At 34.3% G+C, this 111339-nt stretch overlaps 5 protein-coding genes and 3 long non-coding RNA genes across 11 annotated transcripts; 5 read left to right on the top strand and 3 right to left on the bottom strand.

Annotated features, from left to right (window-relative positions):
- Window positions 1-5210: 5210 nt before the first annotated feature.
- LOC101250655 (uncharacterized) lies at window positions 5211-9453 on the top strand. 3 transcript variants are annotated; one of them, XR_738558.4, is made up of 5 exons: window positions 5246-5554; window positions 6238-6324; window positions 7324-7455; window positions 8673-8723; window positions 9138-9453. It is a non-coding gene; the product is annotated as an uncharacterized lncRNA (long non-coding RNA). The 3 variants fall into 3 exon arrangements; XR_002026179.3 differs by having other exon boundaries at window positions 5257-5554; window positions 7339-7455; XR_002026180.3 differs by lacking the exon at window positions 6238-6324 and having other exon boundaries at window positions 5211-5554.
- Window positions 9454-38050: 28597 nt separating this feature from the next.
- LOC101250859 (uncharacterized) lies at window positions 38051-43752 on the top strand. The gene is made up of 3 exons (XM_004250697.5): window positions 38051-38411; window positions 39067-40350; window positions 42728-43752. The coding sequence occupies exon 2, from the start codon at window positions 39069-39071 to the stop codon at window positions 40188-40190; it is 1122 nt and encodes a 373-aa protein (XP_004250745.1). The 5' UTR covers window positions 38051-38411; window positions 39067-39068; the 3' UTR covers window positions 40191-40350; window positions 42728-43752.
- A 1284-nt stretch (window positions 43753-45036) lies between these two features.
- On the top strand, window positions 45037-46039 carry LOC138339509 (uncharacterized). The gene is made up of 2 exons (XR_011212290.1): window positions 45037-45169; window positions 45246-46039. It is a non-coding gene; the product is annotated as an uncharacterized lncRNA (long non-coding RNA).
- A 2250-nt stretch (window positions 46040-48289) lies between these two features.
- On the top strand, window positions 48290-50827 carry LOC138339510 (uncharacterized). The gene is made up of 3 exons (XR_011212291.1): window positions 48290-48418; window positions 48519-48595; window positions 50626-50827. It is a non-coding gene; the product is annotated as an uncharacterized lncRNA (long non-coding RNA).
- Window positions 50828-56213: 5386 nt separating this feature from the next.
- LOC101251147 (probable plastid-lipid-associated protein 4, chloroplastic) lies at window positions 56214-64928 on the top strand. 2 transcript variants are annotated; one of them, XM_004250698.5, is made up of 6 exons: window positions 56214-56579; window positions 56677-56790; window positions 61728-61823; window positions 63121-63195; window positions 63437-63504; window positions 64561-64928. In XM_004250698.5, exons 1-6 carry the CDS (start codon window positions 56301-56303, stop codon window positions 64631-64633), a joined length of 705 nt encoding a protein of 234 aa, XP_004250746.1. In that variant the 5' UTR covers window positions 56214-56300; the 3' UTR covers window positions 64634-64928. The 2 variants fall into 2 exon arrangements, with proteins under 2 accessions (XP_004250746.1, XP_019066734.1); XM_019211189.3 differs by having other exon boundaries at window positions 56233-56614; window positions 56688-56790.
- Window positions 64929-78087: 13159 nt separating this feature from the next.
- On the bottom strand, window positions 78088-78643 carry LOC138339392 (uncharacterized). Its single transcript, XM_069290986.1, has 2 exons — window positions 78388-78643; window positions 78088-78227 (listed from the first exon to the last, which is right to left on the bottom strand). Exons 1-2 carry the CDS (start codon window positions 78641-78643, stop codon window positions 78088-78090), a joined length of 396 nt encoding a protein of 131 aa, XP_069147087.1.
- Window positions 78644-78743: 100 nt separating this feature from the next.
- On the bottom strand, window positions 78744-79455 carry LOC138339391 (uncharacterized). The gene is made up of 2 exons (XM_069290985.1): window positions 79183-79455; window positions 78744-79115 (listed from the first exon to the last, which is right to left on the bottom strand). The coding sequence occupies exons 1-2, from the start codon at window positions 79453-79455 to the stop codon at window positions 78744-78746; spliced, it is 645 nt and encodes a 214-aa protein (XP_069147086.1).
- Window positions 79456-85272: 5817 nt separating this feature from the next.
- Window positions 85273-96697, bottom strand: LOC101251442 (sodium/proton antiporter 1). The gene is made up of 10 exons (XM_004250699.5): window positions 96239-96697; window positions 95139-95315; window positions 94917-95045; window positions 91248-91424; window positions 90133-90239; window positions 88940-89060; window positions 86822-86883; window positions 86420-86722; window positions 85728-86022; window positions 85273-85647 (listed from the first exon to the last, which is right to left on the bottom strand). Exons 1-10 carry the CDS (start codon window positions 96425-96427, stop codon window positions 85528-85530), a joined length of 1680 nt encoding a protein of 559 aa, XP_004250747.2. The 5' UTR covers window positions 96428-96697; the 3' UTR covers window positions 85273-85527.
- Window positions 96698-111339: the final 14642 nt, after the last annotated feature.

The following is a 111339-nucleotide window of genomic DNA, read 5'->3' as shown; positions in this document are numbered from 1 at the left end:
AATTTCACATACTATGTGTCAAAAGCAAGGTAGTAATCAGTTGAATAAAAGATGAATTAAAGTTGAATTACAAAAATGATTACTTTGGGATCCAAATCCAGACACAACTTATCAACTTCGACACAAGCAGCCTAAACAATGATCTAGTTAAAGGCTTATCATGTAGTATTAATGTAATTGGAATTATCACAAAATTGTACAGTACAGTAATACTGTCCAACTATCACAGGAAATCAAGACTAACTTGCAGTATTAACATTGTACAAATCACACATTACATCAAACAGAAACTAACAAACATAAGGGTCATGCATATTATGCTTCACAAAAAGGTTTCCAAAAAAAATCTATACACTTCAAAACAAACTTATATGAAATCATGATATGATTAAGAAAGAGTACACATGTACTTCAAAGTATTTAGTGTGAGAAAAAAGGAAAATTGCTCCTTTTTTATTATCAGTATATGGGTAAACCTCAGCACCTACATGACCGTACCTGTGCTCTCGAGCACCTATTTATCTCTCTTTTTTTAAAAGGCATAGTACACATTACATAGCTAGTTCTTTATCTAGAGAAAGGGGGGCCACCTATCATTACAAATTACATTGCTAGTTCAAAATTAGATTGTGAAACACAGGATGAGATACGTAAGTGGGTAATGCCACGAATCATTAGTCTAGTACTTGGAGAGAAATTCAGGATGAAGAACAGGTTGAGAAAATCATGTGAGGTGACCTTCTTTGTGCTCATGTGGACAGTTTGGAAGGAGAAAAATAGAAAGTGTGTGAGGGAGTTAAAAGTTCTCATGTAAATATATGGGGAATCATTTTAATTTCTGTTCACTTTGGAGCACACATGATACTCCAATATGTCAAGGCTTGGATGTTGTTTGTGGATAAATATGTTCTCATGTAGCTTGCATTATTTGTATACACCATGTATACTATTGAAGCACAATTTGTTCTCCCATGAAAGACAAAGAAAACTCACTCTCCCACCACAAAACAATGAAAAATAAGATGAGGTTAAAATAAAATAAGCTTTTATATAATCATATGAAGGCTACATAGGATTGTTATCTTGAATATCTATCAAAAAATGATATTTTGAATTGATGTTTCATTCCACCTATGAAATTACAAATACAGTAGACCTATTGATATCTTTTACTATGGAAGAACACAGATGTTGATTTCTTCATAAGACAAATAGATAGATAGATATCACAGGCTACAACCTTATACAACCTATGAGATTATGGGAGAACAAAAGTAAGCGGTAACAATGCACATCCCCTGAGAGCGTTCTTACATTTAGAAGAGCAAAACCAAGTACTCCGATGCACATTCCCTAGGGGTTTTGCTGTTTCTTCTGTACATATCTCAATTAGGACACTTAAATCCCAATCTAGTTAAGGTCAGCACTGAGAATACTACCTGCTCTATTCACTTCCTGCCATACTAAAGTTGAACTAAAGATGAACTCCACATATTACATCTCAAAAACAAAGCCGTAATCAACATAAGATCATTTCTAAACAATAAATAACTAAGAAAAATATATAAACATAGATTCAAATACTACTAGAACATACCAGATATCTACTCTCTGGTAGAATAACACTTTTAGATAATCGATTTTGAGTTTTTCCATCCTTCACTTTTTTCTTCCTGTCCATCTTTATTTTTCAATTTTTTAGACTGAAATTGAGGAGGTAAATCCTCAAAATCGTCATCACTGTCCACGAGTTTCTTCGATAAAGATGCCAAATCAACACACATTTTTTCAATTTCTTCACTGATTTAACCTCCTCAACTCGTTTTTTACCTTTGTTCTGCGCGTCATTGTTCTGCATGTCATTGTTCTTCTCCTCCTTGTTTCGATGACCTGATATTTGTGAGATTCCCAAACTAAAACTTGGACCGCCATTACCCTCATCCATAGAAGTAGGAGACGATACTTGACGCTTCTTTCGACTTCTTCTATAAACTTTTGGATTCGAAATATCAACATCCTTAACTAGCCGCGAACTTCTTCTAGGATATTTTTGTTTACCTTCTTCCATTAGGATTTGTGCAGAAAAATGGGGAAGAAGAATCCTAATTTTTGGTAGTGACGATGAGAAAGAAAATAGAGAGAGAGGAGCACGAATAAATTTTCTAGTTAGTTCAAAAATGGTATAAAAAAGGAATAAATGTGTTTTAAAATTGTTTTAAATTAATATAGCTAAAAGTTGATAAAAATGATAATAAAATAAAAGTATACTTAAAATTGGTAATTATTAAATAAAAGTTCTTTGTTTATGTAATTTTTCCTATATTTAATTCGAAATGAATCCATTGGTTAGAAATCTGTTAAAAGAAATTTCTTAGCAGTGCAAAAAGTAGAGGAAAAACATGTTATTCCTCTTTTCTTAATCACAGAATTAAATTATGGGGCTTTTTATTATGAATATCATAACAAACATATCTAGATACTAGTAGGAGTTATAGTCAAACCAAATGATATAACAAGGAACTCATAAGGATCATAATGGGTCATGAAAAATGTCTCCGGGATGTCACTTTCTCTCACTTTCAAATGATGATAGTCAGATACGAGGTCTATCTTCGAGAAGCAAGTGACACCCTCAAGTTGGTCGAAAAGCTCATAATTCTCGAAAGGATACTTATTCTTTACGGTGACATTATTTGATTGGCGGCAATCAATATACATCCATCGGATGAAACTCTTAACAGAAAATCTTTCAGCTACTCATTTAATTCGTTTAACTTAGCTGGAGCTATTCTATATGGCAGAATAAAGATAAGTTGGGTATTATAAAGAATATCGATCCTAAAGTCTATTTATATCTCATGAGAGACTCTGGGAAGTCCGTTTATGGAACCGATTGAAGAGGTGGTGTCTCAATACTAGAATCATTAACTTGGACTTAGTGATAGATGCACCTTTATCACGTCCCGAACCTACACCCTAGGCGTGGCTGGTACTCAAAGACCATTGTTTGGTCTCGAGAAGACCCTTGGTCTGGCTTACTTAACTCAGCAGAAGACAACAATCAATGACTTAATGATCAAAAACTGAACTAAACTGAATAATAAAATAACTGGAATGTTCTAAAGATTTAAACATTCAACTTGGCCAAAATGGCAAACCAAGTCTTTAACATAAAAATGATAATGCAAAGATCAATGAACTACCCACATCTGACTGTCAATCTATGAAGCCTTATAAACTGAGATGGATATTGGGACAGACCCCACAATATCATAATAAAGAAAAAATTGTAAAAACAATAAAATGAGTCTTCTGCAATACAAGGAGGCTCACCAACTGACTCTGGAGTGGATAATTGGATCAACGATGCGCCGAATGCCGATCCTCGTTACCTGCGTCTACATCATGATACAATGCAGGATAACTAGCGAGTATGCGAGTTGGAATGCTAAAACAACTTAAGCTTGAAAAGAGTAAGAAGGAACACTTACCTTAGCTCTACTCAACTCATGAATGACATAACTCAATAATACTGACTCATTTCAATATAAAACAATTTAAAAGCAAGTGTAATATAAAGAAAAGTTGTTTGAATACATTATGTAAGCTTTGAATGAATACAAGGTACAATTAACTTTGAGATGTATGTAAAAATACAATTATATATATATATATATATATATATATATATATATATATATATATACACAAAAAAAAAACACAATCATACATTTGACTTATGTAGGTTTCTCTAACGGACAACCATCACTTAAGAGCTATAGTGATGATACAATGATCTACCTCACACTGTCAGCGCATCCTATACCAGGCCAAAGGTATAAGACCTAAAATTCCTAATGGATCGACTAATCTACTATGAAAAGGATTCATCTAAAAAGTTTGACCTTTTTCTACTGTGGTGGATACATGGCTTTATAGGGATGTGAGTTATTTGAACTCATGCTCGTCCCCAATTCGGTGTTCAATATTATTCCCAAATATACTGGCTCTTGTGTTATTAAAACATACTACTTCTGCGATTTGAGATTACTTCTCAAAAACTTAGCTCAAAGGCTATTTTGGAAATCTTATTTCCATGCTTGCTTCATTTAGAAAGCTATTGCTCTTTTCTGAAAACTAGCCCGAAGGCTCTTTGGAAATATCAGTTTCCATTCTCTTTAAATGTGAAAACATTTTATACTTCTGTGGGAAATACTTAGTTCCCATATACTGCTTTGAAGAAAAGACTTCACTATACTCTAAACTCAAGCTCAAACTCAAGTCTTAAAACGACATTAAAACGTTTTTGATAGACTTATGAAACTTGAAATGAACTTCTTCTTCTTATCTTCACTCTTTACTCAACCTGATCTTTAAGTCTTAAAACAAGTTTAAAAGTATTTGTAAAAGACTTCTTGAAAGGACTCTAAGAACTTTCAAGACTTGGCTCTAAGCTTTTCTTGAATTTGAAGTTATAGATTCAAGGTTGTAATTCATGTTTCTAGTTGATTTCTACATGATTAGAAGTCGTTTAGAGTAGTTAGAATAATTAGAAAGTGCTAAAATACTTTAGAAAGGCTTAATCGGATCGAGTTATAAAAATTGGGCGAAAAATGACGATTCGAGCGCGTTCTGGGAGTGCCGTGCCAGCCTTATTTGACTAAGGCTCTTTTTTGGCCGCCCCATGTCAATTCTTGACAATTTTTTCCTCTCGTTTTCTGACATTAAATCGTTCTGATTCGATTTATTTTCTCGATTTCACTTAGATTTCATATATCCACATGATATATACAAGGATATAACGCAATGAATTCAAGAACAAGACTTATATCATCAAAGAACTCCTAAATCTCAACTCATGTTCAAGAACAAAAGCAATTCTAGAACAACATTCAAGAATATTCAAAAATTCAATCTTTTTAGGATGAAATCACGCTGAATCAAACATGCTTGGCTTGTGGGTGAACGAATCCAACATTATTGAAGACTCACATACCTTTTTAAGGATCACCCACTATAAAAAAAAGGGGCCTAAATCGTGGGTGTTTCAAAGTGAAGGTTAGCTACAACCCCCGCAAAATACATTAAATAACGGGTGTTTAATAGCTGACAGAAAATAAAAAATTTATTGTGTGGGTTTTGACCCCCAAATCTAAGTAAATACTAGGGGTTTAAACCCCTGCATTCTGAAAATACAATTTAAAAAAATTATAAAACATGTATATATTTTTAGTTCACGAAATACAGAACACTCTTAGATATTTTTAATTTAATTACAAAATACAAAATAAAACACTCACAACTTTTGGCAACTTCACTCCTTCGAAGTTACTCTCTCACCGTCTCCGTCACACTTCTCTCACTGCCACACCTCACGTCGCACCTCTCCGCCACAACTCTCATCGTCACTACCTCACAACTCTATAAACTTCAGCCACTCACCATATTCGGAATGGGATTGGAGTTCTAGGATAATGTTTTTGACTTCTCATCTATTTGAAAAATGAACTCACGTCACCTCTTTGGATTTTCTCATCTGAATCTTCACAAATCTGTAAGTTTTTTACAAATTACAAGTTGTATTTACTATGCAAGTTCTTTTTTTGTTGTTGTTTGTAAAGATGCATGGAATAGAATTAGGTTAATTTTGTTGTATTTGTCATGGATGGGAAACTCAAAATATTAAATTTGAACATGTATTTTGTGGTATAATTAGGTTTATGTTGTTATAATTTTGGCAATTCAATAGATTCTTCCAGATATTCTGTGTCTACAGATTCTTAGTCTCCATCTTCTGACCTTTGAGTCTGGATGTACTCCCAGGTTGAGCTCATATATGATGTTCTCTCAGATCTCTAACTTAAATCATTTTATTCCATGTTTATGATCCATATTCTCATTGAACTTTGACTACATTCTCCTCCTTTCAACATTTATTGCTTATGTAAGAACTCTAGTGAGGGTTTTGTTGTGAAATTTCCGTCAGAATTTGCAATATCATGTCATAGAAACATATCACATTTCCTCTTTCTGTACTATTAAGCATATATGACGCCAAGCAAATCATGTTTTACCTTCCCACCTATGTATTAATTCAACAATTGAGCATACAACATATGCATTTGATTAATCACACCATCTAGGAGATTTGTTCTTGATAGTAGATATATAGACATGTTTGTGGATTTCTAACTACTATACCTAGAAAGTTTAAACTCTTTGTTAATTTCTGAGCAGAAGAAGACTCTGAGAAGCTTGTACGTCCTGCACAATGGCGTTTATATGTAGTTCTCATTGTTGTTGTCGTCTTAGAATTTTCTGTTGGTAAGCTTATACGAACTTATCATTAGTATACTTCAAGGAATAAAGTGATATACTTAGTTGGTCGGACAAGTCCTCGATATCAAGTTTCAGATCATGTTCAAGACTCACTCAGCACATCAATCATGTTTGCTTTCTATTAGATTATCTTCCTCACTGTAAAAGAAGGAATCATTTTGTTGGACATTTGAGACCATCAAAGCTTGAAAATTTGTCTTAAAGCTTTAGGATTCAAATATTATCCAGCTCTTTCAAGTCTATTATGAAACTTGCATTTACTTGTCTATAGCAGGGTAACATGTCATATGTTTCAAGTTTCTAACTGATATTTGTGTTAAGAACATTTGCTTATCTTATGATCATATAAACTAACCAATATAGAAAAAGTAATAATGTTACTCACATTTCACGTAGTTGATATTTGTGTTTCTTACATTAGTTATTTTTTAAAAGTTGATGCTAAAGTCAAATCCTGACATCAACTACTCAACATAACTTGACACCATTGGTTGATTGACTTATAAAATTAGTTAGGATAATGACTAGACATGTACACCAACTGGGGATTCGCAAGATTGGACTTTTTTAAATCAAGTTAAACAGCAGTAGTTGGAAAAACTTAGTGACCAAACCTTTGTATCAATATTCTTGAACTGGGAGGACTGTCCCCTCTTCTTTCCCCTTCCCGTCCCTTTTGTTGTTTGGTCTTTGGTTATATTATTATTAGTTACTTATGTATTAGTTATTTCATTTTATCTTCTTTATAACTACTTTTATAAAATTTCACTAAATATGTTATTATATTATATTAATTATTTCTTATTTTATAATGTATAAATAATACATATAATTCATAATTTATTAAAAAGAGATCCTAAAATAATAATTGAAAACCATATTTGGTGTGATAAATTTTGTATAAAACAACTAACAGGCTACTTAATATGATATTAGCTATCTAAGTTTTAATACATGAATTCATCTCTCTTCCTGATTTGAAAGTTGAGGGACCTATAGGGGATATAGCCATAACTTATCCACAGGAGTAAAGCTTGAGAAGGAAGATGGTGGTATTCCAAGGGTCAAACAATTTGTAGAGACAAGACGTGCAAATTATATGCATGGTTTATTCAGGTAGTCTGCAGTTTAACTTCTTTTTTACATTTTCATTCTTACATATATATGGTAACATTCTAAGTTATTGTTTACCTATTGCTATTACTTATGATCAAGAATCTATAGTCTAGTTATTGGAGTGACTACTTTGAAGTTCATCATCGGTTTTGATGTGGACTAAGGAGACTTTAGTTCTTATGACATGAAATTTGAGATTTAAAGGGTCTAGTTGATCTTTTCCAATTATATGATATCATATTTTAAAATTAAAATTTGAGATTTAAATTCTTATGACATTATTCTGCATATTCTACAATTGAATTTGTTGCGATGGAACATATTAATATCAGGGTGATAGTGAATTGTGTAGCAACTTGTTAACATGCAAGCTGGTGTTTTGTGTTGGTAAGTCTAAAATTTGTGTCTAGAGAAACACAATCAACTAATTGCTTCTTAAAAAGTTCAGCAACTTAAGAACCAAAAAATTGTTAAGTGTGAGGGTGGTTGGTATAAGTTTGTCTCAGTTACAAGAATCCTTGATCATGTCATACAAGATTTTACACTCGTTTGACATATCTCAGTTTAATGCTTTCATAAATCTTTTGAAGATGTTTGAACTAAAGCAACAAAGAAACAGAAATTGTAAGAAAAGAGAAGTTCTAAACGATCAAATTTTTTTACTCAAACTAGGTTACACATATTAGCTATGTTATCAAATAATTGAAGAGGATCTCGTGCATAAAGTTTTATTTTTTTCGATTTGTTTATCTAGCTTTTTTTTAGTCCGTTTGAAAAAATGTCTTCTTTGACCCTAGTTTTTTAATTTGAGAGTGAACTGAACCAGCAACTTGGAGACTTCTGGTCGTGAAGATCTTAGGGATTTAGTTCTTTAACCTCATCAAGTAACACAACTTAAGGTGAGTTTAGTTGTATGTATTGATCGGTGAACAACTTAAGTGTATGATGCAAATTATTGATTTTTTGACTAATGTATATTTGATTATGCAAGAATTCATCATCATTTATTTTCCTTTACATGATCTTTTACTTTGTAGAATTTCTTTGAGATTGTAGCAACCAAATTGAAGGTTGGTTTAAAAGTAGTACATATAACATAATACTACATAGTAGAAGTATTGGCATAACACTTTGAGTAGTTATCGAACTGTGATATAGATGTTGAATAGCGTGTATTTGTTCTTTACTCTGACTTCATATTTTACTGTGAAAATTAGGAAATTACAGAAAGACTTGAGGAGCATTCACGGTCTCATCCCTTTGATGAGGTACCAACTCTTGTTGACTTGATTTTTTGCTATCGTAAACATGTCGTTTACTATATAGAAGGTCTTCTTAATTTTTGCTTATTTATTTCTGTTTTAAATCTTCACATACTTAAACTTTAATCGTTTCTTTTCTAGCAAGTATCTGTACATACTTATCTTATAGTTGGAGTATATGAGCATCTTTGCTAAGATTAATTGTTTCAAGAAGCCAAAGTCACAATTGTTTCTATGAAAACTGAATCATATGATCAATACCTCTCTTGTTAGTACATACTCTTATCTTCATGACACTTTAGAGTTATTAGTATATTAGCTAAAAATTGTAAACTATTAGAGAAAGTATTCTATTAATTACTTAATTATGTCTTCGGTGCACCAATACCAATGAGATAAACAATGTGAATATATTTGCAGATTGTAAAGGGTGGTTATCAGTGGAGGAATATGAATGTTGGAATGTTGACCTGGACAGAATTGATTTTCTTCTGATCAATGAACTTCTCATAGTGAAGAAGCATCTTACTAGATGTCCAAGTCTTCTATTTTTGGAAATTTGCTAGAAATCTATATAACACAAATGGATTGGAAAAATATTAGGATATTACTTTTAATACGGTAACTTGCTGGATATTACCTTTTATACAATAACTTGTTGGATATTACTTTTTATCTTGTAACTGTTTTGGTTGTTGCTAGTAATATCATTACTTGTAATTTATGGTTGTTTGAACTATTATTGTCTTAATAAGCTTTAGAGCAATGTTTCACTACTGACAAAAATATAGGAAGATAATTATATTTTCACAAATTGTGGGGTGTGTGACCCCTTCTATTTTGTTATTATTATTAGAGGTTGTGACTCCTGAAATTTAAATTGTAGTTTTCTAAGAATTAATTTTCGGGGGTTCAAACTGTCACAAAATAACCCCTGCTACTTGTTACAGGAGTTAGTAAAAAATCCCCGCAACTTAATTGTGACAAACCTACTTTGCGAGTCATTGAAACCTCTGCTACATCAAACTGTGGGGGTTTCTTACCCCCCCCCCCCCCAGAGTAGGTAAAATAAACCCCCTCAATTTAGGCCTTTTTTTGGTAGTGACCGCTGATGAAATCCATGAGTTGATTCGATGATCTTGGCAAATCTTGCCCTTCTTCTTCTCTTCTCTTCTCTTCTCCTTTCTTCTTAGCTCTAACGTGAAAACTTCCAACTTCTAAAACTGACTAAATTCAGTCTTGACCCTTATTAAGCTCCTAAAATGGATTAAATTAATAGGGTAGTGAAAAGACTAAAATACCCTTTAAAATGCCGGAATTGGACATTTTCTTAATCCAATAGCCCAACTTCCAGGGGCTCACTCGTCCAAACTCGAAATCACGCAAACTCGGCGACGTTGGAAAGATCATTTCAAGAGATTTTCAATCATATTTGGACCTACTCCTAACTCATCCTAAGCTAGGAGTTATAGTCGTTCTAAAATGACCAAAACTCATTTTTCTAACTTGGACAAACTTTCAAGATTTCCCTTTACTTTCCAAAAACAAATATTTCTGGGTTTTAAACTCTTTTCTAGTTCTTTCTAGTTGTGAGATGTTACGACTTCTTAGAAACTAATTTTCTTGTTGTTAAGGTGTGAAATAAAATGACCCTTAGGCACTGGTGAACTACTTTTCCACTCTAAAATTGACTCATTATGTCACGCCCCGAGCTACCCCCGGGCGCGGACACGGAACCTAGGACCACAAGTGATCCCAAGCTAACCCTGCTGGCATAATCATGATCATACTAAAGATAATAAACTGATGTGGAATCTAAATCATAATTTATAATGAAAAGATGGGGAATATCCATATGCTAAAACTGATATAATATGAAGACTGATGAGTTTAGTACAATAAAGTTACTAACTCAACACTAAGCTGAAATAAACTATGTCTAAAATAAGCCTCTAAACTTGACTATAAATATTGGGACAAGCCCCAACTAACAAAATCTTAAACTAAATGACTAAAGACTGAAATGACACTCATGATTGTTGTCCTCGGAAAATGAGGACTCACCACTGAATTTGCTGAAATTGGATATCAAAAATCGATCTATGTGTGATCGGGATGCTGAGAACCTGAACACACATCACGAGAAGATGTAGCGCACATATGCGTCAGTACTTGAAAGGTACTGAGCATGTAGGATAGAATAAAGCTGAAATAAAAAAATAACTGAACAAGCACAAAAGCAAGTATAATAATCTAAACATGATATGCTGATTATGAATGCAGAGATAACTGAATGCGATGACCAATTTATAACATACTGAAACTGAATGCTGAGTATACTGATAAATGGTCAATGCAAGAGAGTCTGACCGAACTGTGGGAGCTACTAATAACCGATAAAAAAACCACATGAGCTAAATGTGGAGCCCGATGTATACGCCCCATCGAGAGGACCCAATATATCCTGCCAAAGGTATAAAGGCATGCTGGTGTGATCACTAAACTGATTGCTCAGAGAGGGGACTTACAACCTACTTGGTTAGTAGTTCTGGGACTAATTAGGTACTCTGAACCCTAGTCCAACTCGGTATTATGCTACTCCCATTGATTAAAGTGATTAAGATATTATGATTGAATTTTGGTAAATACTGGATAACTCAAAACTGAACATGCAAATTAAGAATGCAACATTTAATGTGATAATGATGCATTAAAATTGAGGCATATATAATTGAATAGCTGAAATATCTGACCTAGAATGTGTAATTCAAGAACTACAGAAATACAAAGTTAGGGTTCTGAAATTCATGCGATAAACTGAATAATAACTTTACAATCTGATTTGGAACATATATTTAATAAATTCATGAAGTTCTATTAAAGTTTAGACCCCTAGGTTTAATCATGATAAGAGAATCAAGAATCTGACCCAATGGGTGAAAGGAACCCGTTAGTGAAATTTCACATACCTGGTGATGAAATCCACGGAAAAATATTCAAATTTCTAGGCTGGAACGAAGGGATTCTTGCTGCATTCTTAAACTAGGGTTCTTGAGCTTTCTCTCCTTTCTTACTTCAAATTTTCTAACTTTTGATTTATGATTTTGACTTAGGTAAGTTCTTGTTATGCTTCTAGGCTTAAAGTGACTAAAATATATGATTTAGGGTCAAAACGACGTATCTTAAGGTTTAAATAAAGTGGGAAAAGAGCAAAAGACCCCTGGGTAAGTTGCTATCGGACCAAATGACGACCTCAAAAGACGGTCCGTCGTTCCATCGATGGTCCGTCGTTTAGTCCGTAGGTTGGGCCTGTTCGACAGGGTAAGTTGCTATCTGACCAAACGACGACCTCAAAAGACGGTCCGTCGTTCCATCGATGGTCCGTCGTTTGGTCCGTAGGTTGGGCCTGTTCGACAGGCCTTTACCAAAACGAGCGTAATTTTTTACTCGGAGGTCTGATTTTAACAAGGTTGGTGGTTATGGAAAGATAATTCAATTATCTATCTGTGGGTAGGTCATGGGACACCTAATTTATTTTGTGCTAAGAGTTATGACCATTTGAGGTTGACCCAACTGCATTTCCCCCTTAACTGTTTGCTAATTCCCACCTACGGTCAGACTTACGAACCATGTTGTTCATCCGTGGCTCTTGTAAGAGAGTGTGTGAAGGGGGGTCTCGATCGACGGTCATGGACTACAGACCGTAGTCTGACCTACGAACCCTGAGTCCGTTCGTCGACCAACACTTAACCAATTTTCCTAGACTGAGAATTTTTGGAGTTTTTGATCCCATCGATGGTTGTGCAGGACAGATCGTGGGTCAGGCTACAGTTCGTCGATGGTCACGTTAGTTGCACCTGCAGATTTTTCTAAAAAACTATTTTTTGGTCTTTTTTGGCTACGGGGCGTTACATTATCTCCCCCTTGGGAACATTGGTCTTCGAATGAAGACTAAACTAGCTGAAATATAGGGAGAGAGCTGCAAACCCTACTACTAAACACTGAGAACTGAGTTTCTGACTGAATTGAGTTCCGAAAACATGCAAATACGCTGAAAATGCAAGTACGAACTGAGGGAACATGATTCTAAGACTCAATTTACGTGACTGGTAAACTGATAAAGAACTATTACCTCAAGTTGGAGTGGGATCGGAAGGAAAGAGGTGAGGATACTTGGCTTTCATGGCTGCTTCTGCTTCCTAAGTAGCTCCCTCTATGGATTGACTCCTCCACAAAACCTTAACAGAAACGACTTCTCTGTTTCTCGACCTTCTGACCTGACAGTCAAGAATCTCAACTGGTACATCCTCACAAGAAAGACTATCTTTAACCGCCACACTCTCCAATGACACTATAGAGGCTGAATCACCCACACACTTTTACAAGAGTGAGATGTGGAAGACCAGCTTCACTGTTGCTAATTCTGCTGGAAACTCTAACTCATATGCCACCTTCCCAACCCTTTTCAAGATCTTGTAAGGGACAGAGCTTCCCTTTCTTTCCAAATCTCATCACCCCTTTAATAGGTGAGACTTTCAAAAAAACCCAATCATCAACTTGAAACTCTAGTTCCCTTCTCCTATCTCTAATGAGTTGCACTTTCTCCATAGCATAAAGGACTGAGTCTGGCCCTATCAAAGCTTATTCACATACTTCGAACCAACCAACATGAGATCTACATCTACGCCCATATAAAGCCTCACGAGGGGCCATCTGAATGCTGAAATGGTAGCTATTGTTGTAGGCGAACTCAATAAGAGGAAGGTGATCATCCCAACTACCTTTGAAATCGATCACACAAGCTTTCAACATATCCTCTAAGGTCTGAATGGTACACTCTGCCTACCAATCCGTCTGTGGATAAAATGTTGTACTAAGGTTAACTTGAGTACCAAGACCCTTCTGAAATGACTTCCAGAAATGAGAGGTAAACCGAGGACCTCTATCTGAGATGATAGACAAAGGAACCCCATGTAACATCACAATATCATTAATGTAAAGCTTGGCATAGCCCTCTGTCGAATATGTAGTCTTGACCGCCAAAAAGCGAAAAGACTTAGTCATTTTATCAACTATCACCCAAATGGAGTCATGTTGTATGCGAGTAAGCGGTAACCTTGTAATGAAATCCATATTGATCACTCCCCACTTCCAAGTAGGAATGTCGATCTCTTCAGTCATACCTCCTAGTTTCTGATGTTCTACCTTGACTTGCTGGCAATTGGGGCACTTACTCACAAAGTCTGCTATATCCCTCTTCATGTCATTCCACCAATAGACTTCCTGCAGATCGCGGTACATCTTAGTGACACCTGGATGAATAGAATACCTAGAGTTATTGGCTTCTGCAAGAATATGTTGTCTCAACTCGCCCACATCAGGAACAGACAATCTACCCTGGTAGAGAAGTACACAATCTCCTCTTTGGGAGTAAAACTCTACTATTTAATTATGGACTGCACCCTTAAGTTCAAGCAAGATTGGATCACTGTCTTGCTTTTTCTTAACCTCCACTACCAAAGACGATTCTGCCCCATTTTGAGATGTTACACCATTGTCTGATATGCTTATAAGGCGAACTCCAAAGCGAGCAAGCTTGTGAACATCCTTTACTAACTCTTTTCTTTATTCCTCAACATGGGCTACACTACCCATAGATAATCTGCTAAGGGCATATGTTACTACATTCGCCTTACCGAGATGATAATGCACACTCATATCATAATCCTTTAGGAATTCAAGCCATCTCCTCTACCGAAGATTCAATTCTTTCAGGGTGAACACATACTAAAGGCTCTTATGGTCAGTAAACACATCTACGTGAACACCATACAAGTAGTGTCTCCAGATCTTGAGTGCAAACACCACTACTGCACGCTCGAGGTTAGTTGGATAGTTCTTCTCATTAACCTTAAGTTGTCTAGAGGCATGAGCTATCACCTTACCTCGCTGCATCAACACACAACCTAGGCCAATTCTGGATGCATCAGAATAGATCACATAACCATCTGAACCCTCTGGTAGAGTCAAGACAGGAGTTGTAGTCAATCTTGTTTTTAATTCTGCAAATCTTTTCTCACAATTATCTAATCATTGAAACTTGACCATCTTTTGAGTTAACCTAGTCAATGGTGAAACAATGGAGGAAAATCCTTCCACGAACCTTCTATAATACCCCGCTAGACCTAAGAAACTTCTGATATCTGCAGCAGAGGTAGGTCTGGTCCATTGTTTCACTGCTTCTATCTTTTGTGAATCCACTCGGATCCTTTCGCTAGATACACTGTGACCAAGGAAAGCAACGGATTGCAACCAGAACTCACATTTGTTGAATTTAAAAAATAATTGGAGATCCTTGAGAGTCTATAAAACAATTTTCAAATGACCTGCATGTTCTTCCTTATTCCTAGAGTAAATGAGGATATCATCAATGAAGACGATAACGAACAAGTCCAAGTACTATTTGAACACTTTGTTCATCAAATCCATGAAAGCTGCAGGAGCATTGGTTAGTCCAAATGACATAACTGCAAATTCATAATGACCATACCAAGTTTTGAAGTCCATTTTTGGAATGTCACTATCTCTGACTCTAAGATGATGATAACCCGCTCTGAGGTCTATCTTTGAGAAGTGACTAGCACCCTGAAGTTGGTCAAACAAGTAGTGAATCCTAGGTATGGGAGTACTTATTCTTGATTGTGACCTTGTTCAACTGTCTATAGTCAATGCACATTCTGAAAAAACTATCTTTCTTCCTTATGAACAACATTGGTGCACCCCATGGTGAAATATTAGGTTTGATGAATCCATTATCTCAAAGGTCTTTCAACTGCTCTTTTAATTCCTTAAGCTCTGTTGGAGCCATTCTATAAGGAGGGATAAAAATAGGCTGGGTATCTGGAAGGAGATAAATTCCAAAGTTGATTTCCCTTTCGGGAGGGACTCCACGAAGATCTTCTGGAAATACATCTGGAAATTCATAGACTATTGGAACTGACTCAAGAGTTGGGGTTTCAAGGTAGAATCCTTAACTCGAACTAGATGATAGAGATAACCCTTAGATATCATCTTTCTGGCCTTAAGGTAAGAAATAAATTGACCCATAGGTGCTAAGCTACTACCCTTCCATTCTAAGATTGGTTAATCTGGAAACTAAAAACAAAAAATCCTAGTTCTACAATCGACTGAGACAGAACATGAGTGTAACCAATCCATTCCTAGAATGACATCGAAGTCTACCATTTCTAACTCTACTAAATCTACTGAGGTGACTTTGTAAGAGATTGTGACAGGGCAATTTCTAGCTATAACTGGGTCACCGACTGGAGTAGAGACTGAGAAAGGTTCTGAGAGAGTTTCTGGATTGACATCGAATTGGACTGCAATGTAAGGAGTTACAAAAGAAAGACTAGCCCCTGGATCTAACAATGCATAAACATCAAGGTCAAAGACACGTAACGTACCAGTGACTACATCAGGAGAACCTTCTTGATCCTAGCGATCCTGAAGAGCATACAACCTTTTCTGGCGCTGACCACCACCTGTACCAGATGAGTTGCCCTGCTGATTTCGGTGACTTGCTGGTGTTGCTAAATTTGTAGATTGAGCTCTAAAATTACCACCTCCTTGACCTTGTCTAGAAGGACAATCACTCAACCTGTGACCAGACTGACCGCACCCAAAACATCCCTTTTAGTTCTACTCACACTTTGGGCAAGTGGGGTAAGTCTTGGTGCCTGAAACACTTCTCTGAGATTAAGAGCCTGGTGTTCTACCCTTCTGGTCATACCTTTTCTTGGAGGATGTAACACTAGCTGATGAAGGGGCTAGAGCCGGAAACTTCTGCTGACCCTACGAGCGATTTCCACCACCCAATTTCTGCTGATAATAGTCATAGTTCCCAGTCCTAGCCTTCTTTTTTTCCTTATCATGCCTAAGCTTATCACCCTCAACCTGTTGAGCATGAGTCACAAGTCTAGAGATATTCATATCTCCAAGTAACATCATATTTCTGCACTTAGTTTTCACCAAATCCGACACTCCATACAAAAACTTATTCATCTAAGCCCTGGAGTCAACAACCATGTGAGGAGCATACTTGGAGAATTGGATAAACTTGATTCCATACTCTTGGACTGTCATGTTACCATGCCTTAAGTTCATGAATTCTTAGGCTTTTGCTTCTCTCAACTCTATTGGGAAAAACCTGTCGAGAAAAGTCTTACTAAAGCAATCCGAAGTGATAGGAGTCGCATTTGCACCCCTATTCTCCTTCCACTGAGTGTACCAGATATGAGCAACATCCTTCAACTGGTATGATGCTAACTCAACCTGATCGTTCCCAGTGACTTGTATTACCTCAAAGATCTTCTTGATCTCATCCATGAAATTCTGAGGATCCTCATTAGTCTAAGATCCTAAGAACTCAGGCGGATTCATCCTAACAAAGTCACGGACCCTTGTTGATGCTGATCCACCATTTTCATTCACATGAGCATAAACTCATTTGTTCTGGTTAGTCATACTCTGAGCCAACATGTGTATGGTATTTCTGAACTCAGCATTGGAGACTTCCTGATCTGGGGCTAGAGGAGTTGCGTTTGCATTTTTGGCGTCTGTATTCATAGTGTTATCCCTACGAAGAGGCATGATCTGAAATGTAGAACGTCAAGTTGGATAGAATAAGATCATACCTCACGCACGATAAGAATACAAAGAAAGTGAAGTTTTTCCTAAAACACTTCATAGCGTCCCTCTCATTAGATGTGGTGCACTTCACACACATGAAAATGAATCTACTTAGTGCATCTTTTAAGACATCCTAGGACACTTGAACCTAGTGCTCTGATACCAAGTTTTGACATGCCCGAGCTACCCCCGAGACGCGGACACGGAACCTAAGACCACAAGTGATCCCAAGCTAACCCTACTGGCATGATCATGACCATACTAAAGATAATTAAACTGATGTGGAATCTAAATCATAATTTATAATGAAAAGATGGGGAATATCCATATGCTAAAACTGATATAATATGAAGACTGATGAGTTTAGTACAATAAAGTTACTAACTCAACACTAAGCTGAAATAAACTATGTCTAAAATAAGCCTCTAAACTTGACTAGAAATACAGGGACAAGCCCCAACTAAATCTAGCAAAATCTAAAACTAAATGACTAAAGACTGAAATGACACTCATGATTGTTGTCCTCGGAAAATGAGGACTCACCACCGAATTTGCTGAAATTAGATATCAAAAATTGATCTATGTGTGATTAGAATGCTGAGAACCTGAACCTACATCACGAGAAGATGTAGCACACGTATGCGTCAGTAATTGAAAGGTACTGAGCATGTAGAATAGAATAAAGCTGAAATAAAACATAACTGAACAAGCACAAAAGCAAGTGTAATAATCTAAACATGATATGTTGATTATGAATGCTGAGATAACTGAATACGATGACCAATTTTTAACATACTGAAACTGAATGTTGAGTATACTGATAAATGGTCAATGCAAGAGAGTTTGACCGAACTATGGGAGCTACTAATAACCGATAATAAAACCACATGAGCTAAATGTGGAGCACGATGTATACACCCCATCGAGAGGACCCAATATACCCTGCCAAAGGTATAAAGACATGCTGGCGTGATCACTAAACTAATTGCTCATAGACAGGACTTACAACCTACTTGGCCAATAGTTCTGGCACTAATTGGGTACGTTGAACCCTAGTCTAACTCGGTATTATGCTACTTCCATATTAAAGTGAATAAGACATTATGATTGAACTTTTGTAAATATTGGATAGCTCAAAACTTCATGCAAACTGAGAATGCAACATTTAATCTGATAATTATGTATTAAAACTGAGGCATGTATAATTGAATAGTTGAAAACCTAGCATGTGTAATTCAAGAACTAGAGAAATACAAAGCTAGGGTTCTGAAATTCGTGCGATAAACTGAATAATAACTTTACAATCTGATTTGGAAGAAGTTCTATCAAAGTTCTAGAACCCTAGGTTTAATCATGATAAGAGAATCAAGAATCTGACTGAAAACTAGGGACCCAATGGGTGAAAGGAACCCATTAGTGAAATTTCACATACTTGGTGATGAAATCCCAAATTTTGAGGCTAGAACGAAGGGATTATTGTTGCGTTCTTGAGCTAGGGTTTTTGAGCTTTTTCTCCTTTCTTTCTTCTAATTTTCTAATTTTTCATATATGATTTTGACTTAGGTAAGTTCTTGTTATGTTTCTAGGCTTAAAGTTACTAAAATATGATGATTTAGGGTTAAAACGACGTATCTTAAGGTTTAAATAAAGTGGAAAAATACCAAAATACCCCTGGGCAAGTTTCTGTCTGACCAAACAACGACCTGGATAGACGGTCCGTTGTTCCATCGATTGTCCGTCGTTTGGTTCGTAGGTTGGGGATGATTGTCATGCCTTTACTAAAACGGGCATAACTTTTTACTTAGAGGTCTGATTTTAGCAAGGTTTGTGTATATGGAAAGATAATTCAATTATCTATATGTGAGTAGGTCGTGGGACACCTAATTAGTTTTGTGCTAAGATTTATGAGCATTTGAAGTTAACCCAACTGCATTTTCCCCTTAACTGTGTGCTAATTCCCTCCTACGGTCAGACTTACGGACCGTGCTGGTCATCCGTGGCTCTTGTAAGAGAGTAGGTGAAGGGGGGTATCGATCAACGGTCATAGACTACGGACCATAGTCTTATATATGGATCGTTAGTCCGTCCATCGACCAACACTTAACCAATTTTCTTGGGCTGAGATTTTTGGGAATTTCTGATCTCATCGATGGTTGTGCAGGACGAACCGTGGGTCAGGCTATGGTCCACGATAGTCACGACAGTTGCACCTGCAGATTTTTCTGAAAAAATGATTTTTGGTCTGTTTTGGCTACGGAGTGTTACACATTAGGAAATTGAAACTTGACTACTCGAGTTCTATAATCGATTTAGGGATAACAACCATGATGTCAGTCCATACCTAGAATAACATCAAAATCCACTATGTATAGTTCATATAAGTCATTCATGATGTTTTATGATACATAAAGATGATACAATTACGATAGACATTTTTTGATAGAATAGAATCACCAATAAGTGTGGAAACATTGAAAGGATCAAGAAGTTGTTTATGGGAAATGTCAAACTTCATGGGAACATAGGGTGGTAGAAAAGATAAGCTCGCGCCTGGATCAAGTAAGGCATAAAACATCGATAGAAATGACTTTAAGCATACTATTGATAATATCTGGCAAGTTATCCTTATCATAGTGACTAGCCATATCATACAAATGGTTTGTACCTCCGTCTGTTCTTGAAATAGCTCCTCCCTTAGCAGTTCTATATGTTGATGCTGCTGAAGAAGATAGGGCTCTATTTCCCCCCGTTACCTTGTATATTCTTAGGGGATTATCATGAAATGACCCATTTGATCACACTTAAAGCAACCATTTGAGTCATCACGACATTCTCTTGGGTGGTTTCTTCCACATCTAGTGTAAGTGGTAGCTTAGTTATCCTCTTGTGCCACACTACCTTGAGACTAAGTACTCCGAGCTCTAAAATTTTTGGAACCCTAATTCCTGCAATAATTCTTTTTTCTTGGTGTAGGTGCACTAGTTGATGATGGGATAGGTCTAGATGAACTATGCTAAAAAGATGATTGATTCCCATTTTTGATCTTCTACTAGACACTTTCATGACTTGTTGTGTTGACCCTCTTATTGCGAAACTCTTCTCTGTCCTTTTACTTATCTTTCTCAACCTTTTTTTACAAGAATCATAAGTCTAGATATGTTCATTTCCCCTATCAACATAGTTTCTTTAAATTTTTTACTTGAGAAATGGGATAGCCCAGACACAAACAAACTAATTTGACTTCTTATATCCACCACCATCTCCAGAGCATACTGGAATACTTGCGTAAATTAAGGTTATACTCCTAAACACTCATAGCTTCCTGTTTTATTTTCAAGAACTCTTTCCCCTTAGCTTCCCTTAGCTCGTGGGAAAAGAAACTACCCAGAAAAAATTCTCAAACACAACCCAACTCAAAAGTGTGAGGCTAACTCCGCAGATTTTGCATCAACAACACATATGACCTCAAGCACTTTCTAAAACTCTTCCACAAGTTCTCTGAACCCTTTAAACTCTAGGGGGTCATTTTAAAAAAAAATCACAGGTTCTGGAAATACCAGCCATATCATAATGACCCACTCATTTTTTATTGTCCTGATTTGTTACAACCTGAGTCAACATCTGAATAACATTCCTGAACTCAACATTGGTTACATCTCCCTAATGGGGTTTTAATCGTCGTTCATAGGGAGATTCTTGATCTTGAGGGTTAGCATCCCTCCTAGAAAGACGTCCTCGAATAGCTTTTCATAGAGACATGATCTGAAAAGACATGCATAAGCATGAAGTAGAGGAAAAATTTATAGATTGAACTCTATCGCAGGAACAGGAGTAAGACGAAAGTGAAAGGTCCTAGATGTTGTAACTTCCTCATAATAGATGTTGTGCACTTCACACCAATAAGAGTTACTTTAATAGAAACGACTTCAAAGACACCTTTGGGTTGTTGAACTTTGTACTATAATACCAAATTTGTCACACTCCGAGCATACATCCTAGACATGGTCAACACTCGAGAATCATTGTTGGTCCTCAAGCAAACCCTTAGCTTAGTTGACTACTTAGAAAAAGACTTAATCAGGCGATAATAGGCTCAAAAATAGAATTTAAAACATTACTCAACCCAAATTGTCTGTAAGAATACTCAATAACATAAGCATAATAGTTTGCAAAAAAACATCTCGAGAAAAAGTAAAATTGAGAGACTCCTCAACTCTGTCTATCTATGAAGTATCTATTGTTAAGATAGATGTTGAGACAAGACACGACATCTCAAGAAAACTGAATAGAAAATAGATATGAATTCCTCCACAATGCAAGAAGGCTAACCCAAGCTATATAAAGTGCAAACTGATCTCAATAAAGTGTCAGTTGATAATCTTGAGCACATACCAGTATATTGATCGATTGTATCAGTATGTGATATAGGTTAATGGATAAATAATTTAACTAATAAGGTTGAAAGAATACTTCCCTCAAACTCACTCAATAGAAAGCAATAATAAGAGATGAAAATATTTTGAAGCTTTATAAATGAAAGATGTTGACTTGGGGATGTATATAAAAATATACTAGCATACTGTTTACTGTTATTTGAGAGATTCTCTAATTGATAAACATCACTATGAGTTACGTGACGATACAATGCTCGTTCACGCTACCATAATTATTATCCTATCTTGGTAAGTAATTGTCTACTATGACCATTTTAACGTTATTAGTAATTTAAAAAGATAAACCTGAGAAGTCTCAATTATTATTCTTGAGGTAATCCTTTAGGATTATATTGGTTTCATTTTCTATGGTTGGCCATTGAAGTACTTGTCGAAGAGAGTGTTGGATCTCTCCGGTTATCTTCCTAGATGTGATTTTTTCCTATTTCCCACGTTTTAAGAGATGTCTTTTCAAAATAGAGGGTAAGATCTTACAAGATTTTGCATATGTAAGAGTCGTGGGGATAACATTAAATTTGGTCATTTGGCTTCTATTTGAGTATTTCTTTTTAAGGATCTGAACTCATATGTGACTTTTATTTTATTAGAAATATTTGATTTTCTAACGGAAAAAAATTCCATTAGTTTTTTAAGTTCTTAAACCTTCATACTCAATAGGGGACATTACTAGTTTCCAGTTTACTCAGTACAATTTTATTATTCTTGTATTGATTCCCGAAAAAAATTTCTTTGAATGTAGTCAACGTGTCTTCAGGTTTCTTGAGTGATTAAGTTACACTGCATTACATAGGTATAGAGGCTAGGATTGATATAACTAGAGTTTTTTAACCTTCTAATGTTAGGAAATGAATCAGCCTCTCGACTTATTGTTCATATGATCGATGATGTATATACTTACTTATTTTATCTTTTTGACGGATGTTCATAGTTGTAAAAAGATGATTTTTCATTTTAAAGACTAACATTGACTAAGATGACGATTGAAGAATTATTAACATTTATTTTTATCTTGGTTGTCTGAACAGTGTATCAAATATATGTATAATGGTGGTAACGTTAGTAATGCCAGCCTTTGCTAAATGAATAATGTCATTGGCAAAACGTAGATGAAATATAGGGGTACCTATTCTACCGATTTCAACTGATTTTCATAGACGTTCTTGGATGGCTTAGTTTACGAGTCTAGTTAGTGATTTCATATAGATTATGAATATGTAGGGTGATAGGGGGTCCTCTTTCCTAATTCCTCTGGTCGAGCTGAAATAGTTTGTTGGTCTTTAATTAACAAGAATGGATATAGATGATGTGGTTATACATGACATGATAAGGCCGATGTGTTTTTTGGGAAGTTAAGGATCAGAAAGTATTATTTAGTAAAGGGAAAATTTCATATATGGCAAACTTATTAGATTAAATAACATTATATGGGTATAGTTTACCTAATTACATAATATGGGTATAGTTAAGTTATTAAAGGTGTCTTTAATTTTGTATATAAATTTTTTTATTATTATTTATACAATTCTATTTTAAAAAGTTGTTTGTAACTGAAGCATTAAATATGGTAACAATAAATCAAGATAATGCCACAATTTTAGGGAAACGTCCCTATTTTCAAGCCATACGTTCAAATTCAAAAAAAAATTCTGTTTATAATAAGTCATGTACAAATTAATTTATGTATGTACATACCTACCTATATATACAAAAAAAATAAAAAATAAAGTCATTCACAGATTATTTTCTGTTTATATATATGAACTTACCTTTTTGTATATAGTATATACCAGCACGTATTCAATGTCTTTTATTGTATATGCACATCCAATTAGATTGCAATAAATATATATATACAATCTTATTGAATAAATATATACATGTACAAAAATGCATTTTACGAATTTGTATAACAAGAGATATATGTTATTCAGGTTTTTAATTGTATATAGTATATACTAACACTTATTCAATGTTTTTATTAATTGTATATGCATATTCAATACATTATATTCGATAATTTATATATAACTACTACAATATACAAAATTATAATCACATATGATATTTTCCCATCTATATACAATCCCTACTACCAGCTATTAAAACAGACATGTACATATCAATTTTTGTATATGTATGTAAACTTAATATATACTAACTTCAAAAATTTGTATATAACTAATAGAATATACAAATTCTAATCATATATTCAAATTCTCCATCTGTATAACTAAGTCCAATTACTATTTTGTATATATATACAAAAACTAAAAATAACATAAACATGCAATATACTATATACAATTACTCACATGGAATATACTATATAGAATACTTAATTTAATGATTTTTGTATATTGACAACTAATTAACAAAAAAATTGTATCTAAGTTTGTGTTTAAGACACTACCTCATGATTATGAAGTTCTTCAGATCCGACTTCACAATCATTTTCCTCTGATTCAAATAGTACAGCTTTCCTCTTTCTTGTACCTTGTACAATTTTAATGCCTCTAGCTTTGACATTTTTAATAACTTGTTGAACTGCCATAGGGTTGTTTTTTTTCTTTGATCTCAGCTCTTCCATGGTTTGTTCTTGTATAAGTTGTTTTGATTTTCCCAAAGACCCTACATTAACCCCAAATTCTTGAGTTAGCCCCATTGAAAAGGATGGTAAAATGTCAACAACATTGACATGCAAAGGACTACCTCTGGTAATCCTCAAAGATGTAGACGATTCGTTCATTGTTTGACGAATTTTAGATCTATCAAGAACAAAAAAATGATTATTTCATCAAAATATATGGAAAAAAAAACAAAACACATATACAATTTTTAGATAAGTTAGAAAAAAAGGTAAACAACTAAAATTAAGGATAACTTACGAAATTGACTTCAACTTAGGGAGGAGACTTCAACTTCAGGAGGGATTACTGAAATTTTGGACAAAAATTTGAAATTCAAATCTGATATTGGAGTATTAAATGTAGGAGAAGACCTTAGAATGAGGAAAGGAGAGAGAAAATTAATTGTGAATAGGAGAGAGAAAATTAGATTGTGTATAATTATATACAAAATTAGAAAATAAGGTTTTTATACAATTGGTTACATAATAGCTTGTGGGCCCCATTAATTATAGCAAAATAAAATAAACTATAATTATATAATGTAAATAAATTAAACTATACCCCTAATATATAATTAGTTATGAATGTTTGCCATTTCATATAATTTTCCCTTTAGTAAAAGATCATTCTAATATCTCGAAAGCTTTCTCCAAATCAATTTTCCTGTGCATTTTACCAATTTTTTCTTTTGATTCATAGTGTCTAGGTATGGTCTGATCCTATTAACTATAATATTGGTGATGTTCTATAAATCGTATTACAAAGACTAATGGGCCTACTATTGTTAATCTGCTCAGGGTTATTTACTTTTGGTATAAGACAAATAGAATTTTTATTAATTTCTGAAAGAATGGAGTTATATTTAAACATTTTCATGTCAGTAAGGAATATTGCTTCTTTAGTATCATTTCAATATTTTTGAAAGAAAAAGAGGGTGAAATTCATCTGGACTTCGCAATTTTAATGATTTAAAGGAGAAAATATCGTTTTAAAGTTCTTCATTATCAAGGGGTCTACCAATAATGTCTCTTTTTTTCCGTTGGAGGGCATTTTGACACATATTTTGGTTATGATAATCACTCTTAATGAGCTCAGTTGTGTATGTTTTGGAAGTAGTGGATAATTATGTTATTTATGGAAGAAGGGTTAAAAGTTTGATTCTCCACCGAGTTGTATAAGTTAATAATTCTATTTCTACTTTTATTTATAGTAGTGGTGTGGAAGAATTTTGTAGTTCCTCTAAAGCCATTGGACTCTAGATTTTCGTTTCAAAAAGTCCCCTTCTCTGTTGAATAATTTATTAACTCGATAGTGAGAGTGTTCTCCACAGTTTGGTGAATCTTTTTTGTTTATAACATCCATTTGTTGTAACTCATTTAATCTGTCCAGAAATAATTTTTGTTTAATTTTTTTCGAAAGTTACTTTGTTTCATATTTTATAATTTGAAAGAAGTTTTCTAGGACATAATTATAATTGTTATTATCCTTCCACTCTCCACTTACTATTTTAGAAAAATTTGAGTCCCTAATCCACATAGGGCTGAAAATTCGGTTGGTTCAATTTCATTTTTTCCCCTTTTTTTCTATTTTTGTTCTTGTACAACTTGTATCAAACGGGAAGTCAAAATAATTTGATTCAGTTCAATTTTTTATTTCAATTTTTTTTATGTTATTTTGATTCGATTTTTTATTCGGTGGCCCCTGGCTGTGTGGAAAGTGGAAAGGTTAGCTGTCGTTTGGTTTCTGATGTGCTGAGTGTTGTTGTATGCTGGTCGGCGTCTGATTGTTGTTGTGTTGCGGCTGCCTGCTGGTCGACGCCTGGTTGTTGCGTGTTACTGTTGGTCGACGTCGGTTGTCGAAACTCAAAAATGGTAATGTCCACCGGAACTCAGAAGTGGAAACTTCGGTCACTTTTGTCCTTAAAGAAGTAGGAACAATGGATAGTCTATAGAGTGTATCATAAAGTGGAAAAGTAACAAAAGTTTGGAAAGACAAACTTTTGTTTTTATTTTAAATTATAATATTTATTATTTAATATTTATAATTATAATATTCTGGTAAATCAAAATACCGAATAACATAAAAATTACATACCAAAAACCGAACTAAAATATCAAAAAATATAAAATATATTTCGAATATCAAAATAATTCAGCACGGTTCACTTTTTTAATTTTTTGATGTTTATGCTCAGCCCCAAATTCACATTGTTTCAAATCTAAATAATCGTTTTGAGAGATTTTTAGGTAGTTGGGTAGTATACAGAAGTGATCAAAATGTATACGAGAAAGATGATAGACTTTTGACTCTGTGAAGAGAGTTAAACCGGAATGGTTTCTAAGAAATTGATCCAGTCATTCCATAATGAGGCTTTTATTGTTCTTGTGCTTATTTGTCCAAGTATATTTTTGCCCCGTAAAATCTAAATTGATCATGTTCGTATCATCAATGCAGTTAATGAAGTTGAGCTTTTATTGTTGTTTATCGGTCTCCCCCCTAGCTTCTCCGAAGAACTAGTGATTTTGTTAGTATCTACAAACTAGCCATATCCCATTGATTTGGGTAGAAGTATTCCTTAAATTTTTCCATAATATTTTTCTTTGTCTATCAGTATTCCTAGAATAAATTATAGAGATAAACCATTTAGTGAATCTTTTACTAAGCTCAATAGTGGTGTGAATTTGTTGTTCAGTCATAACAAAATATTCAACCGTGATTTCAAGTTTCTCCAAAGTAGAGCAATCCCTCCAGAATATCCCAAAGTTTGGACCTGTATGACATTTGTGAAGTCTAGTACCTATAAAATTTTATTATGATCCCCCATTCTTATCTTGATAAGAGCAAGAATTGTTAGGTTATGATATTACATGAGTGTGCACATGTTTTTCATGAAATTAGTATTGTTTACATCTTTACCATAACAAAGTAAGATCTTCATTCATGGGGATAATGTGATCCTCTCTTGGCGTTAGAGTCACTTTTAGGTCCATAGTTGTTGATGAGATGCTTGATTTTTTGAATCTAGAATCGTTAGGATGATTAACACTACAGTTGTAGCAGCATATGTTCAAATTTGTTTTGTTTACTATGTGTGGGACTTTGATTAAAAACTTCCTTTTGATACCTTGTAACATATCCAATGTAAGTCGATTCTTCAAATGAAGAGTGTGAGTAAATGGATCTAGTATATTTGGTGTCTCTTCTCTCGAGTGAATGTACCTTAAGGCTCTGAATAGTCGATGATGGTTCCCTCATTTATGATTCTGAAACTACGTGATTCTCTATGTTTTGGTCTTCATTGTTGCTCATGTTCTCCTCATTTGGTTGACTTAGGTTTTGCATATCTATTATCTATTGTAACGAAGAGTTCAAAGGTATTAAGTTGGTGTATAAGCAAAAAATATTGGGTATTCAGGTTGAATAGTTGTGAAGAAAGTAGAATATGTGGTAAAACTCCATGGAGGTAAGTTCCTGGATTAGCCCTAGTTGTTTCAATGCTAGACTTATGAGGTTGTTGATTGATTCTCCCATATTATAGTGGGAAGTGGTGTGGGATTGTTTTCGTTCTAGTGGAGGTCTATCATTTCTTCCAATTTGAGTAAGGTCATACTTGAACTACATGCTATAAATGTCGCTAGTAAATATATGTTCATGATCGAATAATTCTGGTTGAGAAGTGTGAATGGATTTGTCAAGTTCTAAAACACAGTGTTTCTTGAGCTGTAATTTTGTTATTTCTAGGGGCCGGTATGTTTCATAAGGAAAGATTGTTTGGTAATGTGCTTGGGGGTTTAGTACTAGGTTGATTGAAAAGTGAGGTTGTTTCCCATGTGGATTACTCAAGGAAAACCTTTGATTGTGGCGTTGAAGAATGGTCTGCCATAGTTGGTGATGAGGAGTGTTGTTATATTAAAACATATTTGGTAGGAGGTTATGTATGATTTGTGGAAAATAGTTATGTTGGTGGTAGTCTTTTAAAGAGTTCACTTTTAGATGGTCGGATTTATTAGGATCTATACTAGGTTGTACTCTCATTTTTTATACTATATCACGTTTAAAACGTCCTATGACGTTCTTTATCATTGGACTCTTGTTAGTATCGAAATTAGGACTTGAGGATTGTTTGGTTATTGTGTTACAATTTATGGGATGGTTGGCATTTGGATAAACATTTGATTCTATTTCAAGAGTGTTTTTATTATTTGATTTTGATTTGGTGGCTTATATTGTTCTAGTTTGAGGTGTACTATTATTTTTATGGATTGTGGAGTTTTGCTGACAGGTTTTTACGATTTTTTGAATATTTTTTCTTGAGTGACAAGAGTTGGTAATTTGCAAGGTATGGCTGGGAAGATGCCTTGTGGACGTATATTTGTTTTATTTTTGACTATGGTGGGGTGGGAAGGAATAGTACGTAAATGGCGGTAACCTTTTATTCCGTTCCTTAGAAAAATATGTGTACCCTTTCATCACGCAAGTACGCTTTAGCGCTTTTGTCCATGTTTGTATTGTTTTATCATTGAAAGAGAACTTGGATACCATACTATATATATGACTTGTATTCTTATTTTCTAGTGACGTGGTTGGCTCCCCTCTTTTGCAATTTTGGGTTGAGTTTTTGGGTCATTTTTGTTTCTCTATTGTCTACTTTTGTCCTTGATATTTCGATTTGGTGGGGCTCTATTTTTTGAGGGATATTATTTTGGCTTTGCTCATTTATTTAATTTGTGTATTAAGTGTATTAAAATTGTGTAAGTAATTATTTTTTCGCATGTGCAGATTGTTGGACGTTTAATTTTTTCTTCTTTTTCCTCATTTGTTTCTTTCAAGATATCTTTTGGCATTGAATCTGGTAGGTTTACGCTTCTGAAAGTGGATGAGATATTATTGGATTTGTTAGGGCATGCGTGCACTAAGTGTCCAAGTTTACCACAAAATGTGCATAAGGGTATAAATGATTCATATTGGATTTTCAGGGATGGTTGCTTAATAATATGTCTGTGTGTTATGGATAAGGGTGCTAGGATACAAAGTTTGCATATATTCCTCTAGTTGTGCTCATTATAACAATATTTATTTAAGGATCGTTCATATTTGATTTCCTATTTCTTGGAGGATCTTAAGGTAATATAATTCTGTCGAAAGTTTCAATAATCTTATCCATTACGTTGAAAAGTTTATTTGAGCCATTGATGGGTTGAATTTTGCTTCCTATTTTCGATTTGAGATGAATTCTGATCCCAGAGGTAAGGTCATTCGTGCAATATGTTTTCGTAGTTTTATGTTTTAGAAAGTTTTATGAGATAAAAGTAAGGTCAAAATTGTTTATTTTATTCGGTGATTTGCAAAAGAACTAGAAGGCGATTTTGAAAATAGGCATATTATATTCTTTTGCCCACCTATTTAATGATTAATGAGTACTACCAGAGAATATAGCCTATGTTTTTCAATTGTTGTTATAGGAATGGAGTTTGGATGGTTATTGAGGTTATCTTGTTTGTCTTTGAAGTTTATGTTGTCTAAGCCTTGTGTAGCAAAACTCATGTTATATTCATCAATTAAGGATTGAAGGGGTATTACGAAACTTACTTTACGGGCTGGAGCTGTTGGACTTACCCCTTCATTTGGCTTTTTTCTACTTCGATGAAACAAGTTTGCTTCCTCATAACTCATTTCCTGATTTTCTTTGTTCTTCTTGTTCTAAGTTTTTTAGTGAGAAGCTAGAGGTTTCATTTTAGAGAGAAAACACTCTGAACTTCTTTTTATTAGCTACCGTGTCATTAGTCTCATCTTCAATTTGTTTTTATCATTTTCTAATTTTATTTCTTCATCTTCAATGTCAACTGCAATAGCCTCAAACTTATGTATTTCTTCAACAATGAAGCACTTCGAGTTCAATCACTTTCATTTTTTGCATTAATTTTGATGAATAGTGTGTATTATATGTGATTAATTAGCATTAACTTATGATACAATGCAAGAAAATGTAGTATTAACTAGCAAAAATATAATTCATTACACCCCTTAACCCCCATAAATGAATTTAATATAATATGATATGACCTTTTCAGATATTGATCATTTATACATTCTAACATCGCAACAAAACAAATATCTTGTAGCTTGAAAAAATATATTATAAAAATAGTAACTAATATAGTACCTTGGTATGATGTACTTCTATAACACTTTGGAAGTATAAAGTCATTGAAAGTTAAGAAGTTTGAAAATTTTTTTGCTAGTGTACTACTCCACGAGAGATATGTACGAGTCGTACATGGTTTCAAGAGTCGTGGATGAACAGTCATTTGACTCCAATTTTTTTGGGTTTCAATAAGTAGGTACATGATCGATTAGTACGGTCTGTAGCGAGAAAGACATGTTGTCGTTGGGCCTCATGAATTTGAACTTCAGAAGGTTAGGGCTTCAGTAATTTGTGTTACACATAAGGGGTTCACGGATCATGGAAAGAAGTATGGGTCGTGGTCTTGGCTTGTGGTTATTCATTTAAGAAGTGTTTTTAGGAGTATGGACCACAGATGGACAACACAGTCCAAAGACCACTATAAGGACCATACATAGGCTCGAAGGAGTGAGTTCGACAATTATTTCACAGGGTTAATTGGGTTCTTATATACTCTTTTAATTTCTAAACTACATCATTTTTATATTATGTAGAAGCACTAAACGGTTCCTAAGGCTCCAAATATCCCCCATTCACTCTTAGTTTCTCAAAATCCTGAAGTCTTCTTCTCCAAGTTTGTTTCAACATGTTTAATGATTCATACATAGCTTCAAGTCTCCTTTCCCAGTTTCAAGCTAGGGTTTGATCAATCTATATGAGAAATTCATCAATGGGCCCCTTTGAGTCCCAAAGAAACCTCAAATTCTAGAGAAAATGCACAAGTACCTCCTTAACCTATGCCCGAAATTCCAGAGACACATTTATACTATATTAAGGTCCTATTACCCCCCTGAACTTATTTTATAAGTAATTTTCTACCCTTTTTGGCCTACGTGACACTAGCTTGAAAAAAAAAAGTCAACTAGCATTGGGCCAACAAGATAGTGACACATAGGCTGAAAAGTGGTAGAAAATTATTAATAAAATAAGTTCAAAGGGGTAATAGGACCTTAGTATAGTATAAGTGTGTCTCTGAGATTTTGGACATAGATTGTGGGGGTACTTGTGCATTATCCCCAAATTCTGCTTTATGATTCTCACCAAATTCTAGATTTTCATGATTCTTCCAAGGGTTCAATTGATATAAAGTTTATTTATCATAAATGATCTTATCATGCATGATTTAATCATATTTTAATGATTTTTCATGAATTTCGTATGAACTCATGATATATAAGTGATTTTGATATGATTTTTTTTATGAATTCAAGGATGCTTTCGATTAAACTATCAATCAATTTTATGATAATTGACGCTTCCTATTGAAGTGCCTCATATGATGAAAGAATGATATGATATAACCACTTTCGACTAGAATGTCCTTTTTACTATGAAAATATTATCATAATTTAGATGCTTTCAATTAAGTTTCTCTTATAATATGTTATAAAATCACTATTTTAAAGGATTCATTCTATGAAATTTTTGAATGGTTTAATATTACTTGATTCTTGCAATTTCAAAGATTATGAATATGAGTATGATTACGTATATGCATGTTTTCTGTTGGGAGATACTTAGCACCGAGTTGGACTAGTGACGATTACCCAGGTCCTGGAGTTACGTGCCTCCATAGAATGTCTCAAATAGATAAAATAGCTAGTGGATCCACCGAAGCTCATGACTATGGCTCCTTCCTTGGCAAGTAGGATACTTTCTTTTCGATGTGGGATGAGCTCCATGTTATAACTCACATAGTTTATGTCAATTGACAACAACTCCTACAAAGATCTATGAATTTCTCAAAAACTTATGTTAGGATTATGATTTGAAGAATAATGCATGACCTTGCGCTATATATTATGAAATGATATGATCAAATTTATGTTGTGTTTACTTGTTCATGACATTATCATGTTGCAATATTACACCCATGCATCTTTTCTCATATTCAGTACACTCCGAGTACTGATCACATACTTCTCTTATGTGTATATTGTTTTATAATATAGGTTCTAATGCACCTTACTCAGGCTGTGGTCAGTATTGGATCATATCAACATGGTTTTGAATTGGTGAATCCTCACAGTTAGGGGGCACGAAACATATATTTTATTTATGTTATTTCAGACTTACTTCTATTTACGGCTTGTTCATGTGAGCTAGGGCTTGTCCTAGTCACTTATTACGTAGTATATACTTATTATTAGACATATATAGTATTATGCATTATGATTTTGTAATCTGATTTAGTTTTATGATGAGACTTTATATGAGACTTCTTATTCTTTATTTCAGTTATATTTTTTTTATCTTAGTGTCGTGCTATTTTTCATGTGATTCATTTAGAGTCTAACAAATTTCTATTCACTATGTCTAGGGGCAATTTTTTGGTCATGACTTGGTATATAAAATGCCATGTTCAAGTTTCTTAGGATGTCTAACAAGTCGCATTAAGTAGAGTCTTTTTCCATATTTATGATGTTGTGCGATAGAGTTGAGCTTTATAAAAGCTTCCTTCTAAATCTTCTTCTATGCATTTTCATAATATGCCTCCAAAAAGAGCTCCCATAACAAGAAATTTGAATGCTGAACCCAAAATAACTCAAGCTCCGACCGATCTTTGCAGAGTAAGTCTCACTTGCTAGTCTAAGGCTTCTTTTTCAAATGCTTACCCAAGCTATGATTGTGCAAGCTAATAGTGAGGTTATAACTCATGTGAACCCAAATATAGGTACAAAAACGACTAGGGTTTGTGACTTCAAAAGGATAATTCCTTTGGAATTACATGGTTCTAATGTGGATGAGGTCCACAAGAGTTTGTTAAGGGGACTCAAAATATTGTGGACATTATGGTTTGACTCTGTCTGTAAAGAAAAACTTGGATACTTACTAATTAAAAGTGAAATCTCAAGTATAATTCAATTGATGGAAGGAAGAAAGGATATTGATGTTGGTCCTTTGGATTGGGACAAGTTCAAGGGTGCTTTTTACATCGATTCTTCCTCTTCACATGAGAGAATCTAAGATGCAAGAGTTCATCAATTTGAAGCAAGAAAATATGAGTGTGAATGAATACACTTTGAAGTTCACTCAATTATTGAAGTATGCTCCGACAATAGTTGCAGGCTCTAGAGCTCGGATGAGCAAGTTTGTTTTGTTGTCTAAAAAATGGTTGTCAAAAAGTGTAGGACAATCATGTCGATCAAACAAATGGATATTTTGAGGTTGATGACTCATGCTTAAAATATTGAGAAAGAGAAGCTTAAGGAAAGTGCTAGGAAGACTAAGCAGGCGTGGACCGATAATGTTGATTACTCTTATCAGAGATCTGGTGGTGGTGGTTGTCGTTAGTTTCGGCAAAGTATTCAGTCCTGGACCCATTTTGTTCTAGTGATCCGGTGTCTAAGTTGAGTGCTTCTAAAGGGATTCTATCCCCATCATATCATATATTATTATAAGTGGGAAGCTCCTAAACTCAAAGTTGAATTACCATTTTACCCTTCACTTAAATATTTTTTTTTAAAATGTAAAAGTATTTTTAATAAATAATTAGATAGTAAACTTTAAAGTAATAAAGATATAATGAAAGATAAATAGTCATTCAAACAAATGAAGTTCAAACATTTCAAAACATCTCTTATTTAATTTTAAGTTAAAGAATTTAAAGAGTTCCATTGATAAAATTATATACATGATTTTTTCAACAAAAAATATTATTTTGATGTCTTCTCATGACAATAGCATGTGAATTGATTTATCTCACAAAATTCTTCTTCAAATTTTTCATGTTTCTTTTGATCAATAAATTTTAGACATATATGTATATATAGATAGAACTAATATTACATGTTTTGTTTCATTCTACTCATCGAAAATTTATGATTTTAACGCAACAGGTGATAAATAATTCTAGAGAGTTTTTCATTTAGACAAAAAGTCTGCTCAACATTCATGAGGTAAAACAAACCTACTTGTGTGAGGAAGAATATGTATGTTGTTTCGTTAATTTATTGACGGTAAATTTTTGGAGAATATAGTATCTGAATTAGAATTTAATCATTTCAGTGTATTCGATGCATTCTTCAAGAAGGTTAAAGGCGTCATGGACATTTATTTGTTGTTTGGTAAGTATTATTTTTCATTTCAATGTTGCATATTTTTACTTAGTTCATTGTTTGTTACACTCAATTTTTCGGTTGAAGAAAGGTAAATTGACTACTTTTTCTTGTATAATGGCAATGAAAAAGAAAAGAAATTTTTTCATTTACATGTTTGATGTACAAATCTTCTTTTAAAGATTATGTTTGGTATAACAAGTTGATTATCATGTAGTGAACACTCTAGGTTATTACATAAGAGGATTGAATAATTCATGTTTATATTTAATGTGCTTTTTTAGAATTTATAAATGATTTACTACTTGTATGAAAATAAAATCATGGTGTGATTTCATATTTGTAAATAAATACCCCTAATAACGAAAGAAGAGGAAGCGTTGAAGAAGAAAAACAGTATTGCTAAATAATTTTATATTCTGCAACTTTATGTTTTTATTGATTGAATTTAGAACTTATTATTTCATTTATTCTATCTAGAAAAAAAAATATTTGGATAAAAAATCTCATAGATTATTTATACTCATTTTAAGGAGTATATACTCCTTTTAATTTTTAAACATAAATTAATCTTTATACTTTTTTTGAAAAAATGTGTAGTGAAGATCTTAACTTTAAATTAGGATTATGATTCTACTCTTTACTAATTTAAATATTATTAAAGAACTAATTAATAAAACATTACTTAAACAATACTTATATAATATTAATCCATTATGTTTCTAGGTAGGATTAATTAGAGAAATGTTTAATTTGTTTTTTATTCTAAAATAGAGTTCGGTAGATGAAGTGTTTCGTAACAACAAAAGGCAGTAAATTATATCCGAAATATCCTTTAAAATTAAAGAACAAAAATGTCCTTTGAATTACCAGACATCTTAATGTGACACATATTTTTTAGATTTTAGTAAGAAACTTTACATATTCCCAACTTTAAACAATCTAATTCTCATAGACGTTATGTATATCATCAATTTTTAAATGACTTTTACAATTCCAAACTTGTAACTATAAATACCAAAAAATTATCTTCAAAATCACTTTATATTAATGCATACACTTAGTTATTCCGATGTATAATTGTTGATGAATGATTATTGGTGGATGTAATTACACTGACACATTGTTCAACACAATTACTTTTTGTTGATGCATACGCTTTGTTATTCTAATGTATAATTATTGATGGATAATTGTTGATGAATGTATTGTTCATCACATATGCAATAAAAAAGAGATAGATTTGTTTATACTTTTGTTAGTTATTGAGGAAGTTCCTCTATTCTTATAAACTAGAACTATTTCTCTCTTTAATTTTTGTTATTTAAAAGTTTTAGAATTCATTAGCTATTTTATTGTTTTTAGTCTACTCTATTTCATTTTATTTTCGAATTCATTAGCTAATTTGGTGTTACACTCTTTCTCTTTTGATTACTTAATTTTATGATAACTATTTATACATATTGTAACTGTATTGAAATAATTTACGAATATTTATACTAAGTAGCCTGCAATACAAATATATTTTCTATTTTGAAATTCAATTTTTTAAGTATGCATATATTTTGTAGTAATTACAAGGGACAAATGTGCAACACACATTTTCAAAATCTAGTATTATTATAAGCAGGAAGCTCAAAACTTAAAAGTTGAATTACCATTTTGCCCATCTAATAAATTAAAACTTTTATAATTTTCATATATATAATCTTCTTATTCTCATTTCATAATCTTGACCTTTCAAATTTCTAACACAAATGTAAATAAAAATAAAAATGAGTAATTATTCCTTATAGACAAGAAATTAAAGTAGATTCATATATCTTTAAAATTAAATTTCATCTCTATCTTTTTTATATTTCTTTTAACAATAATTCATGTGACTTTTCATGTTTCCATAATTTTGTTCTATAAATTTTAACTTTTTCAAGAAAAACTTTTATTTACCACTCCTACAATTCTTGTGTGTAGGAACTCTAAACATGTGAAATAATGTCACAATTTGAGGCGAAAGTTGTGAGATTCCCTTCTGCAGTCACAAGAATAGACAAGAATTCAATTACTGAAGCATCGAAACTTGATGTGTTAGTTCTATACTTATTTGTAGTAAGAATTATAATAAGATTTTTTTTGTCTCTCTTCATATAGTTGAATTTTTGTTTTATAAGCAAGTTGCTCTAAATTTATATATATGCTCAAATGTTCAGTTTCACTATAGAGATATAAATAAAATGGAATGCTTAACTACCTTGCTCATCTGTACCTTTTTTTTTGGCTTCGTATTTATAATTTTACATATATATTAATTTTCATCTTTAAAAATGAATGTGATAAAATAGGATGTTTACTCTTTTCTTTTCTTTTTATGGAAAAAAAAAGGTGAAACATATAATATTAGATTAATGGTGGATAAGTTATGTATGAAGTGAAAATAAAATTTTATATAAAAATAGTAGTTATTCATAAATATTCTAATTTTCAAAATATATATAATAAGACTTTTTACATAATAGTTTTATATATTTATAGTTAATTAATTAGTTTAAAGTGTTTGTGGATAAAAAATTGATACAATACTTTAAACACATTCATTATAATTATCTGGAGATTCAAAAGGCAAAGTAAAAAAGTTGAAAGGGATTGTTAACAAGGGCGAATATGGTCATCGAAAAATTTAGTCTATTTTTCTTTTGGTCGACCTACTTAACAGGGTGTTTCATCTAGTTCTAGTGGCGGACAACGTCACAAAATATTTTATGCTCTTGAAACTCAACATGATCAAGAGAGTTCTCCAGATGTGGCAGTAGTATGTAGCGAGTCTTACATGATGTTTATGCGTTTCTAGATCCAAGATCTACCTTGTCTTTTGTGACTCCTTATATTTTTATGAAGTTTTACGTGAGCCTTGAAATATTTTTAGAACCTTTCTTAGTCTCTACTCATATAAGTAATTCTATTTTGACTGAATGGGTTTATAGAAATTGCCCAATCTCAATATTTAGTTTTTTTTTTTACCTTAGTTGATATAGTAAAGTTAGATACGAAGAAAAAATTACAAAGACTAAAGATTGGGGGTGGGGGGAGGGGGGAGATTTTAATTATTTTTTCTCATTTACTACGAGACCCATAATTACAATTTTGAGAAAAAATGTTGTCATAACACATGTATTTACTTGTCAATTTTCATGACTAGTTCAAAATAAAAAATTCCACAAGATAATAGAAACTGAGGACTCGTTTGGACTTGATTAAAACATAATAATGTAATTTTAAATTTAAAGAAAGAAATAAAAAAAAAAAATTGATTGACCCAACAACTAAAGTGGAAGAAGAGTAGTAGAATGGAGGTATTTTTGTGTAAAATACTTAATCACACCAATTGGGTCGGCCAATGACCCTCTTTTGTTGTTTCTTCTTTCACACAAAGCATCCATCACCCCAATCATCAAAACATGACAATTTGCCTTCTTACCTCTATATTTCCCCCAATTCAAACCACTTCTCACATGCTTTTCCTTCTCATCAAATGTGTTGTTCATCATACTATTTCTTGTTGGCCCTCCAAACCCTTGTGATCCAAGATTCACTTTTTCCTCTAATATATATCCACACATATACTTAACCTCATCCCCAATAACTATCTCTTTCTCAGCGTTTTTCTTCACCATACTGCCACTTTGGTAACAACTTAGAATCATCTTTGTTTTTTCTTGTCTAAGTATCAAAGCTGATGCCTTTATGAATTTATTAATGTAGCAAATCAAGATTCTTATCATTGACTTTATATGTTTTCATTCAAGTTTTTTTTTCTTTTTTTTTGGGCATGTTTGGTGTTAGATTTGAATGGGTGTTGAGGATTTACATATCAGACCCAATGAGTTTGGAATTAAGGCTTAGTGGTAGTAGTAGGAGTAGGTGTACTGTGTTTTGGTCTCAAAGCAGTGAGCTTTTCTTGTCTGTTTCTTTTGCAGTTATTTAATTTTTAACTAGGTCTGAAACAATTAGTAATTGATTATAAGTTTATCCATGTATTCTCTGTCTTGTTACTATGTTAAATTAATGATCAAGTGAGAATTTTGGTACAAAATGATTTTGTTGTTAGCGTTAGCGTGATGTATGTTGGAATCTAATCACGTACTAGGTTAAATTTTGAGGGGAGTGCGGTAGGCTGACTGCTAGGGTAAATGTTGTCTAATTAAGGTAAATCCTCTGAATGTAGTTTGGGTTAAGGGCATACTTGATTGAAATGTTGGTCGTTAAATTTATTTGTGTTATAAGGCTTGCAATTTAGGCGGTTGTTGATTATAATTTGATTCGTATCTGTGGTTGTTGTAGGAATGAAAAGAGCAGCGATCTACAGCTGTGTACCCCTAATGAAGGATCATTGGCCTATCAAAAAGGCTCTGACGTTGTCTGATGTAGATATCACTCATCCATTCCTCACTTTGTCTCGACAACAAGTGGAGAACCACATTGTGTTGCATATGACAACAGAACAACAGGAGCATTTGAGAACCCAAGGCCAAATAGATTTTAATGCCCGAGATGATGATACAGGTAAGATGTATGTGATGAAGTTGAAATGGCGGGGAAGCTATTACAATCTGATTGGTAAGTGGGGCAGAGTTGTACGAGGGAAAGGACTTGATGTAGGGCAAGAGATTAAAATACGTTGGGAAAATGGATGCTTCTACTTCTCGGTCCCAAAGCAGCAGATTGTTGCAGTCCCACCAATTCGGATGGTTGCAGCACCGGTAGTGCAAGACCATTGGCCCATTAAGAAGATCTTGACGCTCTCTGATGTGGACACCAATCATCCATTTCTCCCTCTGCCCCGTCGATTAGTTGAGGATCATATCCTTGTGCATTGGACACCTCAGCAACAAGAACTGCTGAGGAAGGAGGAGCATGTGAATGTAAATGCCCGAGATTATGATACTGGCGAAGGTTATATAATGAAATTTAAGTGGAGGGGGAATTTCTATAACCTTATTGGGAAATGGGGAGCAATAATTCGGCAGAAGGGACTTGGTATTGGGAAAGAGATCAGATTACGCTGGGAAAATGATTGCTTGTTCTTCTCAGTACCCCAGGAGCGGTATGTTGCCACAGCCTCGGCAATGGATAATTGGCCTATTAAGAAGGCACTTACATTGTCTGATGTGGATACCAATCATCCATTTCTTACTTTGCCCGGCAAGGCTGTTGAAGATCATATTCTTTTTTACTGGTCACAGCAAGCCAGAGAACAACTGAGAAATGAGCATCAGATGAATATTAATGCTCGAGATGATCACACTGGTGATACCTATTTGATGAAGTTGAGATGGCGGGGGAGTTACTATAATCTCATTGGAAAATGGGGAAAAATCATTAGAGGGAAGAAACTTCAGGTTGGAATGGAGATCAGACTACACTGGGATAATGGATGCTTATTCTTCTCAGTTCCTCAGTTGTAGCATTGGACAACCTGTAAATGTAGGTGAGCCACCAAAAGACTTTTCCATTTCAACGTGGAATGTGGCATTGAAAATTAGATTATTCAGGCGAATGGCTTGGCAGAGCTGGATTTAAATTTATCCAGGCAGCAAGTGGCTGACTAAGCACAAAATTTATCAGGTGATGCAAAGCACTGTAACAGTTTTACTTCTTATACTACTTCTGTGAGGGTCTAACAAACGTTACCTTTCTTCCTGGAATAGTTCCACCCCTGCCTTACCTTTTGTGTGTAGTTTGGATTGGCAAGTTGATGTCATATGATTGTTTTTTCATTCATTTGATCTTTTTGGTAATCCCCATGGTTTTATCCCAAAAATTTTAGTTTGTGGCTATGGATCTCTTATTTATTTTTTGTATTTGATGCTTCACTGCAATTGGAAAGGCATTACTTAAATGCAACTCCTTTACATCAATAGTCTTATATTACTTGTAAAAAATAAAATAAAACGAAAGCAATTTCTTGCCATGCTCATACGATGTTTCCCTGCTTTTTATTTCACTCTTTTTCTGATCAGTAAGGTAAGTTCTATTTATTTCAAAAGCACTACTATGGGCTGGGATTATGTACCAACTTTTCCTCAACTGCTTGTTTCTTTTTTCTTTTTTCTTTTTTGGTCAGTTAAATTGTTTCACTTCATAAATCAAAGGTCAAAATCGGCATATACAAGAAGTATACCTAAAAGTGAAGAATGGTTCTCTACAAAAAACATTCAATCCTTTAAACAATCCGAAACTACAAGGGCACACCAAATATAAATAAGGGATAAGAGACTACTCCTTAATTGCCCAAAACTCAATTCTAGCCCTTCAAAAGCCCTCTTATTTCTCTCTCCAAATGATCCATGTCAATGCCAGAGGAACAACATTCCATGCCTGTTCTTCCAACTTTCAGCAAAACAACAAATCCTTCACTGAATTTGGCATCACCGCAAACATACCAGCCTAATTGAACATATTCCACCAGTCTTATGGCCAGACTGCAGTGTAGTAGAGATGATCTACATCTTCGCCCACCTCCTTGCATAAGTAACACCAGCTGATAGAAACAACTTCCTTTTCCTAATGCTTTCTGCTATCAAAATCACCCCTATAGCAGCTAATCATGTGAAAAAGCACAGCTTCCTTGGCACCTTAGGAATCCAAATTGGCTGTACAGAAATAACCTCCTCTGCTCTCACCAAAAGCTTCTCATAAAGGACTTGACTGAAATATCGCATTTTCCCCCCAACTTCCATCTCATGGTGTCAGATCTTTCAACTGGCTCAGAATGCTCCAAGTCCCTGTTCCTTCATTTGTCTTTTCAACATTCTTGCCGCTCAGATATATGACTCGCGTTCGTTAACATTCAAAATTTCATTTGAATCTGCTGATTTGTTGACTTATCCAGTTCAATTATTTCCTTCCAATTTCCCATTTCAAAGAATTGTTTGAGCAGAAAAAACCAACTGCATATATCTTATAGAAACTATAAACATGAGTGATAGGTCTAAAATCCAAAGATCATTATGGTCTGTGTTTTGAATTCCTGTAACTCCCATCTTTTTATGGTTTTGATTGAGAGTACCTCCCAACGAGATGAACACATGTGCCCAGGCACACTCAAAATGTTACTCCTTTGTGCCATTTTATAACACATACTTCCCATTTTAATTTGTCCCCAAAAAAGTGACACCTTTCTATATCAGAAGTAATTTAACTTTAATGTTTTAATTTATATTACTAATGATATGATTTTATAGCCATATAAATCTCATTTTAAAACAAGTTGTTCAAAGTCTTTTTTCTTTCTTAACACCTTGTACCCAGTCAAACACCTCCACAGAAAATGGGATGGAGAGTGATAATTCTTTGAAGTTAGATGGGAGTATCAATGCGGAGAAAATTCGTTCGCAATCCCAAATATTGTGTTTCCAATTTGTCACTTCTGCACGGGATCAAAGGAAATGCATATGTAGGCCAAATGGGGTTTGGGTTAAGTGTTATTGTTTTAGAAATTTGTTCAGTCCCAAGACATTGCATTTTCTGACCTGCCACTTGTCTAGCAGACCAGTTGAAGACAAATGTGGGATGAAGCAGTACTTTCTGCAAGAAGACAGTTTGGTCTTTTGACTTGTCTTCTTAGAAAGTTTCTTATTTTAATTACTCACTTGAACTAAATTGTTTTGGTCGGTTTCCTACTTGTTGATTAATACTTATATAGTGGATTTCATTTATTTTGTCTAAGATATTTGTAAATATGATATAATATATGAATTAGGTCCAGGGAATGCACAATAATCTATTATAATCAATTAGGGAGATTGTATTCTAGTAATATCTGCATTATCTTCTATTTTGGAACATGCGTACACACTGTTTAACCATAGTAGCTTCAAAGAGAAATCAAGTCGTGCATTCTCAATGTGTCTCTCCCTGTCTTACTCTAGAATTCTGTAGGACCACTAAATCGTAGGCTTTTGGTTATTTTGAGACTAACTGTTGTGTCCAACTTTTTCAGGCTCTTGAGATTTCAAAGACAAAATACCCATGCTATATGTGAAATCTGGTCAAATGGATTTTGTCTGAATCAACAGATTGTCTCTGCTGAGCCTTCTGCTGCACATTGCACACATGTATCTTCTGTTCAGCAATAATAACTACATGTTTCCAGCTACTTGGAAGTCTTCAAGCCAGTCATAATCCTTAATGAGCTGTTACAACTGCAGTCAATGTGACCTCAACCTTTTGCTTTTGCAGAGAAAGGACAGTTGCTTACCAGATGCTTATAAATTGGTTCTTTCGTACAACCAATTGGATATTCTTTTGTTGTGTGAATTCCTTTTTACCAAAAGTTGTGAGGAACCTCAGAGATTTTGGTTCCTCAAAGGAGGAATTCAGGAAGTCCTCGGGGCTTTCGTCTATTGGTTAGAACACAACGCATGATGTGTGGATTAGGTGTACATCACAAGTTTGAACTCTGCCACCGGCAGAATCCTAGTATTTAAGTGGAGAAGGGTTAAGGTACAGGCCCATTATCCACCAAACTTCAGACTGTGCACCAGTTGTCTCTCAAAAAGTTTCAGTTTCAACGAAAATAAGAGAGATTTTGGGAGCATACACCTTGTAAAATGGAAGGATATATAATTTGTGCAGTTGGAAACTGGTAAAGCTGGCCACTGGGATATCAGAAAGTGACTGCATCATAGGGACTATTTGCTGTCAGTAGTCTGCTTAAGCTGAAAGCATTAGACCCGAACACAGCACTTGATCAAATTGCTTCTCTAGCTGATGAGTTATTTGCATCTGCTGTTGTATCCAAGTAAGCAACAAGCTTCATTAAAGTAACTGTTAAACGACCCACAGCTATTGTTTGATTGTTTGTGTTCCCTTAAGTAGTGATTTTTCTTAAGTAGGAGAGTATGTAAATCTGGTGACTTGTACAGTTTGGTATCATGTATGCTTGAACATAACGTACTGATATTTTGAGAAAACTAAGGACAACTTCTCCAAGCTTGAAATGGGAAAGGGAAGTGGCTTAAAACATACCATAATTCTGCAATTTGTCCCCATGTAAAAATTAGATGGTTCAAGTCACTCAAGACCTTCAAAGTTGTCCACATATTTTGTTTGGGCACATAAGTAGGACTTTTACCTATTGAATATCTCTACCATCCAACATTTGAGCCACTTAAGCACTTTTTATGCAAAAATATTCATTACACCGTTGAACTTGAAGCTTTTTATTTGGTGTACATCTAAATTTTATTTCGTTCTAATTACCCCTGAACTTGTTTATTCATCCAACCTGTGCACCTTTTCTATTCACCTGGCGTAAAATTTGAAATCACATTCTACTAGGCGCGTGAGGAAGTAATTTTTTACCACGTCATTAAGCTACAACGGTAATATACATAAAATTTCTATTTTTCTTTAATATTTAGCTTACTTTAAAGATTTTTCTCTCTCTATTCTCTAGCTATTTATTCTCCCCAATCCCTTCTCTCTTTTCAAATTTTAGAATTTTCTTCTTTTTTTTATTTTAATTGTTATTGCTAAATTCATGAATTAACAAAACAAGCAAACAAATAATCAACAACACATCACATTAATTATATTATCGACAAATTGACCATTCTTAAACTACTTATTGATATGTAATGATAGATTTGCTATACTTCAAGAAAAGATAAACCCACGTCTAGAAAAGAAGAGTAGCAAATAGATGGCTTGACATCTTAAACTCGGGCTATCTAATTGACTGTTTGCAATTCCGCTAAAAACTCATTAGTCTACTGGTCAAGCCCTAGAATTTTTATACACAAAAAAAGTCTAGTTTCCTTTTATTTGTTGCAACAAATAAAAGAGAAGTAACAAACTTGCTGGAAAAAATTAAGAAAAACTTACTAGATTGGAGAGACGTAGATTACTATACACACCAGATGTGAATTAAATTTTATCATTTATAAATTTAATTTGATCGAATTTTAATATAGATATCGAACGTAAAAATAAAATAAGAAAGAAACAGACAACCGGCCTCTTTAATGCACATTAGAAGGTGCTTGAATGTGGAGACCACTTATATTATTTGGTTTTAAAAAACAAACAAAAACAAAACAAAACTATCACTATATAAACAATTAATGTAATGTGTAATAAATCTCCCCCATATCCTTAACCCCACTTCCTCCGCCAAATTAATTGCAAAATTGTATCCACACAACTTGAACAAACACCAATGACAAAGTGTGTGGGGGTGGGGTGGGTTGGAGTGGGGGTGGGGTAAAGAAGCAAATAAGTAATCTGACAGTTGCTTAACATTGAAGTGACTACTAAATTCTTCTATGTGATTTGCTTCTAGGACACGGAAATAATTGAACAGATAGATCGAGATGTCAAGCGCACACATCCAGACCTGCACTTTTTCTCTGGGAACACACCATTTGCAAAATCTAACCAGGTAAATTCTAGCCTTCTTGACTTGAGAGTTAGTACAAAAAAGTGAGGATACTGATGGTTGTTATCTATTTGTCTAGGTGGCTAATATTTATCTAGGTGGCAAAATATTTATCTAGGTGTCATGTGCGTGTAGACACGATTGGAGTAATCGGACAAAAAGGTGCATGTGTTGGATGAATAAACAAGTTCAGGTGGATAATTAAAATGAAATAAAATTTAAGTGTACACCGAATAAAAAGCTTCAGGTTCAGGGGTGTAATAAATACTTTAACCCACTTTTTATCTACATGACACATCATCTGTGATTCACGTAACATGGGTTTGTGAATATGTTTTACATTAATTTCCCCCAACACTTACATCCTCTTCTATTTTATAAATCCTATATCTATCCACAATTTTTATCATTGTTGATCTTCTTCCTCTCTTATTTTTTCTTCTTCTTATGTCTCTCTTCTTTCATATTTCTACTCTGTTTCCATTCTTCTTCTTCTTCTTTTTTTTAGGTATATAACAAAATTCAGAGAATATCGAGGAAGTCGATATATGTAATTGTGGTGATTATTGGCGTATGAGAATTTTGAGGATTTTACTGGATTCATGTAGTGATTTTTCTAGATGCAATCCTTCAAAGATGTCACGATTCGAGACTGCCCCCCTAATCTTAGCATGGTGCTTAGAGTCACCAGTGACCACAAGTTAACCCTTGATACTAGCATAGTCATAAGCAACTAAACATGAACATGTGAATGACTGAGCGAAAGCATAATTATGGAATACTAGTTCAATGTATCTCTGAACAAATTTTTTATACAACAACTGTAATCTGAAAAGAATCTAAAATAGAATAGCCCGAATATAACAATTCTAATTGATTGTCAATGAAGTTTCTAGTAATACTTATCATAGTCACTTGGACATGACCCTTGCTCCCCTTAATTAGTACTTACGAATAGAAATAACATACTAGAACTACAAACTGACTTGAGTGCTCGAAATAAGAGAACCCATCACCTACTGGCTGGAAGTTGAGATCTGTCTGACTATGATCCCAAATCTACATCGAAAATGTAAGCAAAGGAAGTATGTGATCAGTACTTTATATGTATGAGTATGTGAGATATGAATCATAAGTTGTAAAGCTGGAAATGATGAATATGGGATGCTAAACTAAATATGAAATTGAAATACATGAATTGATACAATTACCAAGTTATAAAGCATGCAACTAATAGATACTGAAACTGAAATAATTGAATACGAGGTCAATATTCTGAAAATTTAAACTGTGGGAGATACTAAAACCGGCATAAACCATGCGAGCTACTACATAGAGTTGAGTGTATTGCTCTCACATTGAAAAGAGAGTGCCAAATACTTGCAATGTAAGGGACTTGAACTCTGAGCTGAGGTGGATGCACTAGCCTACATCTATAAAGACTAATCCTAGGGTAGCACGTAGTTCTTGAACTTTGAGATTGCTATTAAAGGTCCACGGACGCTAAGCAGAATCCTTCATCCATAGAGTCCACTTGGTGCTTAGCATACTAGCAATGAAAACATGCATAAATCTAGAAACTGTATATGATATTACTAAATCATATTGATAACCGATAAATATTGAGTAGCTCATAAATCATGATAAATAAACATAACCTAAAAGTTATTTTTACCTAAAAGCATCTAAATCATGATATCTGAAAATATACTAAAAGATATTTTATCGGAAAACATCCTAATTAATGAAAATTTGATAATATGAGACATGCATCTTAAATTGCATAATTTTGAGTCATAAAATACTTGAATGCTATGAGTTCGTGAAACTATCATTGAAAAGATGAAATCATAATCAAATTATGCAATTTAATATTATTCATGAACAAGAAACTTAATTTAAGTGAGAACCCATGAATATCATAAAATTTCTAATTTTGGAAAAATCATAACTTGAAGAAATCGGAGTTTCTTTAGGACTTATTAGGTGAACAGAGACCCATTAATGAAGTTCCCATATACTTAGACGAGAAACTATAATAACCTCCAAGTTATTTATGTTATACCTTATATTTGTTGCTTAGAGTGTTTCTATAGCAATCCAAGTCATTTATAACTTGTTGGGACTAACAGTTAGGTCACTTGATCGTTCTTTGGTTTTTGTGTGAGTTTTCGTGTTTGAAGCTTTTGAACCTTGAACTATTATTGTTGATCAAAAGTTCAACAAAATGACCTCAAGATTCAATTCCAATTATTCCATCAGCTTGGAAGGAGTAATTTTAGGCTAATAGCATGGTCGACACGACTCCCCAAGCTTTCGATGTAAGCCTTTTTGATTAGGTATTTTGACTTTCAAGTAATGACCTAAGTTTAACTTTAGTCAACATTCTAAGTAAATGAGCTCGGATGAGAATCGGCAACGCAGTGAGCTCCTCAATAATGATTTTGGTCTAGAACCTTCGTTTGGATCCTGAGGCTTCCGGACTAATTCTGAGCCCCCTTTATAGATGTTTACTTAAAATGAAGTTTAGAGGTGGGACCCATTTTTTTGTCGAGATGACCTTGTATGGGTGTTTCAATTGCTCTATTGAGTCAAGAATATCAAATTTGTTAGATATGCATATCTTGTTCACGTGCACAAGATTCCAAACGAATTCAGAACGCCCGTTGGAGATTTTGGAACTTGCCAAAACCAGCGAATATGCATTAGCATGTGAAGGACACATTTCGTCTTCGTGTTCGCGGAGGTCAAGTGACATGAGGGACGCGTTCATGGAGACCTAACCACATTTATAAAGGACGTATTTCAGGCTCTCTATCGCGGTAGTGGGGACCCGATTTCCCCTTTTGATGCGTTTACGGGGCCCTAGCTGCGTTCGCCGAGGCCTTCCGCATTCATGGAAAAAGTCTTATCCCTTCTTTAAATAAGACATAGACGCAAGGGAATTTTCATTCAAACTATGAAAAGGTGATTTATTGCTTGTCCTACTCGAATGACAGTTCAAAGTCCCATGCCTTTGTAATTGTCGAGGCTATGAGGTGGAGTGATCGGGTTGTGTTGGTGAACCTCCGTTTGAGGTGAATTTGAGATTGAAGTTTCTGCCCCAATCCTTTTTTTGGATTTCTTGTTGATATTTGTTCATGTGTTGTTGTTCGTTGATTCGGGCCCCATATTGTGTTCAATTTTGGAACTGAAGTTTGGAGCTTGCTTTAGGACCTCTTGACAGAGTCAATTTTGAAAATTATGGTGCAGGTTCCACAATTCTCATTTGACTCAAAAGTTGGTCAATTCCCATTTTATATGACTTCAATATCTAATGATCGTACTAATATTGTGATTCTTATCATGATAGCGTGGAAGCACTCGGATGCCGTTTGGAAAGGAAAAGCTCTGACGTTGTGATTTGAAGTGCGTGTGGTCAACCTACAAGTGGGTAACAACTTTCTTTCTAATTAGATTGAGCATGAATATGTGAAATTATGATGATTAGTGTGAATTGTGGGTGGGTACCTAGTCGTTCTTACAAATCTTCTTAGAAACCATGTTTTAGGGTTGATCAACACTGTTTCGATGGTAGGACTATGCTAGTTAGGGTTGTATGTATGTTGTTGCATGATGTTTAAATTACTAGTGCTACTACTTAGTTGTATCTGTGTTGTTGCATGATATTTAAATTACTAGTGTTATTACTTATTTTCTGAAGTATGTTCGGCCTTAGTCTAGGATAGGCTCGTGTTGCCTTAGACTCACGAGCCTCGTAGATTTTTATGTCTCTGACATTGTTTCAGATAGACTAGATCCTTATAGACTGGAATAGAAGACTTGGGTGTAATAGTATGAAGCCTAGTCTAGGCGTTTGCACAACTTGTTAGACCTTCTACCTTCTCCCGATCTCTGCGACTCCAGTGTGTTACCGTTATGTGCTTTCTCGGGATAGGAGCATTTCAGGCTTGGAGCCTGTTCGTTATTCTCTTGAGTGGACATCGATCCATGTTGGCACGAGACCTACTTATTGAGAACCTCCTTAGAGTTGACACTCCTCCGGATAACTCTTGCTAGCTGGCGACTTATGGCCCTGGAGTGAGCTAGTTGGTTGGAGGCTTTGAGATCCTCTTTAGAGTCGACATGCCTTTGGGTCACTCTTACTAGCTAGGTTGCTTACACCCCTAGGAGTGGACTGGCTGGCTTGGCGATCTAAATTGATTGTTATTCTTGCTAGTTGGGATGGGAGTTGACTGGATATGAATGATTCCTTGGGATGGAAGCTAGGCTTTCGGTTGAGGCACTCTTCTCTCAGGAGACTTATATATTTTCTGTACCTCTAGAGCTTATGGGGTCCGCTCGAGTTTAATTTTTTTCTTAATTTTTTGTTAGATATATACACATGATTTTGAGAAAGTATTTTTTACTTCCTGCAATACTTTTTTTTAAAAAAATAAATTCTTATTTATGTTATATTCAGTACCAAAGTAGAAAGAAATATTCTCCTAAAAATTTAAGAACATATCAACACAAACTAGAAAAATGTAATAAATAAATAAATTAGGAGCAACTGGTTAGATAAGGTGGAGTAAAATTTCATTTCTTTTATTAAATAAAAATAATATTTAAAAGAATTGGGAAATGATTGGGTGGTTTGGGAGGGGCGGAGGTGAAGTATAAATCTTTAAAAATATATTTTTTACTTTTAAAAATAATAATTGGGGATTGCTCGGGGGGGGGGGGGGGTGGCGGAACGGGGTGGAAGATGGTGGTGGAGTCATGGAGAGGGTAAGAAAAATATTTTAAATTTTATTTTTTATAAATATTTTTTAATTTTGTCAATATTATCTTATCTCTATGAAATGTCATGTGTCAAGATTTTTCCAAATAAAAGATAAAAGTATATTAGTCATACTAACCCAACCGTACCAATAGTTAATATATGAAACTAAAAAAAAACTCAAAATTTAGATATTTTTTTTTGGTTTTACTGATTAATCTTTCTTCCATTCCTATTAAAGCTATTAATGCACTCACAATTCTTTGCCTTAAGATTACTGTGTTGGTGTATATGTAATTTATTATTAAAATAAAATATTAAGTGCATAAGTTAGCGGATATAAATTGTGTTAGAAGATGACTATGGATTGTTGTAACTTATATGACCATTAGTTTTTGTAACTCTCATGGTCATTAATTTTTCTAACTAATATGATCATTAGTTTCTTGTAATTCATGTAACATCTATCACATTTATCCACCAACATTATTATTCCTCATTCTACCTATTGGTTATATGGAAGACTTCCTCACCTATAAATAGTGGTGTTTCTTCCTTTGCGAAGTATCTCAAAGAAGATGAGAAAAATAAATAATATTGTAGCGTGTAGTAATGAAAGAAAGAGTTGAGACATAGAAAAATATTCTAAATCTTCAACTATATTCACTATATACAAGAGAGTATTTATATGTTGAAGGAATGTGTTCTTATGTGGAGCTTTGGACTCTTCAATTAATCCGGAGTTGTTTGAGTTGTACGACATTATTGGACTGTTGTATCCTGGAGGAAACAAGTCAAGAGTGATACTGTTGGATCGGTGTATATTTTGCCGCAGTAGGCTTGAATCTCCTTAAAGAGAGCAAGATATCTGTATCTCAGCCTAAAGATTTGTTTATTCATTTTTGTCATTTTATTTTCAACTATAATTTATTATATTTGTGGTATATTACACCAACATATTTTTATCTCCATCAAAAGCAAAATGTAATAATTTCAGTAGGCGTTTGACCATCCGATACCATATCATGATATTGAATCGTGAGATGGAATTAACGTTTGGACATACGAATTACGCTGATTCCATCTCATGATTTCATATAATGAGATGAAATATCATATTCTCTAAAAATCATGATACGAAAATTCCATATGAAGATTTGGATTTATAAAAAGTTGATCCATAAGTTTATATTTTGTTAAAGCAACTCCACATTATATTTAGTAAACATTTATTTCATATGTGAATAAAATTAATAATCACATAATTACTTTTTAAAATTTATTATTCTCATCAATTATTGCTTTCAATTTGGTGAATATAAATGATAAATTAAGAATTGATTTGGTGAATATAAATGCAGACAGAGAGATTTTTCTTTTTTCTTTTGGCTACAAATGAAAATGTTTAAAGAAATTTAATATGAAAAAGGACAAAATTGGAGATGTATGTTTGATAATCACTACTTTTAATATGTTTAATTTTTGTACGAAACTAATGCACCGAAAATGTTCATTGTACATAAGTGAAACAAGACATGAACCATATAATATTGACACAAGTTAAAATTGTCATAACTTGTATGGTGTTACATAATTACTTATGGTCTATGAGCATCAAAATATAGTTGCAAATGATATTGATCAACAAATGACTCAAACTAACAATATTGGTTTGTCTTCTTGGTCCCATGATAGAGAAATGCAAGTTTAACGTGAGAAGATTGTCGTACTATGTGATAAAATTATATTAAAGATTAGTACACTACAATTATATTCAATTTATTTTTTATTGAACTAAAGTTTGATCAATTAAAGTTACAAATGAAACAATTAATTAAGTGGAGAACATATAACTTTGTAATACTTTATTATGCGATCTTATAATTTTTTGTTTATTTGATAAGATTGAATAAACAATTGAGACTATTTAAATAATTTTACAATTTATGAAATTCTTATATTTATGAGAAAATATACAATATAAATTTTTTTTATATCGCATGTCTAAACAAAACTTCAATTTATCTTATAACTAGAAAATTTGGCCACGCTTCACGCGGTTTTTAAAATAAATATTAAAGGATTATATAGTTCTCTTTATTTCCAAACTTAATATTATCACTTTATCTTTTTTAATTATATATTAATTATGAGGTCGTTTTAAGATGACGATTGAAATGAAACTTAACAAATTTATTAAATGAGGGATAGTACATTATTAATCAATATGTCAAGATGTATTTTTTTTTGTAATTTTTTTGGTTTAGACATGCATTTAATATGTCACTTTGTACATTTATTGGAATATCAATGAATTTGAATCTTTATATTATAACATATACTCTGGTGTACTTTTTTTCTTGAGTATTTATGAATTATATTATAAAGTAACTGAAAAATACTAATGAAATACACCTATGCGTCTTATTATTCTTTTTCATATTGATATGATAAAACTCCTTTAAATATTTCATTTTTCAATTGTTCTTGTTCCTTTTTAAACATATAATTTGAATTTATATGTTTTTTGCATGAATCACATCTATTGGTATTTTAGATTCTTTAGTTGCATTTATATCAAAAGATAAATGTTATCACTCGTCAAATATGTTTTTTTACAGAAAGTTATCCAAAATGTTTACTACTGATTATTAAGTTTCAATATATTCAACCTCGAATGAGAATATGTTTTCTTAAAAAATTATTAACTCGTTTACTATATTTTTATCTATATCTTTTATATGAAATATAAAGATAAATAGATTTATATAAACTACGTAAAAATATATGATAGATAATAAACCTCTTTACATATTATATATAAAGAATAATAAAATTTAAAGTTAATTAAATTGAATATTCTGATGCTTTCATTTCAAATATACTTTTTGCATTCTCAAATCAATGATTGCACTTCTTTCTATATAAAATTAATTCATGGACACCCTAAGATATAATACTCATAACTAAATATATTAAATATAATTTAAATTTTAATCATAAAGTTTTTATGTAAAAAATTTTGTGTTTTATTTTTATAATATATTAAAAATCAAATCAACTTATTTAGTCACTTGTATTCATCTTTTATTTAAAATTTTCAAAAGATACATATTTAACAAAAATAAATTAATTTAACAAATGCATGAATATATTTTTTGGTATATATATTGTCCTATTTTTAAATTCATAAAATATATATAAATTATTTCTATTCACACTTTATTTATTTTGATAATTATATTTTAATATACTTCAAAAGAGTTATAAAAGTATGATTTTCATAGTATAAAAAATATAAGTATTCAACATTAAAATATATGCTGGAGCGCAAATAACATATAAGTAAATCAAAGCAAAAAGAGGACAGTTGTGACTCAAAAATTTACAAAATCTTTAATTATAGGATCAATATTTTCATTTATTAGATTTTGTTTTTCAATTACTTCTTTCAGTTAATGTAAAATAAAACGTGAAATAAAAATAGATAAACTAAAATGGGATAAATAAATAAGTAAATAAAACAATAAAAACGTAATTCATCAAATTACACTATTTTTTTTCAATTGTTATTTTTGATTTTGACAAATAAATTAAATATTTTTTTTACCATAGTTCTTTTATCTTTTCTTTAAGGAATAAGTTGCAATACAATTTGAGAACTTGTGACATTGTATTGCATGGTCTTAATCAAGTTCATTCAAAATTTAATTTTAATATATTTCTTTTGAATTTTCTATTCTTTAATCCCCAATATATATATATATATATATATATATATATATATATATATATATATATATATATATAAATATATATATAAAATTCATATTGACATTTCTTCGATACTATAAAAAGGTCATAATGGTGGATTCCAAAGATGAAAGTGCATAACATTTGAACATAGAAGGTCAAACATGAGTAACTAAAAAGCAATTTATAACATTTTGCTCATCACGAGTACATTCAATGTGTATTAAAATACATTAATATTTGCCTTAAAAAGGATTGTCTTACAATTAGACATTCATTAAGAAACACAATTAATTATCATAAGTTTACACATTTAAAATTTAAGAGTTATGAGAAGTTATAAAGATTATGAAAATATAAATTTAGAGCCTAAGATTTTGTACTCAAGAATTGATTTCTTCAACATGAGAAATTAAAAAGCAAGAAAAAAATCAATATGCATAATTCATAACATTTTCCTCGTCATGAGTACATCAAATGTGAATTAAAATACATTAACATTTGCTTCAAAAAGGATTGTCTTACAATACACATTTATATAAATATTCATTAAGAAATACAATAATCATAAGTTTACACATTTAAAATTTGAAAGTTATGAGGAGTTATAGATATTGTGAAAATATAAGTTACGAAGATAAAGTGTAACATATTTCTTATTTTAAGAAAGAAAATTAATGAGATTAATTTTAGGAATGCTAATTTCAAAGTTCTAATTATGCTTGTAAGATTAGTTTCTCCCTTATTTATTTATAATAATAGGAGAAAATGAAAGGTAAGAAACTTAAAATGTTATTAATAAAAAATTACAATAAAAAAAGTGTTCTACTCAAAATTAATTTTATTAATCACAACTTTACATATATTCTCATACGGTTTCATTACTAACTTAAAAAATGCAAAGTTTATATGTTTGATTAAAACAACAACAATTTAGTGTATTCTTACAAAGTGATATTGGGTGTGCTCAATTAGAATAAATCATTAAAAATATTCAATACTAAAAAGAATATTTATTCATTTATTTTGTGATTGATTACTAATATAATAAACCATATCATATATTTTTAGAGACAATATTCAATAGATATAAAAACAAGTGTACCATAGGTAATATACCTTTAATTCAACCATAGAAAAATCTAAAATATTAATTAGATAGATATACATATATATACAAAAAAATGTGCTTCTTTTTATCTTCCACAACAACAATAATTAATAGAAAAATCATTTTTTGTTCAAAACAAAGAAATAAAATAAAAGAGAACAAAATAATATTAACTGAAATTAAAATAATACAACAATAAATTTCAAAATGTTTGAAAATCATTCAAAATTTTATATTACTATAACTCTCTAATTCTCTACGCATGAATCTCCAAGATAATTAAGTTTCTTTCTTCATTTTGTTAAACTTGTAACAAATAATGTGATGAATCTTTCAAGAATATATCTGTGATCTTCATCAAAGTGAAGGTCATATCGTGACATCATTTTTTCTATATCTTCTTTTTTGATTACTTAAGTACATGATTTATGAAGAGAAAGATGAATAAAATAAAATTAAAAAATTATATTACTAAAAAAAAGAATGAAAAAATGGAAATGACTATGCAACATCTTCATAGATGATTAATAATTAAAAATAAATAAGTCATAAAAGAAGTTAAAATGGAATTGAAAAGATATGCTATTTAAGTAGAGAATGTCAATAGATGAATTTTTTTGTAATTCATTTCATATAATTACAATATTAAATATGATTGAATTTTTAATTAATAAAGAAATTATTTTATGAAAAAAATGAAGAAAAAAAGACAAGAAGAAGAAGAAGAAACAAATAGAGGCCATATATAGATGTCACATCACCTTGTTTTGATTCTCATTAATATATTATATATATATATATATATATATATATATATAAATTCAATATGATATTATATCATGATTTCATATTGCATGATCAAACGGTTGGGCTTTATAATGTAGATGTAGCAATTGAATATCGGAATGTACACGATCTCATCATGATTAACTCATTTTGGTTTCTACCCTTGTAAAATGCAAAAACCTAGACGAGGAGAAGACGAAAGCAAAGGAGGCAAACACAGACCTAGTACACAAGTAACACATGTTTATTTACTACTTTTAGATATATGAAAATGTCAGCAATTTTCTAACATTCAAACACTAGAGAGATTCGATATTTCTGATTTATTAAATTGAAAAAAGATAATATATATTTTTAAACTATCGTAAATGATATCCATTCGTCATATTTTTGGAATATTAATGTTTCTGTGGTTCAGAAACTAGAATATATATGCTTTTCACTTTAACGGAAGATTAAATAGGAATACATGTTATAATCTTATTCGTTGACTCGGTATTTAATAAGTATTGAATATTTAGATAAAATTATAACATGTGTATACCCGTTAAAGTAAAGTTATATATCTTTTAATTTTTAAACAGTAAAAATACCAATGTTCCAAAAACACAATGGATATGATATGGAGATGCCTTTTTTCCTTTTTAATTTTAACTTAAGAGCCACCAAATGAATGGTGGTGTGAAGTAGAAAGTAGAAAGTCATTCATTTGCAGCATTCCCATGGCCTTATCCTCACTATCCCCTCCATTAACACATATTTCTTCAACGAAACTTCATCTCTCTTTCCCTTGTATCGTAAATCCTCATCCTCATTCCCATAATTATACCAACCTTTCTCCTCTCAATAAAAAATGGCAGACCAACGTTTCTTTCTTCCCTTCTTTCTTCAACAAGAAGACCAAAGACCCTACACCCATTAAACAAGAGCTTCTTCAAGCCATTGAACCTCTTGATCGTGGCGCTGACGCCACTCCTCAAGACCAGCAGATAATTGATCAGGTTTTGCTTCACCTCATTGCAATTATCCAGTTTAGGTTTAGTTTTCTGACTGATTGTGTGTTTCTTTTAGTTTCTCAACACAATGTTATTTGATTAGATTGCTTGCAGACTTGAAGCTTGCAATCCAACAAAGGAGCCCCTCAACTCAACTCTGCTTAATGGAAAATGGGAACTTATATACACTACATCAAAGTCTATTTTACAGATTCAGGTGAAAACTATAACCATCATTCAAGTGTTTTACTGAATGTCATGAAAATTATGCTTCTAGGTCCTTTAATGGAACTGTATACATTGTTAAAATTCGTACCAAGCTGGGTAAAATGTTGAGTTTGTGAATGTCACCATTCAACTGTATATACACATTTTATGAGTTTGTGAGAATCTATACGATGCTTTGAAAGGAAATGGAAATCTGTACAGGAGACGGGGAAGGACATTCAATACATATATCTATAGAGTCTGTCAAAATTATAACAACTTTGGCTGCTTTGTATGGATTGAAACATGTCTAGGTCACTAGAAAAATGCAATCATTCTCCCAGAAGTTGTACAAACAAAGGATGGGGAGACATTCCCACCAAAATTCCTCGAGACATTGCCACCAAAATTCCTCAATTTCTGGGAAATCACAGCAGTCTTAGATTTAATCTCTCTTCCCCATGAATATCACATGTTGAGTAGGCTTCCACAATTGGCATCTTTTACCAAGGTTTCTCCCAATGAAACCTGAAATGGTAATGTTGCAGATCTGGATATGAAAAGCTCTCAAGTTATAGCCTAAAGTTTGGTCGAATGCTTCAACAATTCCTTTCATCATAGCACAATCCGGAAGCTATACAAAAATGGTTCATTAGTAGATGGAAAATGTGCTTCACCTTCAAGGTGATACCGGTGAACCATAATCAATTCATTTTTGAGCTTCTATCGAGGAAGGAGGCGGTTATAGCTGGTCATTGGTTTTGGAACGGGAGACGGTTGACTCTTCAATGGTGGTCTTTGATCGCTGGATCAGAACTCGCACCCAAGAAAGAAGAACATCACATGATTAAAGCTTTTGGGATCCCAACACATCAGTATCATCAAAGGCGCGCTTAAGCCTTGAAGCGAGGCTCAAAACATGTTGAGCGCTTGACCTTGCTTTTTGTGCGCTTCAGTGTTGTCATCAAGGTTTTAAGGCAAACTTTTCCTTGATAATGAGCCTCTTATGAAGAAGTGACACTAAACGATTGATATTTCACTTAATCATAAAATAATTCTATTTCTTTGGTCATAAATGTGTCATTCATGATTATAATTATTTGTCTTGGACTAAACATATATAATTGTATCTTTTTCTCCCTTTGCGGCTTTTTTCATTAAAGCCCATGCTTTATTTGAGCTTTGCGCTTAAAGCATCACGGACCTTTGAGCTTTATGCGCTGTTCGCCTTTGATAACACCGCGAACACATGCATGGTCATTAAACAGGTTTAATAACATTTGGGAATTTAAGTGGGGCTTTATGGGAATTGATGAGGACACAAAGAATATGAACCAGTTAACTTGGGCCAGAATATACATAAAGAAAGCCTCCCATAGAGTGTTGCTGTCAAACATTAATTGACATTGATGAAGGAGGATGGAGATTTGAAATCTCAATCACATCGGATATCCATATAAAGATGAGGCCAATTGGAAGAGTGGAAAACATATCTGGAAATGAAACTGGCCCGATGTTTATATTAGGGTGAATAAGGAGATGTGTGATGGAGTCAAGACTCGGGTTAGACCGGGTGAGAGGAGACTCTGAGTACTGCAGATGCATTAGGGATCAGGGATCAGGGATCAATTCTTAGCCCTTTTTTTTTTGCCTTGGTGATGGATGAGTTGACGCAATTCAGGAGGAGGTTCCATGGTGTATGTTATTTGCAGACGATATAGTACTGATTGATGAGATACGAGACTGAGTTAATGCTAGGTTGGATGTTTATAGACAAGTTATGGAGTCTAAAGGGTTCAGGTAGAGCAGGTGCAAAATGAAGTTTTTATAGTGCAAATTTAGTGTTGTTTGGATGTAGCAAATGTGGAAGTGACGCTTACCGCATAGACCAGTAAAAAGAGGGTTTTAAGTATCTTGGGTCCATAATCTAGGGTGGTGGGGACATTTAACGATGATGTCACACATTGCATTGGGGCAACATGGATGAAATGGAGGCTTGCCTTTGATGTTTTGTGCGACAAGAAGTACCACCTAAACTTAGAGATAAGTTCTACAGAGTGTGTAAGGGGTGAAGTGCTGACCAATCAAGAACTCATATATTTAGAAGATGCATGTTCCGGATATGAAAATTTTGAGATAAATGTGTGGACATACTAGGAGCGATAAGATTCAAAATGAGATTATCTAGGAGAGGGTGGGAGTGGCCACAAGACGAGGAAAGCTAGTCTGAGATAGTTTGGGCATGTAAAAAGGAGGTGTGCTGCCCTAGTAAGGAGGTGCAACCGGGTGTTGGTTGTACGAGGTATGCAGAGGGGTGAGGTGGACCCAAAAAGTACTGGGGAGAGGTGATCAGATAAGACATGATGGTACTTCATATTATCGTGGAAATGACTCTAGATAGGATGGAGTGGAGGTCACATATTGAGGTAGAAGGTTAGTAGCGGTTAAGTGTTGTCTTGCCTTGCGAAGATTTAGGCGTATTAGTGCATGTCGTATTACTAGTCAAACCTTTCTTGCCATATGTAGTTATTGTTTCTTGTAGACTTTACATAACTTTTTTTATTAACTGCTATGCTTTCTTCATTGTTTCTTCTTTCGTTACTAAGATTTGATGCACTTGAGTCGAGGGTCTTTTGGAAACAATCTCTACCTCCATGAGGAAGTGGTAAGGTCTGCGTATACTCTATCCTCTCTAGACCCCACTTAGTGGAGTTTCACTGGGCATGTTGTTGTTGTTGCTATCCTAAAGTCTAATCAAATCCTTGTCTAAAATCACTATGTTAAGATATGTCATTAGGCCCATATGCCATATCTTAACATGGTATCAGAGCCAGAGATGATGGCCCCATTTAGAAGTGTTCATGCTCCAATTGAGGTCTGAGCGTGCAGGGGAGTGTTAAGACGTCTCACGTCGGTAGAGGGATGGGAATTTGGTCTCCTTATATGGACTTGGACAAACCTCCCCTCATGAGCTAGCTTTTGGGGTTGAGTTAGGTCCAGATGTCATATCTTAACAATCTCAAACTGAGTTTCCAAATATCCAAAAATAGTAGTACGATGAAAGAATCCAGAAAATCTGACTTTTATACTCGGAGAATCTTCATCACGATCGCCACGTGCCCACACGACTGCCTACAGGTTGATCGGGACCCAACACGATCATTACCACACCTTTGGGAAATCCAAAAAAGCCTAGACCTTGACCCCCTATTTACTCTACGCGATTGCGGCAGGGGAACACACAATTGTGATGCACATCATTTTCCTTAACTTTGATCGTGATAACATTGCCTGTACCAGAAATCAGCATCAGCTGAAATGAAAAATTGTATACGAAACCCCTCAGATCTCAACCTAAACTGTACAAACAAGTCCCAAAATATTAAACCAAATAGGAAGTTCCAAAACATAAAATGGAACACACATGCTCCAAACTAAGGATTGGGTTATCACATAAAATACTTGTTTAAGGCCCATTCTTAATCACTTGCACTATTCTCATGTAATGAACTGTCATCTTTATGAGGAGAACACAAGATCCTTCAGATCATTCTGAATTGGACCCTATTTGGTCTAAGTAGTCACCAGAGTCCAGATCAACTTGCCATTGTTACCAATTAATGGCATATGCAGTTTACAATAGAATATTATGGCTGTAGGATAATTATTCACCAATGAATGGTCAGTGTTTTGGAAAGCGAGAAGCGGAAAAAAGCGACGAGGGCTTGCTTCACAGAAGCGTGAAGCGAAGCGCGCACTTTTTTAAAAAAAAGCTACATTTAGTATAAAAATAAAATAATAATAAATAACTAAATAGAGGTAATATAGCCTTAGATTGAAAGAAATTACATACGCAAAAATACTCATAAGTCATAACATATAAAGCAAAAAAATCAAAAACATAATTAAATCACAAAGATTGAAACTCCTATTCTTCAACAAGGCTGCTAGACTGATCACAAAATTAAAAAAAAAAAAAGCAAAAGAAGTGAAAAAAAACCCAGAGGCAGCAGTCAGTAATTAGAAACAGAGCAGGCAACAGAGATGAAGAAAAGAAGAGAAGAAGAAGAAAAAACTAGAGAAGTCGAAACTCAGAGAGATAAAGAGATGAAGCACAGGCGAAGATTGTATATTTCAGGAGAAAAGAAACTCATAGAGATGAACTAATAAACATTAGCTAAAAAAGAGATGAACAAAAAGTTACCTGCAGTCTCGGTCGAGGTTGAAGAGAGAGGCAGCCTCAGTCGAGATCGTCAGGAGGGAAAGAAGTATTGTGAAAGAAGAGCCGCGAGGAGAGAAAGAAGGGAAAGAGTCGTGAGGAGAGAGAAGGTTATATTTCAGATTTTTTTAAAAAAAACTAATTTCTTTTTAAAAAAACTAATTGTCGCTTTTTATTTTATTTTATAAAAAGCGCGCTTTATTGCGCTTTTGCCTTTCTTCATCTGAAGCGAGAGCTTTTTTCAGATCGCCTCCCCTCAAGATAAAAAAGCGCACAAGGGTCGCCTCGCTTTGAAGCGCGCTTTAAGCGTGCTTTTTTGCGCTTTTCATAACACTGTAATGGTCATGCTATGTTCATTCTAAGTATGCCAGTTTATATTCATATCTATTGACAGAAACTTAATATTCTTTCTGTTAGCTGAATCAATTTTACTTGTATTGGAAACTCCAATTTTGTAATTGATGAACGGAATTAGTTGTCTCTTCTATTTTACTGTACAAGGCAGTATTTACTAAAGACAAGATTAGTATTGGTATGTGATTGCATGCTCTTTTGCATAGAAAGGTCAGGAAAAGGAAGAGGGTGAAATACCGAGTGCCTAGCACTTTCTAGTTCCCATATCTCGGCTACTGTATGATCAAGTAGCCAGTATTGTGTTGATGTTAATCTTCTTGTTATTTCGAAAAGTTATACAAATGAAGGTACTTATAGCTTAATATTTTGAACAGAGACCCAAGATTTTGCGATCTAGATTGAATTATCAAGCAATAAATGTAGATACACTTCGGGCTCAGAATATGGAAGGATGGCCCTTCTTCAACCAGGTACTTGATTTGGAATCAATTTTTTTTTTGACATGTCCAACAATGTTATATTGAAATTTATTGAGAAGTTAACTCCCTTATTTACTATTACTAGTAATCGTGGAAATACTCTCTATTTTAGTATCCTTCCCCTTTGTTGGATTTTTGTTTCTGCGAAATGTTCTATTAAGTGACCAAAGTCCAGGAACTTGCAGTTCCTTTTTTTTGTTCTTTTTTTTTTTTGTCTTTCAGACAAACGTGAAACTAGAATTCATGGTTGACTTATGGGGGAAAAAAGGAGAATTTTTAGATTTCCTTGTAATTCAGACAGTGATACTTTAAATTTGATTTTCCCCTGAAATTTGGTGATAGAACAAACCACAAATGGAAGTAACTTTTGAGTTTGAGCTTCCATATCTGATATTTTCGGAATCCTAATAAAAATTATCCATAGATCTTTATGAACTAAAGGATGGAACTTCTCCAGGAAGAAGTCTCTAGAGAAAAAAAAGGGTTTAAGATTTAATATAAAATGAATGTAATTATGGTATTAGAAACATAGTGAAAAGCATAAAGAAGAAGAGGAGAGTAATATTCTAGAGATCCCATATACTGTTCCTTCAAACAACCTACACTTTTCTCATGTTTTAAGAGACTTGGAAAGCTTCAAACCACTAATTTTACCATAAAACCAAATTATACATCTAATTTATTGTAGATATGCACAGGATTTTTTTTTGATCAATAATGTGTAGTTCTGTTGAATATACTTTGCTAATTTGTTGTTTCCAGTTAGTTGCCTTTAATGCCATATTCCCACACACACTTCGGATTACATTTTCCTTCAGCTGTGTTACAGTAAATTTTGATTGTACTGTTCCAATCTGTTCGTGTATTATGTCTATTAGGATGAATCTGAAATTCAGTAGAAATTTAGCCTTCTATGGATAATCATCCTCAACTAACCTCCCCCCCCCCCCCCCCCCCAACCCCAAAACCCCCAACAAATCTCTTTCCTACATAAGGTTTAAGAGCACCCTTCATATCACAGTGACTTAACCTTTGTCCAATTGAAAACGATAACACAATGGATAGGTCACTGTAAGTTCTAACAAGTGGATAAAAATGGCATGTTTCCTTGCACATTTTCTCTATAGAAGAGACTAGAGAGAAAGCATATTAATTAACTAGAAAGCAAACCCAAAAGTTAAATCATTGTTGGCCAAGCAAAATAAGTTCATATATCTTCTCATCTATTTCTTCCTTTAGTAGCATATTTCCAAATTTTATCATTTACATCTTCAATCATCTCCTGAAGGTTACTGCAGATTTGACCCCGCTGAATGCACAAAAGGTGGCAGTAAAGTTTGATTATTTCAAAATTGCTGGACTAGTAAGTTCCACATTCTTTACTCATCACTTTACAACAAAGGGTTATTTCGCTTGTAATGCATTCTTACACTTAACTGTTCCAAATACAAAAATAAAAAATAAAAAAATAGAATGAGTTGGTAATGTAATTTCATGACAGTTTGTGCGGGTGTACATAACATGAGAGCACAAATATGGATCAGTATTTTTTAATCTTTTTTCTAACCTTTTCTTTTCTTCGTCTCTTCGTTGTTGGCTGGCAGATACCTATTAAAGCTCCTGGAAGAGCTAAAGGCGAGCTTGAAATTACTTACTTGGATGAAGAATTGAGGTGAGTTTATGTATTGTATTGTAATTCATGTATTCTTGAGTCTATAGAAGCCGACACTTAGTTCTGTTAACATGGTATGTCTACTTCATTCTAGTTTCTTGGTTGCATGTGTATGCTGTGTCATATAGTACACAGTTTTGTAAAATAAAATTAATATTATAAAACAAAATTCTGAATAAATATCTAAAGACATCAAACATTAGCAGTCATAGCTTACATTGCTCAAATTAATATTTAAATTAGGACCTCTTCGAAACAGCCTCTCTATCTCAAAGAGGTAGTGGTTAAAACTGCTTACACTCTACCCTCCCTAGACCACACTTTGGCACACTTTGTGGGATTTCATTGAGTATGTTATTTTTGTTGGCTTATAAAAGAAGTTATATTTCCTACTCGCAGCTACTTCCGGTTTACAGATTAGATCCATGGCTTCTTCCACCTTCTCTCTCCCTTTTTTCTTCATTCTTGTTCAATTTTTTTATTCTCTTTCCCATTTCTTTATTTAAAAAATCAAACTAGCAGAAACTTTCCTGAAGACTATGTTGTATGGAGCAATAATTTTTTCTGCAATAATTAGAAATAAAGAAACCAAGAGATTGAAATATCAATTCGTGGAGTTAAATGGCTTGTTATATGGAGAAATATTTGTATATATTTTTAAGATTGTCCTTTTTTTGTTATGAAGTGGATTATAAACTCAAGAAGGGTAAAGAGAAGCTCTTTGTTGATCAGTAAAGAGAAATTTACTCTACAACAACAAACCTTAAAATATTAATACTATTTATCTTAAGGGTGTGAAAAATGGACGATTTGGACATTATTATAGGGTATTAATAAACATTATTAATCAAATACTTTCAATTAAGTTTTCATATATATGACATAAACTTATACAAACAAGTCCTTTGTGTCTAGATAGTTGGGTTTGCCCAAATTTAGTCTATCAATAATGTATCTTATGTTCAACTCATTAAATTCTGAACGGATTGTACGGGTCAAATGAGTTTTAGGCCGATTATGTCACCACATTCTAATTTGTTATCCAATTTTTGACAGGGTATCAAGAGGTGATCTTGGCAACTTGTTCATTTTGAAAATGGTTGACCCTTCTTACAAGGTCCCTACTTGAGATTGCTACTATCAACTTTATAGAGTTACTAATTAGTGTCACATCTTATATTATAATATTATATGCCAAGTCTGTGCAAAGGATTCACAAGCATTTTCTCTCTTCAATTTAACTACTGTACAAAATTGCATTAAAAAACTTAAGTAATTTCAAACTTGTGTATATGCAGCTTTATCAAAATTTCTTGTCATAATCAACATGACCTAGTGTTGTGTACAACAACAAAACACATTTTTCTTCTGTTCATCTACTTAATGTTTTTTTTTTTTGTATAACAGCACTTGTATTTCTTCTATCCTAATTTCTTCTTCACTTGTGTTTTCTTCTTCTCACTAATGGCTAAAGAATTATTTTGAAATATGTTGGAATTCTTATGATATTTAAATATACAAAGGCATTGAATAAAACATCAAGAGGAGTGCATGAACCTCAAAAGAAAGAAACAAAAATAAATAAATCATACGGCAGTGTTTATTAGTCCAGGACCTTTCTTTAAGAGCACAGATAAATTCCAAAATTATCAAGAAACTAAAGATAAAATTCCTTAAATTCATGTTTTAGAAATTGTCCAGTTATATCTGTTTTAATTTTCTAGGATTACAATATCACTAAACTATTTTAATATAAGATAAAAGTATCCTTGTTTTGAATTTTTTTTATTATGGGCGAGATAATTGTATAAGACCTTATTGGCTGTCACATGTTAATGGGATTCACGTTCCACTTTCATTTCATTACATTTCTTTTTCTCTTTCATTTTTAACCCCTTTTTTTTTTTTTTTAAATTTTGTCTTTTTACTCCCAACCGTTTTTCATTTTTTTTTCCTACTTGTTAACTTCTAATATAAATTTATTTTTTTTCTATCGTATTTATTTTTTGATTTTTTTTATTTTACATTCAATATTTGTATTAAAATTCGATCATTTTAGATTTGTATTGTCTAAGACTTTGTTCGAAAAGATTTACTGTCTACAAATTTTTTTTGTATTTAAAGCTTGAACTCGAAAGCTCTAGGTAAGCAAGAAACGACATCATCTCCGACCACGTTATTTATTTGAGGAATAACCAAATTGGGTGTGTCGAAAATTTAAATTTAAGTTTTTGAATGAGTTTTAAGGAATTGAAGAAAGTTGATGAGTTTTATATATAAAATGCACTTTTGATATTATTAAATAAATCAAATTAGAAAATAAATGCAAAAACAAAAAATTGATTTCACAATTATTATTTTTTTGGGTTGCACTTTCTTCGATTCCTTAAAACTCATCCAAAAAATTAAATTTAAATATTTCTAAACAACCTTTTTGGTTTTTCCTCAAACATATGATGGGATAGAGGATAATATTGCTTCTTACTTAATTAGAAGTCTCGAGTTCAAACTTTGAATATGAAAAAAATTCTTGATAGATTGTATATTTCTTTGAATAAAGCCCTACACAATTTTAAATTTAAAATACTCTAATTTTAATGCAGATGTCAGATAGAGAAAAAATCAGTATAAAAATAAAATTATGTTAAATGTTAATAACAAATAGAAAAAGGCAGTTTAGACGAGAAAGTAAAAGTTAAAAAAAAGAGGTTAAAATGGAAGAGAAATGAAAGTGGAATGTGAGTCCCATTAACATGTAGCAGCCAAATGAGGCCCTCATACAACTGACAGTAGTTGTGTATCTGCCCACGATAAAAAAAATTTCCCTTCTCTCTTAAAAAAATGTCATGTCACATTATTTTTTTAAAAACAAAGAAAAATAGATAAAATTGTGGATGGTTCGATGTTACAATCCAAAAATTCAGGTCATTATGCACCTACTAACTCCAACAAGTAGGTAAGTCAACCCTAAGCTTGAAACCCAACTATTAAGGACCTAGAGTAGGGTTGTTCAAAATTGAATAAAAATCGATAATCCAAATCTAATTTTTTATTGGTTTATTGATTTAGCGGTTTTAGTAACACTTTAAGTTTTATTATTATTATTATTATTATTGGGTTATCAGTTCACAATGATTTGATGTTTTTTCTTAATGCATTAACCGATAATCTGATAATAAATTAATAAATAATATTTATACCATTTGGTAGATACGGTCCTTGACTTAGGGTTTAGTTTCAACTTTTATTTCTCGTTGTCTCAACTCTCAGTTATTCTACAATGTGCCACTATTTGCTTTTGAGCAAGATGCGATCTGTCAAATCATGTGCATGGTTCATTTGATTTGTCATCTTGTTTTTAAGTGACATTCAATGATTTTTTTTGAGTGAAATCTTAACATTTAGATTGACGCTCAATAACTGATAGCTGACAGATCAATATCTTATTGGTTTCATAATGATTTAACATGTCTACAAATCGATAACCAATAAATCAAACTGATAAACTTCAAAATCAAACTGAACCGATAGATACGCAACCCTAATTTACGGAGCAACAGAAGTCAACAAGAGCATAACAAAGCAGATTTAAGGGAAAGTAGCAAAAATAAGACCATAATATAAACAACACTTGAACGATGACAAAAATATAAAGATCCATTCCAAAGCCTGATGAATGCTGCTACAAAGCTACTACAAAAGACTGAGTACAAGACTAGACATATGCCAAATATACATACTATCTCATAATACAAAAGACTAGTCATAAATGTACATAAGGAAATGAGTCAACCACGAACACCAAGAAACTCACCCTCAATCTCCGGAACACCAACTTTAGTAGCATGAGAATCAAGGCGGTCAACTAGAACTCGAATCTGCATTAAGGAAAAAGATGTAAAGTTTAGTATCAGTACCAAAACAACAAATACTTAGTAGGAATCATAGGCTGAGTGAGCTCGTATTTGCAATAACATAACAATAAACTTGCAAATAACATAGTAATAAGGCAATAGTAGAGGCTTAACTAGACATTAATCACATTAGGAATACTAAGATAAATAATGAAACTAGTGAGGTTATCTAAAACCTAAATAGAATCATATAGGCCTATAAGACATTTTGAACCCCCACATGATCGGCGGGTACACACAACAGCTACAATACCCGACACAACTTAGTGAAGAACATATATGCTTTCCCATAATATTACATCGGATCCTTCACACTAGAACCAAGATCTTACAAAAATCTTACGTTGAATAGCCAAACAATATCTAGTATATTCCAGAATCATACATGAAACAACTATACAGAACCTAGCATCCCATAGAATATTACATCGGAGAAGCTAGTTCCACCCCAAAATTTTACATCAGATTGACCATAAGAAGTAGGCATTTTCCCAAATCTTACGTTGGAATAGTCCCAAAATAGGTTTAACATCCTTCAAAATCCTACGCTGGAGTAGTTACAAAAACCAAGTCAGTAACAAAATCTTACATCGGAATGACTACAAGCAACAAAGTCTCAGAATCTCATATTAGATTAGCTGTATAATACCCTAGCATATCTCTGAATCTTACATTGGAATAACAACACCATTATCTAGCCCTCCCGGGATCTCACATCTGATAAATTTGACACTAAAAAGAGTAGGACCCTAAACGAGAATAGGTAGTTATCTCACCATAGTTAAAAAGTTGCCCATACCAATAGTGCTACCAAAAAGGTCATAACTTAGATCGAAGGGTCGTATCTAACCCAATTCACTCTCCAAAAGATGGCCCACAATCACCAAAGTCAACATCTAAGGCATGCATTAACCAAACCTAGGCTAAGTCTTAACACCATTAATAGTGTGGTCACCCTACCCTATTCGCAACTGAATAACCATGCTCAACCCAAAACATTACCTAAAACAAACAAAATAAGGCTAAATCAATTCAATAATGATAACAACAAGGAAATCATGCCAAACTACCAACCCAAAAATTAGCAAATCACATGCTAGAATAACCAACACAAAAGGTCTAATAGTAGTAAGTCGTAGCATACCTTATACACTCTACATATAAATTATGGGTTTTTCTCTTTTGAGCATCCTCCAAAATATTTCACATATCACAATAGTTATCCTAACATCAATATGATTATTTTGTAACCCGTTTTTAGTAAAATTAATAAATTTAATGAGAACTTACAATTTTTAGGAGCGAGAATATTGACCCTTACGATGTCCCAAAGCTATTCCCAGCTTGAGCATTTTAATTCCTCAAGAAATCGCCTAAAAATTGGGCTTTCAAAACATATTTTCGTTAATGAGAGATGAAGAGATATAATCTGTTAGTGGCATTTCACTAGTGGACTAATGCTCACATGAGTGACACTCCACCTACTGGATTTTGGCAGTAAACACCACAAAACTACCTTTACTAGAAAAAATATTTTTTATGCAAACATTACCTAGGGTCAGAATGTGTTCCAAACATTTATTAAAGAGAATTTTCGACAAACTAATTAACCTTCTATAATTCATGTATAATATTATCTATTTGACTAAGAAAAAAGAAGGAGAAACATAAGTGAAATTACTAGGTAATTTCTTAAACATGAGTGACCTAAAAGATCATGATTAGTTCTTGGTCATTGCATCCAACTCATTTTTCATTTATGCTTCAGTATATTTATCTCCATGTTTAGTTGTTATATTGTTAAGCTTAGCATGTATCCTGCATGCTCAATACATTCAAAGTATTGATGCATATTTTTGTGCTACATCATTTTATTATGTAGGTTCAGGTTCTCAACATCTAGATTGCTCTTAGCTCGGCTTCCGATCCATACTCAGCAACTTCAGTGGTGAGTCCTCATAGTTCGAGGTCAATATACATGCTTTACTTTCCAACTTTACATTTAAGTTTCAGTGTTTTTAGAGATAGTTGGGGCATGTCCTAAAAACTCAAATCAGTTAGAGGTTTTTAGACAACTATAGATTCTACTTGAGTTGTTAAGTGTTGTTTCAGTCATCTCTATATTCTTCATATATTTGATATATTTAGACTTGTTGTCTTTTTCCCTATTTTAGATATTAATTGTTTTTAGCTTCCGCATAGTGCATTGGTTAGCATAGGATCACTTGTGATACTAAGCACTGTGTCGCGCCAAGGGATAGCCTCGAGGCATGACATCAAAAGTTGGAGAGTCAAAAAGGAAAGAAAGAAATGCGGAAATTTGATTGAAGTGAGGATCTACGAGTCCAACCTATGGACCATAGGATGTCTTACAGGTCATAGGAAGAGAGTCATAGACTTGGAGGTGAGATTTTGGAAAATTATGTTTTTGAAGTTTGACGTTTAAATGAACAGGATAAACTATATGACAATTTATAGGCAGTAGATGACACTAGTAGGATGGATTCAAAGATTTGATTTAGGATCTTAGTATTACAGAAGGATTTGACAATCCGCCATTTCTTTTACAGGTCATAGGTTGGTTCCGTGGAAAGGTTTTAGACTTGGAAAATTTTTGGAGTAAGAGTTGAGTTCCACCAATTGGTTCTACAGACCCTAGAAAGTTCGACAGACCATAGAATGGTCTCATGGGAAATGATTAAATATTTGAGTTTCTGAAGTTGGTTCTACTGTTGACCAGTACGGGCCGTAGAAAGTCATACGGATCGTAGGTCGTAATCTTGGGTTTGTCCGATAGTTATTTGTGAAGGGTATTTTAGTCTTTTTCTTTGCATTTAATGTCTATACTATGTCATTTTGATCCTAATTCTATGCCTTATAACTACCTTTCATTCTTAGAAAGTTCCCCCAACTCCTTCATTAAATTGAATTCCCGAGTTATCTGTAAGGTTTTCTCCAAAATCCTCTTTCTAGGAAAAGAAGATAGGGTTCTTCAAGGTCAAGTCTCCTTGTTCACCATTGATTCTAGGGCTTCAAGATCAATGTATGTAGGGACTTTATCAATGAGTTTCATTCACCCATAGAGTCACTAATGATTCTTCAATTCTTTAGTTCAATTTCAATTCAATTGATTAGGTTTTCATTCAATTTCTCATTGGTTCAATGTGCAAGGATTCAATTTTTGATTTTGATCATATTATGATTATTTAGAATCAATCACATGTTTTCCAATCAATTCCATGTGAACTAATGCATTGACCATGATTTTAACTATAAAAACTAATTTACATGAATTTGAAGAATATCTATCAATTAATAAATGATATTTTCATGAACTTATGCATGATTTATGAAAATAATTGATTATGATCTAGGTTGCCCTAAGATGAACATCAATGAATTGTAAAAGGTTTTCTCATGCAAGTAAGAGATTATGCATGGTTTAAGATTGATTTAAGATTTTCTCACTTAAACTTGATTTAAGATTGAATGAGCTACTTCATGATGTTTTTAGCTTATATTAGTAATTGATATTATATTTTTCCATGGATGATGATAACTTTATGAAACTATTTCGCTGAGATTTAACTTATTATCGAGAGAACTTTGAGGTAGAGGATCAAATAGGGTAGTCTCTAATAGCAACCTTTAGTTCCAAATTACGTGCCTCCGTAGGATTTTCTTAAATGACCTTGCTAGTGGATCCACATATAGCACATTTAATGATACAAAGTTTGACTTTGGCAAGTAGACTCTCCCTTCTCGCTGTGATAGTTACATTCGAGTTCATGTTATAGTTCGCATGGTCTATTGTCGGTTTAAGTTAATATCCCACTAAATTTCTTTCAAATGTTTTATGAATTTTCTCTTATGATTTCAAGATATATTGACCATGTACATGATTATGATTCTATTTAAAGGATTTTTACTATTCTTAGCATGTTCATGCATATCATATCTTCCATTATTTTCCTCTATGATCATGTCTCATGTTTTATTGCATTCCCTTCATATTTAGTTCATTCCATGTACTAATACATACTTGTGTCTGCATTATTTCATTAATGTAGGGTGTGACGATTCCCCTCCCTCCATTCGTGGCTAGTTGATCTCATTGAAGATTCAAAGATCAAGAATTAATCCGTGTGTTCCAAGGACTAGGGGTGTACAAAATTGAACCGAAAACCAAGTCAACCCAAAAAAAACCCGACTAGTGGTTTGGTATTGAAAAAAGAACCCGACTATATTAAGGTTTGTTTGGTTTTAACTAAAAAAAAACAACTCGGGATCAAACCAACCCGACATTATATATGTTATTTTAAAATTTATTTTATACATAAAAATAGTTACTTTGATATAATTATAAAATATTTCTTATACTATTTTATAGTTTTATCTTTTAGTAAATTATTTCAAGTTTAAAACTTAGAATTCGGAATGGTCCAATAAAGATTTTAGTTCATAAATGTTGATAATCATAATAAAACTTAAATCAAAATAAAATTAATACTAATGCAAAAAGAAATTAATTTAACACTAAGAATGACAATAATATTGAATATTTGTTCTTTAGTTTTACATTGGTTTAGATAATTAAAATGCATAATCTAATTTTAATTTTTCTAAAATATTAAGTAATGTAACTAATTCATATTAAACTTATTTTAGCATGATTTAGTACTTTCAGATTATGATCACTGATGAACCCTACCGATGGACCGTCGTTGCATCGATGGACCGTCGATAGTGCCCGTTGTTCAGTTCTACACTTCAATGTGTTTTGTGTTCCAACTTTGGTGTTTGCTTCTTTTGACTGTGGTGAATGATTATACTGGAACTAATATCCCTCATTTGCAGTCACAAATGGATCCAAGCCTGATATTGTTTACTATCAAGTACGATCCAAGTTCGTTGCCCCTTCACGTCGGTTAATGATTGGTTCGTCGGACGATGAGACTGATCCTGAATACGTGCCACCAGGCACTCAGACACCGAAACCTTCTGCTAGGACCACTGGGGGCACTCTCAAGAGGTGGCGTCCGACATAGTCACTGCCTCGTAGTCTGATGAGGAGCGCATTGACCGACACACTGTCTGGGTCTGCCGCGGGTTCTGAGGAAGCGTCTGGCTCTGAGGAGGCTTCCAGGTCTGAGTCGGCCCACCCTTTAGGATCGCATGGTGCCACTGTTCCTGCTGCACCTTCCCACTCTGCCTCGTCTGATGAGGACGATACTGTAGATTCTACTCCAGCACCCCATTTCGACGTCCGTGCATCGATTGCTGATCAGCCTAACCAATGGTGCGTAGAAGGCCAATACCAGGTTTACAAGGATGCTAAGCTACTCAATGATAAGGGGGTCATGACTCGGACTCTGTCATTCGAGCGGAGGGTTCTTACAAGGAGTCTACACACGGTCCCTGCCATACACGATCTCTTAACCCGCCATCAGCTAGAGTGGATGGCTAGGAGTGTGGGACGCTACAGTGAGGAGTTGGTGCGAGAGTTCTACGCTTCTTACGTAGCGAATCTCAGGTCTTCTTTGGATAGGCGGTCTAATCCTGCCAAACAGGCACCACTTAACTGTGTTCGAGTCTGTGGGCGTCGGGTGGACATCTCTTTGCCCACTATTCGCCGTTTCTTATACGATGCTGGTACTGATGCCACCAGGGTCCCCCTTACCCCCGAGTTCGACCAACGTTGGATACTGATTAAGGAGGGCCGCTTTCAGCGAGACAAGGTTGTGAGAGAAACCACCAAGAATTGGATAGCCCAACACATTTTCGTGGATCGTGAGGGTGCATACTGGGTACTGGATCCCAGAGGCCTTATCAAGAAGGCCAACCTCGCATTTGCTGCCAAGTTCATATTGCTATTGGTCCGCCACTGCCTATCCCCCGCAACTGCTGACAACATTCTTACATGGGATAGAGCAGTCTTGGTTGTTGCTATGGTTGTGGGGTTCGAGGTTGATTTTTGAGGCTGTTGCTGGCAGTCATCCATGAGAGGGCCTTTAAGGCCTCGACTACTTACCCCTTTTCCTGTATGATTTTTGAGTTGTGCATGTCTGCTGGAGTGCCCATTTGTCACATTGATGTTCTCAAGACTCCTACTGGGACAGTGGACATTGGTCTCATCCGGGATGAGGCCAATGAGGCGGCACCCAATAGAGGGCCCAGAGTAGATGTGCAGCTGCTAAGTGAGAATTTGGCAGACATGGTTGAGCAATCTCAAGGGGATGATCAGGATACATCAGACCCTAACAACACCACCCCGGTTGAGTCTATCCCGGGCACTAGCAGAGCTCTGAGTTCCTCCCGTTCTACACTATCAGCATCACTGGTCCCGATTACTAGGGTCCGGAAGCTAGAGGCCCAGATGGCCACACTGTTGCATCATATCCAGCCATGGATGCAGAGGTCCATTACTTAGGCGGAGGATCGGATCGAGAAGAAGATTGCCGAGCAGACTGAGAGGAAGATTATGGTAGTCCACCAGCGCCTTGATACGTTCGAGTTGAGATTTCTCGCTCGGCCAACCCTACTATTGATTTGACGACTCTCCAGGATACTGTGGCGAGTCTGAGGACTGATGAGGATGCCATTCTGTATGCGCGGTTTCCCGAGTCTAAGTCCACATCTTCAGGGCCTGCTGAGGATACGGTGCTTGCTACATTTTTCACTACCTCCACTACATCACCACCCCCAGAACGTGAGCGTGCCAAGAGGCACCGGTTCAGAGAGAGAGGAGTCTAGGGCAAGGAAGAAGGATCACACTAAGGTTTAGGCTGCGAGGAGAGCCTCTTTGGTAGATGAGGAGGCCCGACAGATGAGGGCGCGTGAGTTGGCTACTGGGGCGTCTAGCTTCCGATTGGAGACTGTTGAGAGGAGCACCACTGAGGGTGCTGACATTGCTACGGACACTACTATGATGTCCCTACTACTGATGGAGCGATTTCTGAGCAACTGGACCCGCCAGCTTGTTAATCGTCGGCGTTATGCGCCTCAGGTTTGCTTCACCTATCACCTTGTTTTATATTTCTTATGCATTAGGACAATTTCATGCTTTCTTATTGCGGGTGGGTAAATGGAAAATGAGTGCTAGGGTGAAGTCTAAGTAACCCAACTCACGATCCTCTCTTGGGGTTTTCTTGCTTGTGTTTTTTTCCCCAATAGACTAATTATTTTATTGTTGAACCGGCATGTTTAGTACCTTGTACAAAGTATGAATGTGAAATCGACATCCCGCTCTAAAGAGAATGCTTACATGATTAGGCATAGTGAATGTTGAATGTGTTGGCTCTAAGCATGACATAAATATACACCATTGCATGACCCTCAGTCTAACACTCAAACTAGGTGTCCGATAATCTGGTAGGATAATGAGGTGTTAAGAGAGTGTGAGGAAAGTTGAGTAGTCCACAGTTGGTACTTAGCTAGAACTTGCCCGGTTAGTCCTGCAAAAAGTAATTTGTGTTAAAAAATTAGGAAAGAATCATATGACCTTATTTAAATTAGCCAATCTTTAGCCTAAATGAAAGAAAACCATATAAAATTAATCCGTTTTTGATCCAAATGATTTGAGCTTACAATAGACCTTTCTTTTCTACCACAACTCATAGTTTCTGGGTATAATGTGTTGGCCCTGGTTCCTCCTTGGACATGTGCACCTCAACTTAGGCCAAAAGCATAAGTTCAGGGTGGCCAATGCAGAACCAGTCTCGTCTTGGCCCTGACCCAAATTGGGTATTGTGTACCTTGACTCATGGCAAAGCCATGAGTTGAGGGTGGCTATTATGAGTAATGTTCCAAAAAGTGGGGTTGAAAAGATTAATGTAAAAAAAAAGTTACTCAATCAGAGTTGAAATCAAGTGAATTTTTTTTTAAAAAAAACTAAAAATCAAAGAAGAGTCATTTGCACAAAAGGAGAAAGAAATGAGAAAAGCAAGGCAAAGAATATAAGAAAATGAAGGGTGGGGAATAATAGACAATGAAAGAGGTAGGATGCTTAACCGTAATGTCAAAGAAGCAACAAGTCACTAAAATGTATCCATATGTGTCATACCTGACCCTGAGCCAACATTACATGACAAGAAAGTCCTATCGTGATCCTGAGTATAGTGAACTTAAAGCAATAAACATAAGGGCAAGCTTATGGCGACAAGTATCAATTAGGTGTGAAGTTATCTGATAGTGAGCATTGAATAATAATCGTTATACTCAAATTTGAAATCATTGTATGTAAAAGGAGGATATTGTTTATGAAGTGAGGACACCAATTGCAATATTGGAAAGTTGGTACCTTGGTGAGAGATAAAAGAGGAGAGGTTTCGGTGCGTGGTGAGTCTGTGTCATGGTCTGATCCACATGAATGAGCGTAGTGAGCCTAAGAGTATGTCACGCATAAAAACAATGAAAATAATCGGGATTGATATCCAGGATGATTGCGAAGCTTAAATGAGGATACTTTTGTAAAAAGGTTTTGTGGTGAGTCATAATGCGTCGCTTTAGGACAAACAACGAATTTAAGTTGGGTTGTTAATGTATTGTGGTTTCACGGTAATTTTAATATTTTTTCCTTAAGTTTAGTGTGTGTCTAAGGCCTTTTTGTAGTAATTCTAATGTATTTTTATCTGTGTTTGCAGGAAAACTTTCCAAAATGGAAACAGAGAAGACTATGTTGAAATCAGTGCAGAAGTGATGACCTATAGAGCCGTTGATGGCCCGTCGACCCATCGACGGTCCGTAGGTGGTGATCATCGGATGGAGGTTCAAGCTACTGAAATCCAATCGGGGAATTCTGACCAAGTGTGGGGCTTCGGAAGGATCGACGGTCTGTCGACTGATCGATGGACCATCCTGGCAAGTCGTTGATTGTAACAAAAAGTAGTCCCAGTACCCGACTTGAAGAAATCCAACTAAGTATGGAGGAACGGAGGCATCGACGGACAGTAAGTCCAACGACGGATCGTGTTGTTGGTCCGTCGATCGCAACAGAAAGGATACAAAAATGAAGGCTGAAAAAGATTCTAAGTATTGACTGACAGAGGCATTCGGCGGTTCGTTGTTCCATCGACAGACCGTCAGTTGGGTCGTCGACTGAAGACGTGTTTTGGACAAATTTTTCCTTATTTGGAACTCCTTTTATTTTAGGACTTAATTATATAAATAGGGTTAAAAACCTCATTTTTGGGGTTAGACTTTTTGTTATTTTTCATACTCTTGTTATTGGAAGTTGAACTTTGGATTTTGGGATTACTTCAAGTTTATAGAATCGATTCTCAAGATATTTTCTTTAATTCAAGTGTTTTTTCTGGATTTTCTTCAAACCTGACAAAGTAAGTACATAAATTCTTGTTTAATAACGATGAATTGTGTATTTCTAAGCATGTGTAACTAAATCCACAACTAATGTTGTGGGAACCATGGGTAATTAACAAGGTAAAACTAGATAAATAATAATTCTAGAATAGTTTCTTGCATGTATTGATACTTCTTTCGTTTAGAATTCTTTTTAACGAGTGCATGCGTTATAACGTCCTATTCCTACATGCCGGACCAAAGAAGTAGTTGATAGGAAAAGAATTATCAGCATAGATTTAGTATACACTATCTAATAGGCTAGTTTCAATTGGTGCAAAGTAGTAACTTAGCCAAACATTGAATATGATGTTTAATATGAGGTAAAGGTAGGTTTAGTAAAGTAGACACATGTAGCCGGACCAAGGTATAAAGTGAAATTCTCTAGTTGCCAGACCAAGGAATTAGGGATACATAACTTACCACTTTGCATGCAAGATACCGCGTTATGAATCTATGAGGAACACTTACCCCCTAGTTTCTCTCATCACTTGATAAAAACCAAAGTTATAAACTTGCTATTTGTCTTACTTAGAAATAATATTTTTTGTTATACAAACCCCCCTTTAATTTATTGTTTTTGGAAAGGACTTGACCAAATAGACGTAATTGTAGATGGAAGTTAAGTCTAAATCATTTTCCTCGTGGGATCGACCCTAACCTAACAATTGGGTTCTTTACTTGATACGATCGCTTATACTTCTTTAGGGAAGTATAATTTGAGTGTATCAGTTCCTCATCAGACTGGGAGGCAGTGACTACGCCGGAGGCCACCTTCTTGAGTGTGCCCCGAGTGGCTCTAGCAGCTGGTGTCGGGGTCTGGGTGCCAGGGGGCACGTATTCCAGATCCTGCTCATCATCTGACATACCTATCAACCGTTGGGATGGATCCACATACTTGGACCTCCCCCTAGAATAGACGATGTCTAGTTTTGGGGCCATAAGTACTTGAAAAGCACCTTGTTAGTGTCATTGTAATTGATCTACACAAGCAATGTAATTAAGACAGAATCTGGAAACGCAAGACACAGGTCATTTCAGGCTTGTAGTTTGGTCCCTACACATTGAGCACCCATTAAGCTAAATTTTGTGTGTTTTAGTACACTTTTTAGACACGGAACCTAAACTACTCTCTAGCCAACCTACTAAAAAAATTAACACCTGAAATTGAGTAAAACTAAACGAAACAAAAGAATGCAAATATTCCTACAAAGAAAAGAAAAACCTATTGTTGGCTAGAGGATACACATTGGATTGCCTCCCAAGAAGCGCTTGATTTAACATCGCGGCACGACGCAGGATCCTTGATTACTCAGACTTCATCAAGGTGATATGCCTCAACCACTTCATGGGCACTCTCTGCATGCCCTAGGTATATCTTGATTCTTTGCCCATTTACCATGAACCTTGCACGCTCCTTGTTCTCCAGCTCAACCACTCCATGTGGGAACACTTTAGTAATCAAGAATGGACCACTCCATTTGGAATTGAGTTTGCCCGGAAATAGGCGCAACCTCGAGTTAAACAGAAGCACCAAGTCCCCAACCGCAAATTCGCATTTCTCAATCTTTGGTCATGGTACTTCTTCATCTTCTCTTTGTAGAGGGCTAACTTTCATATGCTTTTAGGCAAAAATCATCAAGCTCATTCAACCCATTTAATCTCTGTTCCACTGCTTCATTCCAATCCATCTTCAGATTCTTCATCGCCCACATGGTTTTGTGCTCTAACTCAACCGACAAGTGACAAGCCTTCCTATATATAAGTTGGTATGAAGACATACCTATGGGGGGATTGCATGCAGCCCGATAAGCCCAAAGAGCATCATCAAGCCTCCTTGACCAATCCGTTCTATTAGCATTCACCATTTTCGACAGGATTTGTTTGATTTCTCTGTTAGACACCTCAACTTGCCACTAGTTTATGGATGGTATGGAGTGGCTACACTGTGGACAACCCCATATCTCTCTAATAACCCTTTGAACAACTTGTTGCAAAAGTGGGATCCCCATCACTAATAATGGCCCTAGGTGTGCCAAATCTGGAAAAGATGTTCTTTTTCAAGAACGCGGTGACACTCTTCTCTTCATTGTTGGAAAATTCTATGGCTTCCAACAATTTTGACACATAAATCAACGCAACAAGAATATATTTTATTCCATGAGAACTCACAAACGGTCCCATAAAATCAATGCCCCATACATCAAACAACTCAATCACTAGAATGAGATTTAAAGGGAGCTCTTGCCTCTTCGAAATGCATCCATCTCTTTGGAACCTATCACATGCCTTGGCGAACTCATGAGAATTTTGGTGGATTGTTGGCCAATAGTACCCACACTGCAAAATTTTATGGGGCAGTCCAGATACCACTATGATGCCCACCCACAGGCGAGGAATGACATGCCTCCAAAACACTTAGCATCTCAACTTCCGGAACACAATGGCGAATAAGCCCATCATCACAACTCCGATATAAATAAGGCTCATCCCAAAAGAAATTTTTCACATCATGCATGAACTTTTTCCTCTGATGGAAGGATAAGTCCGATGGGACTATATCACTAGCCAGATAATTCGCAAAATCGGCAAACCATGGGATCAAGTCATGAGAAGCGGCCAATACATGCTCATCAGGGAAGGTATCATCAATTTCAGACTTTTCACCTAACTCTCGCATAGATTTATCCTCTAATCTGGACTAGTGATCGGCAACTTGATTTTTGGTCTCTTTTCTATCTTTCACCTCAAAATTAAACTCTTGCAATAGTAGCACCCATCTAATCAACCTTGGTTTTTCATCCTTCTTTGCCATCAAATACCTCAAAGCGGAGTGGTCAGTATGCACTATAACTCTCGTGCAAAGCAAATAGAAGCGAAATTTTTTGAAAGCAAATACCACCGCGAGGATTTTATAGATGGGGTCTTACCAGCATAATAGATGGGATGAAGGATTTTATCCCTTATTTTTCCCAATACCACACCAAGAGCAACCCCACTAGCATCACACATCACCTCAAAAGGCTTACTCCAATCTGGGGAAATAATTATGGGCGCAGATACCAACTTGTCCTTCAACTCTCCAAATCCCTTCAGACATGATTCATCAAACTCGATTTTACATTCCTTCTTAAGTACTTGCACAGAGGATGTGCAGTTTTTGAGAAATCCTTAATAAACCTCTGGTAGAAGCCCGCATGCCCAAGAAAACTTCGCACACCTTTTTACAGAGATGGGTGGAGAAAGTCTTTCTATAACCTCAACTTTTGATCGATCAACCTCTATCCCCTTCTCTGAAATGCGATGGCCCAATACAATAACCTTTTTTCACCATGAAGTGAAATTTTTTCCAATTTAGCACAAGGTTGCAATCTTCACATCTTTTGAGAACCTCGGCCAAGAACATCGATCAAAAGAGTCGTCAACAACTGAAAAGTCATTCATAAACACCTCAATAGTGTCTCCACCATATCGAAGAATATCGAATTCATACATCTCTAAAAGAAGCTAGTGCATTACACAACCCAAAAGACATCCTCTTGAATGCAAATGTCCATAAGGGCAAGTAAAAGTGATTTTCTCTTGATCCTCTGGTGCAATAGAGATTTGATTGTAACCCGAATAACCATCAAGAAAACAGTGCCATCATTTTCCTGTGAGTCTATCTAACATCTGATCCATGAAGGTCATAGGGAAATGGTCCTTCTTAGTCCATGCATGCAACTTCCGATAATCCATACAAACTCTCTATCCAGTCACTGACCTCATTGGAACAAGCTCATTCTTTTCATTAGAAACCACTGTCATTCCCCCCTTTTTGCGCACACACTTAACAGGGCATACCCAAGTACTATCTGCGATAGGATAGATGACTCCGGCATCCAACCACTTAATAATCTCCTTCTTAACTACCTCTTGCATAGGTGGATTCAAACGTCTTTGGTGCTTAATACTTGGAACATAGGGCCCACTTCGATCGTTTCTATTACCATGGTTACCGCAGTTGAAGTTGTTATCACAGTTGTAGTTTCCATATCGAACATAATGACCCTCTCTATTGTAATTCCCATAGTTCCGACCTTGATTTCCTTGGCCTTGGCACCAATTCTCCTTATTGGAGCCTTGGGCGTTCTGTCGGAACCCCCCCATTCACTGCATAAGAGTCCTCTTTATAGTAGTATTTATCCACTGCCGGTGGTGGTTTAGTCAAATAATTCACTGCATTTACTTTCTCTGCACCCCCCAGTGATATGTTTCAATACCAATCCGAACTCAGTTCTCATTTTAGACATCTCTTCACAAATCTCATATGTGGCCGGGTTGTGTGTATCTTGCACTGCAAAGGTGTTTCTCCCAGTGTCTGACTTCTAGTGCTCCAAGACTTATTGTTGCGAGAGATTTTCTCCAACTTTTCCGCAATCTCTGCGTATGTGCACTCACCATAAGAACCACCCGCAGTTGTATCAAGCACTGCTTTATTATTATCATCTTGCCCCCGATAGAAGTACTATTTCAATGACTCATCATCAATGCGGTGATTTGGGACACTTCTTACGAATGAGGTGAATCTATTCCAAGATCTACTCACCGACTCCCCAGGCAATACCATAAAGTTGTTCACTCTATTTTTGTGGTTGAGCTTTTTAGAACACCGGGTAGTGCCATGCTAGGAACACATCCCTCAACTGGTCCCAAGTATAGATTGAATTATAGGGCAATTGAGTGAACCATATTGCGGCCTCTCCCGTTAGTGAAAGAGGGAACACTCTTAACCCGATGACATCCATGTCCAAGTTTGCCCTCCCTACCAACTCTTACACACCGACCTCAGTTTGGCGATGTGAGCATTTGGATCCTCAGATGGTAGCCCCAAAAATAAACCTCTGACATTGAGCATCTGCATCAAGCTACTAGTTACCACGAATGTGTGACCCTATGGTAGAGGAGGTAGGACAAAAGGCCCATCAAAGTTAGTGATGTTAATGTTGCCCCTATAGAACTCTTTAGGGCGTGGGACGGAAGGTTGCCTCCTCAAAGCTCCATCACTAGGGTTCTCCATAATCTCTTGGTTGTGAGCATCAACCCGTGGAGGAAGCTGACGGTTGATCCCATCACCTAGATTTGCGGGATTCTGTTGATCATTCATTCTGTAGAGTGTCCGGTTAAGTTTAGGATCGAATGGAAGTTTCAGTTCTCCTAGGCTCCGTGTACTTGGCATACACTAGAGCTAGACCTGACACAAACAAAAACGAAAGAAAAAAACAAAATTAGGAAATTGTTGACTAAAATTCAGTAATTGTTATTAAAGTTAATCAAAAAGCCACTTTCCCCAATAGCGGCGCCAAAATTTGATACGCTCAAATTACACTTCCCAAAGAAGTATAAGCGGTCGTATCAAGTAAAGAACCCTACTATTAGGTTAGGGTCGATCACACTAGGAAAACGATTTAGACTTAACTTTAATGTACGATTACCTCTATTTAGTCAAGTCCTTTTCGAAAATAAAGAGGGGGGGGGGGGGGTTTGTGAAACAAAAGTATTGTGATGTTGTGAAATCAAACAAGTATCAAGAGTGAATTATTAGTATTTATCAAGTTGTGAGAGAAATTAGGGTGAAAGTGTTCCCTATATGTTCATAACGTCATAATACTAGCTATAACAATACTTTCCTAGTGTTTTGCATGCAAAGTGATAAGGTATGTATCTCTAAAATCCTGGGTCCGACATTTAGAGAATTTCAACCCGTACCTTGGTCCGGCTACGTGTGTCGAAGTTACTAAACCTTACCTTTACTTCATATTAAACATCATATTCGATGTATGACTTAGTTATTAATTCGCTCCAATCGAAACTAGCCTATTAGATAGTATCCACTAAAGCTATGTCAATAATTCTTTTCCTATTAACTATCCCTTGGTCCGGCAAGTAGCAATAAGGCGAGTTCTAATGCGTACACTCGTTAAAAAGACTTCTAAACGAAAGAATTATTGATGCGTGCAATAACCTATTTGAGAATTGTTATTTGGCTAGGTTTATTTTGTTAATTACCCATGGTTCCCACAACCCTAGTTGTGGATTTAGTTACCCATGCTTAAGAAGAACACAATTCATAATTGATAAATAATAAATCATGAACTTACTTTGACAAATTCGAATAAAATCTAGAAATTCAATTTGAAATCACACAATTATCTTCAAAACCAAATCCGAATATTTGAGTTAATGCTCAAGTTGCAAAAATAAATCTCCAAGAACAAAAGTATGCAATTAGTAAAAGAATCCAACCCAAAAATGATGTTTTTCACCCTATTTATAATAAAAAGAGTCCTAAATTAAAAGGAGTTTAAATAAGGAAAGTTTGTCCCAAACGCGGCTTCAATCGACGAACCCACAGGCGGTCCGTCGATCAAACGACGGACCGTCGACAGCCTCTGTTGGTCCATACTTAGTATCTTTTCTCAGCCTTTACTTTGCATCTTCTCTGATCCAATCGACGGACCAACAACACGGTCCATCGATACACCTACGGGTCCGTCAATGCTTCTCATCGTTCCATACTTAGCTTTTCATCAACATCGGGTACTGGACATTCTCTGATCACATCGACGTTTTGCCAGGACGGTTCGTCGATCAATCAACAAACTGCCGATCCTTTCGTAGCCCCACAATTAGTCAGAATTCCCCAAGTTGCTTCCAGATGCTTGAACCTCCAATCGTCGGTCACCACCTACGGTACGTCCATGGGACGACGGGCCGTCGATCATCTTCGTGGGTCAAATCTGCACTCAGTTTCCACAGCCTTTTGCATTTCAGTTTTGGACAACTTTTCTGCAAAACAAAGACAAACACGTATTAAAATTACTACAAAAGGGCTCTAGACACACATAAATCTTAAGGAAAAAGCATTGAAAGTACCGTGAAACCACGGTGCATTAGATTCCACTCGCATTTTGGCCTTTGGCAAAGTCATTCATGCCAACCCTTTGCCACGCTCATGCCTATGTCGAGTCATTTGATCAGGAACCTTACACCTACCAAGGACCATGATACTTCTATTTGATTTCCTTATGTTTAAGTTTTCATACTTTGTATGTGGCGTATGGATTACGTCTCGACCACTCATTTGATATAATAAATGGTTTGTCTAGACTTTGATGTACTTCCGCTTATGTCAAATTTTTTACTTCTTATGATATTTCTTTCTTTTCTCTATTATGTTGTGTATATATATGTCAAGTGGTTTGTGTAGGTCCTTTTGGAATCTTATAAGTCAGTATCACGCATAGGGTGTACTTTGAATCGTGGCAAAATGACTATATCTAAGACACAGGCTCTTTTATTTGACTCAAGTTGACTTATGCTTAAATATGGACTCTTGCAATTGCTTTGTTAAGAGTTCATAAATATCCTTCTTGATTTATACATGTGTCATGTGTGGTAAGATTTTTTTACATGCCAAGTACATATTAATGTGTGGAACTTACCCGGTGTGTGTAACAAAAAATGGAGTGTGAGTTTAGGAAGTGACATAAGCATATTTTTGATAGCCTTGTTTATACCTTGCATTATCTACCTAAATGTATTGTCCTAGTTAGCCTCCTTGAGACTTCAATTTCTTCTTTTGCAGCCCCATATGAAGTCCGTAAATGAAAATTGTGACATATTAAAGCGCTTGGGAACATTAGTCACTATTTTTACCCAAATATAGTTCCTACCCGTCCCTAGCCTACATTACAACCTTCTTCAACTTCATATTATTACATTAGTGGAACATTACACTAAAGGCAAGCTTATAGTTCATCTTGTTTGCATGAGAATTCTTTTAGGAGAGTGAACAAAATTCTATTTTTTCGAGCCTTTCTATACTTTCCTTTCCCTTAACTTTCAAGGACAAAAGTCCTTTTAGTAGTGGATGTTGTTATGATGTGTTTTTATACATTTTACCCCTCAAGTTGAGTTCTCCAGTTCGGAGTTTCTGTGCTGAAAGGGTTGACTTTGGTTAACTTTCTTGATAAATGGGCTTGAATAAGATTTTCATTAGCACCATTAACCCCAGAGTGTTGAGTTTGGTCTAATAGGATCTTTAGTTCGAATCCTGCAGTTGTTGGGTAGTTTGCTTAGTGTAGACTTCTGTCAATATTTCATCGAGACGACTATGTTGGTTGGTCCGTCAATTCTTTTGAGTCCGGTAGCATGCTCGGATTGCATTCACTTGACTCAAAATAAATCTCGAGTGTGTTCAAAGACTTGAGATTTCGTCCCAAACTGATGATGCAGCCACTCCCACCGGCCTTGGTTCACTTAGGCAGAGCCATCCCTGCGGTGAGCAAACTGCTTCAGCGAAAGCTGGTGACTCAACAGGCAGCCGCAGCTACAGAGCCTTTGGCTTCTCCTGTCAGACCGCGGCTCATGTGGTGCCTTGCTGCTCCTGCTGTTATTATTTTGGGATCAAAGTTCTCTATGAAAGCCATTGTGATGATTTTGTTGTTCACAAGTATTTTGGTGTAGGACAGCTCTGAAGATGGAGGTATTACTCCACAGTTACATTATTAAACTATTAGAATCAATAAATTACATTATGTGGGGCTTTAATCCCCAACCCAGGCCAACACACTGGTAGTTCTAAAGAGATTGATATATGGCATTTTCATCTCCACCACTAAAGGTTCTGGATTTGTGTTCATATGTTCTGGTCATTAACTTGAAGCAGAGAATACACAACCGATCAGATTTACTGATAGCTCCAAGGACATCAAGATCCATGAAGGAAAGGAATTTGAGCCAGAGCTGTTGGGAGTGAGATATCGAGATTATGTACTGCAAGATACGAAGCAATACCGGCAGCATAACCAGCAAAAGCAAAACCACTAACCTGCAGAGATAAGAGTGACAAATATTGAAGCAGAAATGTTCAAAGTGGTGCATCAAAATAGCAGGCAGCAGCATATGTACCTTTCTCATATACCAAAAGAAGTCGACTTTTTCCATTCCCATAAATGCTACTCCAGCTGCTGAACCAATTACTAGCATGGATCCACCAGTACCGGCACAAAATGCTACTAGCTGCCAGAATTCAGAATCTTGGGGAAAGGAAGATAGGTCATACATTCCCATAGTGGCTGCAACCAGAGGAACATTGTCTATGATTGCTGACACAACCCCGATTGAGCTTGCAATGAGTTCAGTACTTGGTATATGGGCATCAAGGTAATTTGCCAATTCTCGCAGAATACCTGCTGCTTCCAGGCTATGGAAAAGATGTTAATATGCCAGAATGACTAGTCATGTTATTTATCTAATTCAGATGTGCATGGATGATGGTTGATAGTCACACAATGCATGAGCTAAATAGAGTAATGGATCCTACACCCATCATACCCGCAGAAGTAAAATAAGAACCACTTCCCATTTCCCCCAATGATTTCACTTATAGTGGTTACACTGTTAATCAAGACTAAGAAATGATATAATGCCAAATGATCTGGATGGCAAATTTTTGAACAGGGTTAATTCTCAACATCTGGTTTAAAATGATTTTAGGGTTATGATGTATGAATCTATTCTATCAAGAAAAGAGTTCTGCATGAACTTTTTGATTGCCATGCTGCTGTAAGTATTATAAAACCCAAAGGATTCTGCAATACCTGCTAACGGACAATAGGATTCCAAGGAAGAAAAGAGCTCCTTGAGTGTCAATGCGTGATAAAGCCTGTGGTACTTTCAGCCGCTGTCTTTCAGATTCTCCATAGTGGATCGCATCTGTGATTATCCAAAGAACTCCCAGTCCAAGCAGCATACCCATGTACGGTGGAAGGCCAGTCAAGGCCTTGAAAACTGGTACAAACACTAAAGCCCCAAGTCCAACCGCGAAAACTAGCTGTCCTCGAGGAGCCATCTGTTCGGATGCCAGAACCTCAGCGGAGTTTTGTCCTTTCCCATTCACTTCACTGAACACAAATAATTTCTAATATAGTTTCATCTCCACTCTATTTCTTAAAATATTTCCGAAATTCAAGAAGCTCTTCAGGTCTATGCTAGAAATATACCTTGTAAGGGACAGCAGAGCCAAAGGAACAGCTAGAGAAACAACTGACGGTAGAAATAAATCCTGCGAAAAGATAAAGTGCATTGCACTGTTACCAGAACTGAAATAGAGACTTCAGTTGGCAACTGAAGTAAAGAGTTCTTAAGTGAAGACTATTATACAGGTTTAGACATGATCTGGCAGGTTCTAATTTACCAAATATAACCAAGTGAAAAATGCTTTTTTAAATGAATATGCACGGTGGATAGAACCAGTGGCAGCACTGAATTAACCATGCTCCATCACAGAAAAGTTACATATTTCTTTTCCATCATCCATACTTTATTCCATAATAAGTGCAGTTTGAGAGAATACAGACTGAGCTGTATGGTTCTTTCATTCATTTCAGCACTACCTTCATCCATAGTCTCAAATATATATTCATTCAAACTTAAATGTGAATTCCTCAATATAATATGCGGTTACAGAATGCATCTAAGCCAATGCAAACATGTTTTCAGGCAGCGTGTACAATCAAAATGACATCAACAATGCTATGAATATCATTGCATTTAGACTAATCATCTTCGAATATTGGAAGCTATACGAAATGACAACCATCCAGTGCTTATTTGATAATAATTCTCTCCCTTCGTCCCTAAAGATTGTTTCCTTCATTATAACACAAGGAAAGATGTACATATATCATATATTATTATAAGTGGGAAGATTTTAAGTTCAAAGTTGAATTACGAAAATGCCCTTCACTTATTTTTTTTATTAAAATCTTTTAAAGTTAAAATCAATAATTACAATGGTTAGATGTTACAACTTATCATTTTCTACTACTTAATGACTTAAATTAGATAACTGTTCCATCAAATAAACCCAAAAACCGCTAATATCTTCAGTTTGACAAAACTCAACTTCTTGTAGTCAAGCCATACAATGTTTCTTTTTTTCATTGTGAGCAACTAAGTAGTTGAATAGGGGGGCAATAGCTAAAAAAAAAAGTGAAAAAGGGAAGTGACATAATAATTTAAAAAATTTTGTTAAATCACATTTAAATTGCACGTAATTATCTTTTTATTAATTACTGTGCTAATAAATGAAAAAATAATGAAGCGTTATAATAACTTATAAATATACAATGAAGAGCCCAAAGGAGGAGTTAATACCAACCGTTTGGATTCAACCATCTCTTGCTCTACCACGAAATTTCGTATAGATATGCATATATTTATTGAGATTAAAGATTTTTTTTTGTTCTTCCCCAATTGGTTTATGTTATTATTATTCATTTCAGATTGTATAAGTTCTCAAATTGAAACAACAAATATCATTTTCACCAAACTTTTTCTTTCTTCATTTATTTATTATGATTATTTATTTACTTTAAATATTCACATTCATGAATTATATATAATTACCTATCAATTAATATCTTGATATTACATGCTTTTAATAATCATAACCTCCAAATGTTTAATTTGAAACTTAATAATATCTTTTGGATTTTCTGCACTTTTATCTATATAAACTCATATTTTTTTTGTTTTATGAGACCCCCAACAAAATTATCCTTTGTCATTATATTATCAAACTAGTGAAGCACTTATATTTAATTTTGTAATATTTGATTCATTCTAACTCAATGAAGAAGACTCTACAATTTTGATTGGTTATGAAAGTCACCAGCAAAAATTTCAAAAAAATATGTATGGATTTTGTATATTGTTTTACCTCTATATTGTTATGATTAAAGTTTAAGAAAGGATGTGTATGTTGTATATTTTTCCTTCTCTATTCATTTTCTGTGTTTTCTTTATATATATTAGACTTCTTTAATTTAATTTTCTTGAATTTTTTATTTTCGTAAGTCTGTACTTTTTTGGGGCTCTGTTAGCCATTTGTGACATAATTGAAAATTTGCTAACTACTAAACAAAGTTCAAAGTTTGTAAATGTTGTTTTTGTCACCCTTTTTAATTATTTTTTTTTGTAATTGTTGTTTTATTACTAATCATATATACTTAATCGTTGTAATGGATCTATAAAAACTTGCATGGGTCACATGTGCAACGCACGTACTCAGAAACTAGTAAATAAATAGAAGCAATGAGATAAAAAAATTCAAAAACCTTCATCGTTGGTAACGTGGATACTTGGCCGTGTATCCAGAGCATTGTAGTTGTAACATCACCTATGGGAGTCCATGCTCCACCGGCATTTGCTGCTATAACAACAACAGCGCCAAGAAGCCTGGGAACAAATAATTAACAGATTATATACTTCACAATAAATACAACAGAGCCTTCAGAAAAAGGATACCGAGCAAGAAACAGGTAGTCTAGGAGAAAGATAAAGTAATTTATTGTTTTTGATGACCATGGTGTCTGGGCCAGCTTTCACCCGCGACTTATTCCATGGGATACGTGCCCCCTCCCACCAGCAACAGGTTCCAGGAACTACATTCACCAAGGCTAGGTCAGTTGGAAGAATCACCTAGAATTTTTGTCTCTAGCTGAGATTTGAACCTGAGACCTCATGGCTCTCAACCACTTCACTGACCACTAGGCCACACACTTGGGTGCTCAAAGTAATTAGAAATTGTCAATATTTATCTCAGGAAAAGTTTCTCAGGCCTATCCCTAGATATTAAGTTTTACAGTACAAGGGGCAGGGATATCCACAATCTGCAAACTTTGAAGATTGTTAATTTGAAAACCAGATCCACCTGTTAAGGCTGAACAAACAAAAGCTAGAAAAGGTTCAGAATTCTGGAAAATAACTCAAAATGAATAATGTAGTCTGAGATACAAGAGAGTCTAGTCTATACTTGCACAGAAACACAACCATGATTATTTGCTAAAAGATAAGCGTAAAGTTCTAGAAGATACTTATTGATATAGCTAGGGTGAAGTTACTTAATGCATTTAAACATCGCATCACCATACGACCATTCACTGCCTTATTAAATCAAAAATTTAACTCAAGTGACTCTCATTTTAAAAAATTCCCACAATTGTAATACAAGAACCTTGAGCTACTCCAAAGTTGCATCCTGAAAGCATCTGGGCTTGTCATTTCTCTTATAGACATCTAACTTCTTTTTTTTGATAATGTATAGACATCTAACTTGCTTACACATGTACATCCCTTGTTCTTTCTGATCTTCTCTCGAGTTCGAATATCAATACCTCTTGAGACTTATGGAAATCAAGATTGATATTCCGAGATCAAATAACTTTAGACCAAATATGAGAGTAAATCATAATATCTTTGCTCCTACTAGAAGGTTCAACAGATGAGGCTCAAAGCTGCTGACACTTACTTTCGGTATTCTGAAGGTGGTGCCAGTTTCCTCAGTAAGGAGACCATCACAATTGTAGAAGTCAGATTGTCAAGGATTGAACTGAGGAAGAAAGTCACAAAACCTACCTGAAATTACCATAACTTTAGAAAGTTAATGACAATTACAGGAAACAAGCAGCAAACAAAATGTTGAATCAGTCTTGACTCAGTTAAATCATTTTTTTTTGAACGAAAGGCTAATGTGGTAAATCATATTATTGGCTAGCCACCTTCTGTGTATAAATCATCTATGTATGTCATGTCCTTCATCTAGTGAAGGTAATCATACCACCCCCATCTGCTGCGCATTATAAGATCCTACAATATCTAGGAGCAAAATCAAATTAAATTCAAAATAGTTACTACGTAGACTACTAAGGATGATCAACTAAAAGCAAACCCGCTTTGATATAACTATGCATCTGCATATCAAGTAAAAATTATACAGCTACTTTGAGAAATTGTCAATTCTTAAAATAAATGAATCTAAGATTTCTATATATCCTAGCATGGACAATTCCGGCCCAAGAACATGTATTTCATAAGAAATTTTATGATTGAAAGGACATTAGAAGCCAATATATGTGAAATACGTACAACAAAGACTATTAAGAGCCATCAATTAATAGCAACCCCTCTCTGACAGAACTGTGCATCTCTCCATTGAAGAAAAAAATGAGCAGTTCTTACTTTGACAAATTGTCAATTCCTAAGAGATGACTTTTCCAACAGAAGAAAACTTTGGATGCCTTGCATTCTAACATGCATTTCATAAAAGAGTACAACAACTGAATATGCTGGAACGAAACATGGGGCTTAATAGATTGCTAAATCGGTAGGTAACTTGGTCCTTCCATTATTATCCACTTGTATTATTCCTTACTCTGACATTCTTAGATTTACTTATTTTGAATTGTATATATGCATTTTCAATCAAGTAACATATTTCATGCAAAATCAGACCACTATCTGTTTTTGTTAGACCAAAAGCAAGATATTACAGAATCGTCTATATTCATAGAGAAAAATAAATAACTGCTTAACTAAACAGAACCGAGAGTAATTTGAAAGAGGAAAGGTTATTGAATCACTAACCACCCAAAGCAGAGTTATTGGCTTGCGAGTAGTGATGTTGTCTGTAACCAGCTTAAATCCCTGATGAGCATCAACTATCTCAACAATGGTCATCGCACCAAGCAAAAAGAACACTATTTCACTAACTTCAGCAGTCGCATGTGACAACTGGGAAAGAGCTATGTCATTTGAAGGGGCCTGCCAAGGACATACAAGACTGTAAAACACCACAAGTATGGAGATTAAAAAGCCCTCTTGTCTCTGAATTCTATTATTTTTAACAAGAAAACCATCCTAGAGCTTGTCTAAATGGCCATTCAATATCCAAGTATTATCTTATTTCATGTATGTTCGCAAAATTTGGCTCACATGTACAGCTGCTTTCAACTTTGGTAATGAAGAGTTCACAAATTTCATATAGAACTCTTGCACCACATTATAAGGGTGTGTTCATTCAATGCTATCATGTGAATGATTTGAGAAGCAGCTTAGCACAATGATGTTTGCAGTCATATAACTCCTGCCAAAACTGCAACTAACTAAAGTGTAAAGAGCATAGCCCGAGTACAGGAAATAAGTTCCAATACAATTGCAAGAATATAGAACGACCTTCATAGTTGTTTTGAGATTTTTGTGTGTTTTCCCTGTTTTACCTGCTTCCCGTAGCTTCTATGATATTTGTGGTCTGCAGGGATGGGTGGCACGGTTCTTGAGGTGATTGGACGGGTTTGAATGAGTTTTTTATTGTTGAGGTCTGAAAATTGCAATGTTTACCAAAGTCAACATTTGTAAAAGATGAGCTCGAACAAAATTTTGACGGTTCCGTTAAGCCAGGATGGTGATTTTTGAATTAGTTGGATCACTGGTTCAGATCACGAGGCCTTCGGATGTGATTTGGGCCATCGGTTGGGAAGTTGTAAATTTTGTAATTAAGAGTTCACCTCAATCAACATTTGGTCAAGATTACCTCAGATCAGTGTTTTGATGGTTCCAACAGGCTAGAAATGTCGTTTTCAATCTAGTAGCATATTTGGTATGTCTTCACGGGATTCAAATGGATTTCTAGGGTTCAGTCAGGAACTGTAGACTCAATGCATGGTTGTTGGTTTTCTGATTTTTTGGTGCTAGTAATTTGAAAATGATGGTTATCACGATAACAATGGAGGGCCTGCGATTCCAAAGAGCATTTTGGTCGGGTCCAAGTAGTTTTTGTTCTTCATGTCTGTGAAGAAAGCATCACAATCATGATCAGGAGGGACCTGTCGCGTTCGCGAAGAGGAAGTGCACCTGGCCAAATTTAAAAGTCCGTTTTCGAATATAAACCCCATAACTCACTACTGGGAGCTTGAAATCACACGATTCATCATGGGATTTTCAAAATTTCGTCATTGGGTATATTTCTAAGCCATTCTTTATTATTTGTCACTAATTATTTCTTGATTTTTTACCTTTAAATCAATGTTTTAGTTTTTTAGATTGATGAAAAAGGTGATTTCAAGTCAAAGTTACAAAATCATATTTTGGTGATTTGAAGGTCGATTAGAGCTCAGGTTTTGATGAAATTTGATATCTAAGTTCCTTACGTTAAGGTAACATGATTTTCAAGGAAAAATTTATATTCTCTTATGGGCTCGCAGTTGACTCTTTTTATGCAAAATATAAGTATAGCAATATGGGTGCTATAGACTTGTCTACTTATGCATATTATGTATTTGACCAGATTGAATTTTTCGGAGGCTTTGAAAAAGGGCAAGCCGCAATTTGAACTTTTTTGGGTTCGATTTAAGGCAAGTGGAGGGTTTTTAGGACTCTTTATCAAGTGTTAGGGTATTGTTGATTGTGTACATGGGTAATGGGTAATGAGGTCCTGTATAAATGAGATAACAAGCCTTTATGTCTGGTGTCATGTTATAGGTTTATGTGATTATTTGACTTGTTCGGGTAGATTTCTTGCTTTGGTAACATGCTTTACATGTTTGGTGACTTGTTTCGGTGCATAACATGCTTGTTGATAATTTTACTCTCCTTTAAGCATTTGGAGTCGGATTATGATAATATTTTGTGATTATTGTAGTTCTAGCTGTATCATTGGGTTGAACTAAGAGGTTTATATGGGCCGGGAGATTGAAATGGCAAGCTTGAAATGATAGTGGAATTGAGTTACTCTAAAGGATTACTGCCTGTCAGTGCGTCTTTGTTGTTTGGGATAAATATTACGCACCTGCATTAAGCCTTATATATCATTGGGATTGGAGTCGAAGTTGCATGCCTGCACATTATATATTATATATTGATTGGACTTTGGAGTTGCACGCCTGCACATTATATATGTTTATGGATCATAATTGCACACTTGCACACAATATTGTATATGTATGAGAGTACCGTCCCTGCCCAATATATGGACCTCACGAGTCCCCCAAGGATCCCGACTGTCCGACGGAGGAAGCAGGTATATACATAGCACGTGCATTGGTATCATTCATTACTAATATAGAAATTTTCTAAGTTGCTTTGCGGGATACGGGTGCGGATCTAGAGGTGGGATCCTTCATGATCTAATTTTTAAGATAAGGGGATATGGATACCGGTGCGGGGATTCACCTAAAAATAGAGGTATTAAGATTTAAGCCTAAATTATGAGATATTTTGTGGAGAACCTGACAAGAATTTTGGAAGAGATCAAAGGAAAAGGAGTGACATAGAAATTTCTATAAGACATGTATTCATTTTTCTTCAATTTCATCTTTGCTTTTGTATTGATTACAGAAATTATTAAAACTGTCCTGACTTTCCCCACCGATTTTGGTCAAAGTACCCAAAATTGGTTGACCAAATTGGCCATGGATCCCACACCCATGTTGTCGACACAGGTGCGGCACAAAATGTGAAGAGTCCGAGCAACTTAGGAAATTTCTATATACAAGCTATCCCATTTTCTTTAATTTCAACCTGGCTTTTGTTTTGATTACATAGATCATCGTATCTTTCCAAAACTTTTTCCGTCGATTTTGGTCAAAATATTCAAAATTGGTTGACCAAATCCAGTAGGGATCCCACATCCACACACACGTTGTGTAGATACGGGTGTGGCACTGAAAGTGAAGAGTCCGAGCAACTTAGGAAATACCTACGTATGTTGAAACATGAAAACATCTATTATTTGGGTGGGGCCACATCAGATGTTGAGTGGTATAGTTGTTGGAAAGTTCAAAACTAGCCCCCTTCAACTTTTAAGATGCAATATACTAAGATTTTTAAAAAAATGGACTCTTTCAATCTAACTTTGTGATCACTTAAATAGGAGCCGCATTTGAATGAATTAGTAGATGCACCGGACCTTCCCATTTCAAGCATAAATTTTGCTTTATTTCTAAGAGGAAGTAGGGGGAGCTCCACAGAGCATACAAGATAAGAAGTAGTATTCGTACTAAAGCAGCAGTTTAATTCAAAAATGGCTCACAATATAGCAATAGTAAAACTAGCATGAAGATCAACAAAACAACAATATAAATTCAAAAGAACTTTCACTGGATGCAAGTTGTCATAAAGAGCATTGAAGTGTTAAAAGTAGGTGTAAGAAGTATGCTTTTGAAGACTGACAAACCTTCCAATTACATATCCAGCTACTTTCACTATCAAACATTCAATAATCGACGTAGTGTAAAGGAAAGTAAACTCACGCCTTACCCCAATGCTTCGAATGACCCATAAACTCACGGCCATCAGAAGTCCTACTCCACTTTTGTTGAAAGCAAGGGACTCTTCAAATATGATGCCCATATATCCTACTCCAAACAGCAACGCCATTGCAATATCCTGAAGCATGAGATTTGATCAAGCCAATGAAATTTATGGTAGATCAATTCACTAGTATGCCTGAAATAAAAATATCAGGCTCCAGTAGAACACCTGATTTGCAGCCACCCATGATTGATTTATTGCTATTGTACCGGTGACAGCCGCAGAAAGAATGGCAAAGGCCTTCAGGAAATCTGTCTTTGGTTGGTAAGTAGCTTCAAATTCTTGTGAGCTTGTTTCATCAACTGAGCACAAAGGATCACATGTTCCCGATGATGTTGTTAGTTCCTGAAGCAAACTTAACTCTTAGTAAAGTAAGTACGAGCCACTGCACTTCCTTTCATTTCCTTTTGTCTTATTTAACCATCATAATTAGGGCCGTAACTATTATGCACACCATCGCTGATGGAATAATGCAAAGATAGGCTGTCCATCTATATTTTGGAACTGAACCTGAGACAGCCTACTTTCAAGGTGAAGCTATTGAGTTCATAAAATGCATTAGTCCTGTCCAGATGTAGAGAATATTGAAGTGAACCTAAGAACTTACTCTTGAGGCCTCAACGTTAACTCCTATTAAGCTCATCATATGATATGGTCCTGAGACCAAAAGTTCAATTAAGCTAGTAATATACTAACCTGACGAATCTAAATCCTCTAAATGACAAGCTCTTGTAGAAACTAAAATCATGTTATTGACTAAGAAAGATAAATACACAATAAAGAATGATGCTCCATACTGAAAATACAAAAAATAGATAACCAATGAGATAGAGACTAAAAGAGTCATGCATGATGTATCAAAATCAGATAAGGAAATCAAAGAAAGAGCTTGCACTGCCGAAAATGTATAATCGTAACCCTTCTAAATCCCTCTTGTTCCAAAGACACCCTTAGTATTTCAGATCAACTGCTTCATTACCAACAACAACCACCGCATCACAATCTCAATTTAGTTGGAATCAAATAAATTATTCATTAATATCCAAGTATTTCAGATCAAGTGCTTCATTATCAATAACAACAACCGCGCCACAATCTCAATCTAGTTGGAATCAAATAAATTATTCATTAAATATTCAATTGAGGACCACCTCATTCGAATACTAAATAAGGAATTTCTGAGCTATTCAACTCCAACATCAAATAATCAATATCCATGGTAAAATAGTATAATACAACAAATCTCCTCGGTATGCACAATACTTTACCTCAAGCTGCCGCTCCGAATTTTCTCTGGCTTTGTCTTCAGCTTTGGCCAGGATGCAATTGCGGTATCTGGGTCCATTTCTGAATTTTGGAAAAACAGTCTGAGGCAAAACTAGTTCACTTGGGCGATTCTTGAAATGAGTCTGATTAGGAAAAAGGCACTGGCTTTTGATTGCAAGAAACATAGACATTTTCCTAATGGAACAAATTGTCTCAGTCTACTATGGAATACTGGAAAACTGAATTATCCTCAACAAAATTCACAAGGGAATTCCATTATTAGAGAAAAAAAAAAAAACAAAGATAAGGAGCACTGCTGGACCCAGAATCTTGTATAACATGTTCAAAGAGATATTTATTTTTTATATTTAAAAAAAATTATACCCTTTTTATCATAGATGTAATTTTTTGAAAATAAGAATAATTCCACAACCTCCCCTTAGGTTTGACCTCCTAACATTATATTTATCTTCCCTATTTTGATGTTTTTATAACAAAGCTCTTAATAAATGTATATTAATATATATAAACCGTTATAATTCGACTAAGTTACCCTTCTAATGCATTTTTTATGCAATTCGATTTTATAAATAATGAATATTGAAAATTCTCAGCTAATAATCAGCCTTATTAAAAACAAACAAAAAAACAAAAGAATTGCTAGCTTCTCTATCGTATCCATAAAAAAATAATTGCAACATTTTTTGTTCTAAATTTTCTATTTTTATAAGCTACTATAAATACTGAATTTTTATCGATAACTTCATACTAAAATTTGGATATACTTAAATTCATCATATATTGATCAAGTCGAATTAATATTTAAGTCAATTATATGACCTAAATAAAGTCCAGATTACATTTGGGTCAATTCATTAAGTTGACAAGACGAGTTCAATTCATGCTCTTCAAACCCAAGATCCTTAAAATTACTTGAAGACCAAAATACACCCAAAACCCTAGCTTACAACTATATAAAGGGGTCTTCATAAGATCAGAAGGGGAAGATGAAAAGAAGAACACACAAAAATATATAAAGAATCCTCCCTCTTCAGTGGTGATATGCAAGTCTTCATCTCCAAGTGTTAAGTCGCAAATATTTCATCAAATAAAAAACAAAGTAAAGCTCTTGAGTTGACAATCGTGAAGGAAAGGATTACGAATTACATATTTTTTCTTAAGATTTCATAAAGATTGTGACATTTGCACAAATTCAAATATAATATTACTATTTGCTTGCTATCTTCCTCCCTTGATTGTTATATTTCATGAAAGAAACTTAGTCGCATACAAATTGAAACATCTAGCGGGACAATTTTTATCTCTCATCTTTTCTCTTTAAAAATCAAAGTTTAAAAACATTGAGATGGCTTCTCGAAATCTGCATCTGCAAAAATTATTCGATCTAAATTCTCTCTTCAAAGTTTAAAAAATATCAATATGACGCAATAAATATTGACTCCAAATCCAGTGCTTTGGAGATTGTTGACTCCACAAATGGCTTAAAAATTGTCATGGACAAGAAGTATATTAAGCATCGTGCAAAGTCATCTTAGGTTGTTGGTTTATCTTCTCCAAAATGAAAAAAAATATCCTCTTTGTATGTGCTAGAACGAGGGAACAACATCGCTGAGGTGGTAGAAAGAATTTTATATCGACTAAGGTTGTCACAAAAACAACAATATTTGTATAATGACCCCTTCATGCATGAGGTTGATGATTTTTTAAGCACTAGATATGCTTCGATCTTCTTTTATGTCACTTCTCCGTTCAAGCTTTTTCCTAGTGATGTTCCTTGGTCTTAATTCTCTATGGTGGTGGTTATGCAAGTGATGGTGATCGAATCTTCCACTATAGAAGAACAACTTCTAAATTTGACATGAGCAGTTGAAGGCCTATCAAAGTACATCAAAGGACAAGACGTTCAAATTACCAAGTTAACAAATATGATAAAGAATATAGAGGAAGGAGAATCCACTTTAATACGTGTGAAGATCTATGTAATGCAAGAGAAAAAAGATCCATTCACCAAAATAAGAAACAATTATCAAGGATGTCAATGCCCTGAGGCTACCCTCTTGACGTAACACGAGATCTAGAATCACGAGTGACCTCAAGCTAACCCTAAAGTTGACATATCATAAACATACTGAAAGATATCTAAATCAAAACATAAACTAATGTCGAAGCTAAATCAATCATAACTGAAGTGGGGAATACTCAACTAGTATGAAGTATAAAAACATACTAAGAATTTAACAATACTGAAAGATAAACTTAATAAGTCAAGTTGATTTTAGTACTAAGCCTCTAACTAACTATAGTTGATAGGACATGCCCTAAGCTAACTCTAGCAAGACTCAAAACTGAATAAAATACTAAAAATAAAGCATGTTTTTTGTCCTCGAAGTATGAGGACTCACCATTAAAGCTGCTAAATACGGACCTAAAGTCGATGTAAGTGTGATCTCTATGTTGAATACTTGAATCTACATCATGAAAGGATGTAATGCTGAGTATGCGTCAGTATTTGGAATGTACTAAGAATGCGGGATATGGATAATAGTTGAACAAATATATAAATTGAAGAAATCATAACTGAGTAGTGATATAATTTGAACATGATGCAAATACTGAAATATACTAAAAAGAACTGAACTGAATGCAATGACTAAGTATAGATTATTAACATAACATGTTGAGATTAAATAATGAAGTATAACTGAAAACTTGATCAAATACATTTCTGTCTGACAGTGGAAGCTACTATTAATAGACATAAAACCATGTGAGCTAAACATGGAGTTCGATGTATACACCCTATTGAGAGGACCCAATATACCTTATCGGGGGTATAAAGGCATGACTAATGTGAACACTAAATCTGATGCCCACAGAGAGAACTTATAAACCTACGGGGGCACGTAGTTCTAGGACTATGAGGGTACGCTGAACTCTAGTCTAACTCGATGCTAAGCCTACTCCCAACTAAAAATGTGTATGACACAATGTAACTGAAATACCGTATATATAGCTCAATATTTTTATATACAAATATGAGAATGTAACATTTATGTGTTACAATAAAACATTAGAAACCGGAGTACGTAAATATATTTAACCGACCTAGCATGTGCAATTCATGAACTTAGAGAATCTGAAAATTCGTTTTGAGTTTCATGCAAGAAAATAAGCAATGATTTTATGAAAACATGATAAACTGATTACGAATACTATAACATCTAAATCACAATCAATATCTAAGGTTTTGGATACCTTAGGTCTAAGCAAGATATAGATAATAAAGAATCTAATTGAATTCTAGGGACCTAGTGGATGAAAGGAACCCAGTAGTGAAATCCTATATACCTAATGACAAAATTCATGGTGTAATCTTTAGATTCCGGGTGAAACTTGAAGCAAACCTTTTGATTGTTTTTGAGAAACTATTGCTTCTTTCTTCTCATTTTTGCTTTAAGTTTGGGTGATTTTTGGTGAATAAAGGCTCTGGATATGTCTAACTAAGTTATTAGGCTTAAATTAGGTAAAATGATATATTTTAGGCATCAAATGACGTAGTTTAAGTGCCCAATGCATAGGAGAAAGGACAAAAACGACCCTGACTAAAATCTGACAAGTGTCACCTACTACAAGACGGATAGGCCGTCAATTGACCTACCAACTGTCGGTAGGAGTCGTAGCATAGCTTTCACTCTGAGATGGGATTTTAGCTAACTTGGTGGCGTTGGAAAAAGGATTCAATTATCTTTAATTTGATAGGTCATGGGTCACCTTATCATTCTGTGTTAAAATATATGACCGTTTGAAGTTGACTTACATACGGTTCATAGGTCCAACCACGGACCGCACTGGTCGACCGTGGGTGGGATCAAAGACCATCAAACTCTGGACCCCAAAGATGGAACCAACCTACGGTTCGTAAGTCAATCAACGGATCGTGATTCACAGTCAAATGTGTCATCTTTAGATCCCAAATTTCTCTAAGTTTAGGACTGAACCACGGAACCCTACCTACAGTCCGTCTGGGCTTCTATTGATTCGACACCAGATCCAGGAAAGTTTCATTTTCTATTTTCTCAAGTTCGAGGTGTTACAAAGAAGTTTCAAGTATTTGTTGAATGTATGATTCTTGTTGACCAATTAAAGGACTTTATGATGGAGGCTACGAAAGATAAATATAATTTCACATTCAAATCTCCTCTCACATATGTAAATATGTATTCTTGAAGAATTGATAACTCAATGATACATGTAGACTATCAACCTCCTAAGTTGCAATAATTAGACGGCAAAAATTTTAAACAACATGTAGAACACTGTATTGAAACTTATAATAAAGCTGAAATATATGGTGATTATCTTGTTAATAAGTTTGTTTGATTCTAACAAGAAATTTTTTTGAATGGTATATAGATCTTGAATCTAGTTCTATTGATAAGGAGTATTGTTGCACCCAGAATACTTTATAACATGTTCAAAGAGATATTTTAAAATATATAATAAAAAAATATATGCCATATATATATATATATATATATATATATATAACACCCCGTAGCTAAAACAGACAAAAAAATAAGTTTTTTCAGATAAAATCTGCAGGTGCAACAGATGATACCATCGACGGACCATAGCCTGACCAACTGTTCATCCTGCACAACCGTCGATGGGATCAGAAACTCCCAAAAATCTCAGCCTAGAAAAATAGGTTAAGTGTTGGTCGACGGATGGACTTACGGTCCATAGGTCAGACTACGGTCCGTAGTCCATGACCGTCGATCAAGACTCCCTTCACCCACTCTCTGACAAGAGATATGGATGACCAACACGGTCCGTAGGTGGACCATAGGTGGGAAATTAGCAGACAGTTAAGGGGAAATGCATTTGGTCAACTTCAAATAGTCACAAGTCTTAGAACAAAATGAATTAGGTGTCTCATGACCTACTCACATATAGATAATTGAATTTTCTTTCCATAGACACCAATCTTGCTAAAATCAGACCTCCAAGTAAAAAGTTATGCACGTTTTAGTAAAGGCTTGTTGAACAGGTCCAACCAACGGACCAACCGACGGGGCGTCGGTCAATCGAGGACCGTCAGTCCTGGCCGTCGATTGGTCCGACAACAAATTTTCCAGGATTCTTTCGGACCTTTCCCACTTTGTTTAAACCCCAAGTTATGTCGTTTTGACCCTAAATCATCATATTTTAGTTAGGTTAAGCCTAGAAACATAACTAAAACATATCTAAGTCAAATCATTAAATCAAAACATAAAAAATTAAAATCAAGAGAGGAGAAAAAGCTCAAGAATCCTAGTTCAACAATGCAACACGTTCCAGCAGTTCCATCCCCGAAACATAAGTATTTTTCCGTGGATTTCTCACCAGGTTTGTGAGATTTCACAAGTGGGTTCCTTTCACCCATTGGGTCCCTAGTTTTCAGTCAGATTCTTGATTCTCTTGTAATAATTAAACCTAGGGTTTCTAGAATCTTAATAGAATTTCATGAACCTATTAAATACATGTTCCAAATCAGATTATCATGTTATTACTCAGATTATCGCATGAATTTCAGAACCCTAGCTATGTGTTTCTTTAGTTCATTAATTACACATGCTTGGTCAGATATTTCAGTTACTTCAGATATACATACCTCAGTTATAAATGCATAATTACCAAATTAATTATTGCGTTCTCAATTTGCATATTCAGTTTTGAGCTATCCAGTATTTACAGAAAACTCAATCATATTTAGTTACTCACATAATTCATGGGAGTATCATAATACCGAGTTGGACTAGGGTTCAGCGTACCCAATTAGTTCTAGAACTACTAGCCAGTAGGTTGTAAGTCCTCTCTGTGGGCAATCAGTTTAATGATCATGCCAGCATGCCTTTATACCTTTGGCAGGGTATATTAGGTCCTCTCAATGGGGCGTATACATTGGACTCCACATTTAGCTCATGTGGTTTTATAATCAAATATTAGTAGCTCCCACAGTTCAGCCAATCTCTCTACATCGACCATTTATTAATATATTCAGTATATAGTTTCAACATCTTATAAATTGGTCATTGCATTCAGTTATCTCAGAAATTCAGTATATTATGTTCAGTTTATTATACTTGCTTTTGTGCTTGTTCAGTTATGTTTAATTTCAGTTTTACTTTATACTACATGCTCAGTACCTTTCAAGTACTGATGCATACGTGCGCTACATCTTCTCATGATGTAGGTTCAGGTTCTCAGCATCCAGATCACGCATAAATCAATTTCCGATCTGCAGTTCAACAGATTCAGTGGTGAGTTCTCCTTCTCCGAGGACAATAGTCATGATTTTCATTTCAGTCTTTTAGTCATTTAGTTTCAGTTTTACTAGATTTAGCTGGGGCTTATCCCAGTATTTCTAGTGCAGTTAGAGGCTTATTTCAGACATGGTTAGTTTCAGCTTAGTGTTGAGTTAGTAACTTCATTGTATTAAACTCATCAATTTTAGCATATGGGTATTCCCCATCTTTTAATTATAAATTATGATTTAGCTTCTGCAACAGTTTATATTCTTTAGTATGCTCATGCACATGCCAGCAAGGTTAGCTTTGAATCACTTGTGGTCCTAGGTTCCATGCCCGCGTCTCGAGGGTAGCTCGAGGCGAATATATATATATATATGTGTGTGTGTGTGTGTGTGTGTGTGTGTGTGAAAACTTGTGACTTTTATGAAAAGTTGCGACTTTAATGAAGAGTTTTGACATTAATGATGATTTTCGACTTTAATGAAGATTTTTGAATTTTATCACTAGTTATGACTTTTATAAATGGTTGTGACCTTTTTGAAGGGTTGCAACTTTTCTAAATAGTTGTAACATTTCTGATAAGGCAGAATAAATATTTGTTCACGTTACCCTTTGTTGTCTATAAATAAAGAGATTTTCTCTCATTTTAAAACAACATAAATTCTAAACCTCCTCTTCTTCTTCTACTTCTTCAGATTTAAGTATTTGTGTAGTTTGTTTCTCATTGACAACATTACTTATGTTACTAATCTTGGTATGTATTTTTATAGTTATTAATATATACTTATGTTATTAATTAAGGATAGATGATAAGAAGTAATAAATTTCATTTTTCTTTACATTATTAATGTGTGTTACTACGTAATCTTGTATCTAATATAATATAGTGTTTTAGTTTTAACGAATGCTAGGTTTTAAGTATTAGTTTATAAATTTTGTGATATTATAACAATGAAAATTCTAAATTTCCTCCCTTCTTCTTCACAATTAAATATTTGTATACTTTGTTCATGTTGAGTGACTCACTGACGCCATTATTTATGTTACAAAACAATCATTAACTTATGTTTATTTTATTAAGGATAAATGATAAGAAGTAATAAATTTCATCATGCATGAACTACAGGTAATCTTACTAGTAATTTCATAAACTTTCCCTTAGTTTGACCTTGTAACACTAACCTCCTTCGTGGTTAACAATATTATGTTTATCCCCTTATTTTGATTTTTTTATTAAAAAAATCTTTAATCTATTTATGTATTAATATAAATAGTTGTAATTTGACTAATTTATCCTTCTTCCATAGTATCCACAAAAATAATAATTGCAATATTCTTTGTTCTAAATTTGCATTTGCTATTGCTATGAGTTACGATGATGATGTGATTTTAGAAATGGTGAGGACTAGAGTTTATTTAATGATAAATTGTAATAACTTCAGTGGAGATTGATCCGCGGCGGCAAGCAAGATGAAAGGGGTTTTCCAATAGGTGAGGAACAACTTAAGGGGATGAAATTGGTGAAGGAAATTTAAGGGGATGAAATTGGTGAATAAAAATAAAAGAAGAAAGAGAGAGAGAGAGAGAGAGTTGGAAAAAAAAGTAAAAAAAATATATTATTCAAATTTAGAGTGTCACGTGGCATTTTTACATTGGTTTGAAGATATATAAATACCCTTTCACGCGTCTACATTTCGTGATAACATGAATACTATGACTCTTACAATCTTAAGGTGTCTACCTTAAAAAAAAGATACAAGTCCAATGGGGTAATTATGTATTTTCTTATTTATGATGTATTGATCAAGTCAAATTATTGATTAATAAAGTTGAGTTAATATTTAAGTCAAAATTATATGACCTAAATAAAGTCTATTTACATTTGGGTCAGTCAACTAAGTTGACAAGACGATCCCATTTCATGTTCTTCAAGCCCAGGGTCCTTTAAAATTACTTAAAAACCAAAATACCTTAAAACCCTAGCTCACAAGTATATAAAATGTGTCTTCCTAAGATCAGAAGGGGAAGAAGAAAAAGAACATACATAAATACATAGGGAATCATCACTCTTTAGTGGAGTGTTAAGCCCCAAGAATTTCATCAAATCAACAAAAAATAAAGCTTTTGATTTTTCATTCGCGAAGGAAAGAATCAGGGGATTACATATTTTGTCTTAAAATTCTATAAAGATTGTAACTTTCGCACAAATTTGAATATAAATATTATTATTTTCTTGCTATTTGACTTTCTTGATTGCTATATTTCAGGAATGAAACTTAGTATCGTACAAATTGACACGTCCAGTGGGACACTCTTTACTTATCATCTCTTCTCTTAAAAAATCAATGCTCAAGAACATTGACATAGCTTCTAGAAAGGTCAAATCGAAATCTGCGTCTGCAAAAATTGTTGGACCCAAATTCTCTCTTCAAAGTTTAAAATATCAATATGACACAATAAGTATCGACTTTCAATCCGATGCTTTGGAGATTGTTGACTCCATAAATGTCTTGAAAATTTTCATGTAAATCGTTGGTCAAATTAGGAGTAAATTCGTAATACTGGGACAAGAAGTGCATCAAGCACTATTGAAATCATCTCATGTTGTTGGTTTATCTTCTCCAAAAGAAAAAAATAATCATCTTTGTATGTGCTAGAACGAGGAAGAAACATCGTTGAGGTGGTAGAAAAAACTTCGTATCGACTAAGGTTGTCACAAGAAAAACATTGTCAGTATAATGACCAATTCATGCACGAAGACAGTGATTTCTTAAGTACTAGATCTGCTTCGGGCTTCTTTTATATCGCTTCTCCATCCCATCTTTATCCTAGTGATGTTCCTCACTATTCTTCATCATCTATGATGGTTGTGCAAGTGATGGTGATAGAAATTTTCACCATAGAAGAACAACTTGTTAATTTGACATAAAAAGTTAAAGGCCTATCAAAGTACATCAAAGATCGAGAAATTCAAATTACCAAGTTGACAAATATGATGGAAAACATAGAGGAAGGAGAATCCACTAAAATATGTGTGAAGCATCATAAGACACAAGAGAAAAGAGAGTCTTTCACAACACAAAAAACAATTATCAAGGTATCTGTTGAATGTCTGATTCTCGTTGACTAATTAAGGACTTCATTATGGAGGTTATTCAAAGATAAATATAATTACACAACCAAATTTCTTCCCACATATGTGAATCTATATCCTCAAAGAATTGATAATTTAAAGATACATGCTGACTATCAACTTCTTAAATTGCAACAATTTGAGGACAAGGAAAATTTGAAATATCATGTAGCACACTTTATCGATACTTACAATAAAGTTGGAATATATGTTGATTATCTTGTTAATCAACTTGTTTAATTCTAACAAAAATTGCTTTTAAATGGTACATAAATCTTGAATCTAGTTTTATCAATAGTTGAAAGTATATTGATCAATAATTCCTTAAAACATTTTTATAGCACAAGGCGTGTTATAAGCATGATAGATCTTACTAAGGCTCGTCAAAATATATAAGAAATCCATCGACTTTATCAACCGTTGGATTAGGATGAGCCTTAATTGCAAAAATCGCCTTAGTGAAACTTCTGTGATCAAAATATACATCCAAGGTATGCAATGATATCTTTGTTACATATTTTAAGACATAAAACCTAAAATATTTAAATTAATAGCTTGTTCTTACGATATGAAACCAAGTATGGCTACAAATGGATATTTAGCGTTGTTCAAATCGATACACATGCGTAAAATACATGTTAAAGCTCATCAAATTTGAGCTAAATCTTCATGTCGTAAAGCTTGGCAAAGTTGACCTAAGTATTCAAATCAAGAAACTTCTCAAATTTAAGCTAGGTCATCAAATCGTGATGCACCTCAAATTCAAGTAGAATCTCCAAATTTCAAAGCTCATCAAATTCGAGCAAACTATTCAAGTCGAAATGTTCTTCAACACATGAGCCTAAAATGCATGTCATAAAACTCATCAAATTTGAGATAAAGATCGTTTAATATGATGCATTAGAAAATATAATATATGAATTAGCTTTATGTATTATCTTATCCTTACCCAGGAGGTTCCAACACTTTCTCCTTAATTGACCTAGGAGTTGTTCTCGGGCATACTAAAAAAAGGTTATTATACACCTCAATCCCTTCCCCTGAAAAAAAGAAGGTAGCACTGAAAAGAAAAAGAGTGAGATGGTGATTTTTGTTGCTACTGCGAAGCAAAGATCATTCCCTTGGCGAATAAAGTGGTTGCCCATGTAATGACCAAAAAGGTCTTCTTGATAATTTTAATTATTTATCTATAGTTAATTAATTTACGGATAATTTATTTACTATAAAAAAATAAAGGACAAAATCTGAAATGTTAAAATAGATGATAGAAATTATCACTTTCAGTATATATAATAAATTTAGGAAAAAAAAAGTGGAACAAAACTAACCTAAACGTGTGACGAAAAACAAAGAAGAAGAGAAAGTATGGAAAACACTCACAGCGCCGTCGAACAAGTGCACTTATTCAGGTAATAATCTTAAACTTTACATTGAGGCAGCTGAATATGTCTTGTAATTAATGTACGACTATAATTTTTATGTTAACTTTAAATATGTGCTTTTGGAATGTGAAACATGGCAAATGAATAAGGAATAAAGAAATAATAATTGGAAGTTGGTATATTGGTATGAAGTAATTTTGAAATTGAGAAAGAGGGTCTTGCCAATCATGTGATAGTTATTGGGGATATAATTGAATCAAGATGATTGAAAAATAATAGATAGGAATAGGGTATCAATTTGAGGTTTTAAAACTTTTTTTTTGTTCTCGTGATTTTATCTGTAACTTAAGGCTTCATTGTTTCTTAGAATTTTCTTATTATTATCATATTAAGATTCAAGTATGATATATTGAGATAGGTAATTAAATATTAGATATATAATATTATATAGATATCGTTAAAGTTATGATATTTGGAGAAGTTGAAATTTAACCGTAAGCTTGAAATTTGGAAATCATGAGACTTCACATGTTAATTGGCATCAAAAATTACAAACTTGATTATAAATTTGGGTGAATTTTTATGTCAAGATTAAACACATAATAATGTGGGTGTTGTTAGTTCCAAACCTTATTGTGATTATACATATTTGAATAGATTGCATCAATTTGGAAGCTCAACATAAAGGGAATGCTCAAGTCCCGTAGTGATTATTCGAGTGGCTAAGGCAAGTGGATTTCTAAACTCTTGTAAGTGTATGTAATGCGTGTATTCCCTGTGTATATGTTTGTGAGTAATGGGATTTGGTGATGAGTTGATTTGTCCGTCCACCTTGATTAATTCTAATGATGAAAACAAAGGGTAATAAAAAGCAATGTGAATAATTAAATGTGTGTGATGTGTTGATAATGGATAATTGTTTGAAAGGTTTGTTGAATCATTGTTGATTTATGAATTGTGCAAAATTATGAAAATGATCATCTCCTCGTTATTTTAGTGAACATATCATTTGCATTGTTCTGCATTTTTCTGAGACATGGATGTGACAAGTGTTATACTCATTGAGAAAGAATGAGAAATTAAAGAGAATTTCGAGGGTCGTATCGCACGTCGCGATGGATACTATATTTTGAGGGACGTATCGCGCGCCGCGATGATTACTATTATCGAGGGTCGTATCGTGCGCCGCGACAGATACATGGACAAATATGTCCCCCATGGGTCTCGAACTAAGAGACAGCGCATGTGTACCACTAAGTTAGACATGCATCATTATACTTGACATTGCATTCCATTGCATTGCACATACTTATCATTAGTGAACTTGATATTGTGTTTTGCTGATCTTGTGATTGTCTTTTTGCGGAACTTGTGATTGTTAAATGCTGAGCTTTTTATTGAGGATATATAATTTGTTGAAGTGTTGTCATTGAAGATATGTAAGTTGTTTATGTGTTATTGAGGATATGTAAATTGTTGAAGTGTTGCTATTGAGGATATCTAATTTGTTTAAGTGTTGTTGTTGAGGGTATGTAATTTGTTAAAGTTTTGTTATGGAGGATATGTAATTTGTCTAAGTATTGTTATTGAGTTACGTGCTATGTAAACTGTGAGCTGTTACGTTGAGCTGAAGCTTATGCATGTTGTAGTTGTGGAGGTTCGGTTGGGGGTGGTAGGAGTACCCGTATTTAATCCACTTAGATTGTGTTTAGAGGTTTACTTGCTGAGTACCGTGTGGTTTGGTACTCATCCTTTACTTCTACAAATTTTTTTGTAGGTTACTATCTCGAACCTTTGTGATATATTGTCTTCTTTTCCGAGGCTTCTTGGAGATTTGTGGCGTAGCTATTTCTCATCTCAGCATACCTTCTTACTCCTATTTATGATCTTGTTCTACTCTAAAAACAATATCATATGAGACTTATAATTTCTTTTGAACCAATTGTAATACTATAGAGTCTTGTACACGTGACAACCAGGTTTTGGGAGTATAATTTAAGTTGTAGTAAATTTTCTTCATTTTATTGTATTAGTTGTGTTTTAGGCTGACTTGTCTTGGTGGGATAAGACAAGTGTCATCACACCCGTTTTTGGGTCGTGACAAAATGGTATCAGAGCCCTAGGTTCATAGGTCTCACGTGTGTACAAGCCAAGTCTAAATAGAGTCTTAAAGTTTGATACGGAGACGTTTGTACTTATATTTGAGAGGATATAGTGACTTTTAGGAAAAGTCTTCACTTCTTGGATCTCTATCGTGCGTACTTGATCCATTTTGATTCTTATCACTTCACTCCGTTCACTCTCATCGATGTGATGACTCGTGCGTAATTCCTTTTGTGAATAGTTGACGTGTTGTGTATTGATTTGATGTTAGATCTTGTATTAAGGTGGAAATGATATATATAAAACGAATGTGTGATCATATTTGGAAGGGTTAACTAAGGTTAATTATCATAGTAAAAAAAATAAACACATTTTTATTTGGTATAAGTAATGTATGGAGTGGTTCGTCAATTAGAAGTTAAATGTTTGAAGAATTGGCTCGATAATAAATAGTGTAACCTTGAAAAATACAGTTGATATAGTTGTCATACCATTAATGGGTTGTAATTATGTTGCACCAGTTCAGATCAGAATTCCTTCTGTGGTTTCACGGATTGAGTGTATACCAAAGAAGGTCATGATACAACTATTGCAATGGTACTGAGAAGTACTTGGTTAGAATTATAGAATGTCTTACTTTTGTTATTGACATGCCCTACGAAAGAATACATATACCTTGGGATTGATATGGAGGGAATTTGATAATATTTTAAAGTTATTCGATAGGTGAAAGTGTGTGGGCTATTTGGATACAATTTTCTCGATAGGTATGATATGTTCTACTGATGAATCTGACAAACTTTCACGATGTTGTACTATTGGTATATGAAAACGAATATGTTGATTTTCTAGTGTTAATACAAACTACTTTAGGAGTTATCAATTTTATCATATTCTCATATAATAAGATTCATGTTACCTTCAAATTTGAGAGACCGACTAGCTTGTTACTACAGAAGAATGAGTTAAAAGTAAAATCTTAGTGGCGGATCTTAGGTATGTGTGTGTAGGTTATAAAGTGTATCCTTAGGATTCTGAATGAGCAGTGGTGATTTTATCATAAGATCCAATTGAGTGAATTAAACTTATATGTAAAGGAAGTCCCAACGAGTTTACTTGGGTGAAGGCAGTTGAAAATTTTATTTAGAAATTGCGTATAAACTTAAGTTAGTATGTCGAATATGATTGGTATAGTAAGTTTTGAGATTTCATGTCGATGACAAGTTTGACTTTGTGTTGTTGACAAGGTTGACTGCGCATAGTGATAATCAAAGTTTGTGATGAATTGTGATTAGGATGCAACTATATGATATGTTTTGTTGGTCAAAAAACTTTTGTAGGATAATGGTGACTTTAGAGCGTCAGAGTTATGGTTTACTGCTATTCTGTGAGTAGCATGTTTGTATGGTAATTTTTATGAGGAGTTAGGATGTCACTCAAATAAAATTGAAAGGGGCTTGAGCCATAATCGCATGAATAAGCGGGATGTAGTTTAATCTTCGAATTGAGGTGAGAGCAAGTATAGTTTCTCTTATTGCTAAGGCTAAAGGGGTATTTTAAAAAGGATTGAGATTGGGGTTTAGAGACGTGATTTTATTTGTTTTGCTCTACTTATGATAATAGTGTCACAGGTTCATCATATTGGTTAAAAGCTATTGGATAAAATTTGAGAAAGAAGTTTACATACTTTCAACTCGAGTGTGACCATAAATTTTTCTTTTGCGTGTGTAATTTTGAGTTTGGTAATAAGTACAATTAAATTTTAGTGAAAGATATAATAAGGTTGATGGAGATGCTATCAATGATAAGCTAAGATATGTGAGTTCATAAAAGTCTTCAAGGTATGAGCTAATTTTGATTAATAAAGGGATTGTGTTACACAATTAAATTTAAAAATTCAAGTTTTTTATGGTGAAGGTTTGTGGTAGTGGGTTTAGTCAAGATATGGATTGATAAGGTAATAAATGACCGATCACATTGAGTGTGAATTATATGGAAGAACTTAAAAATAATTTAACTAGTAAATTTGGTTACTTTTGATTATTATACTTAAATGGGCTTTCATGTAAAAAAAATTAATTGTTTTAAACAAGAAGGTTAAAGTATCATGGGCTATGGGTCAAATGATAAAATTCATAAGCAAGTCAGTGCAAGAAAAAAAAATCTAGTGT

This window comes from Solanum lycopersicum, chromosome 11, assembly GCF_036512215.1.
Source record: "Solanum lycopersicum chromosome 11, SLM_r2.1".
NCBI classification, from domain to species: domain Eukaryota; kingdom Viridiplantae; phylum Streptophyta; class Magnoliopsida; order Solanales; family Solanaceae; genus Solanum; species Solanum lycopersicum.
This window is presented reverse-complemented; position numbering and strand designations above follow the sequence as displayed.

Excerpts from the sequence above, each read along its gene's own strand:
- LOC138339391 (XM_069290985.1), bottom strand. The coding sequence starts at position 79,455 with ATGCGAGAGTTAGGTGAAAAGTCTGAAATTGATGATACCTTCCCTGAT. Across the intron at positions 79,116-79,182 it reads AGATGCTAAGTGTTTTGGAG|TGTGGGTACTATTGGCCAAC; the intron begins GCATGTCATTCC and ends AAAATTTTGCAG.
- LOC101250859 (XM_004250697.5), top strand. The coding sequence starts at position 39,069 with ATGAAAAGAGCAGCGATCTACAGCTGTGTACCCCTAATGAAGGATCAT.
- LOC101251147 (XM_019211189.3), top strand. The coding sequence starts at position 56,301 with ATGGCCTTATCCTCACTATCCCCTCCATTAACACATATTTCTTCAACG. Across the intron at positions 56,791-61,727 it reads AGTCTATTTTACAGATTCAG|AGACCCAAGATTTTGCGATC; the intron begins GTGAAAACTATA and ends TATTTTGAACAG. Across the intron at positions 63,505-64,560 it reads TACTTGGATGAAGAATTGAG|GGTATCAAGAGGTGATCTTG; the intron begins GTGAGTTTATGT and ends AATTTTTGACAG.
- LOC101251442 (XM_004250699.5), bottom strand. The coding sequence starts at position 96,427 with ATGTCTATGTTTCTTGCAATCAAAAGCCAGTGCCTTTTTCCTAATCAG. Across the intron at positions 86,884-88,939 it reads CCACGTTACCAACGATGAAG|GATTTATTTCTACCGTCAGT; the intron begins GTTTTTGAATTT and ends ATCTTTTCGCAG. Across the intron at positions 86,723-86,821 it reads GCTCTGCTGTCCCTTACAAG|TGAAGTGAATGGGAAAGGAC; the intron begins GTATATTTCTAG and ends ATTTGTGTTCAG.
- LOC138339392 (XM_069290986.1), bottom strand. The coding sequence starts at position 78,643 with ATGGTGAATGCTAATAGAACGGATTGGTCAAGGAGGCTTGATGATGCT. Across the intron at positions 78,228-78,387 it reads TTGCCTAAAAGCATATGAAA|TGTTCCCACATGGAGTGGTT; the intron begins GTTAGCCCTCTA and ends TGATTACTAAAG.